The 121,474-nt window shown below is 38.6% G+C and overlaps 5 protein-coding genes across 9 annotated transcripts in view; 3 read left to right on the forward strand and 2 right to left on the reverse strand.

Moving 5' to 3' along the window:
* Positions 1-239: 239 nt before the first annotated feature.
* On the reverse strand, positions 240-10,597 carry tmem41b (transmembrane protein 41B). Of its 2 annotated transcripts, none has more exons than XM_081358780.1 (8): positions 10,534-10,597; positions 10,349-10,454; positions 8,110-8,227; positions 7,898-8,026; positions 5,080-5,173; positions 4,857-4,961; positions 4,634-4,772; positions 240-2,985 (listed from the first exon to the last, which is right to left on the reverse strand). In XM_081358780.1, the coding sequence occupies exons 2-8, from the start codon at positions 10,437-10,439 to the stop codon at positions 2,816-2,818; spliced, it is 846 nt and encodes a 281-aa protein (XP_081214906.1). In that variant the 5' UTR covers positions 10,440-10,454; positions 10,534-10,597; the 3' UTR covers positions 240-2,815. The 2 variants fall into 2 exon arrangements, with proteins under 2 accessions (XP_081214906.1, XP_081214907.1); XM_081358781.1 differs by having other exon boundaries at positions 10,553-10,583.
* A 10,116-nt stretch (positions 10,598-20,713) lies between these two features.
* On the forward strand, positions 20,714-47,530 carry ipo7 (importin 7). The gene is made up of 25 exons (XM_081358849.1): positions 20,714-20,968; positions 26,877-26,958; positions 30,068-30,221; positions 30,308-30,466; positions 31,410-31,566; positions 31,665-31,754; positions 35,130-35,224; positions 35,412-35,496; positions 35,585-35,719; positions 36,415-36,514; positions 36,622-36,698; positions 38,118-38,234; positions 39,081-39,170; positions 39,275-39,440; positions 39,535-39,695; positions 40,435-40,563; positions 41,877-41,943; positions 42,024-42,149; positions 42,331-42,428; positions 42,700-42,795; positions 44,187-44,407; positions 44,488-44,696; positions 45,747-45,953; positions 46,146-46,262; positions 46,477-47,530. The coding sequence occupies exons 1-25, from the start codon at positions 20,885-20,887 to the stop codon at positions 46,572-46,574; spliced, it is 3,120 nt and encodes a 1,039-aa protein (XP_081214975.1). The 5' UTR covers positions 20,714-20,884; the 3' UTR covers positions 46,575-47,530.
* Positions 47,531-48,844: 1,314 nt separating this feature from the next.
* On the reverse strand, positions 48,845-84,413 carry pkd1l2a (polycystic kidney disease 1 like 2a; the record flags this gene model as incomplete). Its single annotated transcript, XM_081358353.1, has 40 exons — positions 48,845-49,419; positions 49,500-49,631; positions 49,718-49,819; positions 50,625-50,835; positions 50,968-51,128; positions 51,215-51,342; positions 51,425-51,558; positions 51,761-52,091; positions 52,198-52,383; positions 52,454-52,594; positions 52,676-52,772; positions 52,941-53,395; positions 53,760-53,973; positions 54,066-54,310; positions 57,504-57,703; positions 57,828-57,974; positions 64,388-64,566; positions 64,653-64,754; positions 64,881-65,111; positions 65,405-65,595; positions 65,678-65,903; positions 65,992-66,123; positions 67,124-67,244; positions 67,354-67,478; positions 67,563-67,718; positions 67,809-67,946; positions 68,254-68,436; positions 70,466-70,611; positions 70,715-71,014; positions 72,076-72,211; positions 73,847-73,955; positions 74,818-74,945; positions 75,634-75,749; positions 76,183-76,590; positions 77,014-77,240; positions 79,121-79,268; positions 80,394-80,504; positions 81,561-81,752; positions 82,543-82,701; positions 84,095-84,413. 40 exons carry the CDS (start codon positions 84,411-84,413, stop codon positions 49,294-49,296), a joined length of 7,293 nt encoding a protein of 2,430 aa, XP_081214479.1. The 3' UTR covers positions 48,845-49,293.
* Positions 84,414-94,762: 10,349 nt separating this feature from the next.
* Positions 94,763-107,142, forward strand: bco1l (beta-carotene oxygenase 1, like). Of its 3 annotated transcripts, none has more exons than XM_081347607.1 (11): positions 94,763-94,887; positions 98,402-98,530; positions 98,697-98,826; positions 98,915-99,062; positions 99,170-99,314; positions 102,231-102,451; positions 102,585-102,851; positions 103,904-104,009; positions 104,102-104,196; positions 104,327-104,438; positions 106,306-107,142. In XM_081347607.1, exons 1-11 carry the CDS (start codon positions 94,794-94,796, stop codon positions 106,461-106,463), a joined length of 1,605 nt encoding a protein of 534 aa, XP_081203733.1. In that variant the 5' UTR covers positions 94,763-94,793; the 3' UTR covers positions 106,464-107,142. The 3 variants fall into 3 exon arrangements, with proteins under 3 accessions (XP_081203733.1, XP_081203734.1, XP_081203735.1); XM_081347609.1 differs by having other exon boundaries at positions 94,808-94,915; XM_081347608.1 differs by lacking the exon at positions 98,402-98,530 and having other exon boundaries at positions 94,805-94,887.
* Positions 107,143-113,737: 6,595 nt separating this feature from the next.
* The window catches only part of bco1 (beta-carotene oxygenase 1), a 13,011-nt gene continuing 5,274 nt past the window's right edge, over positions 113,738-121,474 (forward strand). Inside the window, exons 1-5 of one of the 2 annotated variants that reach the window (XM_081347645.1) lie at positions 113,738-114,097; positions 116,754-116,882; positions 117,033-117,162; positions 117,616-117,763; positions 119,115-119,256. In XM_081347645.1, the coding sequence (XP_081203771.1) occupies positions 114,034-114,097; positions 116,754-116,882; positions 117,033-117,162; positions 117,616-117,763; positions 119,115-119,256 (613 nt within the window). In that variant the 5' untranslated portion in view covers positions 113,738-114,033. Of the gene's footprint in view, positions 114,174-116,753; positions 116,883-117,032; positions 117,163-117,615; positions 117,764-119,114; positions 119,257-121,474 lie in introns of both variants that reach the window. The other variant, XM_081347646.1, reaches the window with a different exon arrangement.

Consider the following 121,474-nt stretch of genomic DNA (forward strand, 5'->3'; position numbering starts at 1 on the left):
TAGTTGCAGACCAACAACAAAAAATGTAAACCTCCAAGCGAACTGAAAGGAAAAAGCATTATCATCACAACTTAATAAATTAATGACATTTCTGATGTCCTGGCAGAAATGCTAATGTGTGACACTTTTATTATTTATTTATTACTTTTGTAAAACTAAAAAAAAAAAAAATAATAACTGCAGTTTCGGGGACACCAATTATTTGTTATAAAAACATATTGTACACATGAATGCCAAATAAATTGAAATGTGACTTTTAAGCCAGATTTATTCTGATTTTAACATTCATAACTTTACATTATAGAGCAGAAGTTAAACGGTCTGGGAGGTAGACAACCAAAACATTTCACAAAAGCATGTGTTTTGAGAGATAACTGATCAAATATTAGATATACTGTACAACAAAAATACAATAAATTGCTCAAAAAGTGCAGTCAGTAATTACATTTTAAGGGTGAGCCACTTTATAAAAACTTTTTTTTTTTTAAAGGTTGTATGTATGTAAATGTTTCAAACCAACTTTAATAATCATGTCAAACAGTAAATGGGTCTTTATTTAAAGATGGAGTTATAAAAATGAGTGCATACATATACACTGTGATTCAGTGAAAATGAAGAGGCAAATGTTACTAATTTATTTAATCATCATATAATAAATATATTAGAAGATGGTCAGACATGAAGAGATTTTAAAAATACAGGACACGACAGTACGTTTCTCATTCAATCTTGTGTAATACTGTAAATCAGTAACCTTAATTTATTGATAAAGACAATTCTGTAAAAATATGATAGAGAAGAAATCAGGATGAGAACAATTAAGGAAATTATAAATAGGTGAGAGAGGTTAATATCAACACACTAACCATCATAACAAATACAGTTTTGTGAGACTTAACCGCATAACTCACATTTGCTCTCAGTTTGATACGTTACATCAAGAGCTGCTGGCAACATTTAGAGGTGACACAAACTAAATGTGGATCAAAGCATGAGATAAATCAAATGAGGTAACAGGGAAATCATACCCGGTGTAAGACCGTCCCTCATCGCACCCTTCCACTTAAGAGAAATTTCAGTGCATTTATTCTCATCCCAACATAAAGTCAGTCAGGAAACTATAGTGTATTGAAGGTTTAACAATTTTCAGGTGTCCAGAATGTACAAACAGCATTGTATATTAGACAGACGCATGACATTTTCATAAGACTGATTTGTTTTACTGAAACGAAAGGCAACTTAAAACCCCACTGAGCTGCCTCGATTAAATAGACATATTCCATATCCAACAGACACGTATGTTTTTAAATGGTTTTAATAATCTTTTAAACCATTTTACAGTGGCTTGACTTGACTAGGTCCAGGATACCAACTGTAACAGTTACAAAGCGCCTACATTTCCAGGCTCAGAAAGTAATACTTCCCCTCAAACTAAAAACTACTTCTTTCCAACAAAGCTCAAAATCAATCATTTGGCATTTTGACCATTTCATCCGAATGTAAAGAGAGAGAAATTTGAGTTTGAAAAATTCTCAAAATGAGAATTCTCTCCTCGTGTCATCCCTGATGTACAGGACTTTCTTTCTTCAGATGAACACAAACATTTTTTTTTAGGAAAATAATCAATTTCTGTGAGTCCATGTAGTGCAAGTGAATGGGTGACGCTTGGTTGACGCAAAAAAACGCAATCCATACGACCCCAGAGGATGAATCAATGTCTTCTGAAGCGAAACGATGGGTGTGTGGAAGAAAAATACTAATATTTTTTAATCTACTGTCATTTGAGCGTTCAAGAGAGGGACGTTGTGACACTTGACGAAGTGAGACGAAGTGGTCGGAAGTGTCGCAGACCTGCCACTTCTTGTGCGAGCTTCACATCACACTTACGACTGTCGTTTCACTTCAGAAGACATTGTTTCACAATCAGATCGCGTGGATTACTGTCATGATCGCTGGGTGTAGTTAGCATTATATGGACTCCTAGACATGGATTATTTTCCTAAAAATCTTCGTTTGTGTTTGTCTAAATTAAAAAAACCATTGTGGATGGCATGAGGACATGAGAGAATGGATAAAGCATCCTTTTAATAGTTCAGTATGCGAGATATCAGGCTATTCGTTCCATTTCTTTTACTTCAAGTAACCTGTTATATTAAGGCAAAACCATCTAAATGCAATCTACAGTCTCGATCTGTAATACTAATGTGGCATCATCCATATTTATGAGTATTTTAGGTCTATAACAAGAGCTAAGCACTACCATCTACAGTCGGCAGCGGTTCACGGGACACTGTTAAGAGATCGGGTCCCGACTGCAGTCTAAGCTGGCGTAAGAAATAAAGATCAGAATTAGAAATAAAATCTGTAAACCCACAAAGCTCGCCCTTCGAAAAGTCTCTGAAGCATGTAATAACACACTTGAATATTAAATTAGCTGTAAGACCAAAAAAAAGGAGAAGTTGGCACTTTCCATTTTAGCTCAGCAACTTCAGAGGGAAGTCTCTTCCAGTGCATCACATATTATTCATTACCGTTTTGGAGGAAATATTGAGAAATTTTTTAATCCGCTGACTGAAGACATTGATGTGGGAAATATTGCTTAGCGCTCATGACGATAGATAATAAGTGATGATGGAATTTTTATCCAATGAAAGTCCTGTCCAAACAATGGAAGGCCGGTCCTGACAGCCACTGGCTGCCCGTCATATGGGGAAATGAGGGTTTGTCGTGCATGCATAAAGGATAGGAAGAAAGCAAGGAGACGTTTAGAGGACCAGTATCATTCCTGAGTTGAATCAAGCAGGGCTGGAGATCTCTACTCAAGCTTCTGCTGGAGTTTCTTCTGGAAGCAGACGGGCAGGATCGAGACGACAGCTAAAACCCCCAAGACGATGAGCGAGTTCCAGGACACGGCCTCGCCGGCTGTGGTCAGCTTGTACAGCGTCGTCCCTGCGTTTATCGCCACAAACGACGGAGGAGCCACTCCTGTAGATCAGACAACAGCTATCAGAGGATTCATTTGTCAACTGTGCAAAATGTCAGTTAACTCTCTGCTGACCTTCGGTTATTTATTTTAGACTGAATTTTTGTTTTACTTCACCGGAATGTTACGAAAATTTGTGACATTTGTGGCACTGGCTGTATTTTCATTTTTTACATAGTCACACTTGTGATGTTTGCATAGTATAAGCATAGTAAATGAATTGAAATATGAGTACAATCTAAAGTAGCCTTTAATAATGTCTATATATATATATATATATATATATATATATATATATATATATATATATCCAAATGCAAAACATAATAAAAGTAATTATATATATATATATATATATATATATATATATTTATGTATGTACATTGCTGACCAAAATTATTAGAACGGTGTATTAGAAAAAATGTTTATGTTTTAAAGTAAGTCTCTTCTGCTCACCAAGGCTTCATTTATTTGATCCAAAAGACAGCAAAAACAGTAATATTGTGAAATATTTTTACAATTTAAAATAACTGTTTTCTATTTGAATATATTTTCAAATTTTAATTTATTCCTGTGACCAAAGCTGAATTTTCAGCATCATTACTTCAGTCTGCAGTGTCACATGATGCTTCAGAAATCATTCTAATATAATCCTAATAAATTCAAAAGAACAGCATTTATCTGAAATGGAAAGCTTTTGCAACATAATAAATGTATATACTGTCACGAATGCATCCTTGCTGAATAAAATTATTCATTTCTTTAATTTCTTTCCAAATAAAAACACTCACTGACCCCAAACTTTTGAACGATAGTCATAATGTTACAATAGCTTTCTATTTCAGATAAATGCTGTTCTTTTAAACTTTTTATTAATCAAATAATCCTGAAAGAAATGTACACAACTGTTTTTAAAATTTATCATAATAATAAATGTTTCCTGAGCATCAAATCATCATATTAGAATAATTTCTGAAGGATCATGTGACACTGAAGACTGGAGTAATGATGTGTCTATATATATATATATATTAGGGCTGTCAAAAGATTAATCGAGATTAATCGCATCCAAAATAAAAGTTTGTGTTTAAATAATATATGTGTGTGTACTGTGTATAATTAAATTTGTATATATAAATACACACACATGCTTGTATATATTTAAGAAAAATGTGTAATTTATATATAAAAAAATTATATTTATATATAATATAAATTATATATAAATATATACAGTATATGTATGCAAATATGTCTTAAATATATACATGCATGTGTGTGTATTTATATATACAAAATAATTATACACAGTACACACACATATATTATGTAAACACAACTTTTATTTTGGATTTGATTAATCGCGATTAATCTTTTGACAGCCCTAATATATATATATATATATATATATATATATATATATATATATATATATATATATATTTCTATGCTCTTGACTTAAGAAAATAAACGGGGTCGATTTTGATTGTATGTTGACTGCGATTTTTGTGTCCAATAAAATTATCTTTAAAATGAGAAAATGGCATTTGACAAACTATTTCATGTGTCTTACATGCAGCAACACCACACAAACTTGTGTGACTGTGAATCGTTCCTTGTAAAAGTGATTTGTTCGAAGATTGATCTTACCGAGAAAGGTGCCCAGGAAGAAGACACCCAGAGGCACATTAATAACCGGTGAGGTGATGTTGATGAACCAGTTCGGAAGGAAAGGAGTTATTCTCAAAAAGATGATGTAATTGATGAGGTGTTCTCTATGCTTGTCCACCTGCGAAGACATTATACATCGGCTCAGCGTTACAGTCAGTCAATTTACATGCAAAACGAAAAGCTTATGATATGAAAATATCACCTGTTGTGACCATTTCTGAGCTCTCTCTGTGAGGTACTTGTAGACCATCGGCCTCCCGACTAAATAAGACAACATGTAGCAAAAAGACGCTCCCAGGCCTGAACACTGTAAAGCATAAAACACAACAGCATTTTTACATAACAAAGTCACCTTTCATACTAGAAGACAAAGTTTGGCAGACAGACCATTTAGAAAGGAATATGCATACAAACAAGGAACTTACCAGACAGACGAGGAAGAGAGCGAGTGGAAAAGGGTAGAGGTAACCAGATAGTATACTGAGGAATATGGAGCCTGGGATGGCAAACGTCTGAAGACTGAGAAAGGCTTAGTTAAGGCCTTAAATAAATACAGAGCCAAATCGTACATACTGAACTATCTAACAAACACGAATAACAAATACTCCAAGAGTTAACCTGTTAGAGAAGATGTGAGACTCATCCCTCGGTTCGCAAAAACAAACGAAATACGAGTGCAATAAAAAAACGAGTGCAAAAAAAAAACGAGTGCAATAATGCACTTAATTGAAGTGTAAAGACCGCTATATACTCGCGTAAAACTTATTTTGTTCTTCGCTTAGGGGGTAAAAGGAAGTTCGAAATAAGTGAGCAGCGGTTTAAGTAACTCACACACTGTGCGATGCTGGCCGTCTGAGACAAATTTAGCAGATCCTAAAAGATTCCTCTTATCCTAGGCTAACATCTGAAGTCTTTCATCGTTTGTTTGACATGTTCACCGACAACCGATTAAACTTCAAACGAAAAACTCTGACAAGTTTTCTTGCACGCGTCCGTTTTTAACGCGTCTTGACTGACGTCCAGTCTGACATTAATGACGACTGAGATCTTACAGTGTGACATGGCTTACAGCGAGGATCATGTTCGTACAGTCTAACAAGCAACAATCGCAAAGCAAAGGACTATTATAGATATGAGCTATTAAATATGTGTTGCGCGCTTTCCTCTCAATAACAAAATAAACACACGACTAAAATGACAGCGGTGAGAAAACAGCAGTTCAGAAAGCATCTGATATCGCGATGTGGATGTTTGCACCAGCTCTGCAATTCGACACTTCAGTCATGTCACGTTTATTTATAAAGCACTTTATACAATAGATTGCTTTAGCTTTACAGTATTAAAGTCCCCGTGAACCGGAAGTTGCAAACGACTTTTCTCCATTGTTATGACGTATTTCCCAGTGAAAAGGAATATTGAACAGAGGGCAGGGTTTTACTCTAGCGCTCCTCCTCTCCATCTCTGCTCATAGCAGACTAACGGTTTGAGGGGAGTGGTTAAGCGTTGCCCAAACCAATTCCTCAAACCTACGTCATCAGAGAAGGTCCTCCAATGCAGAGGGGAGGGGCATTTTCAGATTTTGATTAAAGATTACCATGGTAAAAAATTTTTTTTTTTTATATTTTCTTGCACGGATTAATTGTTCACCACAAGACTAGTAATATGCGCTAACAAAGTAAATAGGGTCAATTTTGATTTCATGGGGACTTTAAACATGAAAAACAGTGTCAGTGTCACTTTCGATTAGAATTACAACTTCAGTTTCTACTATAAAGCATCTCTCCGGTGTGGTTATTTTAATTATTTATATACTCACGGACGCCTGACCTCGACAGACTCAACAGAAGAAATGAACCGGAGAAGATTTCCATGTCAGAAGAAGGCGGAGCCTCAGAGCCACACCCACCTATGACGTAATCGCCATGAGCCAATAGTAGTTTGAAGGTGTTTACCAGCCAGAGCGAACTTTTCCAGAAAGGGTTAGGGTTTGCTTTGGCAAGCTGTTTTCAACAAACGATCTTCATTCTGGCCTGATTTTGTTTGAAATGATAGTTCACACCAGTTTGTTCTTCGATTTCACTTGAAGTTTATCGGGTGGCCTTAAAGAGTTAAAGGGTTGACTTGTGTACAGCCATTACCGGAAGCCAGTGATTATAGTTTATAAAGTTATAAATATGGATATTTTTTCTTACAAAAACCCATCGCTTCACTTCATAAGGCCTTTATTAACCTCCTGGAGCCGTATGGATCACTTTTATGATGGATGGATGCGCTTTTTTGGGCTTCAAAATCTGTGGTACCATTCACTCCCAATGCATTATTAAGCTTGGAAGAGCCAGGATATTTTTTTAATATGAATCCGACTGTGTTTGGCTGAAAGAAGAAGGTCATATACACCTAGGATGGCTTGAGGGCGAGTAAATAATGGGATCATTTTCATTTTTGGGTGAATTATTCCTTTAAGGGGAAAGACATTTTAGAAAGTTAAAAATGGGAATAATAATGCTACAAATGTCAACATTCGTAAACATCAACAGATAACATGAATTAACGATTAAAAATATTTCTAAACAATTGATTAATCTTAGTTAATATTAATTTCACATTTACTGATGCATTATTACTTTACTAATACATTATTAAAATTGTTAATGCACCAGAACTATTGTGAACTACCAACAAACATTATAAAGATTAATAAATATTGTTAACAATTTGGCTAACACTTTATTTTAGTGTCCATGTTACAAGTTACATGTAGTTACTATAGTAATAACTGTAAATTATGCATAATTACACGCAACTCACTCTAAAACAATCCTAACCCTACGGTAAGTACATGTTAATTAATATTACTCATTACTTAATTAATAACACTGTAACAAGGACACCTTAAAATAAAGTGCAACCCCAAATTGATTGCTCATTGTTAGTTAATGCATTAACTGATGTTAACTAATGGGACCTTATTGTGAGGTATTACCAAAAATGTGTTATTTGAAATGTCCTGTTAAAGGTTAGTCTACTATTCTAAGTTGTAATCACCATTCAGTCTAAATATTCAACAACAGAATATTCATACTGGTTCATTCGATTCATTTAAAGATCTGAACTAAATGAACAATTCATTCTCATAATGGACATCGCTAGGTGGCATTCTTCAGGGAAGTACCAAATTTCGGCTTGTTCTTTTGTCAATAATATCCCAAGAAAAATCAAGATCACTCATGGCACAAAGGATACAAGATATATGTAGCGAAGTATGCAACAAGCACTTGGGTGTAATATGTGTCCTTGTATTTAGACAGCACTGTGCCCAATGCCTTGGCATCATCCATGTCTTTAGGAATTTTGATTTTTCCTTTCTCGTCTCTGCAAGACATCAAGAAAAGCATCAAACCATAAAGCACCCGTTAAAAAACTCCATCCGAAGAGAAAAGTGCAGTCAGACTCACTCGCTCAGCTCTGGGAAGTTTCTGAACACGAGATACATGACACAAGCAGAACAGGCGAAGATGGAGACGAGGAGGAGGATTGACATGCGTGCGGAGGCTCCTCCGGGTGACTGGACTCCTTAGAGAATAATTCAAAACACAGCATGAATAACCTCTCAAATCATCTGTGCAATGTGTTGCATACATTTGCATCACTTGTTCACGATCCTCAGGGAGATTCAGGCCCGTGAGAGCGCTCCTATGCGGTGAGCTAGACTAGAGAACGCCAAAAATCGTGTATGATAATGTAACATCATCTTAAAGGTGCTCTAAGTCATGTCACGCGTTTTTTAGGCCAAAACATTTTTTGTCACATACCGCAAACATCTCCTCACTATCTGCTAGCTGCCTGTCCCCTGAACACACTGTAAAAAAACGCGGTCTCTGTAGACACCACAGGCTCCACAAACTGCAACAAAAACAAACTGAGCAACAAACAGAGCGACCCGCAGCACGAAACACAACAAACTGTTCCAGCCAATAACCGACAAGAATGATGTGATGTGGGGGGGTTCGGGGGTTAGTGCGCGGATGAGGAGGAGGGAGGGTCTAGCTAGCCTCCGATTTGTTTGACAATAATTCGAATGTCAACAAGAAGAAACGTCTCCCGGGATCGCTTAGACAACCTTTAAAGGAGCAGTGTGATTATTATCGACATTATTATAAACGACACAGGAGTTTTACAGGCTTAAGCCCCAAGTAATTGACATATATAATACATATAAAGCATAAATAAAATCAATTTAATATAAATTATTATCAGGCTGAAGATGTTTTTTTCACATATAAATATTGTGCTTTTTATTATTTTTTGTATGTTTTTTTTTTATAATAACCTGTTATTCTATCAAATCATAAATTCAGCATGTTTTATTTGTTGATATTTCTAATACTATTTAAAAGTACTATAAGATAGTCGGTTCACTCCAAGTTATTAAAAATCAGAAATGCTTGAAAGATACGATTCTCAGTTCAGTTAGAACAACTCAATTCATAAACGAAAATAATAATAATAATAATAATAATAATAATAATCACACACTGCACCTTTATTTCGCCTTGTGATATCACGGGTCACGAGTGATGTTCAAATGTATCAGCCAGTTTAATATATATTGTATCAATAACAAAATTAAAAGAAGTATCCTAGAATATACAAATATAGGTTTTGGTAACACTTTATTTTACAGTGTCCCTGTTACGTATGTTACATAGTAATAACAGTAAACTATGCATAATTACATGCAACTAACCCTCAACCAAACGCTAACCCAAACGCAAGCACATGTAGTTAATTAATATTATTCAGTACTTAAATATATAATTACACTGTAACAATGACACCTTAAAATAAAGTGTAACCTAGGATTTATTATCCAGTTAAACATGTTTTGGAAAGATTTAAGCTTAATATACCTGTGAATTTTGTGGACTGTTGAAATAAACTATTTTATCATGTATTTAGATCATTTTGGAAGGGAAATCTAATATTAACAGACAACTGGTGTGTATTTGATATGCTTTTTTATTTTCAGAATGGCATTTTGGAATGTAATAAATAATACATTATCCATTTATTCATTCCATTTGAATAATAAGAAGTGGCTTTTTGCAACAAAAAAAAGTGACTTTAAATTATACATAAACCTTTTGGAACAAACCACACACAAAAACGCGCTGACAAACAAGTAATGTTTTAAAAGCACTGAAATTGATGTAACTTTTTTTTCTAGTAGCTAATGTTGCACTTTGTAATAACTCTTGTTCTCGTGGCATTAAATAAAAACAGTTCAGTTTAGAGGATGACCTCTGACTAAAAGTATGAGTAATGCAAAGGCAAACACATCATCAGTGTATTACACAATACATTTGGTCAGAGTCACATTTATAGTCCATTTCAGATGAGAGTTTGCTGTAGATGGTCTTATTTCTTCCCTTGTAAGACACACTTTAAGAGAAGAAACAACACAAAATCGAATAATAACCTTCAAAATATTGATCCCTGATCTGAAGAGTTAGTTAATTTTATGTTAACGTTAGTCCTAGATATTCAAGTTCCAGCTGTCATGCCCTCTGGTCGTGTTCAACAGTTTCTCAATATAAATACACACATATATGAACTATTCCGACTCCGAATAATCGAGGGACATTTCCATAATAACTGTGTGAGATTGATATCAGGACATCCAGTGTGAATTACCTTTGGGAAGTGGTGTTTCGATGGAGGGCCTCGGTTCCTGCTCGACCAGAGGACTGCTCTCTGTCTCTCGGTTTGCTCTCTTCTTGGCCATGGCGATCTGTTTCAGCTAAAAGAAAATAACGAAGGCAGATCTCAGATATTAACTGAGATCATATGTCAATGTAAAAGCTGAAATCTCCTCCTACTTCTCAGGACACCGGTGACCTGTGACAGTTGTCTTCTTCCTCGGTGCTGTTCCGTTCAGATGTCAACGGCATTGTTAGGCCGCTACTGCCATCTAGTGTCAACACTCAACACAAGCCGCCTTGAAGTGACACGTAAATACCATGGTAAACAAATGGGCTGAATCCGAAAGCGCCCCCTATATATCCTCAAATAGGGCATTATTTGAGGGGACAGCCATTTGCAGTGGTATCCGAAACCGTAGTGGACACTTATTCAATCCCACATTGCACCGCATTAACGCTCGCTATTTTTCATTCACTCCTTCAAGTGAACAGTATTAGTGGACTAACGTAGGGGATAGTGAATGAGGTTTTAGTTGGCAATTTAGGATTCAGCCATGGATAACCTTTACAAAAAGGGTTACTGCGACAATATCATGGTACCTAAACATTAACAGTACCAGGGTGTTTTTCTTTTTGTTTTGTTTTTGTAAGTTGTGGTAATTCAGTATCTAAAGTAAAATATAGGCCTACAATAAAAAGCATCTCTATATTAAAGGCCTACTAGTACATGGTTGCAAATGTTAAAGCAAAATGTAAAATTGGAAGACACGATGTAGTATTTTAATGTTTATTTATAGTGACAATAATTAATTTCGTCCCTGTGGGGACAAAAAGTGGATTAACCGTGTAAAAGTAGGAACACAGAAATAAATAGGATTTTTGTTTACACTAGAAAGCGAAGAGCTGCTTGCATGCAAGAGCATGATTATAGTTAGGTTATTTAAGTTATCACTTCACTAAACAATGACGATAAATTACTAACCAACATAGGCTATATAGAAATCGCTTGTAACTTGGTTCAGCCAAAATTATTGGGGAGACACAAACTGTATTTATTAGAGGCCGATCTATACATAACAATATAATATTAGACTGGTTCTGGACTTGCTGGAGTATAATCAAGAAATAGTAGAGGATGATGGGGTTATTTTATTTTTGGATTTCTATAAAGCTTTTGATATGTTAGAACATTCTTTTATTTTAAAATGTTTTAAAATGTATGGGTTTGGTGAACATTTTTGTTATTTTTGTTGGTGAACATTTTTGTTATTCAGTTATTCTACACAAATACCAATAGCTCAGTTTCAGTTTCAACATCGAAAGATTAAATACTGTATGCTTGGACAGGAAATTGTGCTTATAGTCAATTGGCTGACGATACAACATTATTTTTAAAAGGTCTTGACCAGATTCGTATTTGTGATTCAGGTTTAAAGCTCTGGCAAATGTGAAATTATTACCATACATGAATGCCCTCGTAAAACGTCATATAATATTCTGATCAAGTCAAGTGTCATATATTTAGGCATACATATTTTTAAGGATGAGGTCATGATGGAAAAGCAAAATGTCTGGAAGAGAATGAATGCAAAGGTAGACTTGATGCATGGATGCAAAGGTATTTGTCTATTTTTGAGAAGAGCTAAAATGGAAAGTTGTTATAGGTGTGTCACTGTGACACCTGTCTTGGACTTTGTTTTGCCTTGTGTGTTTGTGCACCATGTGTTTTCTTTCAGTTTCAGCTGTTACCTGTCATCATCCTCATCATCACTCACCGTGTGCACCTGTTGTCACTCAATCTACTCATTTGTCTATGTCTATAGTCTCCCTAGTTTCAGTTTGTCCTTGTTGGTTCTACGTCTTTATTGCTTGCTATGTGTCTTGTTCATAAATAATAAATAGAGTTTAATCGTTATCCGTCTTCCTAAACGTGCTTTACACAGCCCAAGCGTGACAGAAGAACCGACCACACCCTAAGAGTTGATAGACTGACTAAATTAAGGAGAACATGGGCGTTCTCCGTACCCTGCTGAATCCTTCAGATCGGCTTGTAACCTGTTTCCAGGACGGCCAATGGATTGAGAAATATGTCGAGAGGTTCCTTGAAATTTCTCACCTCATGGACTGGGCAGATGACGTCCTAGAGATTGTATTCTGGTACAGACTGGACGATCATCTGCACCAGCCCAGCCAGAGACTGTTCACGTCATCCCTGCCGTGCCTGTGTCCTCAGACAAGATGGCCGACGGGACGAGACTCTGCTCTGGAAGATGCAGCACTGATCGTAGTGGCCACAGCTATTGTGTGTGTGAGGGGGCAGCACACACATCAGCTACAACCCGTGAGCCCTCGGCAAAGATGTCAGCCGCCTCAACGTCTGAGCTTTCGTCTCCGGCCAAGATGGCCGCCGCCATGCCTGAGTTGGTTCCTGAGCCTGAATTCCCACCCAACCACCCTCTCCCGCCCCCTCTCATCCAGCCGTCTTCCTCATCTCCTCTGCCTCCTGTCAGCTTCCAGTCCTCGGCACCATCGTGGACTGTGTATGCCTGGAATCCTACTCCAGCCACCGTGTCCAGGATTCTACATCGGCCCATCAATCCACTAGCTCACCCTTGGCTTCTACCTCCTTCTCCACCGTGGCCCATCAGTTCACCAGCTCCACCAGGCTCCCTCGTTCCCCTGGATCTGCCTTGGTTGCTCCTCCACCTTCCATCACCCCTGAACTCCACTCCTCTGGCTTCGCCTCGTCCCTTCGTTCCCCCAGTTCTATTGGACTCCTCACTCCCTTCTGCTCCTCCTTGGTCTTCAGTCCCTCTCTCCACCGCGCCCTTCTATACAGTCTGTCTACATCTCAGTCGCCCAAGTCAGCGGCTTCCCCGTGTCCCTCTGAACCCTCTGCTCTGCTCCAGCACTTCGCCCACTCCTGTTGCCAGCCCTCCGCCTCCTCCCAAACCCCCACCTTCATCTCTTTCGTTACTGTAACCCCGGTCTTGGACTTTGTTTTGTCTTCTGTGTTTGTGCACTGTGTTTTCTTGTTAATCAGTTTCACCTGTTACCTGTCATCACTCACCGTGTGCACTTGTTGTCACTTAATCTCCTCATTTGTCAGTGTATATAGCCTCCCTACACTGTAAAAACTAAAGGAGCCTCAAATATCCTGTCGGATACTCAAGGAACTTCAAAATGTAATTTTGGTGCCTCAAAGCTCTTTCTCCTATAGTAGGGTTACTGGAGGAGCATTGACAATCTTTGAGGTTCTTGCTGGAACTTATGGGATTCTTTAAGCACTTTGTATTTAGTTCAGAGGTTCTGGAGTCACCTTTTCATTACCATGAGACCTCGAAGTGCTTTGGGGGAAAATAGAGGAACTTAAATGCGATAGAACGGTTATTGGAAGATCTTTTAACATTTAAGTGGTTCCTGGAAGATCTCTTATGTTAAAACCAGCATCTGGAGGAACCCAATGGTTCAGTGAGGCCAGAATAAGATTATTATTATCCTATTATTATTATTATTATTATTATAGGCTATACTTAAGTTTGATTCAGTATACATACCCAGGTGAAAAGACGTAAGTTACTATTAAATGTATTAAAAATGTACTTGAGTGTGTTTTTAGTAGACCTACAATACAAATATACTTGAATGCATTTTTAATAGGCTACATTTAACAGCGGCGGCCTATAGGCCTACTTTATTAAATAATTTATACCTTAAACAACAACGCAAAATAATAATAATATGAAGAAGAAGAACCAGGAGGAAAGGGGTTTTATTCTGTTTTATTTTATTCGAAACTGCTGCTATTCCTCTGCTGTCATAGCTTCAGTGATCCTCGCGCTGCTTGCGCGCAACAATGCTCAGCTGATCGACGTCATCGGGTTTGAACTTTGAAAGTAGCCTAACGGCTCTCCTCATCAAAGCTTTCGCCGTTTATTCGGCTCTCCATTACAAGGTTTGTAAACTCGCCAAATATATATAAATACAGAGTATACTCACTATATATTTAAACACACATATATAAACTAAATTTATTATACATTACTACGTTTTTACAGTGTTTACCACTCGTTTATGGCACACTATCTGGTATGAAGGTTTTAGCCGCGATGTTAACTAACGTTACGCTGATCTAACGAACAAATGGAAATTATTGACTTATTGTCTTAGATTGATTTAGTCATTCAGTTCAACATATTCCTTACAACTGTGTCGTCAAATTGCTGATATAGCCTAACTAATTTAGCTGATGCTTGCTGTCGTCACTCGCGTTTGTTATGAATAACAAAAGCAGGTTAATATAGTTTGGTCTGTTTTTTTTTTTAGCCTTACTTTAACTTACTACATGTGCCCTCATTCTCTCAAATACCATTTTAAAGCCATTTATGGTCAATAAATATTTTGCTTTGTTCTTTTGTTTCCCCAGAACAAGAACAACCATTACATTTCTAAAATGATCTGAACATTTCAGTGGCAACATTGAATTACAGTAAGTTACCTGCACCACATGCAGTACATTATTACTACTGTATGAACTTTCTCTGTGTGAAATTGTATTGTTTGACTGTGTACTTGTGTTTTTTAATCAGTTTTTCTCTGAAAATCTTCCCTCATGCTCTCAAATCTCATTCATATACTCAGAAAAATAATATCACATGTTTGGTTAACAAATAATGCTATGCATTTTTTCTTATATCTTTATCATTTGCATTTGAATATAAGACATTTTAACTCTGAATTATAACTTCAAGTTTGTTCTTCAAAGAAAAAAACTATTATATGGCTCCAGAAGACTTACAACACAACCCTTAACACATGAGATGTGAACTCATTGATTATTTTTAGGATCTTTTCTGGGATATTTTTGGAGCTTAACCATTTTTACATAAATTGTTGCATTGAATTGAACTAGACAAGAGTACATAAGAATGGTTTCATGAATGATTTACACTATTTTCTGCTTGTGTTTTTCATGCAGTGTAAGCGATCGGTGACTGGGGTTGCATTATGCCTGAGATCTGCTTTTGGGTTCCACAGACAGAAAGTCAAACAGGTTTGTAACATTACAAGGTTTAGGAAATTATTTAAATTTCACAACTATCAGTTTAATAACCTTACTAACAGTACATTTTGTACTTTGCAGGGATCTCGGTAAGCTGAATACAAGTTTGATCTAGAATAAAAATCCTCCTGTAGACCTGAAAATCACTGAAGTGCCTGGACCATCCACCAGAAAAGAGGAAAAACACAAGGAAAACGATGCTGTACCTTTTCACTTTTCTAACTCTTTAAGTACCTCACACCAACTTGGTCCCATAGTGACATTTTTGACCACAAATGAAATTGCTGATCGTGTGGATTCATATTGAAATGACTGAATTCACCAGTGAACATTCACAGAACAACAGATAATTTTACTGCATCTTAATACTGTTTCCGGGTCGAAGCCTCTACTTCTACTTCCTCTATCTTGTTTCATGAGAATACTCAACAACCATTTACGAACTGTTGATTCAAGTCACACATTTAAGCTTTTTAAAAAGCCATAGTGTAAATTACAGTCTCCAGTCTCACGGCTTGCATGTCAACATTTTATGAATCAAAATAGCTGAATAACTAACCGTCTGAGATTTCGGTATAGAGATAAAGGTTAGGATCATAATTTTCAGGAATATTACAGCACAATGAGTGCATATTAGCACTGTTTGTTTGTTTGTTTTTGGCATCTGACAGAGCTTTTGGACTTGGAAACAGTGATGTCAGACTTACTATCGGCCTGAAACACAAATGTGTTAAAGTTAAGTGAAGATGGACATTTTTAATTAATCAAAATGTATTATTTTTATTTTGTGGAACATATGTGTTTCCATGCATTTTGTTGAGATGTCTTTTCTTGTTTATCTATTGTATGGTTGATTATTCATGTTGCTTATGTATTATATTTTTTGTATATTCATTGATATTAATTGTTAGCTTTTTTCCCCATGTGCATGGAGGTGTATGTATAAAAATGATTATCAAATATGCAATAAACAATTCTTATTTTGTATTTGGTTCAATTTGTTTATTATAATAGAAGTTAAAGGTAACCATAGTAACAACATGAAATTAAATATTAAAAAAAAAAAATTTGGTTCCTGGAGGCACCCAAAGTGGTTCCACACAGTGCCTAATATTAGAGTTCCTCAGGAAACCTGTGTGGTTCCTCAGAGAACCGGCCCTTTTTAAAGGGTGCCTAGAGGATCTACAGACGGTTCCGCCGGTGTGGCAAAGTGAAGAACCCCAAAAGGTTCCTCCAGGCACCTTTTATTTTTACAGTGTAGATTCAGTTCTTCCGTGTCGGTTCTACGTCTTTACTGCTTGCTATGTTTGGTACGTGTCTTGTTCATAAATAATGGTTTAATCCGTTATCCGTCTTCGTCTTCCTGAACGTGCCTCACACAGCCCAAGCGTGACAAGGTGTATCGATCCTGCATCTTGTCTCTCTATTTCTAATAGAGCTATTAAGACCAATAATCAAATTAGAATTTTTATATGAAGAAAATGGTGGTTTACAAGCCTTTAACTTTATTTGAGTAAATGAAGGTCAAATGGCCTACTTTTTTTTTTATAACAAGTGAAAATAGTTTCTATTTTGCATTCTCAGATATATTTAGAAAATTGGGTGGAATTGATTTCCTACTGAGATGTGATTTTACGGTTTCCAGACTGCCAATCAAATGATCTTCCTTTCACCAGCAGACTGTTATATTGGAAGCTATTATATAAGGATGCACCGATACCACTTTTTCCAGAACGATACCGATACTTTCATTTTTGGTACTTTCTGATACCGAGTATCGATACCTGTATTTTCACTGCATTTGTAATTTTTAAATGTATTGGGTAGAGAAACCAAAATAATATAAATCATATTAGTTGGCTTAATTTGTTCAGCAAATATATATTTCCCTCAGTTATTTTCATGCTTAATTAAGCCTGCTAAAATGCATTGTATGAGCTTCTGTACTTTCACTGTTCATTATATTGCTCATATTTAATCTTTCATTTAATAGCACAGTGCATAATTAGAGCTGCTTCCGCAGGGCTCAGTGCAGAGGATTGTGTAACCGGCATATGCTATGTGTGCCGTAGCTACTTCTTTTTTTGTGTGTATTAATCTGTATGTCAGGAATCTCAGGATACACGGTAATGGACCAGAACTCTAGGTTCGCAACAGAGGGCAAGAATGAGGTAAAGCACACTAACACAAAAACCAGACAGACCAGGAAAATTACTTTTACCCAGATGGTTTTCTTTTACTTTGCAGGAACATTTAAATGAATGTAAAAATGAAATGAAATGACAATAAACAATAAAATAAAAACCAATGAAATTGTCTCTCTCTTCCCCTTTAAGAAATGTAAGTTTTGAGTAGGCTTTGTATACTTGATCTATGTTATGATTCCGGTTTATTTTTGATGACTGCAAGTGACGTCACTTGCAGAGGAAGACTGACACGTTAACACGCAATATATGTGTTAACGCGTAATTGCATGTAAATGACGTGTTAAGACGTAATTACGCGTTTACGCATCAGTTTCACACATTTTGACCCTGGAGGCCTTCCATACTATCCCTTCAGACTCATCTCTCAGCCAGCTGCCCATAGAGATCAATTAAAGCTCGTTTTGAGAAAACAAATTGGGTTGTAGCTCGTTGTCAACTTTACTATGATTGGAAATAAGTGTCATTTGTGATTTAACAACGTTTAGCTCACGAGTTATTGATCCGGGAAGTTCGAATCTGTGAATATATTGCTCATGTACCTTACTGAACTCCTTGAGTTAAGCACTGAACGCATTTCTTTAAAGCTACACTGTGTCATTTTTTAAGTTGATTCTTAGCAAAAAAACACTTTGTTCTTTCAAAATTATATGTGTAATTACTTCCAGCAACTAATCAAGTATTCTCGTAAGCGTAGAATCTGCCATTCAGAATACATACTGTACAATCGAGTCACTCGAATGGCGGTAGCCATGTTGCGCCTCCATCTTGAAAATACATTAGCCAAAGAGGGACATACCTGGAAATTCAAGCTTCGCCTTTCGTGCTTTTACACTCAGTGGCACCGTGACGAATGCGAGGGGGAGATTACTCGCGACTGCCGGCAGATTTGAAAGCCGGCCACCGTAGGAGTTGAAACGCCCTCGGAATGGGAGGGGCTAGAAAGTAATATTCAGTTGGTAGTCATATACAATTTCACCGCTAGATGGGAGAAAATCTTACACAGTGTAGCTTTAAATTTGAGTCCAAGTTCAAACACCATGAACCGTTCCATTGTTAACGTACGGAGCTGTCTGAAACACTGCCAGCGGTTCGAGTTTGTCCGAGCTCACAAGAAGTTTCTTGGGGGAATGCAAAAGTTTTGCGAGAGAACGCAAAAGATTTTTAAATAATTTTTTCTACCATCCCAAATTTTTTCTACCACCATGTAACTTTAGAGGCTCTGTAAGCGCCCATCTTTACGAGTTTATTTTTTAGAAGACGACAGTAAATAGACATTGCCAAAAGAAAATGCCCCTACGAACCTGTTATCTGATTGGACAACACTTAACATTAAAGGGATAGTTCACCCAAAAATGAAAATTACCCCATTATTTACTTATCCTCAAGCCTTCCTAGGTGTATGACATTCTTCTTTCAGACGAATACAATACAAACTCTTTCAAGCTTTATAATGACAGTGAATGGCCGAAGAGGGAAGCTAGTTATTTTTTAGTCGATAAAGTTTTCAATATGGATATTTTTCTTCTTTCGCATCACTTCGCTTCAGAAGGTCTTTGTTAACCCCCAGAGCCGTGTGGATGCACTTTTATGGACTTTAAAACAGAAAATGCCATTATAAAGCCGGGAAGAGCCAGGACATTTTTTTATATATAACTCCGATTGTATTCGTCTGAAAGAATAATGTCATATACACCTAGAATGGCTTGAGGGTGAGCAAATCATGGGGTAATTTTCATTTTTGGGTGAACTTTAACCTTGCTTCTTGGCATGCTTGAATTTCTCTTTTCAAGTCCTGTTCCATCATAGCCACTAAATTCAAGTAAGGAGTTTGACTAGCAAACTATAATATTTTCATAGGTCGACCTGATATTTTTTGGGATCATTGTCTGGCTGACAGTCTTCTTCTGAATTGCCTGGTATATTTAATATTATTTATTTAATTCATGCTTCTTGCAGTGATAAAGCAGCAACATACAATCACACAGAAAAGTTGGTGAGTTGTGGATATCAATATAGTTATATATCATTATAGTTACGTTCAAAACTTTGGAATGATTACGATTTGTTTTATGTTTTTGAAAGAAGTATCGTATGCTTACCCATTTTAATAAAAAATACAGTAAAAACTGTTTTGAATACCTTCTCAAGTTTAATGTATTCCTGCGATCAAAGCTGAATTTTCAGCATCATTACTCCAGTCTTCAGTGTCACATGACCCTTCAGAAATCATAAGAATGTGCTGATTTGCAGCTCAAGAAACATTTATTATTATTACCAATGTTGAAAACTATTTTTACTTAGTATTTTTGTGGAAACTGTGATACTCTACCATTCAAAAGTTAAGAAATATTTAAAAAGAAATTAACACTTTTATTCAGAAAGGATGCACTAAAATTGAAAAGTGACAGTAAAGACATTTAACAATGTTGTATAAGGTTTCCACAAAAATATTAACCAGCGAACACTATTTTCAACATCCATAATAATAACAACAACCGTTATTAATACTTGAGCATCAATAATAATTGATCATGAGCAGTGAATCAGCATATCAGAATGATTTCTGGAGGATCATGTGACACTGAAGACTGGAGTAGACTAACTAATGATGACATTTTAACACTTTTGACCAAAGCTAATGTTACAGATGATGCCATATATGCCACCATGTTTTTGTTTTATTTCCCAGAACCTTACGAAAATTAACCATGGTTTTACTAAACAAACAACAACAAAACATGGTTATTGCAACACCTTTGCAACACTTACAATAGTTTAACCATGGTATTTGTAGTAAAACGGTGCTCATACAAATGCTAATCAACAAATCCGCCAAAAATACATGGTGTCTACACTTTTACTATAATAAAACCATGGTTAATTTTTGTAAGGGTTACTGTTATTGTAAGTTTTTAAAAAAGTACAAGACATTTCTTATACGGATAAGACGAAAACACAATGCATAACCGAAATGTTATTGTCTTCACGGTCACCATGGAAACATTTTGTTGTATTGTATTCAATAATCTGGAAGTCTTTTAAGTGAAAGGCAAACGACAAAAACTACAACTCCCTGCACGTCCTACTTGTAGAACGGAAATTCGCTGTGGAGAAATTGGCGCTGATCTATCCGGCCCATCTCGACTGCTCTTCCTTTCGCGCCGGTAGCAGAAGAATTGAGCGTCCATGTGCGCAGCGCCCGCCCGGGACTTCATAGATCACTGAGCCTTCCGAATCCGAGCCAGACCGACACCTTGTAATGGATCTCAACTCTTTGATCGAGGCCCTTCGGGGCACCATGGACGCAAATTTGCGTGAGGCCGCAGAGAGACAACTCAACGAGGTAAAGTGATCGAGTGATGATGATGATGGTGGTGCGCCTCGGGCCTTGCGCAGCAGGAATGCTGTAGCCGTTATTTAACTTGAACAAAATGTATTTTTTTAAACCAATTTAGTTGGCGTATAGCCCTTCAGTAATATGTAACATGAGTTTATAATATGTTAAAGGGTCGAAATCATATATTTTTAGCGTTCTGTATCACGCGCTAGCTGCTCGTGCCCGTGTACTACGTCACCGCGATAATGGCTCGCGGAAAAGTGATAGTGTTAAACAGACGATACGGCGCTTAAATGTAACGTGACTTTGAACAGTTGGTTGGAATTGATAAGGTTGTGTGCGTCTTTGTGTTTTGAGGTCATGTATTAAAGTGTGTGAGTATGTTGAGGCTGTTTATTTGGTGTGCGCGAATGTGCTAGCGCGTGAGATGCTAGGCGCTAGTCTCTCACGTGTCAACATGAGGCAGGAGGCTTGTTGTTATTTCGCGCTCTTCATAAAGCCCTTCACCAACTTAACTCTCACATTTTCCGTGGTCATATTTAAACTGACACGCGGACAGATTACGATGCTTTTTAATGTGTTAAATCGTTATTCTAGCACTGTTTGGGCCCTTTACTTTAGCAAACTGCGTCAGTATTTTAAAAGTACTGTGGTACCATGGTACAGTGATGTGTCAGATGCTGACATCATGATAATTAGATGAATATGCAACACTACAACAATGTCTCATTTGTTAACATGAGCAATATATTTCACACGGCTTTTATTGCTTTGTTAATGTTAGATAAAAATAGATCAGTAGTTAAAAAATACACTCGATCCTTCATGTTAGTTCACAGAGCATTTACTGTTGATTAGAACAATGTAGTAAAAGTTGAAAGTAGATTTAACTAAGAATAATGCATGTAGAAAGATTAATTATAAGTTCATGTTAACTAATCTAGTTAACTACTAATGCTAATGAATGAAACTATTGTAGAGTTACTGATTAGAAATACAGAATATGGATATACATGGTATTTACCATGGTACATATCCTTAAATCATAGCTTATTTTTAGGACAGTTATATTGACAATCATTATAGATGGTGTTGTCTGTTCTGGTTGCTTTTTTTAACATAGCCTATATGTAATTGTCACTTTAACTTATTATATTGTTGTTTACATGGCAATACCTTGGTTTGAGGGACATATCAATGGTAATACCATATGTTTTGTGCCATGGTACAACTAGTTTTCTTCATACATCATGGTAATGTCATGATATTGTCATATTTGTGTGACTCAAGCATAGTTTTACTTTCAATAACTAGTGTCGGTCTAATAGTATCAAAATATGTTGCTGGAGGCAATTGCCATGTACTATGAAGAAGATTTAAGTCTTGTCATGTGTTCTTGTTTAAAGTAATGTTTCTAATAACCGAGGTAGTGCTTTTGATTTCTGGCCTGTGTATTAGTTTGTCACCAGACATTTTTGGTAGATGTCTAGTCAGTTATAACAGATTTTTCACTTGCTTTGCTTCATATGTCAGGATCAAATAGCTATTAGGTGGTTAGTTAACTTTTATTGTGTGGTATCTAGGTGCTTGGGTTTGTTTAGTAGGACTGGGAGACCCGTGAGTCTCATTTAGCAGTAATCTCTGACTGTATACAGTAGTAGTTACTTGAGCAACACGAGTAAGACAATACCTGAGCGATCAGCCCATAGACCTGCCTGGAAGAGATTTTGAAGAAGTCTCAACCAGCTCAGGATGACTTAAAAGTATTTCAAATAGTACAGTATTAATATATATGAAAATCTAACTCTAATAATAATCCACTGCTAAAAATACCAAATTATTTTGAGTAGGCTTACGTACTGACCCTGAACCTACCCCTAAACCTTACCTTAAGGGGTCATGAACTGCATTTTGTAATGTTCTTGGCATGCACTACTGTTAGTAAGACTTTTACATCAAAAACTGTCATAATTTAGGAATAAAAGGCATTTTTCCTACCCTGATTTTAGCCTCTGATTTGAACGCGCTGTTTGAAGGGGTGTGTCTGCTTTGAGACTTCAGTGTAAACACCCACTGCTGTGATTGGCTATCTTTACGTATGAAATAGCGGAGTATTACATGTGGAACTCTCTCAAAAACTTTAAGCACATTTTTACTATTACAGAAGGGTTAACTTATCGTGAAAAGTGCTGATTATAGAATTACATTTTATCAAGGTTGCAGTGATCTCCTCACTCAGCTCGATTTCTGCTTTCATCATAACTAACAGTGCAACCACAATGTAAATAAAAGATTCGTTGATTATTACGAAAGTTATGGCGCAAGTTCAAAACTCAGTTACTGATAAACTCGAGCTGTTTGATTGACAGCTCCAGCGACTGACTGTAAAGGGAGCGTTCTTTGATCCCTTTCGTTATATAATTTTATCACTGTTTAAATAACAGAATATTTTGATCCTACTAAGAGAAACAATGTGAAGTTGACGCTTTAGTCACTGGTTTGATTTACTGACACATAGACAAAGAATATCTGACTGTATCTACATGAATCATTACATATCAGAAAACACTGATCACAGATCAGGCATTAGAATTAAGTCACTTGCATGTTGTGGCATTATTGTCGAGTCCGTATCGTAAAAGTCTGTTTGCAAAGCCTGCGCCGAAATTGCGACTGATTTACCAAAGAGTCCACAGTAAAATGTACCGCATACAAATAAATAATGCTCAACTGAGACGTTCACATTGTTGAAAATAACCACAGTCCTAGCATTAGGATCCTTTGGAAGTTAATGTTGTTTTTAGTCCATTGATCCTGTATTGCTCTTCTCATCATCTCACGAACACGCCAGTGGGCGGTGCCAAAGTTGCAATGATGAAGTAGGCGTTTATTTTTTTTCTGCAGAGGCTTTTGTTGCACTATTAGCTTATGTCGTAAATAGGCACGTTCCAGGATGAGTCGTTTTCTGGGCTTTGTTACAATAAAAGCTGTTTTTGGACTAACAAGGAAGTTTTCCGTTCTGAAACTCACAGGACATTCTTATAGTATGCTGACCTCTTATGTCAAAAGCTCAAGGAAAATTAGATTTCTCAGTTCGTGACCCCTGTAATTCATGTAGATACCTTATATTACCCAATATTGTAAGTACACACACTAAAATAAAGGTCAACCAATGTTTTTATCGAAGAACATGCAGTTATGGAATTCACAACAATTTTGTTTATTTTGGGTTACACTTTATTTTAAGGTGTCATTGTTAGTGTAATTATATATTTAAGTACTGAGTAATATTAAGCAACTACATGTACTTACTATAGGGTTAGATTAGGATTTAGTTGAGGGTTAATTTACTGTTATTACTATGGTAAGTACATGTAACACATGTAACAAGGACACTGTAAAAATAAGTGTTACTTTATTTTGTTTATACATTGTGTGTGTGATGAATTGATTTAGCCAGTCAGGCGTTTAGTTAGTTGGTTAGTTAGAAGTTACACTTTATTTTAAGGTGTCCTTGTTACAGTGTAGCCTAATTTTACATTTAAATTAGGGCTGCACAATATATCGAAATATCGCGATATGCACATCACAATGGCTTGCAATAACTGGGGTCATGAAGAAAAAACACTCGCTGCTCTTGGATGAATAATATGGAAGCTTGTTTCCGCCACAAAAAAAAAAAAAAGATAATTGCGACTTTTTATCTCACAATTGCGAGTTTACATCTCGCAATTCTGACTTTATTTCTCAGAATTGCGAGATATAAAGTCAGAATTGCGTGAAATAGTCGCAATTGCGTGTTTTAAAGTCAGAATTGCGAGATATAAAGTCAGAATTGCGTGCTATAAAGTCAGAATTCTGACTTTTTTTCTCGCAATTGCGACTTTATATCACGCAATTCTGACTTTATATCTCAGAATTCTGACTTTATATCATGCAATTGGGAGATATAAAGTCAGAATTGTGAGATATAAACTATTCTAAGGTAAAAAAAAAGTCCGTCTTTTTTCCCCCCTTAGAATTGGACTTTATATCTCACAATTCTGAGAAAAGATGTCAGAATTGTGAGATATAAACTCGCAATTATGTGTTATAAAGTCAGAATTGCGTGATATAAAGTCGCAATTGCGAGAAAAAAGTCAGAATTCTGAGAAATAAAGTCAGAATTGCGAGATGTAAACTCGCAATTGTGAGATAAAAAGTCGCAATTATCTTTTAAAATGTTTTATTCAGTGGCGGAAACAAGCTTCCATAGAATAACTTTTGTAGCTTTAATAAGAATCAGGATATATTTAATTCATACAGTGAAAACTAAGCCGTGTTTTTTTACATTTGATTATTCAGTTTGTGTTGTTAAATAAACCCTAATGTAGGATAACCTGAACCCCGTGGTTTACACTGATGTTAAAATAACACTTCTTATGCTACAGTAAAACTCTGAGAAGTTGTAGGGATGTTTTATTGTCTAAAAAAGATTGTGAAACACGCTTGTAGGTTATATAACTTGTAAATACATTTTAAATATAATTTAAGTTTATTTTACACACTTTAAACATCATCGTATCGAATATCTCATTATTTAATGAGTAATTGCATATCGCATTTTTCTTCAATATCGTGCAGCCTTACTTTAAATCATGAGAAATATTAATATCATGTACTTTCTATAGGGTTTGGATTTGGGTTACGCTTATTTTAAGGTGGCGTTATGCATAATTTACTGTCATGTAGTAACGTCACCTTAAAATAGTGTTACCATGACATAACGTGTAACAGGGACACTGTAAAATTAAGTTTTACCTTTTATTTAGTTAGTTTAGTTTTCTTCATCTGCATTTTTTTATTCTTTGTATGTTTTGTTTTTATTCAGCTATTATTGTCTACTTTGGCGTAACATCGCTTACCAGCCTCATTCCTTTTGGTCCTACAATACATTCTCAAAAGTCTTTCTAGATAACAAAACATTTTCCTTGGGCTTTTACATGAATTCTTTTGACAAAGTACATTTGATTACGGGAATAAAGGAATAGTTATCATGGTCGTTTGGGAATTATTGCGTATTAAGGATTGCTGCCTGCTGCGGTCTCCTGTGACAGTCGCTGTCTGAGCTGGCCCGGCTCCAGGCGGCCCATGTGGACGACAGGCTTGGATTCCTGTGCGCTGACGCTTTAGTGTTCGGGTGAGAACGCTGTCATGGCATTTCAGCCTGCATCCTTTTATTCTGAGCTTGTTACGATAGAATCACCCCAGGACACGTTAATCTCAGGACGCTGTGTTTTTGAAAGGAGGGAAAACTCTTTGAGATGACCATAAATGGTGGCGCTTCATAAATTGTAGTCAAGCTGGCTAGATGTCAGTGGTTCTCTCTCCACAGAAGTCTTAGCTGACTAGTGTGTTTTGTAGCTCTATGGTGTTCAGTGTGAGAGGCCAGAAGTGGATGTGGTGTTTGTTTGGAAATTAAGTTCTCTGAACTGCTGTTTCAGTTCATCAATGCAGCAATACAGGCCTGTGCAGTTATTATAAAGGTCTGATTCATGACGCAGCATAACTGCAACGTTGCGCGTTGGACCGATGGCATTTCTGTGGTGTGACCAAACCGCAGCTGTATTTGGAGAATAAAGAGATTTCGCACTTTCCATACTGAATATTTCCTTGAATAACAGCCATAAGTTAATAATAAAAGGGTCAGTTGGGAATTATCGTTAATTGTCATGCAATCTGAATCGCTTTTACACCTAAATGGTTATCATAAAATGACAAAAAGCAACACAAATTAAACTGAAACTGAAAATGAATAAAACCATAACGCGGATCTACACAGAACTGTAGCTTAAATCATCCAGATTCAGTCAGGTGTGTTATGGGAAGTGAAACTGTGCATTTATTACATGTTTGATTGTTTTCCTCTCCACAGGGCCACAGCCAGATGAACTTTGTGTCGACACTACTGCGGGTGACCATGTCGGACCAGTTGGATTTGCCTATAAGGCAAGCAGGTACGGTTACGACTCTCGTGACGTACATCCTCGACGCTAACCAGTGTTACTCCGAATGCTGCTGTCATGCTATTCTAGATGAGCTGCACACTCACACCTCCTCCTCCTCGCTGTCACTCCATGAGCGCCCCTGCTTCTGCTTTAGTATCAGATGTCATATGTTGACACAGAGCTGAGACATTCTGTCACTGTGTGTTTGAGTAACACCCGCACACACACACACACACACAGCCTGCATATGGTTTTCATCAAAGTCAGGGGGCATTTTTAATCTTAGAAATCCCTCTGTTGCTTCCTCTGTTGTAATAAACATTAAAAATAATTTTGTTACATTATCCTACTACTTTTCAGATGCTTTTGTGTGTGTGTGTATATATATATACACACACACACATATACACATATACACATATATATATATATATATATATATATATATATATATATATATATATATACATACATACATACATACATACATACATACATACATACACACATATATATATACATATATATATATATACATATATATATACATATATATACATACATATATATACATATACATATACATATATACATATACATATATATATATATATATATATATATATATATATATATATATATATATATATATATATATATATATATATACATACATACACTCACACTCATATATATATATATATATATATACATACACTCACACACATATATATATATATATACATACACTCACTCACACATACACACACACACACACACACACACACACACACACATATATATATATATATATATATATATATATATCTCACACATACATGCATATACACTATGTGGCTGTTGAATGCTTGATTCTGATTGGTTGACGAACGCTCTAAGGTATGCGATTATTGAAACGCATGGCTAAAGTAGTTCCAGGCAGGGCTTGACCGCATTAGTTTCATATCACCCCACAACGACACTGACCAAGCAAATATAGTACACAATAGGATAAAACCACAAATTATTTCCAAGTTTTTTGCCACAGTTACATTAGGCTTTTATTCAGGTTTTTTTTTAAAGCACGTCTCTTTCTCCCACTCAAACGCACACACGTACAGTACGGACACACACTCGCAGTGCTGCTCTGATTTTGTCAGTAAAATAGTTAAGCAACTTAAAAAGCTACATGGCGTTTCTCATTAGCTTGGTGTAGATAAACATAGTTTTGTTGGTGCTGGACTCTGACTGCATCAGAACTCGCGCTGAACAAAAACTCTGCAGTGTTAAGCATATTCTGACTAACTTAAACATACCTAACTAACTTAAAAATAAGTACCACCTGACACACTATTTGTCAGTTCAGTGATCACATGCCCAATTGCAGATCACAGCGTAGATTCGAGGCATGAGAAGAGTTGCTGATTCAGCAGCAGCGGGCAGGATTACTCTCTTCCGGCTTCATGAACCCGTCTGTTATCGCTCTGCTGTTTGATTGTCTCCGGTCTAACTCATCCTCACTGTCAGCTAATTCTGGTTACATATTCAGCACTCACGCTGGCATCTTTGTGTGCTTAAACCGTCCACGGACTGTATTGCACATATATGGTCTGGCTGGCCGTGAGTAGAGTTTTTTATTTTTTTTTTATACAACCAGAGGAGGTGGAGGCTGCTGATGCTGAAGAAAGGCCTCAATGAAAACCTTTTTATTTATTTTTTCAGTCTATTTTTTTTCCCCAAATTCTGTTTAAGAACATGAGCTGTGAAGCTGTGAATAGAATTAAAGCTGTTTCTGGCCAGGCCTCAAGTACACCTGCTGGGGTTTTTCAACAGATGCACAGCTGCACTGAGTTCCTGACATTGCTCAGGCTTTCTTGACATCAAGTGGGCATTCAAGCATGTTAACCTCAGCCTTTCTTTGTGTAAAACTGGGCTAGGCTTCAAGGCCAACAGGTTTTCAAATATGTTCAGAACGGCATGCTATCATGGCACTTATACTATATGTATTTTGCTGAAAGCATTAAGGTGTGAATCACATTTACTTTGTTCAGTGAATTTTCACGGGCGAAATCCAGTCATTTCAGTAGCAATCCACATGTTTGAGAGATTTTTGTGAGGGCAATGCATTTCCCCATTTTTTTGGGTTGTTAAAGCGAATTGCCACTGACCAACACAAAGAATTTGACAGCGACTTCTGTGTGAGTTGTGCTTCATACATTGGCAATATTTGGTGGGCAAAAAGGTCTATTGTCAATAAAGCAGCAGAGTTTCTCTAACATGATGTATTTTCCAAACAGAGCATAAGCGTTGGGACTGAAGTGGCCGCAGGAATTTACATTTGCCCCCCCCCCCCCTAAAAATTTAGGAACACATTAAAAAACTTTGCAAAGAAAATGGATTGAATAATGTCTTTTCCCTTGATTAAAAAGATACAAGGAGACATTTATAAGCTCATTTAAAATAAGGGAGATAAAATGTGCACTCTTAGGACCATCTACAACATATTACAACATAAACACTAAAAAGTAAACATTGTCATAATGCAACAGCAGATCATAAGCAATCGTGTGTGTGCAGTGTTCCCTGGTGGCGAACTGATCTACAGTGCTGCGCTTTGATTTGAATGTGCAAGCGCTCCTTTATTTAATAAAACCATAGCCTTTTGAAGTTTAATAGTCACCTTAGGCTGTATCGTGATTCAATCCCATATTTAAGACCTTTTAAAAGGATAATTAAGATATTTCTTTTTACACCATTTGATATTAAGACTTTAAGACAGTAAGGCTTGATTTCACAGACAGATCTTAGACTAAGCCAGGATTAGGGCTTTGTTCAATCAGGGCATTTAAAGTATATTTTATAAACTTGAGACAAAACAATGGCACCGACAAATTTTAAGATATGTCAGTGCAAGTTGCTTTCAGTTTAAACGGCTCAAACATGCATTTTAGTCTGGGACTAGCTTAAGCTTTGTCTGTGAGACCAGGGGTAAATTTTATAACTTGAGGACCTTTTTTTATTTGCACACAATCCTAAATGCATTTGACAAATGCGAGAAAAAAAAAAAAAAGTCTCAGATCTGGCCTTTCTGTCTCTGACCTCGTTCCTTGTCATTCAGGTGTGATCTACCTGAAGAACATGGTGACACAGTACTGGAGTGAAGGAGATAGTGCAAACACTGAAACGCCTACCAGTAACATCCCTGAAGAGGACAGGCAGTTCATTCGAGACAACATAGTGGAGGCCATCATCCAGTCCCCAGAGCGCATCAGGTAACACACAGCTACACGTACACGGGAGGGGGAGCGAGAGTCGGATCACTTTCTTTTCTAACCTTTTTTTTTTCTCACTTTCAAAGAGTGCAACTCACAACTTGCATTCACCACATGATCAAGCACGACTACCCCAGTAGATGGACGGCTATCGTGGATAAGATCGGCTTCTACCTGCAGTCTGACAACAGTGCATACTGGCTGGGCATCCTTCTGTGCCTCTACCAGCTGGTGAAGAATTACGAGTAAGCATAAACACGATATCTGAGAAACTGAAGGCACTGAATGTCTGATTTGATATTTCTTGTATGTGTTAGTGCATTCGGTTTCTGTTATATCTACATTGGTTGCTGTAGTCATCAACATGATGACTGTTCTACAAATCGGTACATTTAGCCCTCTTATGGCTCGCTGCATGACATCATTCAATGATCAACAAAATGCTGATGATTTATCAAAAGTGATGTCAAGTCTACAACACAAGAAAAGAGCATTTGCAATTTACAAATTATGAGATTGTCACATTGTGGTTTTCTGTTTTAACCAAAATATTGACACCTGAATAAGCTAATACTGCCAAAAAAAAAAAAATCTTCTAAATGGTTTTAGCCTAAACTGTTTTAACATTTTCCTGATAAAATAATTTAAGGCATTTACATGATACTTTACATACACTTTATTTTCTTCATTGTGCATGTAGCTAGTGCTGTCACAGTTATGAAATTTGGAAAAAAATAACTGTTCATGCGACATTGGTGATTTAATTGTTTTAGGGCTTTGCTGGACATTTGTGTGCTTTGTTCATTAGATAATTGTCACAAATAAGTGAATCCTTTGCAATGTACAATTAACACCTTTTTAAAAATTAATTTATTTTATTCTATAAATAACTGAAACTATCCCAACAAACATGTAGTTGTACTCATTTTTGTATTTAGTACTTATTGTAGCTGTAGTTAAATTGCATGACTGGATTTTTTTTTTAAGACAATATTCAGACAAACAAATCAGATTTCGAACCACATTTGATTTATTTGAGTGTGTGTATGTCTGTTTTTTTATTAGTTTAAACAACTAAACTATATTGGCTGGTATACCAAAAAAAATGGATTTGGGCAGTCAGTGTGAGCTAACGGCACTACCACCAGTTGTCCTGATGCAAGTCTGTATTTTTATTTTTTTTGTAAGGTATAAGAAGCCTGAGGAGCGCCAGCCGCTGGTCGCTGCCATGCAGATCTTCATGCCGATGCTGAAGGACCGGTTCATACAGTTGCTGCCGGACCCCTCCGGCGAGTCTGCGCTGGTTCAGAAGCAGATCTTTAAGATCCTTTATGCTCTCTTCCAGGTACTGCCATCATTTCTCTAATAAAGGAGATCACAGCTTATCCAGAATGAAGCTTTTTTTTGCTTGGGTCTCGCATTAATTGATTGGTGTTTTTACAGTACAACCTCCCTCTGGAGCTGATCAATCGCCAGATTCTGACTGAGTGGATGGAGATTCTGAAGACCGTCGTGGACAGAGATGTTCCTCCAGTAAGGATGTGCTTCATAATTTGTCATTTTTGCTAGTGCCGTAACGCAGTTTCGGTTTGTGTATATACACTCACCTAAAGGATTATTAGGAACACCTGTTCAATTTCTCATTAATGCAATTATCTAATCAACCAATCACATGGCAGTTGCTTCAATGCATTTAGGGGTGTGGTCCTGGTCAAGACAATCTCCTGAACTCCAAACTGAATGTCAGAATGGGAAAGAAAGGTGATTTAAGCAATTTTGAGCGTGGCATGGTTGTTGGTGCCAGACGGGCCGGTCTGAGTATTTCACAATCTGCTCAGTTACTGGTATTTTCACGCACAACCATTTCTAGGGTTTACAAAGAATGGTGTGAATAGGGAAAAACATCCAGTATGCGGCAGTCCTGTGGGCGAAAATGCCTTGTTGATGCTAGAGGTCAGAGGAGAATGGGCCGACTGAACTGATAGAGCTGATAGAAGAGCAACTTTAGAACAAATTAGGAAACTCCAAGGCACTCTCTTTAAGAAAAATTAAAAAGCCTTTGACTCCCTGACGAAGGCTTGTATGCCGAAACGCGTCCGAGTTTTTAAAGGTTTATGATGACCAAGCCATAATAAAGGCTTTTTAATTTTTCTTGAAGAGAGTGCCTTGGAGTTTCCTAATTTGTTCTATATTATTATGATTATCCCATCCAAAGAGCACCTCAAGCTAACATTTTGAGTCCTGGAAGCGCTCCTCTACAGACATTAGAAGAGCAACTTTGACTGAAATAACCACTCGTTACAACCGAGGTATGCAGCAAAGCATTTGTGAAGCCACAACACGCACAACCTTGAGGCGGATGGGCTACAACAGCAGAAGACCCCACTGGGTACCACTCATCTCCACTACAAATAGGAAAAAGAGGCTACAATTTGCACGAGCTCACCAAAATTGGACAGTTGAAGACTGGAAAAATGTTGCCTGGTCTGATGAGTCTCGATTTCTGTTGAGACATTCAGATGGTAGAGTCAGAATTTGGCGTAAACCGAATGAGAACATGGATCCATCATGCCTTGTTACTAGAGGTCGACCGATTCATCGGTTTTGCCGATTAATCGGCACCGATTGTTGATTGGTGGAACTATCGTTATCGGCAAAAATACATACCGATAGTTTTTCCTGGTTGCGTCCGTTGCTGGAGTGGCTGAGAAGCGCGCGCTGTCATTCATTACACAGTAAGAGAGAGCTGAGAAGGCTCTGCTGGCATCATGCAGTACAAGAGCGGCCTCTAGAGGTGTAATACAAACTATCACTGATGCCTGGTGTTGTTTATTTCGACACGTGCTGCTGCGTGCTGCACTGAGAGCACAAGCTGCGTGGAGAGCGCTCAGATGCGCGTTTAAACCACCGACAGCTAAAAGGTCTGTATACACAGTACATTTTGTCATATCATTATAAAGTGATTAATTTATTGACTAAATGCTGCATTAGTAGAGAAAGAACAGCACAACAGTATGTTCGTTTGCCTTCGAGGCTGAGAGGACGCTAACATTAGTAGTACCTCAAGCGGTTAAAACACTGACAAAAATAAACGTAAGTCCGACCCGAATGTTTAATGTCACAATTGTTACCATCTATTTGCTTTAGTTTATATCCAGCTGGTCACTTTTATGCATTAAATATGCAGAGAAGTTGCATATTTAAAGCTAGAGACGCAAGATAGCAAACTGATATGTTCATACAGCCAACAGAAACATATAAACAAATCAGAAAAGCATTAGATTTCGGTTATTTTTTCATCATCACTTTAATATGTATTTTTTTATTTTGATTAGATAATCATCAAGTGTTTATAAAATAGAAGCAAAAGTATGAGACTATACATGTAATATTTTTGTCATTTCAATTCTCTGGCGTTTTAGATATTTAAAGTTGGCCATCTTTAAGCATGACTGTTTGGGTTTAATATGAAATCATAACACTTACAATAAAATTACATATGTAACATTAACTAAGGTTAATAACTGCTGTATAAGGATTGTTCATTGTTTGTTTGTTAATTAAAATGTACTAATACATTTTTGAAATTAAGGTTTTTATTTGTTAACCATAGTTAGGCCTAATGCACTATCAAACTAACATGAATGATCAAGGTGCAATTTGTTTTTATCCAGTATCAATTTTAAAAACTATCGGTTGATTAATCGGTTATCGGCAAGTATGGCCCAACCTAGCTATCGTTATCGGTAAAATCCACTATCGGTCGACCTCTACTTGTTACCACTGTGCAGGCTGGTGGTGGTGGTGTAATGGTGTTGGGGATGTTTTCTTGGCACACTTTAGGCCCCTTAGTGCCAATTGGGCATCGTTTAAATGCCACGGCCTACCTGAGCATTGTTTCTGACCATGTCCATCCCTTTATGACCACCATGTACCCATCCTCTGATGGCTACTTCCAGCAGGATAATGCACCATGTCACAAAGCTCGAATCATTTCAAATTGGTTTCTTGAACATGACAATGAGTTCACTGTACTAAAATGGCCCCCACAGTCACCAGATCTCAACCCAATAGAGCATCTTTGGGATGTGGTGGAACGGGAGCTTCGTGCCCTGGATGTGCATCCCACAAATCTCCATCAACTGCAAGATGCTATCCTATCAATATGGGCCAACATTTCTAAAGAATGCTTTCAGCACCTTGTTGAATCAATGCCACGTAGAATTAAGGCAGTTCTGAAGGCGAAAGGGGGTCAAACACAGTATTAGTATGGTGTTCCTAATATTCCTTTAGGTGAGTGTATATGTGTGTGTGTAATGAATTGGAGTAGAAACGATTATTGTCATTAAAAAGTTTATATAAAAACTGCTTTATGTGCAGTTTATATAGAACACTGTTTTTGAGTGTTGATTATTAAATAAATTTGATTAGTTCACCTTAACATTCTGAAAGTGTCAGCCATTGGCTGTTAGTGGACGGTGTGCGTAGTGTCCGTCTACGTTTAGTGCCGTCTCCAGTCTGTGTCTTACAGGCTGTGGGACGGTTCTCACGCCACACTCACAGCCACAGAGCCACTGGAGATCATAGTACTGGCCCAGTGACGTCTAAATGACTCTACCACTGGCCAGCCTCCATATTCTCCTACAAAAGCCTATAAACTCTACCTAAAGATCTCAAATCGATGTTCTACACAATACTACAGTAGTCAACATTTGAAGTGGATCAAGAAAAGTTCATCAAAGTTGTCTTAAGACTAGAACGGGTATTGTTCAAAACTCATGTATAACTTTGATGAAAGGTTTTGATCCACTTCAAATGTTGACTATTCAATTTCACATACTTTTTAATAGTATGCAGAGTTCAGTTTTGATGCGTGATCTTCTAAAGCGCTTCTGTGTGGCTTCGCAGGAGACCCTTCAGGTGGATGAAGACGAGAGGCCCGAACAGCCCTGGTGGAAGTGCAAGAAGTGGGCGCTTCACATCCTCGCCCGGCTCTTCGAGAGGTACAGTAACGTAACATCACTTCCTCCCAAGAGCGCTACATATAAAGCTTTCGCAGATGACTCATGGTCCATTTGAATTTCAGCCCACGCTGAGCGGTTGGAAACACTCGATTAGTTATTTTCAGCGGAAGGTTTTGTGTGTTTGAAACCGTTACTGGATTTTCATGCATGTTTTTTTGCCCCAAAGGTATGGCAGCCCTGGCAACACAACCAAAGAGTACACAGAGTTTGCAGAGCTTTTCCTCAAGGGTTATGCCGTGGCTGCACAGCAGGTAAACAGGAGACCTCATTAGATCGCTCAATGCGTTGTTGACATGACGTGTGCTGATAACTGATGAACTTTGACTCTGTTTCTGATAGGTACTGTTGAAGGTGTTGTATCAGTATAAGGAAAAGCAATATGTGGCTCCTAGAGTTTTGCAGCAGACACTGAATTACATCAACCAGGGAATCGCACACGCCGTCACCTGGAAGAACCTAAAGCCGCACATTCAGGTTTGTACATGTGGTTGAGTGTTTGTTTGACTAAGGGTTTAAAAGTCTTATGCAATATTAGGCAAAATAGACCTAGGTTTGCACGATAATCGTTGTGAATATCAATATTTATATATTTTCTTAAATGTCCTAAAAGTTAATCGTTCACAATAAGATCAATAACATACATTTATGAATTAAATATGGCTAATTTACATTTCATGCTGACCAAAAAGCCAGTGTTGCCAAAGGAAGTGAAATGCAGTAAAAAATATAGTTTTAAAATGTTACGCTTTCTTTCTTTTTTTTCAATCAAAAATATTTGATTTCTTTTTGTAACTGAGCAATATAGCAATTCATTAACTGCCATGTTTAGCAAAGTTTTTAAGACATATGAAAGCAAAACACCACAGTGAACTTCTGAGGGATGAATCGGTATTTTGGATTGATTCATTGGAAAATTATTTGCAGAAATGATTGAGAGTGAGATTTCTCATAATTCTGTCACAAGTTAACTAGCCATATTAAAGATGCTAACTAAATCATTGTGACTTCATTATTTAATATCTCCTTTTTTACTGTTTTGCTAGTAATGAGCCATGAGTGACTGTGTTGCAGTGATTTTTACTGCAAGCATGTTCTTACCTAAAAACCTCATTAACCACTGCCTCATGTCGTACACCTTATCAAAGTTCTTGTTGTGTGTGTGGTTTCAGGGAATCATTCAGGATGTGGTGTTCCCCCTCATGTGTTACACAGACAGTGATGAAGAGCTCTGGCAGGAAGACCCGTACGAGTACATCCGCATGAAATTTGGTTAGAGCAACACCATATTTATCTGAACCACCAAAAGATTCTTGCACAGTAGAAAACCAAAACCAGATCGTTCTGCTCATGCTTTCTCTCTCTCTGCTTCCTCTTAGATGTCTTTGAAGACTTCATCTCCCCAACTACTGCAGCTCAGACGCTTCTCTTCACCGCTTGCAACAAAAGGAAGGAGGTGGGTGTTTGGAAGCGCCATCTGGCATGATGAGGCCGATGACGTGATTGTGTTTGGCTGAATTCTGTGTATATCTTACTGCCAACACTCATGTATCCAATCAGCGCCCTGCTGCTCCAACAGAACTTTAGATGCTTCTGACGCCGGGTGGAAAATCTCAAAGAGCTGTCTCTCTTATTCAAAGGAAGCGCTTTCCTTTCTTTGTAATGTGATTGTTTTAATACGGCTGCAATCAGCAAGGTTCAAGCTCAATCGTCTGTGGACGATAGTTATACAGTGGCTCTATTGACAGATTATTATAAATACTGTATTACAAGAGACAAAGAATATTGTCCCTTAATTGTCTCTAATTGGGCAGCAATACATCAGTCATGCCTGGCAACTTGACAAATGTTTTCAGTAAGATGGGCTTTTTTCAAAAATATTGTATTAGAATATTTGGGCTTAAATATTCAAGTATTAGTTTATTTAAATGATGTTTAACTAGAAAGATGTTTTTTATTCAAGTTTTTGTCACTATTTCTGAATAAGCTTACGATTAGGCAATATACACAAGCTTATGTTATATCTTAAGGTTTTCTTTTAGTTAAAAACATTAAACATTATGCAAACAAAAAAATATAAAAAACAAAAGCATTCAAGCTCAAGCAGCGCAAAGAGGAAAAAACGCTAATAAAGCAGCCTGCGCCAATTATCGTACATAACGTACATATACACTCATATATGGTTATTGTGTTTATGTTGTGTGCAAGCAGCCTAAAGGCCCGTTCACACCAAGCACGGTAACTATAAAGATAACGATAAAGATAACTATATATGCCTCCACACCAACGACCGATAACGGTCTTTTTATTCTAAGCACGCACGCGCCCGGATGATCCAGATCCATTTTAAATGCGCGAGACCTTTAAATTAGAATGGATTCTGATTGGCTGTCAGTGTTTTATCGTTCGACAGCTGGAAAAAAAAATCGTTCTGAAAGTGATCCCAACGATATCGTTCCTCATATCTTTATCGTTATAGTTGTGGTGTTTAACTCTGTTATTCTTTAATATGGAGAACGATTTTTAGAATTAGATCTTTATAGTTATCTTTATAGTTATCGTCCTTGGTGTGAACGGGCCTTAAGAGTTTGAGTTCAGCCTGTGTTCTGAAAGTGTCAGCCATTGGCTGTTAGTGGACGGTGTGCGTAGTGTCCGTCTACGTTTAGTGCCGTCTCCGGTCTGTGTCTTACAGGCTGTGGGACGGCTCTCACGCCACACTCACAGCCACAGAGCCACTGGAGATCATAGTACTGGCCCAGTGACGTCTAAACGACTCTACCACTGGCCAGCCTCCATATTCTCCTACAAAACCTACACATGACATGAATCGTGAAACGTTTTAAAAACATATGTTAACCTTCTCAATGTATAACAGGTGCTGCAGAAGTCCATGGGCTTCTGTTATCAGATCCTCACTGAACCCGCCTCTGACCCCAGGAAAAAAGACGGAGCTCTTCATATGATCGGCTCGCTGGCTGAGATTCTTCTCAAGGTGATTTTGCATTACAGTTCAGGGTGCAACGCTAAGGATTTTTTTATTATTATTCTCCTGGTTGGGCCAGTGGTTCAATTGTCATGCCCTGCCAACATTTTCTCTGGCCCCTCCCCCCAAAAATTCAATAGATTATTTTCATTATTTCTGACCTTGTATTCTAATAAGCTTTTGACGCAAACATTTTAGATACCAGTGAAATTTCTAAATTCTCGTTTCCAATTTCAAAACCACAGTAAAATATACAGGCCTAACTAATATGAAGTTCAAACAATATTAAAGAGGAGTGCACAGTCAGTTTTAAAAGAACAAACAAGTAGAATAGAACAAAGATACAGTGCTTTAATTTGTTCGTGTGGGTCTAACAGTTGTCAGGTGCAGTAACTGAATACTCAAATATACACTGGCCAACGCTGTATAGTCTTCACTGTATAAATTAAATATGGATTAATCTCTGTTAAAGCTACAAAAGTTATTCAGTTTAGAGCAGTGAGCGATTTTTCTGTCTTTTTGTTGTTTGATTAACATTGGCACAAACAGCAGCAGGTTTTTGCTGTCATTTTAAGGCCGAATGCACAGATCCAATATACTGTTACACGTTTTCTTTCTCAGCTGTTTACCTTCACACAAGACATAACCAACTGTGTTTATTAGGATACGTATGAGTATTTTGACACACAGATGCTAAAAATAACTCGATTTGTTGTTCGCGATGGTTAATAATCGCTTGAATGTTTTAAATTTGAAAGATTTAAAAACGCATGCAAATCCTTTTCAATCCAGCCTAGAATAACCAAGTCAGCTTCTTGGGTAGTTGTACTGATGATTTTTATTTTTTTCAATCAGAGGAAGATCTACAAAGACCAGATGGAGTTCATGTTGCAGAATCATGTCTTTCCTCTGTTCCGCAGTGAGCTGGGTTACATGAGAGCCAGGGTGAGAGATGTGCTCATTGCAGTCTTGCGCTATTAGAATTAATTCAATCTTGAGTGGTGCAAACTCTGTCGACTTGTCTTACTTCATGGTAATTCTGCCTCTAGGCCTGCTGGGTGCTTCATTACTTCTGCGAGGTCAAGTTCAAGAGTGACCAGAACTTGCAGACAGCCCTCGAGCTCACCCGCCTGTGTCTGATCAACGACAACGAGATGCCTGTGAAAGTGGAGGCGGCCATCGCCCTCCAGGTCCTCATCAGCAATCAGGAGAAAGGTGAAGATTTCACTCGCTTATCTCCTTTTTCTGTGTCCTCCCTCCATCTTGCATTTATTTGAGATGGCTTTAATTGTTTGTTTTTTCCCATCAGCCAAAGATTACATCACCCCGCACATTCGGCCCGTGATGCAGGCACTCCTCCAAATCGTGCGCGAGACCGAGAACGACGATCTTACCAACGTCATCCAGAAGATGATCTGCGAGTACAGTGAGGAGGTCACCCCGATCGCTGTAGAGATGACCCAGCATTTGGTAAGAACTGTTTTATGAGTCCATGCAAGTCTTACCTTTAGTTTTATCAAATTTAAGGCCATTAAAAGTCTTAAGTACAGGAGTCAACATTTGAAGTGGATCGAAAAAGTTAATCAAAGTTGTCCTAAGACGAGAATGGGTATTGTTCAAAATTCATGTATAACTTTGATGATCCCACAAATGTTGACTACTGTATATTAAATGGTATAAGAAAGTATTAGTTATAACTTCAAGAGGTATTAAATTTGAGGACTGAAAATCAGGAATTGTGTTATGGCTTAATGTGGTTATTAAATTTCAAAAGGTGATTTGTTTAATGAAACATGAACGCTGCATGTTTGAAAGTAAAAACACATTGCTGTTGCGCGTTCTACATGCTCGTGTTATATGAATGTATATCTGAAGGAAACTGACTGTCTTGGATCTCCATATAATGGCTAATAAAGTAGTTTTTAATTGCAGCGCTGCTTTGTTTAACTGATATAAACTGATATATTTCTGCTGTTCCATAAGCGTCATCTACTGTCAGACTGAATTTGCATTTTTATTATCTGGCGTTTTTGTTTAGACCAATGTGGAGATAAACCCATATTTTTACACTGCTTGCACAGTGTTGTAAATGTTAACCGGTGGATCGATAAGCTAATGTGTATAAAAACATATACATGTACATACACACTCAAACAATTTGCGAAAATCTTCTCGGAGTAAACATTTGTGCTTGATTCCTCTCTCTCAGGCCATGACCTTTAACCAAGTGATTCAGACGGGGCCTGATGAGGAAGGAGGTGATGATAAAGCAGTGACCGCCATGGGCATCCTCAACACCATTGACACACTGCTGAGTGTAGTGGAGGACCATAAAGAGGTGAGAAAATAGAAACATGGGCGGCAGAAGTTCCTCCCGTCTCTCTGGCCTGTAGAATTATTTCTAGCCGCCCACAAACTCCAAGGCAGAACTGTCTTTAAATAGCCTTGAGGAAATGTATCTGCATTTTATATTTATATAGCAAATGCTTTCACTGTGTACAATTTCATGCTAATCCCTTTAATATGAATATGAACTTGAACTGAATGCATGTTTAAAAATGTATGAATGTCATTTATTTATGGGAGATGAACCATGTGGAAATTAGGGAGAGATGGCACAATTACACTTCCTTGTACAGCTTTAGATCTACAGTACTGTTGAGAATCTGTGTTTTACTAGTACGTTATATTTTAAATGCTTTTTTTAAAAGTATTTAAACATTTTCACGTTAATTTGGAGATTGAGTGTGAAAATATAAGACATATCTCCAAATTCTTGAGGAAATATTTGTTTATAAATATTAATGGTTGGTGTGATTAGTCGTGAATTAAAGTAATCTGTGTGGATTAAATTTGTAATCGTTCAACTTCAAAGTTGCTTAAATATTAAGGTGGATCATGACTTCTGTCTGACATATGGTTTTATTAAACCATTTCTACAGGTATTTACAGGTATGTTGAGTCTTTCCCCGCCAGCGTTTTTTTTTTAATGTTGCCAGTCACCGCCAGCCTTTTTGAGCATTTTCACAATTTCATGGCCTCCAGAATAAGATGAACATGCAATGTCAAAAGTACAGAGCCTCTGCTTTAAGAAAAAAAACTAAAAAAAAAACTGTGAAAACACAGATATTCCATCAATGGCGGGGAAAGGGTTAATATGCCATTGTGCTACGATTTTTTTTTTTGACTGGACACTTGATGCACGCACTATTTAATTATTACTAGGGCTGTCAAACGATTAATCGCAATTAATCGCATCCAAAATAAAAGTTTGTTTTTACATAATGTGTGTGTGTGTGTGTGTACGGTGTATAATTATTTTCTATATATAAATACACACACATGCATGTATATATTTAAGAAATATTTGCATGTATATACCGTGTATATATATTTATATTATATATAATTTATATTATATATAAATATTTTATATATAAATAACACATGTTCTTAAATGTATATATGCATGTGTGTATTTATATATAGAAAATAATTGTACTCCGTACACAGACATAAATTATGTAAACACAAACTTTTATTTTGGATGCGATTAATCGCGATTAATCGTTTGACAGCCCTAATTATTACACAAATATCTGAGCAGAGACGCCACTGTTTGTTAACACACTGCTGATTGGCTGATTTCAGATTACCCAGCAGTTAGAGGGCATCTGTCTGCAGGTGATCGGCACAGTCCTGCAGCAGCACGTCCTGGGTGAGTTTCACACACTAGTGGGAAAGCCTGTTTTGCGTGCCTTTGGTTGTGTGTTGATTGTTTCTGGTTAATGTTCCCAGAGTTCTACGAGGAGATCCTGTCCCTGGCCCACAGCCTGACGTGTCAGCAGGTTTCTCCTCAGATGTGGCAGCTCCTCCCTCTGGTCTATGAGGTCTTCCAACAAGACGGATTTGACTATTTCACAGGTAATCTAGCGTTTACTTTGCATGTTCACTCGATGAACTTCCTCCTTAAACTGTAAACAGAACGTCAGGGAGATTACACAGATTTCTGTTGGTTGAGAAATGTGTGACGATTGTTTAATACTTTAACTCATAGATATTGAAAATTCAAGGGAAATGCTTCATGTACCTTTTTTTGTTTCAGATATGATGCCACTTCTCCATAACTACATCACAGTTGACACAGACACGCTCCTGTCTGACACCAAATACCTTGAAGTAATCTACAGTATGTGCAAAAAGGTACAGCAGTCCCTCTACTTTAGTACAAACCAAAACTAAAGTCAGTTGCAAATTTGTTTTAACACAGTATGTGCAAATAAAGCACTGATCAATATAAGGTAACTATACCGAACATGGATTAGGGTTAGCATCAGGGTGTTAGCATTATAGGAAGAACATGCATGTAAAGCAGGACTAAAATAAAGTGCAACTGAAAAGTCCTTGATTTTAAGAAAGTGCGTCAGATTGACTTTGTTTTAATTAAACTGTGTGTGTGTGCGTGCCCAATAAGATTTTGTCTGGAGACCCAGGGGAGGACCCAGAATGCCATGCGGCCAAGCTCTTGGAGGTCATCATTCTACAGTGCAAAGGTCGTGGTATTGACCAGGTGTGTTTCTTGATCTTTATGTCCACCTTAGATTTGTCTTTCTAGCAATGATGAATGAAAACCAGTGATGCAGAGAATCTTTTTTTTTTTTTTGCTAAAATTGCTAACAAACTTAGTTCCAACTTAGTAATTGCTTCCAACAATAAGTGATTATAAATAATACTAATTATAATACAAATAAAATCTATGTAACATTGTCACTGAACTGTTACCCATTTCTTATGCTCTTAATTTTATAAGAAAAATATATTGACCATGATGCCTACTGTATCATATTTGATATGCAAATTTCTAAGGCCTTCTAAATGATCAACATGATCAGTTTTGCTGGCAAACCGGTTGCACACAATCTACCGCATGCTTTGTCGTCTGATTGATAGTTTGTACTTTTAGCAAGTAAAATGCATTTTAGTTTCATTGTTAAAACATGGTTTGTGTCTTTTTGTGAAACCATTACTGATTTTTATACAGTGAATATAAGAATAATTTATATTTGAGTACTATTTCAAAATGTCCACTTACTAGACTAAAGCAACTAGCTTATCCATAACAACATTTTTTTTTTTTAAATCTAATGTGAGTCAAAAATTATCCATCATGCTTTTGATGAGAGTTGATTTGTTCATTTCTCAATTATCATTGAATTGCGTTGCATTGTTTTAAAACTACAAAGCTTGATCATAAAACGAAGTGCTTAAATATCTTACGAAGTCATTATTGGGAGATATAGATAGTGACAACTGATATTTATATGCATTTTTATGTACGAATCTGCTATACTGTTGTATAAAATGTATAAATCTTACAAGCGATCAGAATTTCATCTTACTTTTTGGCCATGTAAATATCTGCAATTCCATCGCATTGCATATATCTACTCCGTTTGGACCTCAAGTCTCCTACAGGTGAAACTCGAAAAATTAGAATATAGTGCAAAAGTTAATTTATTTCAGTAATTCAACTTAAAAGATGAAACTAATATATTTATATAGACTCATTACATATAAAGTGAGATATTTCAAGCCTTTATTTTTTACAATTGATTATTATGGTTTACAGCCAATTTGGGGTTTTCATAAACTGTAAGCCATAATCATCAAAATTATAACAAAGGCTTGAAATATCTCACTTTGCATGAAATGAGTCTATATAATATATTAGTTTCACCTTTTAAGTTGAATTACTGAAACAAACTTTTGCACAATATTCTAATTTTTTGAGTTTCCCCTGTATATCTTACTACTTGAGCATAAAGGCCTGATGTATCAAACACTTTTTAAATATTTTGTTTAAACTTTCAACTGTTCCGTTTCAAAAGATTAGATTTTTCTGACCTTTGATTCGTATGTCAGGCTTTCCAGAGTTAATGAGCTCGGTGTCCATTCCTGCAGGTGGTCCCTTTGTTTGTAACGACCGCTTTGGAGCGTCTGACACGTGAAGTGAAGACCAGTGAGTTGAGGACCATGTGTCTGCAGGTGGCCATCGCTGCGCTCTATTACAGTCCGTCTCTTCTCCTCAACACACTGGAGAACCTGCGCTTCCCCAACAACACCGAGCCCATCACCAACCACTTCATCTCCCAGTGGCTCAAAGACATCGACTGCTTCCTCGGGTACGCGCTTCATACCATCACATCAACCGTGACAAGCGTTTCTCAGGGCTAGAGTAACATGCCATCGCTGTTGTTTGCAGGCTCCACGATCGGAAGATGTGTGTGTTAGGACTGTGCGCGCTCATGGATCTGGACCAGAGGCCACAGGCTGTTAACCAGGTCGCAGGTCAGCTCCTTCCCGCAGCCATCCTCCTGTTTAACGGCTTGAAGAGGGCCTACGCCTGCAGGGCCGAGCACGAAAATGACGAGGACGACGATGAAGAGGGCGGAGAGGAGGAAGATGAGACTGGTAAATGAGCTTTTGCCAAGGCTTCTAAAAGTTCTAAAAGTTTTACGTATTAGTTGCAATAAAATGTAGTTATACATTAGTCTGGCTAACGTCAGACGAAGTCGGAAACACGTGTTAATTTTCTCGTATTTGAGGCGTGGTTTACGAATGCCCAGATAAGAGCCGTTTATTGGGCGCTATGAATGTCTATCAAATGCGCCTGTATGTAGCTCATAGCCAATCGCTTCAATTATACCAGATGACATATGTAGAGTGACAGAAATTCGACGAGGAAAAAGACGATGGGTCAAAGATTTATTTGTACACCATGGCGTTTAGCGAATATTACCGTTTGTGCAAGATAAACATGAGGGTAGAAGGTAACGTCGAGTCTGATGCCATGTTGGATCCATAGATATAAACAAACTGCTTCAGTGTCGTCATCGTCTTGCTGCTCCCTCCCCGTTCTGTGATTGGTTCCCTTTTTCAGGGGAAAATTTGGTCCATGGTGTCCAGACTGCCTAGCAGCGTGAATAAAATCGAAAAAATAACTTTAGACTTTAGTTGTATTTGACATTCAGCATTCAGTGCAATTTGATTCAATGTTGATTCAGTTCAATAACAGTGTTTGTTGCAAAATTTGTAAGTTATTAAACCATTTTGATTCAGCTGTAAAGTAGCTCTACAAAGACAAGTGTCATTATTCAGCTAAAGTCAGTTCGTTTTGTTCTTATCTGATAGTGTCAGTGCAGTCAAATCAGTAATATTTCTGAATAATAATTGTCTATAAAGTTTAAGTATTCATATAATATGCTACATTGTCACATGACCTCATAATAAATATTTATTTATATATTTTTTAAATCCAATTTGGAGTAAAATGTCATAATTGATAATTGTTGGCTGTCCGATCAAATGAGTCAAGCTTCTATTACATCCAGATAGTTTGTCACACTGGAAATGGAATATCAAGTTGAGAAAATTTCCCTCTTTTATTTATTTTTTTCTCTCAATGTAATGAACTCTAATGTATTGTTGTTCTGACATGTGACTCGTTGTGTACTTGTGCAGCGGAGTTGGGCAGTGATGAAGATGACATAGATGAAGAAGGACAGGAATACCTTGAAATGCTAGCTAAACAAGCAGGAGAGGACGGTGACGATGAAGACTGGGAGGAAGACGACGCAGAGGAGACCGCTCTTGAAGGTTACACGACCTCGGTGGATGATGAAGACAACCTTGTCGATGAATACCAGATCTTCAAAGCCATAATACAGAGTACGAGTTTCACTTGTAGTGTGTATGAACAAACTACAGTAGTCGGCATTTGAAGTGGATCAAAACCTTTCATCAAAGTTGTACATGAGTTTTGAACAAACCCTGTTCTTGTCTTTTTTTTTTTTTTATCCACTTAAAAAGTTGGCTTCTGTACTTTTAAAGAGCGTTTACTCAGACTGCTCTCTCCCTCAGATGTCCAGGGCCGTGACCCCGCATGGTACCAGGCGCTCACACAGTGTCTCGATGAGGAACAGAGAAAACATCTTCAGGATATTGCAACACTTGCAGATCAGCGGCGAGCAGCACATGGTGAGGCAAAAAGCTGTTTTGAGTAATGGATTGCGCAGCAGTTTTTGTTCCCCTATTGACATAACCAAATAACCAAAAACACCAAATTTACATTTTAGCTGTTTTCTGCCAAATATTGGACCCAAAACATGTTTGAAAAGCTCAAGTATACTGCCAAAATGTTACCCATTTGCTCAGCTCGCTGATTTCCCTCCTGTTTTGCTTTTGTTTCTAGAATCAAAGATGATCGAGAAGCACGGAGGATACAAGTTCACAGTTCCTGTGGTGCCATCCAATTTCAACTTTGGTGGCAGCGCCCCTGGGATGAATTGAGTCCTCTCTTTCCCCTTCCCCTTTCTAACTGTGACTGAATGTAGTGAAATGAAAACACTTGTGTTGCTCCCTGAAGTAGTGGTTCCAGAACTGGTTCTTCTTCTCTCACTCTTCAATCTGACTATCAAATTTAAACAGCACCAGAAGATGTGGGAAAGCAACCAAATGCAGCCAATGCCCGGGAAAACAAACCAAGAACTTGAACGCTAAGCAAGTGGGGGGGAAAATAAAGCTCTGAACAATGTTGTCTTATGGAATCCAAAAATTAGGAGAGATCCCATAACGGCAGCTCCCACACACACATACTACGGGGGGCTAAAGAATTGAAATTGAGGCGTAACGTCAAATTCATTGTCACTGTACGGGCCAAAGGGCCTTTTCAAGATTATACCTCTGGCAGTTAGTGTGTCAAAGTTTTCTTCATCAAAAAACAAAACAAAAAAAAATCTCATATTGTACATAACTAGCCAAGGCACTTGATTTTTAAGTTGCCTGGTCAAACAACCAGAGGCATTTGTAAGGTGTCAATGTGTATTCAAATGTAGCATATTGGATACTTGTCATAGCACTATGTGATGCCTGATCTCTGTAAATTAATGACTAGCACTTTCATATTGTTCAGGTCTCTTAGCCTTCTGTATCAGACTGCAAATTTTTTAACTCAGTTGAAAACTATTTAAGAATTGGAACATTGTTACCTGGACGGTGACTTCTCCTACAATGGTTGGTGTTCAGAGGGCTTCAATAATAGTGTGTGGCAATCATTTGCTGCTTGTAATGATGTTTTAGGCTCCAAACAGAAAATGCACTTGGTGTTCTGGATAATGATATTGTTACAAGCACTGTCATTTAAGTAATTGGAGCATGAATTGAGGAGGTCTCAAGCATTTGGTTGATGTATGGATGAACCATCAAGTATACACAACATTAAAAAAAAAAAGCTTTAAATTTGAGAATCGGTTCGTTTCTCCAGTAATTTCTTGTTGGTTGTTTCTCTTCACTTCCAGGGTGATTGGCTGACTAGTAATTCTGTAGTCTTGCAATATTATTGGGTCTCATCTGGGTAAAAACTGAAGCAAGTAGAGACTATATCTGTGTGCCATGCACAATGTGAGGTTGAGTACACAAGTTTTTTGTTTGTTTTTCTCCGTAATGCAATAAAGTCCACAAGTCCCTAAAGCATGGTCTTGGTAATACCACCAAGAGATCCTAATAAAAAACAATTTCAGGTTGTTTGACTTTGTCACAATCTGAGCCAACGGTTTTCAAACTTACTGGACATTATGACCTGATTGGGGATTCCCAGATGAGCAAAATGTGCAGTTTTGGGGAGGCTTTATGAACAGTTTGAAACTCCAGATCTGAGCAAACTTTGGAAAATTTTCTCATAAAGCAATATTGTGTGTGTATATATTATATATTCCACATATAAAATGTAAAATCACAGCTCTATACATAAAGTTGGACTGATATATGTATAGTATACAGATATATTTGACATGAGTAAAAAAATAAATAATCACCGCCCGTTGAACAAAACTTCACATGAAAGTGGATCTCTAGGATCAGGAATGAAGATCCCTGCATTTCACTAAAATTGTTTTGGTTATTCAAAAAGCTTTGATAACTTTTCATAAGTGAAGTGCAGACTGTCCATCAGTCCACTGGTGGCTTTCTTGTATTTGTTAATGTTATGACATCAAAGGCCATCTGTTTCCTCTTAATTCTCTATAACGTGTCTGTGTTGGTCAGTTCTCTAATGAAACGCTGAAATAAGATTGTGTAATTTGAATTTAACATGGTATACCGCAAAACTAATCTAGGAAAGTGATTCTGCTTGACTGGAAATTGAAACCATGTACACTGAATAAAGGGTCTGGGGAGTTTTTTTTAAAGACAGACCTCAAAATTGCCACCAGTAATGCCTGTCCAATAAGAATGCCAAATTTCACAACCGTTTTGCATATTGTTCTAGAGGCTGACATAGACTCCTCAACACACATTACAGACACTGATAGTTGCAAAAACTTTGTTGCCAATGAAACCAATTGGGAAAAAAGTCTCTAAACTTGATGAATTATTTGTATGACTGACTGATTTAGGTCTTTTTGCTATGTCTGGAACATTCTAGACATTTATAATGGCTGGGCACCCAAAGGCCTCTTTGTTCCTTCTTTTTCATGGTTATGCGGATGAGCTTACTGTCCTGTTCAAGTCATTTGAAGTTGACGCCTGAAAAACAGTCACAGGGCAGTTTTTTTTATAGAAGTCATTGAGGTCATTGACTGAGTCAATTTGTATTGATTGACTTGCTGCATTAAAAAAAGAGACTTAAATGCATGGCAGAAACATTGGTGGTGTATATGAGTCAGATCCCTTCGTGTTTCAATACTTGTATGCAATGTGTTAGTTTAAACAGCTTTCACAATTTCCCAGATGGTCACTTTACGGCACGTTTTGTTCTAGAATTATGCCACAGAAAAGAAAAAAGGGCAAAAATGACCAGACAGAGTTCCATATTTCATGCTTAATATTTGTAATAATAGCATTGACAAACGTCCCAACCGACCTAATAGAAACAATCTGCAAGATAAATGGAATAAGCTTTTTAAGATTATAGTAATGTACAAGAACAATTACTAAGTTTCCAAAGACCAAGAGGCATTTTACAATAAAGCTTGGATTGACTATCACATGGTTATAAAGATAAGCGTCATTTCTACGATGTGACTGAAGCTGTAGTCTTTGAAGCGTCTGCATCGATATGCTTTTTCTTGCACTTGATGCCAAGGAGACTGCAGATCTTCATCAGCATCAGATCTACGATCTCCTCTTCTTCAGAGGGCTGAGGGAAAAGAGATGACCGTTCAATTAACTGATTTAGAAAGGTGACAGCACTGGATTAATTGATTATGAGAGATTTACTGTGGGATGAAGTTGCTCTTCGTTGAAAGCCACCAATATCGCGGATATGAAGAGGTTGAGCACTACGAACGTCATAAAGATAATACAGGATCCGATGAGGAAAGCACCCAGAACTGGATTGTAATCCAAAACCTGTTGGTAGAAGGAAATGATACAATGAACAATAGAAGTTCTTAACCAGACTGGCAGAGTAATTCAGTATAGGCCAGTATATTTACCTCATCATAGTTAAAGATACCTAGTTGTAGGCAAATAATGGTCTGTGCAGCCTCAAGCAGAGTTCTGTACGAGTAGAGCCTCCAACCGTACATTAAATTGCACTAATGGGATACAAAATTTAAACATTTTGGACAAACGTAAATGGGCAGTCAATATGTACATCGCCAGACTAATGCATGTAAATGTTCTTGTGCATACTCAAAATTAGCATCAAATGGCATTGGTTCTTATGTCTCGCCATCAGAATAAATGTGCGTAATATACAAATGGGAGCTATGGTGTAATGCAAATAACTTGCATTTCAGTTTGTACCTCACGCTGCTATCGTATGACTTAAGAAGACTTGTAATATAGTGCATAAGTAGTGTGAACTGCTACTTTGTACTTTCAGGAGCTTGTAGGCCAGTGGAGCCAAACTCAGATCCAGGAGGATCCCAGTCCTGCAGAGTTTAGCTTCAACCCTAATTAGACACACCTGATCCAGCTAATCATGTTCTTCCGGATTACTTGGAAATTACAGGTAGGTATGAATGCTCGTTTCCGCCACAGGATAAAACATTTTAAAAGATAATTGCGACTTTTTAACTCACAATTGCGATCTTTTCTCAGAAGTGCGAGTGATAAAGTCCAATTCTAAGGAAAAAAGACCGACTTTTTTCCTCAGAATTGCGAGTTTATATCCCACAATTCTGACTTTATGAATCGCAATTGCGACTTTATACCACGCAATTGTGAGAGAAAATTGTGACCTTTTTACTTATAGTGGAAACAAGCTTCCGTAGGTAGGTGTGTTGTAGCAGGGTTGGGACTAAACTCTGGAGAATTGTGGCCCTCCGAGAGCTGCCTCTGTTGTTGCCCCTAAACGTTGTCTAGATTCCACAAATTGTGTGGGAATATGATACTCACAGCAATGGAATAGGCCAAAAACATGATGGTCATGACCACGATGAAGCCTGAGATATCTGTCCATGCTCGCTGCAGTGTAGAGGTGATCATGTGTAGCTTGGGGTTGAGTCTCAGCAGATGCCACAGCTTGATGGTGGCCAGCAGAACTAAGAAGGCTATTAGATACCCCAGTACAGCATCTGCCGTGGCAGTCTCATAAAAACTGACAAACCTGTTAGAGAACCAGTCGTATAAATTGCGAAGAATTTTGAAGTATCAAGTCTATTTTGTGCAGTATGTAGAAGTCTAGCATTCCATTCCGAACACAGTCATTGATCTGAAAGGGTTTAAGACTTTCACTCACATGTCTTTGTTATTTTGGTAGTAGTCAATGTCCCGGTTACCCAGTATTGTCCTCTTGACAAACACAGATAATGCGCTCCAACTTAGAATAATGATGACCAATTCCAAAAGATTCCACTTGCTTCTGAAATATGCCCATTTCTGCTGCTTCATTAGTTTGCCCTGTTAAAATCCAGAAGATATTGTGCATTATAACTTCACTGATGCAAATACACCATCTTATGTTAGTGTTCCATGGGAGAGCTGACCTGCACAAACATGTAGTAGAGAATGAAGAGGAAATAGATGGCCTCTGATGCCATAACAAATACATGAAAGCCACCAGTGGACTGATAAAGATGGACAGTCTGCACCTCACTGCGATATTGAAATGCACCTGCAAAAACAATAAAATGACTGTGAGTCCAGACTTTGAGAACATGAGAATCTTATGAGGATTTCAACAGGAGATGCCTTACCTACTCCTGTGGTCTCAAATATGAGAGTCACAATGCAGAAGAGGTTCACATTTGCATTATAAACTGTGAACTCCGCAAAGACAGCCCGTGTATACACGTCCAGCCAGACGTCGTCAAGAAGATACTTTAGAAGTCTGTAGGATGGGAAAGGAAAGATCACTTGGTCTAGCTTCTACTTGAAACCACAGTAGTCAACATTTGAAATGGATCAAAACCTTTCATCAAAGTTATACATGGATTACAACGATACCCATTCTTGTCTTAGGACAACTTTGATGGACTTTTTTGATCCACTTCAAATGTTACTACTGTACTACTTGTTACACATTATGCTACCTGCTAGCATTCTTTTTATCCGGGCCTAGGTCCACCACAAATCCTCCACCTCTGTAAAGCGCCAATCCACCCCAAATAGAGTTTGCCCGGAGTTTGGCCTGAGTTTGGTAGTGCCACGGTGTGGGTACAGTCTGATAGCCATTCACATTTTTAGTCTGGTTCCACCCTGGACCATAAGAGCTCATGTCCTCCGCTTCCCAGGAGTATGGGGCATGGCAATCAGGAATAGCGAACTGCATGGTCTTGGCAACTTCACAAGAGTCTTTTTTCACCCTAACCTGACGGAGTCGAGCGTTGCCAACAAGTTTTGAGTTTCCATCGGTTATGAAGCCTGAAAAGGTAACATACAACAAAGAACATTTAGGTCTAGAGGTAAAATAAACAAGCAGTTTTTAACCTTGATCAAGTATGTAGAGAATACATATTGAAGGAAATACCTGGATATTCCCCAAACAGATTACCGAGCAAGGAGGATTTTGCCCAGTTGAATATATCTTTATGGTTCATACTCTCTGAAATGCCACTTCTGAAGCTCTGCCGGATGTGCTGAGTGAGGTAGTACGCATTTGGATCTCGCTGAGCATATGCGACCAAGAGAAGCATCCACAGGAATCCCACATAAACTGCAATGTAAAAGGCTGTCAAACAAGCTGATCTGTTCAATTAATTAAAGAGTAATTGTGTCCTTCTTACTGAGAATCTCCCGGATGAGTGCGAAAACTTTCTGCTCCTTGATCATGTTGTTTTTCATCCTTTCGATGTCGGTGGGAGGAGGAGGCTGATAGAAACTACATGTGCTGTCTCTCCTGGCAATTCTGACTGCATCAGGATCATCTGTGGACAGATGTTTTATCTGAAGATTTGCCACACTAATAATGTGATTACCAAAGAGGATACTGTAAATGCACTCGTTACCGGTGTTGGGTAGAGTCCCGTCAATCGTGACATCTCCATACTCTTCTTGATCAACAGTTTTGAGTACCAAAGCAAAAAAGACTGCAAAGCCCAGTACCTAAAGAAACCAATACAAGATCAACAAGTCTCTGTAGCAACAAAACAACTAACGGACAATCGTGTAACCACAAGCTTTACAGGAATTGGTAATGTACAATACAGATAATGTACAATCTTAAAATTTAAAAAAGGTCTCATAAAATGTATTTTTTATTCCATCTCTTACTTTTACAGGTTGAGTGATGAAGAGGCTTTCAAAGAACGACACCACCATTGAGATGAGCCAGCTAATGGAGCGATCCTTGCCATAGTTCAAGCCATACATCATAGTGAAGTATGCTGAAACACCACTGGTGGCTATAACAAGAAACCAACCAATGAACACAAACCACCAGGGCAAGCCTTTCTGACAACACTTTTTGCTGTTTCCACTGCTGCCCTCTGTTGGGCTGGAGCTACGAGTATGCAGATCACTGGCAGAACAGGAGGAGACATGAGGTTCAAGTTGGTTCTTCATGCCTTGGACCTGCAATACAGCCCGTTTGTAGCCATCTGGCTTAGAGAAGGATGAAGGCCCCAGCAGTCTCAGCTCTTTCTCCACATTTTGGAGTTGTTTGTAGAGATACTGGCTGTAGATGCTGTATTTTTCATTTCGCTCTGAGCTCTCACAAATACTGCTCTCTGCAAGAGGAACAAAAAATATTGTTTCACATATAATAATGTATGTTTGTATGCTGAGCTCCATTCAAAGTTGGAGGTGGGAATACTCAAATAGGAGTGTGAATGGAGGTGGGAATACTCCACTTCCAATCTCAAAGCATTCCAGTCATACTGCATTCCAGACAACTAGGAACTTGGAATACTAAAGAATATTGCTTTAGTTGTCAAATGACACTCACCAAAGTTAGGGTTGCTCTATCCAACCCAACTTTACAAATGCCAGTGGTTTTCTAACTAAAGTTCAAGTTTTAATTGACATTCAAGTTCATGTTTCACATTGTCTGGAGCTAAGACATATTATACAGGCTGCTATGGGTGGACTCACCTTTCAGATTTATACACCCTAGGGAAGCCACAAGAGTTTGCTCCTTTTTAGAAGAGTCAGTGTAAAACTCATTTCCAACTTGATTGTGTTGGCAAATGATCTCTTCAACCAATGACAGCAGATTATTAATATCTGTTTTGGTGGAGTCCAGTTCTATCCTGGGAACAGGTATTCTCATGACCTTATAGAGTGACTGTGCTATTCGTTTGATGTCCTGAAAAAGAAAATATTAAAAAGTCATAAAACCGCAATCATTATGAGTGAGAGATGGACCTATGCAGGATCAAATTCTTGAGTAGGACTTGCCTTTATCACAGTGTCGGGTGTGATATCCTTATGATTATAGTGTGAAGGCGGATTTGGAGACACACGTCCAGTTTTGGCTTGCTTTGTGGGATCTGTCTTTGACTGCTGCTTTGAAGACGATTCAGACTTTTGCTCTCTTGGACGAGCATTTCTGAAGATGCTCACAATAAGGAGATTGATAGGAAACATGATAATGGAACTTTGGATGCCAATCATGACCTGTTGCCAGGTGAACTCAATCTTACCTGTAACCCATGCAAGGACAGAAATCTCATTATTATAAATGTAATTATGTTCTGAGTCAAGCAAAGACTTTAAATTATGTCTGTAAGTGCTGTTACCAGAATGAGGGAAGTGATGGCAATCCTAAAGGATATTGTGCTCTCAAGTAACTTGCTGCAGATCCCTTTACTACACTACACTAAATCAAGGTCTAAGTGGGGCTCAATTCCATGTGGAAATCGGCAACGCTTTTTGCTTAGATGAGTATTAATAAGATTCTCTGTGATAGAACCCTCAAATCTAAAGATCCTAAGGGGTTATTTCGAGACACCGAGCATCCAAAACCAGGGACCCCATTACGGAGCCGCTGACTTAATAAGGTCTAAGCAAGTAAGTGTGCAGCAGGCATGGTCTCACTGAAACCCTCATGGCATTGACATAACCGCCAAGTACCCTCTCTCTACAGGAATCTAGAATGAAAATAGAGATATCAGGGGCCGGTTGCACCAGCTTTGCACAAGTTACAACTTAGCCTAGTTTTGACGTAATTGAGCACTAAGTTATAACTTACGCACAACTAAATATTTTTGCGTTGAACCAGTAAACTTAGTTGAAGCATAACTCTACATATAAACTAAATATTTATGGAAACCTCTGATCAGGAGTAATGGTTGGAATAAAATAGCAGACTGACTGAACTGCATCAATGAGCTCTTGTTTTACCTGACAGACTTTAATTCTTTAGACATACAGTATATGATAATGCTGACATGTACACTTGCTTACATTTTAATAGACAGAACATTATGTGATGAGATTACCATGTTAACGGCTCTTCAACACAGCACGCCGCTGTGTGCGCATCACTCCGTGTTGTGCGTGTCATATAAAATCAGTCATAATCAATAAATGTCATTTGTTTTTGTTTTTTTGTAACCCTAACCCCACCCTATCCTAACCCTTTGTTTGCCATATGTATATATACCCTGCGTTCTCCCTAAGCGTTTGTATTTGGTTTTGGTTGTGGTATTCTTTGTACTTCTCCAAGTTAATCATTAAATATTGTTCCAATGTATTCTTCTTTATCGTGCGTTCTCTTCATCACACCAGACCGTAACAGTATCGTATTTAATGGAAACTTTTTAACATTTGTTACGTGAGGTAAAAGTAGTTAGAATGAAGGATAAAATGAAATTCCCCGCATTTCAACAGAACTTCTGCTCACGTATTTGAAGGCGGCTATTGGAATATTGGTAAACATCATAATAATACGACTATGCATTTCTTTATGGAGAGCTTACGACTAGCTATGTTCTGCCTTAAGAACACATGGTGCAAACGAATAAAGTACAAAGTTAGTTACAAACTAGCTAGTAGTTACTAAGCCTCTAGTGTGGACTTTACATTCCAATTTAAGAAAGAACTTACGAACGGCTGGTGCAACCCTTCCCAGGACTTTAGACCCTTATGTACAAAGGCCCTCTTGCTTTCTACAGGACCTCTTGTGTTTTTTTATCATAGTAATCGATCCCTGCCATTGTGTCCTTCAAAGACTTTACCTGCCCTCACCTTTAACTTATTTTCCAGGGGTGCGTTTCCAGAAATCGTTGTTAGCCTAAGCCAACTGTGGTCGCAAGTTTAATTGAATTGTGTTGGTAACAATGGAAATTGTGATCATAGTTGGCTTTGGGAAACGCACCCCAGATCAGCACAGACGGAGAGAAGAGAGTCTTGCATAAATCACTAGACAAAACCCACATGTGAGAGCTAAGCAACAAAAATGTTGAACATTTGTCAGTTTTGTTTTAAACTTTGTGTTACTAACAGTTCAGCTAGGGGGTGCAATGTGATTAACTATTGGCATAAAAAAGAGTTGTAAGGCACATGTAATTGCATAATTGTTTCATAAATGTGACACTTTATGCCCTTAGTGCACAAGGGTGACTTCAGCAAGCCTTGCTGGAGTACAACATCCCATAGTCAAATGCAGTACGTAGTGTACGGACTGAATAATGAGCTGTGTCCCAATTTAGAGGCTGCATCATTCTAAGGCCAAATGCAAAAGCGGCGCAACGAAGGATGTCCAGTTTTAAAGGCTCCTTCAAATGCGGCCTTTTCCCAGGTCACAAAGCCTATACCCCAAGTCTATATCCCAAAAGTGCATTCTCCTGAGTTTGTCCATGGATATATGATTAAATACAGTTTATTTCTCTGAATCTCCTGTGTTATGTGCTTCATTGCAGCCTTAAAGTGACAGTTAGTTAGTCTAGTTGCTGCTGATTTGTGTTAATGGTTCAAGCAGAATCGGAATTGCTAAAATTCAAACGATACCCAACCCTAATAACAACTCGATTTTTTGAGAGAAAATAGCAGGTTACACTTTTAAATGTAAGAGTTAGATTTCAAGTTACTCTATCTAACGATACAAATGTAAAAAAAAAAAAAAAAAAAAAAAAACATTAAAGTGGTTCCAATGTTGACATATCTTACTAAGATTGACAGGTTGACAGAACTTTTCTTTTTCCGACAGTTGAATATAAATTTCAGAATAGTTCAGAACAAACAGACTGCCACTTGTCAACAGCAGCTGTCTCAGGCGACAAGAGCAATCCTCCGTAAGCTAGACAGTCCCATTTAACAAAGCTCGGTTCAACTTTCGCAGACTTTGAAGGCGTGGCCCTTGAAATCAAGTCAAGTCAAGTCAAGTCATCTTCATTTATATAGCGCTTTTAACAATGTAGATTGTTTCAAAGCAGCTTTACAGAGAGAGATAAACGTATTATTTATGGTAACAGAGATTGATTTGGCTTTATAGCGGTTCTTTAATAAAGTTATTTTCCAGCTAAGGTTAGTTATGATTGATTCGCTTCCGTCGCAACAATCATTTGTTATTAAATTAGGGGCCGCTAAGACGACACAATTCTCTCTACACAGACTTTAAACGCGAACCTGTGAGAAACGCTGATGGCGTTCACATGCGCATTAAGAATTGGTTCTATAGTTATGTGCGTTTGAATATATGTACGCAGGTTTGTAATTCCCTACAAACCAAGCCTAAACAAAGTACTGGTGTTTCCTTATAATATAAATCCACACCCTTCGAAGGATGCAGCCTCTGTATTGGGACACAGCTATGGATGAACATGTTCTCCTTTGCTGATAAGAGCTTTCTAGTTGAAGTAAGACATTGTTAGATTAATGTTTTATTGGCCATACCTAGGTCCATGGTCTGCTCTGAGGGGTCTGACGGGATACCCCAGAACATGATACTGGTCAACATGGTGCAGAGCAGCAGCGAACAACAGCAGGAGACACGCTGTACCCGTGTGAAATTACTACTTGGGGGACAACTGATTACAGAGAACCAGATGTGACCATCACGGAAATCTTTTGCAGTCTTCATGAAGAACAAATTACTGTAACAGTTGAAGACAATAAATTAAACATTAATGAGAAAATACCAAAAAAATTGTACCACATTTTGTGAAAATTATAATTAGTTCTTGTCCCAAACGTTTTTGTCATCTCACAGCTACATACCTAAACCTTTTTAAGTCCATTTCTGTTGCAACTGGAAATACTTTATCTAGTGTGCATTCTCCCAAGTCAATGGCCAACCACGAGCTGCACAGGAAGTGCCACTTCTGCCCAGTTTTCAGGTCCTGTACCATTACTTTGTTAACATACCTGTAACAATTACAAAGAGTCATATACAGGAAAGTACTGAAATTACATAGACGAAAACGTACTCGGTTACTAACGTAACCTCGGTTCTCTCTAGAAGAGGGAACGAGTACTGCGTTTTATCAAAACGCTACGGGAAAAGTCTCTTTTCACGAAACACTGAAGCAAAAAATTATCCTTTAATTTTCATATATGTAAAACGCGTTGCGGCAGCAGCAGACAGCTATGGCGAGACGGCTTGCTCGCTCATTGGCTGCTCTGCGGCAACTGCTTAAGCCTATCGAGCGAGGCCTGGGATGACATCAGGCCAATGAGGGCGCTTCGCGCCCTCCTCGCCACTTCCCGCCGAAACGGGCGTGGCTTACCTCTATAAAAGGAGCTCGAGAAGGCTGACTCACTTGATTTTGATCGCCGAAGCGAACCAGAGTGAACCGTACGCACGGCAGAGAACGCAGTACTCGTTCCCTCTTCTAGAGAGAACCGAGGTTACGTTAGTAACCGAGTACGTTCTCTTACGAGAGTCCTCTCGTACTGCGTTTTATCAAAACGCTACGGGAACCCCTTGCAAAACGCCGTGCGTGCTGGGATAAAAACACTGATCACCGGAAGCTTTTTCAGGCATACAGTGCATAATCACCAGATTGACTCACACAGAGTCAGGGAATAAGGGTGAGAGCCTTAATTCCCTAAATTTTAGCGTCGTAGAAAAAACATGTCCACAGACGCAAATATAATCATCACATAGACAGGGTAGGGAACCTGAACTAATGTGGAAATGTGGGTCTTACACAGTTCTGCCCAAGATAGTCGGTAGCGCATAGCGCATGAGTTTCAGCGGTCTGATTAGACGGCTGAACAGATTACACCGACAAAAGCTTAGCCTGCAAGGCGGGAACCTCTAGGTTATAAAACCTGATAAATGTAGACGGCGAGGCCCAACCTGCCGCCGTACATATATCCTGTAGGGAAATCCCGCTGGACCAAGCCCACGAAGAAGCAACGCTTCTCGTAGAGTGCGCTCTGACTCCCAAAGGGCATGGAATGCCCTTGGCAGTATAAGCCAGCGCTATGGCGTCAACTATCCATCTGGATAGACTTTGTTTCGAAACAGCCATTCCTTTGGAACGTCCGCTGAACGAGACAAAGAGCTGCTCTGTCTGTCTGAAGACAGCAGAGCGGGACATATAAGCTCTTAAAGCCCTAACAGGGCAAAGAAAACTCGAATCCCCTTCCTCACTCGATGCCGGCAGGGCAGCCAGGGATATAACCTGAGCCCGAAAAGGCGTGTTGAGGGATTTCGGCACATAGCCATGCTTAGGTTTGAGTATGACTTTAGAGTCATTAGGACCAAACTCCAAGCACGCCGGGCTCACAGAGAGCGCGTGCAGGTCGCCTATGCGCTTCACTGAAGCGAGAGCCATCAAAAACACTGTTTTGAAAGACAAATGTTTGAGGCTAATAGACTGGATAGGCTCGAAAGGGGCACCTTCCATGGCCGCTAGGACCGTAGAAAGGTCCCACAAAGGAACTGAAGGAGGTCTGGGCGGATTCAGTCTCCTAGCTCCCCTGAGGAAGCGGATGACTAAATCATTCCTTCCCAGCGACTGACCCAGCGTTGAACCAAAGAACGCTGAAATAGCCGCCACATACACTTTAAGCGTGGAAGGGGATCTGCCCTTATCCAACAGCTCTTGTAGGAAGGAGAGAACCTCCGTTACCTCACATTCGAGGGGTGAAATGCTCCGAGCTGCACACCAGCCGGAGAAAACCGACCACTTCGAAGCATAAAGCCGCCGTGTCGACGGTGCTCTAGCCTGAGTGATGGTATTCACGACTCCCTCTGTGAGACCAACGGGTATCCGTTGAGCACCCACACGTGAAGGGACCACAGTTCCGGGTGTGGGTGCCAAATCGAGCCCCCGGCCTGCGAGAGGAGATCTCTCCTCAACGGCAGCGGCCATGGAGCGATATCTGCCAACTGCATCAGAACTGGGAACCATGTCTGGTTCTCCCAGAACGGAGCTACAAGCAGGACTGGGCATTTCGTTTCCCTGGCCCGTTCCAGCACCTGTGGCAGGAGGGAGACGGGGGGAAAAGCGTATAACGGGCAGCGCGGCCACTTCCGGGACAGCGCGCTGTCGGTCTTTGAAAAGAACGCGGGGCAGTGCGCGTTTTCGCGGGACGCGAAAAGGTCCACCTCCGCTCTGCCGAATCTCTCCCACAACAGCCGGACTGTTTGTGGGTGTAGAGACCATTCGCCCGGGGGAACATTGTTCCTGGACAGTCTGTCTGGGCCCACATTCTGAAGCCCAGGTACATGCACTGCTCTCAGCGAGCGTAAGTTGTGCTGAGCCCATAGCAGGAGGCGTTTCGCCAGCCTGTACAGGGATATGGATTTCAGACCGCCCTGGCGATTTATGTAGGACACCACAGCCATGTTGTCCGAACGGACTATGACGTGTTCGTCCTTGATGCGGGGACAAAAACGCGTCATCGCGTTGTGCACTGCCAGCATTTCTAGGCAGTTTATGTGTAGGAGCTTTTCTCGTTCCGACCACAGGCCGAAGAACGGTCTGCCCTCGAGCAGAGCTCCCCATCCCGAGGTGGATGCGTCTGTCGACACCATCCTCACTCTCGAGGAAGTCCCCAGGCTTACACCTGATTGGTACCAGTCGTCCGCCGTCCAAGGCGCCAGGGCTGAAACACAGCTCTGATCGACCTTGAGGCGTAATCGACCGGTCGCCCACGCTCTGCGCGGTACCCGCGTTTTCAACCAGAACTGCAGCGGGCGCATGCGGAGCAAGCCCAGCCGGAGAACTGACGATGCTGAAGCCATGAGACCCAGCATCTTTTGAAACTTCCTGAGCGGGGTGACAGCGCCGCGGCGGAAAGACCTCGCCGCGCGCTGAATGATCAACACGCGCTGTGGTGACAGCCGCGCTGTCATAGACTGTGAGTCCAGAACGACGCCCAGAAACAAAATCGTTTGACTGGGGTTCAATGAACTCTTTGTCCAGTTGACTGTGATACCAAGATTCTCGAGGTGATCGAGTAAAATGGTTCTGTGCTCCACGAGCTCTGATCGTGATTGAGCTAGGATCAACCAGTCGTCCAAATAGTTCAGCACTCGCATGCCTCTGAGTCTGAGAGGAGCGAGCGCTGCGTCCATGCATTTCGTAAATGTACGGGTTGCTAGGGACAAGCTGAATGGCAGGACTGTATACTGGTATGTCTGACCCTCGAAGGCGAATCTCAAGTATCGCCTGTGGTGTGACGCTATTTGTATTTGAAAATACGCGTCCTTCAGATCTATTGACATGAACCAGTCTTCTCGGCGAACATGCGCGAGAATTTTGCTGGTTGTGAGCATTTTGAAACTGCGTTTCACCAATACTCTGTTCAACCGTCTTAGATCCAGTATGGGTCTGATACCGCCGTCCTTTTTGGGGACTAGAAAGTATCTGCTGTATAGCCCCCCTTCGCTTAGAGCTGGGGGAACGCGCTCTATCGCCCCTTTGCTTATCAGTTTTGATATTTCGGCTCGAAGTAGGTGAGCTACTTCCAACGAGACCGTAGTTTCGACGCGCGCTATGAAGCGGGGAGGGCGTCGACAAAACTGTAGCGAGAAGCCTCTCTTTATAATGCCTAGCACCCAGTCCGAAACCCCTGGGAGCGCTGCCCATGCTTCTGCATGGCTGGCTAGGGGCTGGATACGGAGCGCACTCTGATCGCCGTGCGACAGAGGTGCTTCGGGGGATACAAACATAGGCGTTATGCCTGTGGCATTTGAGGCGGGGCGCGCGCTTAATACAGCGGGCGAGACGCTCGTCCTCGACCTTACTACAGTGCTTAGCTGAGTGAGGGAGGACTGAGAAAGTCTCATAGGACCCATGTGAGCGAGTAGATGTGGCACATTTACTGCTTTGGGCGCGGCGTCTGCCTGAGCAGAGCGCGCGCTCACAGTTCTCGTTTTTACAGAGAGCCTGTGATGTGTTAGACATAGTGTTCGTGGGCACTGGGAAGTGGGCACTCTCACTATGCTGGAAGCGCAACCGACCTGAGTCGATTTTATGTGCGCGGGCCCTACGTGTAGGGCTGTGCTTATGTGTAGTGATGGGCACTGAGGAGTGGGCATCGAGACTACATTTATAGCACCATCGGCCGTGGCCGGGACACCAGAAAATACACTCTTTTCGAGATTTATCTGGGTAGCCGTGAGAACGGCTTCTGTGTGCAGGCAAGCGGGCGGCAGTGCAGGCTTGCTCTCTGCAGAAAACACTGGAACAGTCGCAAACCTTGGGACTGAAACAGCGGGGCGCTTGGGTGGGAGGCCGGCCACAACGGGACTCACACACCTGCGCTTTCCCAGGCTTGCTAGGACTTCTTCGGCACTTCCGGTTTTACCACAACCCTCGATCGCGGCCCGCGCGACGAGGGGCGCCGGGCGCTGGACCGAGAGCGGGGCCTCGAGCTGCGCTGTTGTGGCTGCTGCGAAGAGGCGGCCGAAGGCGGGGGCTGAGGCTGAGAGCTCCGCGGGGTCCGTTTGTCACGAACCGCTGCAGAACCGGAGCGCTTCGGCAGGAAGTGCTTGAAGGCTTGAGACGCTTTCTGGGCCTCGGTAAATCTCTCCACGAACTCGGAGAGAGAAGAACCAAAAAGGCCGGTGGAAGACAGCGGGGCATCGAGAAACGCAGTGCGCTCGGAATCGGCCATCTCCGTGAGCGTCAGCCATAAGTGCCTCTCAGCGACAGTGGCGGAAGCCATACACCGTCCCATGGCTTGTGCGGCGGCTTTAGTAGCTCGGAGCGTGAGATCTGAAGCGCTCCTCAAATCCGCGATGCAGATAGCGTCAGGTCCCATCTCGTCCAGCTTACGGAGGAGATCACCCTGGTAAATCTGCAGCGTAGCCATGGTGTGTAGCGATGACGCGGCCTGCCCAGCGGCGGAGAAGATTCGCGCGAGCAGCGTCGACGTCATGCGGCAGGCTCTGGAAGGCAACACCGGTTTAGTCCGCCGTCCAGCAGAGGGCGGGCAAAGGTGGGTCGCTATCGCCTGTTCCACCGGCGGAAGAGAGAGGTAGCCTCGGTCACTGGCATTATCCAGAGAGGAAAATGCGGGTGACACAGATGAGCGCGTCCGCGCAGAGTAGGGCGCGTTCCAAGCCTTCGCAACTTCTTCGTGTAACTCAGGAAGAAAAGGAGCGGGCTTAGATTCCGGGGAAGTGCGCTCACCAGGGAGGAAACTACCATCCAGCCGGGTTCGAGAGGGGGGCTCCGGTGCAGACCACTCGAGGCCGAGGCTCGCCGCGGCCAGTGCGAGTACCCGCATGAGCTCCGTCTCAATGTTGGCTCTCGTTGAGGGCTTGCGGGCAGGAGGCGCGAGATTCTCAAAGCTCGCCCAATCCTCGCTGCCTGAAGCTAGCAGAGAGCAGGAATCCTTCTCCCCCGACGCGGCCTCTGAACCGACTTCCTCTGATGAAGCGGCGGCAGACTGCGGGCGCTGAGCATCAGGAAGTGATTCGAGAGAGGCCGGTGAAGCTGGCGGGCGAACCGGCGAGCTTGGTCGAGCTGGAGCGGGTTCCGGGACCCGCTGCGAGCGGCGCTTCTTACGGCGCGGCATCGCGGCGGTGAATGCAGGCTTGGAAAAGGATGCCAGGCGAGTCCTCAGAGTCACCATCGGCAAAAGCTCGCAGTGAGGGCATCCGCCGTCAGCGAGCGCGAGCGCTGCATGGTCCTCACCCAGGCAGGAAACACAGATGACGTGCTTGTCTCCCTCGGTGAGTGGGGCTCGGCACGAGCCGCAGGAAGGCATCTTGAAAAAGACGCAGCTCTTTTAGGGGTGAGTGTTGCGAAGAACACACACACACACACACACACAGAAAAGCAATAGTATGAAAAGGATATAGGCGTCGGAAAGCGCAGCAGGTACGGCTGTAGAAGGCGGCGTTGGCCAGCAGCTTCGAGGGCTCGTCCCGCTGATGTGCTTGCTTCAACGACGCTGCTTCCGTGATCCAGCGATGCGTGCGCTTCGCTGAAGAGATTAAAATCAAGTGAGTCAGCCTTCTCGAGCTCCTTTTATAGAGGTAAGCCACGCCCGTTTCGGCGGGAAGTGGCAAGGAGGGCGCGAAGCGCCCTCATTGGCCTGATGTCATCCCAGGCCTCGCTCGATAGGCTTAAGCAGTTGCCGCAGAGCAGCCAATGAGCGAGCAAGCCGTCTCGCCATAGCTGTCTGCTGCTGCCGCAACGCGTTTTACATATATGAAAATTAAAGGATAATTTTTTGCTTCAGTGTTTCGTGAAAAGAGACTTTTCCCGTAGCGTTTTGATAAAACGCAGTACGAGAGGACTCTCGTAAGAGAACAACATGCCTCCCAGGAAATCACAAGTACTGTGTGACACATTTCCCATTATCTTTACCAAGAAGGATGCTGTCCTGAGTTGTCATGCCAGAGCCTGATACTTTGTAGCTCTCCCAGTGAGTATGGGCTGGTCAACAAGAATATGTCCAGTCCTCCCCTTTCAAACACTGGCTTTTCAGGGTCAGTCAAATGATGAGGTTCACTCTCTCCCTCTGTGCCTTGTAGAGTCACTGTCACCTGGAACAATGTTATGTTGTGTTCATTTTGAACGACACAAAAGTGTCCATGAAAAAATGCTGCAACAAAATATGGTCGACACTAACCTGAGAAGAGGTGGAGGCCCCACGACGATGTCCTGTGTTGATACTCAACAAGTAACGATATTCAGCTAAGGGATCATTGTCCTCAAGTACTGTGACCTTCACCTTTAAATTGGCAGATTAACATTAAAGTTAAACAAAGAAGTTTTTCTTATTAATGGTATTTTTTCTTTCAAAATATGGAATTATCTATACGTATCTCAAATTGGATCTTTAAGAAAACCAGCAAACCTTGACTGCATCCTGAATGTCCTTTCTTCGTGCCCACATCACAACCACCAGGTAAGCCAGGATAATGGCACCTACAAAACACACCACCACCGGGTTGTTGACGAAGGTGCCAAAGAGTTCAGCAGTGCGGGACACATCAACCACGTTGGGCATTACGAAGAAAGAGCTTCCAAAAAAGGTCAAATGAGTACATAGGCATTGAGTAACCAACCTTGTAGTACGAGGGCCAACCTGAAAAAAAAAAAAAGTAAGGCTCTAACCATGAGGTCCTAAATTACATGCTTATTCAGTTTAAAGGGGTGTTCACACCAAGAGTGATTGCACCGACATACCAACTGGAAGTCACTTATTTTCAATGAATGTTGGCAATTTGCGATATCAGTGATTGTTGGCAATGCAATGTGGGCACTGACTCAACAAAATAGAAAGACTTTATGAGATGATAAGTGACACCTCAAAACCAACAGTATAGCCATTTGGTGACGCCCAGCGATAAAATCAAAAGACATTTTTGTTCAGCTTACCCTACAGCCATCACCACTCCAATTGGCCTTCATCTCATCCCAATACAAACAGTGAGCAGCAATGGTTGTGATGAAAACTGAGGCATTTGTCGAATTCACCCCTGCACCAACAACAGGCCTCACCAGAAGATAGTAAACGCCTACTTCCACTGTCATCTCCATAGGGTTAAGCACCCATGTGTACCTCTCCTCTGCACCAAAAAAAACAGAATAATTATCTTTTGCAAATATTATTTCATAAATTCTGTTGAATTGTTTATATTTGTTAATAACCTTCAGAGTTGCCCCCTTGAGGCAGTTGGATCCGGGCCTCATAATTTGTGTCATTAGGATAGTCCTGAAAACCCAGGAGCAACTGCAGAGGGATCTCCTCTGAGGGGTCTAACTTGAAAACCAGAAATATATTGGGTGCAGTCACATTAATGACCACAGTGCTGAAGTTTCCTAGTTCCAGAAGAGTTTGGTTAACCTCTGCCATATCCGTCCTTGGTAGGAGAATCTAGAAAATGAAAAAGATAGATAAGGTATGGATGTTTTATATTTACAGTAGCCAAGCTTTTGGACACTTGCTGACAATCTTCTTTTACCTCAATCTCCTCAGTGAGATTTGCCACTGTAATCACAGAGCCATTCGTTTTGGTAAGAGAAAGAGACCCCACTGATCCACTGATACGGTCACCCTCACACCATGAGAATGGATTTATTCCAAAACTTGTCATCTGTAAATAGGTTCAAGAATAAATTAACATTACAGAAATCTAATCTTTGAATCTTACCTCTTAGGGACATTCAAGGTTGCCTGTAGAGGAAAGGTGTCCAAAGCACATCAACTAGTCACGGGGTACCTCAAGGGCCAGTGCTTGGACCTGTACTCTTCTCCATATACACTACATTACTGGGAACTTTTGTACAGGCACATGGTTTTTCCTACCACTGTTATGCACACAACTCTACTTTTTATTACAACCAGATATTCCCATCTCCAACTCAACCTATCGAAGAGGTTGCTTGTCTTTCCGGTCACTCCAACAGTTCAACAATAATTTCAACCAGATCTGCCAGAAACCTTTGGGTAATCTTTCATAACCAATTGACATTCAAAAAACTCTTTGCAAAGACAGCACGGTAACATTAGGAACATCAGTCCCTTCCTAACTGAGCATGCAGCACAACTCTTCATCCAGGCCCTTGTAACTTCTAGACTAGACTATTATAATGCTCTTCTGGCAGGATGTCTAACATGTATAATCAAACCTCTAAAAATACTACAGAACTTTAATGAGCCCAAAACAGCCCACATTACACCTCTCTTAATCTCTCTTCACTGGCTACTGGTTCAAGACATTGATGCCTGCATACAGAACAATCATGGGCTAGGCATCCTCTTTACCTCTACTCTCTCTTACAAATGTACATCCCCTCCAGAAGCCTGAGGTAGGTGATTGAGTGCACCTCGTGGTGCCATCACAGAAAAGCACAAAATCACTTTCCCAAACATTCACGTTCCCAATTCATTACTAGTGGAATGATATTCACAACCCTACACGGCCATCCAAATTCCAAACAGCTAAAAAACAAAAACAAATATTTTCATTGAGCACTGAACCGTGTCCTGCTTATGTTGACTCTTTTGTTATTGCCTCCTTAGGATGAATCACATTTGTATAATCGCACTCTGTATAAAAGCATCTGCAAAATGAAAAAAATCACACAACTCACCCGTACATCTACTGGTTCATCTGCAGACAAAACATCAGAGCCCAGAGATGGGAGCATAAAACTGGCAGAGCTGTTCTTCTGAATGTTAAAGGACTGTTTCTGAAGACAATCTGGTGATAATCTGAAAGATCACAGCAGAATGATTTGTCTTATGGCTTATGCTGCAATGTGAAGACCCCATAAAATTAACATTTGTGCTTTTGTATGATTAATTTGCATTATTCTCTTACCTGTTGACATATAAACCAAAAACTGAAGTGCTCAGTATGGTGGGCGGCTGGTTAACCTTTTTCCCAGCCAACAAGGCACTCTGAACATTGCCCACAGTGTTTAGTAAATGACTGGAGATCTCACTCTTTAGCAGAGGGGAATGAAAACAGTGTCAAGAATGGTGGTTTTAAATCAGCACGTGAAGCAGGGCTCGGGTGTTGTGAAGTACCTGTTCAGAAGTATTGGAGGAAGCTTTGAGGATGTTACTAACAGCGCCAATTATTGGTGTGGATGCTTGCAGTATATGTTCAGAGGACCCCACACCAGAAAGCGTCAAAGAGACCAGGGCCTTACTGAGGTTCGTCAGCAGAGAACTTGCCTGTAACTGTAGCCAGTACGGATGAGTTAGGAAAGAGGTGTATTACTACTAAGGTATTACTACCATCTAAATTTCATCCCGACTGTTTCAAAGTACCTGCGCAGTGCCTGTCAGCTCATGGCCTTGTGTGGTAAGGCCTGCAACCACATTAGCACTCATCTGCACCTCTGCTGGATTATTTGGGGAGATGGAGCTTGTGGCAACACTCAAACTCAGCAACATCTCTTGTCTCAGCTTTAGTCAGAAGAGACATACCGTATTTGGTTATTCAGAATTACAACATAATCAATTCAATTCACATTTATTTGTATAGCACTTTTCACAATACACATCGTTTCAAAGCAGCTTTACAGAAAATGCATGAGTCCACATTACATTTTAGAGTAACTGTTATCAGAGGTAAATGTCTAAGTTATGTATTTCAGAAATGTACATATACAAAATCACAGCTAAAAATGTAATAATTAAAGGCAGAGGGGTAAAATAAACACTGGGAATATAAAAACAATGTGCCTGAATGTGCACATTCCCTATAGACTACCTCTTTTTTTAGACTGTCATGCTGTTCGTCAAGTGATGCATCATTCAGTCTGTCGGACACAGACTGGAACATCTGAGCCAGCGCTGGCCCAGTGAGTCGACCTTGTTGCTGCAGCTGAGACACCTGATTGGAAACCAATGCCTGAAGATCCCCAACTGTGTGCTTAGTACTGGTGTCCTTTACCTGGAATATCATGCACAACAATTTCATTTCCAAAATTCTGTCATTATGTCTGTCTTGGCTGTCTTCTTCTTTTTGTATGTCACTCTTTTCCTTTTATCTGTCTGACTAATTCTCACGTAATGGTCACATGGTTCCCATAACCTAGTACTGACATTTGATTAACACGATAAATCATTATATAGGCTTTATCCATTGATAGATTACACTCTGTTTAATTGTCACGGTATGTGGCTGATATGAACATGATGAAGGAATAAACTAAATACTCTTTAATTGTAACTTCCAACACAAGAAACAGGAGAATAACATGGAGAAATACAACCTCGAAACATAAACAAGACAGGAGAAGGGACAGACTGAAACTGAGAGCTTAAAGGGATAGTTCACTTTGAAATTAAATTTTGGTATGTTTTAGCTTACCTCAAGGGCATCCAAGATGTAGGTGTCTTTTTTTCCGCAGTAGTTTTAATTTTGATATTTTTAGGTCAAACCGTTCTTGTCTGTCAGTCATATCATGCAGGTCTATGGTCACTGTCTCAAAGAGCATGCACAAAGTCCAAATTAAAACAATTCCCCATCGTCCAAATTAAACAATTCCCCATTGTAAGTACACATTGATGGCCTAAGACACGAAACGAGCGGTTTGTGTGAGAAAACGAACAGTATTTATATCGTTTTTAGCTCTTATACACAGCCACGTCCAAGTGATCTGAGGGCGCATGCATCCGCGCGAATACTGATCGTTTTCTAACACAAACTGCTTGTTTCGTGTCTTAGGCCATCAATGTGTACTTACGATGGGGAATTGTTTACTTTGGACGATGGGGAATTGTTTTAATTTGGACTCTGTGCATGCTCTTTGAGACAGTGACCATAGACCTGCATTATACGACTGACAGACAAGAACGGTTTGACCTAAAAATATCAAAATTGAAACTACTGCGGAAAAAAAGACACCTACATCTTGGATGCCCTTGAGGTAAGCTAAAACATACCAAAATTTAATTTGAAAGTGAACTATCCCTTTAAATACATAAGGCAAACAAAGGAGTTAAGGATCTAATTAATAAGGGACAGGTGAATGAGATGAACCAATGAGACAAACGGGAAAACTGGGTCGAAGGAAATTAGCAACTGAACACAATGAAAACTAAGACAAGACATTAATATGTAATGTGATGGGGACGAGACCGCCTATGCCGAGTCCGAGTCAAGACCGAGTCTTTGAAGAGTCGAGTCCGAGTCAAGACCGAGTCCGTTGGTTTTCAAATTCAGTCGAGTCCGAGACCGGACTCGAGTACTACATCACTATGTAATGCAAAATAAATTATAAACATACATTTTTATTTGTTGCAAATTTGCATGTTCCCATTCATCACTATTACATATTAATAAAAAAAAAAGAATTTGGTTAAAAAACAAGAATTGGTTGACCTAAATATTGCATTTATTGAATTTATTGGTTTACAATGTCATCATTTACTTTCTATATAGTTTTTTATGATCAATGATTATTGTTCATTACTAATTTTCTTTTCTTGAGACAAAATAGGCCAAGGCATATACTAAATGTACAAAACATGGTTTGAAAGGGAAATCAGTGAGTTTTTCATTTGTAATGTTTGATTTATTACAAGGCAAAACTGAATAACCTAGCTACTAGAATTTTCTCAGATATATAATCATATTATCAAGCATAAGTATATAGATTCAAATCTTACTGTGTGTGACAGGGCTATATTAGGGTCAAGATTAGTAATGATAAAAAACTAAAACAAGCCATACATTTAGGATTGGTCATTGTTCCCTCACTGTGTAGTTGTTAAAGATATGGTATTTTAGGCCTGAAGTGGAAAAATATAATTTCTTGAAATTTGGCAGTGATTTATTACATGTTTTGAGGGACTACTGGCAGAGTTATATGAGAATAAGCCATCTGGTTAATTAATTTAGCTGAACTGTAAGTGTTTTTTTTTCTGTTACTTTCTTTTCAAAAGATGCTCATAAACAAATAAGCTCATCTACAAACCCAAGTGGTTACAGCAGTGTCAGCAGTAACACCCGCTGCGTTCCTAACAGTGATGTCCACTTCCAGACTGTAGTTGTTATGTACATTCCCTAGAGGGAGGTAAAGCGACTCCACGGTGGGCTCGGCGCCACAGTAAAAATAATGACCTGCAAAATAGGTCAAAGTACTAGGAGTTAACTTCTATATGCATAGGCCGATTTTACTTTTATCAGGAAGAACAACATTTTGAATAAAAATCACATTTCTCACCACCGGCAGTTTTGAAGCAGAACACACAGGGCCTGGCTTTGCAGAAAGATGGATCCACAGAGCAGCTGATCTTAAAGGGAGAGAGCACATCACCCACGAGAGGGCTAATGATGCAGGAGGGAGGACGCAAGACGACGGGGGGCGTTACAGGCTTGAGGGGTTCGTCGGTAGCATGAGAAGATTGAGACTCTGTAGTCGGCAAAGGCGGAATGACTTCTGATGAGGAATCAGGATCAGTATCGGATGCACCATCAATGGGAACAGTGTATCTAGCAGATCCAGATAAGCCGCCTTTGATAGCTAAGAGAAAACACAGATTTGGGATTAATCAAGTGGGGTCTCAAATTAATATTAGTCACATAAAGTTAAACTTTATTTGGCAACACTTTATTTTACAGTGCCCTTGTCACAAATATTACATGTAGGCTACTTACTTACAGTAAATTATACATAATTACATGCAATGAACACTAAATCAAACCCTAACCCTATAGTAAGTACATGTAGTTAATTAATATTACTCAGTACTTAAATGTATAATTACACTGTAACAAGGACACCTTAAAATACAGTGTAACCAAATATTAATATTAGTCATACAAATAATTTGGAGTTAAACTTTATTTTAAGGTGTCATTGTTACAGTGTAATTACAAAAATAAGTACTGAGTAGTTTTAATTAACAGAGGTAACACTTTATTTTACAGTATGTGCATTTGCATTAGAGTTTTCTTACCAAAGAAAGTACTGGTAATATAAGGTAACTACATAGGTTAAGGTTGAGTTTAGGGGGTAGGTTCAGGGTTAGTGCCTAGTTATTACCCAGTTATTGCAATTACTACAATACGTACATAATATGCACATGGGGAACAGGACTGTAAAATAAAGTGCTACCGTTTTTAATATATTTACATGATGTAACGTATTACGAGGACGCTGTAAAATAAAGTGTAACCTAATTTGGTGGTCCCAAAAATCCACAGTTAAAAGTGTGAATGTCACTGCATTAGATAATAATGTCAAACCAACTGGCATTTATATATATATATTTAAAGATAGCACAAAAAAAAAAGAAAAAAAAGAAAAAAGTTTCAAATGGTAAAATTACTCTTTCTGGTTCATAGTTACTGTGATTAAGTAGAACTGTGTGAACTTGAGGAGAATTGACTTTATACATCCACTAACATCACTATAACAGCATTTATGTAGAAGTGACCAAAAATGGCATGTGCAGCTGCTGCTAGTTTTGAATATGTAATTATCTGTGCATTGCAATTCATATTTGTTTAAGTGTGATTTCAGTCATTTTGGGTCCACTCCTCAGAAGAATGGGAACAATTTACAAGTAAAGCGACTCTTACCATAAACCACCACTGTGATATCCCGCTTTGCACTTTTAAGTACATCACTCTCGATGGTATACGAGCTGCTGCTGCCCTCTGCCTGCTTTATCAATGGCTTTTTCACTGACTCTGAGTAACAGTGGCTTTGCAAAAGCTGTAAGAAAGTCATTTGTATTTTAATACACCATCCAAGCACATTGTGTCATGCTTAAAAAGACTGATGTAGGTCACTTGTAAAAAAGAAGTGAGATTAATTGTACTGATACTTCAAATTTTACAATTAGACATTTAAAAAAATATGCATGCAGATATTATTAATGGTAGCCTATATTTTAATTATAATATCAATTAAATAAAAGGCCATTTAAATAGAGTATGCTTTCATGACTATGTTTCTTAACACTTAAGTGCAATTTGTAATAATGCCATATTGAAAGTTTGACAGTTTTATAGTTTTACTTTAAATTACATTTTATTTATTTATTTTTTTAATCTTTTGTCATGCTTTAGTGAAGTGTTTAGTGTTGGCTAACATGCTAAAGTACATGTTAAATAATTTTAACTGTAGTGTGTTAATTGATATTACATTTAAAGTTAATATATTTATTTTAAATGCAACTTTATCATTACAAATATGTAAGAACAAATACATTTAAAAACAAGTTTAAATAGAAACAACATTATAAAATCTTGTCAGTGCGTTCGGCAGTACACTTTCATCATATTTCAACGAAATATAGAAGTAATTAAGAAATGACATATAAAGATGTACTTAAGTTAGTTGAAAAAGCACTCTAAAGTTCAGTTAACTGCATTTGTTATACATTTAAAATATAATAAATTTTTTAATAAATATGAATTAACATGCAATTCAAGGAACACTCCACTGTTTTTTGAAATAGGGCTTATTCACCTTCTTTCCTACATTTAGATAGGTGGGCAAATGCATTTTTGTCTCAGTGCATGCATTGTTTTAGTTTGACAGGGTCGGCGCTAGCTTAGCTTAGCATAATGAATGGAATCCTTTGTTGCCCGCTAGCATGTCCTGAGTGAAAGTGATATAAAAAAAAAAAACACCTAATTACTTCTTGTGGCCTGCGTATTCACAACGAGTACAAATAGCGTTGCAGATTAACACTAGGCGATTTCCTATGCAGATATTGACTTGGGACTATATTAGGGGGAAGCACAGGCGAAGGACTGCTACTTGGGTGTGATATCTCTGCGCCCAAGTAGCAGTGCTTCGCCTGTGCTTCCCCCTAATATAGTCCCAAGTCAATATCTGCATAGGAAATCGCCTAGTGTTAATCTGCATCGCTATTTGTACTTGTTGTGAATACGCAGGCCACAAGAAGTAATTAGGTTTTTTTTTTTTCATCACTTTTACTCAGGACATGCTAGCTGGCAACAAAGGATTCCATTCATTATGCTAAGCTAAGCTAGCGCCGACCCTGTCAAACTAAAACAATGCATGCACTGAGACAAAAATGCATTTGCCCACCTATCTAAATGTAGAAAAGAAGGTGAATAAGCCCTATTTCAAAAAACGGTGGAGTGTTCCTTTAAGTGTCTGTTAAACCCTACATTCAGTTCACACTTAAGTATGTTCTTTTCAAAGTATATTATTTTCGTAATAAGCACTTATTTTAAAAGCATGCTAAAGTATATTTCATTTTCAGAAGGGATTGCATGCAAAACTGGATTGATTTTCATAAAGCACACTGAAAGATCACTCTAAAGCTACAGGTTTAATGACTGTCATGTCATAACACAAAATAAAAACACTTACATTAAATCTCTTAGACTTCTCGAAGTACCAAACTATTTTCTCACATCCTTCACACTGCACCTGTAGCTTCACACTGTCGGCAACGTTCACTGGAGCGCAGTTGGAACAGCTAAAGAGACAGGACATAAAGTATAGACCGGTTTCAAAGTAGCACAAATGACAACAAATACATTTTGATCGTATTAATCCAATTGGTTACATTCTTCTTACGTAAGAGTGAGCTTCATATTTTCATTTGGAATCACAGTGATGCATCTGGTTCCAGTTTGCCTGTGACCATGTGACGTGGTAAGTACAGTATACTCTGAGAAACTGTATACTGGTGGAAGACAAGTTTCGGATATCTCATAATCTCTAGTTCTCACTTCAGCCGGACAGGGGCAAGTGCCACCTACAGTACAAAGAAAAGGGGAAAAAAGCGTGAACGTGATTTCACCAAGTCCAACATGCTCTTTGTTGATCCTGGAACATCATTCCAATCAACCAATCAGATTTGAGGGACAAGTTCACGGTTTATGTCAAGTTTAGGCTTAATATCAGGGTTATGTGCTTCTACATCAGTGTTATTCACCATCATTTCCCTCTGATTTTAGGGATAACTTGTTTATGGTCAGTTTAATGTTGTTCCAGGTCAGGATCAATAAAACACGTTGATCCAGGAACATGTTGCACTGCAAAATTACGGTGACCACCCCGATAATATCGGTTGTCCTAACAACAGACGTGACAAAAAGCATCTTTCTCCACTGATGGCTATTCAAAAGCATTCATGTATTCAGACTAAACTGATTGCAAGCAACAAGTATTGCTAGTATTTCACAATAATATAGTCAATGTTTCATCATTGGCCAGTTTCTTTAGAAATTGTTAAACTGTCCAAGTAACTGCTATTGAGATTTCTTCAGTTATTATAGACATCCCTGGATCAAAACACAATATTTGTGATTGAGTTATAGTGGTACTTACTGCACGTCCAGAGAGCGCTGTCATCTTTAAGTTTATCAACAGATAGCTTGACGCTGGTAGTGCCGATGACTGGGATCTCTGGATCTACAGTGATATGCAGATTATCTCTGGGAATTCTCACATGCTCACCGATCTGTTGAAATTATAGAAGTGTAATGGATGTGCTGCCTTTTTAACAGGAATGTTCTGGGTTCAGTAAAAGTATTGACAACATATATGGCATCCAGGAAATTATTTGAATACTATCAGTTTGTAAAAAGCAACAAAAATGGGTAAAAAAATTAGTTTAGGGTCCAATTCTCACTATTAACTAGTTGCTAATTAGCATGCATATTACAAGGATATTGGCTGTTTATTAGTACTTATAAAGCACATATTAATGCCTTATTCTGCATGACCTTATTCTGCATCCCTAATCCTAAACTTAACAACTACCTTACTAACTATTAATAAGCCGTAATTACGAGTTTATTGAGGCAAAAGTCGTAGTTAATAGTGAGAATTGGACACTGAACTAAAATGTGACACAACAATGTATGTACAATAATGCATTAACAGTGGAACTCTAAGGTGCAAGTCGTTGCACTGGAATAATGCTAAATTACACATTATTTCAAAATACAGCCAAATGATATAACCAAAATAGACTTGCATGCATTTTCTATACATTACATTATTGTAAACACGATTTGTTTTTACAAACTAATGATGTTGAAATGATCTTTTGTGGTAATCAACAACATCTCACATAGAGCTCTTGAATTTGAGCTTAAGTATTGAATGCGAGTATGTATTTATGTGTTTGATTCTGGATCACATACTGTGTCTCCATCCTGTTGATTCACTGTTTCGTTGTGACAATAAACTGTTGTGTTTCCACCGTCCGTTTCCATGCTTGAGAAGGAATTCTCTGCTCGGACCACAACATTAAATGTGCCTAAATGATAGGATAGAGAAACAATTAGACTGAAGAACATGCAAATTACACACGACTACATGACCAAAAGCGTTAGGATATATATTTTTATAATAATATATTTTTAAATGTACAGTATGTCCAAATTCTTTTTCATATTTTCAGTGGCGCGAAGACCTGGAGGGCAACTTAGCTTAATGTGTCACATTCATATTTTGTGCACTGCTTATGTGTCTTCAATAAGATACTGAATTTGGTCTTTTAATAACAATGTCTTAGTACATTAACACAAACCTGGAAAAAAGCAACGTATGGGTTACCAGAGGAAAGCATTGTTTTGCCCTTCAGGTGGGCTTTTCTATAAGGTTGTGACGTCACATGAAAACTATAAATGTTTTGAAATGAAACATCCACTTTTGGCCATGCAAAGTTCATGTCAATCAAATGGAAGCACCTTGTATTGTGTTTGAGACATGGAAAAGCTGTGGACCTCCATGCAGCATCTCATGCATCTCAGAGAAGGTGTGATTGGCTCCAGACAGCATGAAATGCAGTTGCACCGGAGCCCCCCGAGCCAGAGTCACGTTGACCTGAAGGACACGCACCGGACACTGCTTGTGCTCGAGCTCCACGTCTGCTATGAGGCCTTCCACCGGCTCCAGCAAGCACAGATCCAGGACGGTGGAGACATCTTTCGGCGTCACCCCGTTGACAGCCACAATAGTAAGCTGATGGCAACCTGGCCCGAGCTTCTGCTGTACCTCTGGAGATACAGGGATGTCATGGGGAATGATCCCTCTGATAGCAGATGTGGAGACCAGCTCTGTATCTCCATGCTGAATTTTGTAGGTTATATTTGTTCCTAATGGAGGTAAACATTAATTTAGATGTTGTCTGTTTTTAACACTTATATAATGTCCTTTGAATCACTATACGTGTTTTTGTCATCTGGTAGGTGAAAATGAATGTAAGTAAATGGATAATAAGACTTAAAAATATTGCAACAATTGCAAGAAATACTGTAAGTATAACTTTTTATAAAGTCAGAAATGCAAGATATTAACGTAAAAAAATTAAGTCAGAATTGCGAGATTTAAACTTACAAAAATAAAGTCAGAATTGTGAGATTTAAGCTTGCAACTGTAAAAAAAAAAAGTCAGAAATGTGAAATAAAAAGTTGCAATTAACTTTTTATTTTATTTTTATGCCATGGTGGAAAGAAGCTTCCATAAAATTGTATTCCCTTTCATCAGAAAATAATTAAATAATAACATTTACTTTTTACCTGCGTCTAACTCCACTTGGATTTTCAGAGGGTTATTATAAAGTGCTTTGCAGTTGGTATAGTCTGTGGATTGATTCATGCTGTGACACTTTATAGTCCCAAACTCCCCAAGTGGTTCCTGGATAGTGATGATTTTGTGGGCTGTCACATGCCATTCACTGGTGCTGCACTCCACTCCGACAGTGAATACTCCAGCGCGACTGTACTTATGGACCACATTCTCCATCCTAAAGAGTTCTCACAGTCAAGCATTAGTCAGTCAAAGTTCCCTTGTGATAAAGAAGTGTGCTTAATTGTATTAAGTAAACCATGAAGGCATATTTTAAACGTGAAAGTATGTAACACACTTAAGTACACTTTTATTTTTTATTATATAATTCTCATTATATTTGAATAATCTTTTGTCATGCTTTGGTGAAGTACTTATATCATCATTACAAATGTTTAATTACAAATACATGACATGCATGTTTCAACAGAAATATCATTAAAAGTCTAATTTAGTTTACCATAAATGCTTTTTAGTAATACTCTATAACCATATTCTGAAGACAATAGATATAATTATAAAATTATATATAAAGATGTCCTACATAAGTGGGTCCAAAAAGCATTCTTACACTTAAAAATAAAGGTTCTTTATCCGCATTGATGGTTCCATGAAGAATCTTTTACATCCATGGAATCTTTCAATTCCACAAAAGGATTGTTTAGATTATTAAAACGTTCTTCACAATAAGAAAATGGTTCTATTAAGAACTTTTCACTGAAAGATTCTTAGACAAAAACGGTTATTTTATTTTATGTTTGGAATTGCTGCCAAAACACCATTTTGGAACCTTTATTTTTGACAGAGTAAGTCTAACTAATTGCATAATTTCAACTATAATACATTTTCATTTCATTCAGTCCTGTACATTCTTTTAAAATATACAGGTGCTGGTCATATACTTAGAATATCATCAAAAAGTTTATTTATTTCAGTTATTACATTCAAAAAGTGAAACTTGTACATTGTATAGACTCATTACATGCAAAGTGAGATATCTCAAGCCTTTATTTGTTATAATTTTGATGATTATGGCTTACAGCTTGTGAAAACCACAAAATCAAAATCTCAGAAAATTAGAATATTACATGAAATCACACAGTAATTACACATTGAACCAGGTTTTGATTCTTTTGGCAGTGTGGGCAGGTGCAAATCCTGCTGGAAAATGAAGTCAGCATCTCCATAAAGCTTGTCTGCTGAAGGAAGCATGAAGTGCTCTGGAAATGTCCTGGTAGACGGCTGCGTTGAGTGGACAGCACAGTGGACCAACACCAGCCGATGACATGGCTCCCCAAACCAACACAGACTGTGGAAACTTCACACTGGACTTCCAGCATCTTGGATTGTGTGCCTCTCCATTCTTCCTCCAGACTCTGGGACCTTGGTTTCCAAATGAGATGCAAAATTTGCTCTCATCAGAAAAGAGGACTTTGGTCCACTGTGCTTTATTAAATCCAGAGTCAACGCAGCCGTCTACCAGGACATTTCCAGAGCACTTCATGCTTCCTTCATTTTCCAGCAGGATTGGCACCTGCCCTCACTGCCAAAAGAACCTAAACCTGGTTCAATGACCATGGTATCACTGTGTAATTACTGTGTGATTTCATGTAATATTCACATTTTCTGAGATTTTGATTTTGTGGTTTTCACAAGCTGTACGCCATAATCATCAAAATTGTAACAAATAAAGGCTTGAGATATCTCACTTTGCATGTAATGAGTCTATATAATATACAAGTTTCACTTTTTTAATGGAATTACTGAAATAAATCAACTTTTTGATGATATTCTAATTATATGACCAGCACCTGTATATTTCTGTAATAAGTAATCTTTTTAAAAGTATGCTAAATGTATTTCTTTTTCACAAGGGTTAACATATATATATATATATATATATATATATATATATATATATATATATATATATATATATATATATATATATATATATATATATATATATATATATATATATATATATATAATGAAATGCTATTTTAATAACTCAGTGCTATTATGTTTCATCATGACATGCAGAAGGGCAACACTCACTCCTCTGGACTGTAATTATCAATGATGTGTCCATCTCCAGCACTCAAAGTGCACGTGAGGTTGCCTTGAAATGGATGCAGCAACCACTTCACTGTGATGGTAATGTTGTCAAAGACAGCGGCCAGTTTGCTCATCAGCAGATGTAGAGCTGATAACAAGAAGCACAATGTCTTAATATCATCCCAAAGTCTAGATGTCAATATTGTTCAAATTTGGGAATAAAAAACAAATCATAAAAATATTCAAGATTAGAGTAGAATGTAAGACATTTTTCAATGGGGAATTATTTAAACATGGTCAACTTTTGATTCGGTAAAGTCTCAGGACAGGTTTTTGTCTTAAAGGTTCAGCACACTATGTAACTCTAACTGCATGCATTTTGTGGAAGAACATTGTTTTGGTTGTGCTTCGGCTCTGTGTGACTGTGCGGATGAATATGACCGTTCGTTCTTAATAGATAATGCTTTGCATTGAGCTCTGTCTGAGAGCTACATATGGACATCTATCTGTTCAATAAAATACCTTACTAACCTGTCGAGTGTAAAAACACCATCATCTCCATGTCGCTTTTACAACATTTCAAATCTCTCAGTTCTCGACATCCCCGAAAAGCCAAGCATGTTGATTCTTGTTTTATTACGAGCTCTGTCGCGTTCTCTTTTCTCTCCTCTGTTCGCCGTTTGTTTAAAACGGATGATTTCCCGGAGGTTGGAGATTTAGCGGCTCCATGTCAACATTTCTCAACAACTAACCTACGCCACTTCCACACCAGACACACGTCAAAGTGTCAACTTTTCTCAATTTACGGATATGACAAGACACGAGTGACGTATGTCCGCAATTTCCCATGAAAACTATCCGGACTGGTCTAAGATATAAACACTTATAATAGGCTCACCGTAGTGAATCAGGGAAAGACAAAAACATGTTTTGGAAGAAGGATTGATGATGAATTGACTTAAATGCAGTTAATTTTGAACCAAAAAAATGTACATAGTGTACCTTTAAGTACTGCTTGTGTAACTGAAATGTTCTTTCGACCGACATGTCTAAATAAATGGAGGATTGTGCAACAGATAAGATGACAGAATCCATGCAAACAGTCACGTATCGGGGTAATAAACAAAGTGTCTAAAGGCCACAGTGAGTATTAGATATGCACCATATTATCAACATCAGATATGATGCTTTTTATGTAAGGAAACTGTAACACTGAGATTTCATTTGACACACTTGACGATATACAGCATTTGTAGGACAAAAGAGTTCTGACCATCTTTGCAATGGTATTCCACTGATAAGTAGCTTCCCAGCGCAGGGCACGGCTCTCCAAAAGATGATACATCGGCAGCAGCCTGACACACCTGCAGCCCGTGGCAGTGCTCTTCACAGAAAACAAGAAACAGAACAGTTTACAGTCAGTGTGCAAATAATCGCGAACATTAATCACTACATGCTGCTGAATACACAATTGTACACACTCAAATAAACCATTGTGTGAATACCTCTGTAAATATTGAATCCGTGCGCACAGTTGGGCATAATTTCCTTTTTAAAGCTAAGAAGCATGTAATCTGATAGTTGTCGAGTGCTTTTGTAAATGATAAAGAAGCTTTTTGCGCTTTATTGCCCTTCATGGTTTCAGTCACAAAAAAGAACGCTTTGCAAAGTCCATATGTTCCCCACTAATAATAAACTGTATAGGTTAGGGAGTGGTTGCATGAAACACTTTGCAAATTGCAAATATGTAATAAATCTTAAGTTACAAAGCCTGAAATCATAAAATGTACTTTATTGTTTATGGCACTTTCCATTAATACAGTAAGGTAAAAAAAAAATGTTAGCAAGATATTTTTAACACATTGCTATTGATTGTAAACCTTGGGAGGTCAACAATTTCCAACTTTTTATATGGCGCTTGGAATTTTCACAAACATGTTGCCAAATTTTGGGTAGCACTTTATTTTACAGTCCTGTTCCCCATGTACATACTATGTACTCATTATAGTAATTGCAATAACTGGGTTATAACTAGGTACTAACCCTGAATTACCCCTAAACCTCACCTTAACCCATGTAGTAGCCTTATATTACCAGTACTTTCTTAGGTAAGTACACTTTAAGTACACGCCATGTACTGCAAAATATAGTGGGATGTGTAAATACAGTTTAAAACTCTGATATGAGTGTTTTTTAGGAATAAACAGTAAATAAACATACAACTCAAAAAGACCAAACTTAATAAATTCATTGAGATCAATGGATATGTGAAGGGATAACAGTTAACAGATAACACATGTAAGTGTGTAGTTTGGGTAACAGAGTTGAATGGTTGATCTTAATGGATGCAGTAAGGAACCGTTTGAATTCATGGGACACCTAAGTGTAACCTGTTCATGGAAAGTGTCGTATAATAGTGAGAGAGTTGCAGTGGATGTACCTGAGACTGTATCTACTATATCGATCCAGCTGCACTCGTCCTGCTGTGGAGGAGCGTGTGAGGGAGCGTGGCTGGACCTGCAGTAATGCACCGTCTTCCTGCCGTAGAAGCTGTCATCAATCTCTATCACTTGACCAGAGCCACACTGAAGCGTAGCGTTGTGGTCCGCGCAGGCTAAAGAGCGCCCAGACTCTAAAAAAACATTGATTGATTTCTAACTCACGCTCAAAACAAATCAAAAAGGAAAGTTAAGGAGGAAAATATTTGGTTACACTATATTTTGATGGTCCACTTTAGACATTTTACTAGGTATAAGTAGCTTTGCAACTACATGTCAGTTACATTTAGTCATTTAGCAGATGCTTTTGTCCAAAGCGACCTACAATTTAGGACTAAATTAAGCGAGTCACCGTGAAGAGGCAAAAACAACGCAAGAAGAGCTCAAAATACCAAGTTCAGGCATTGCTCAGAGTAGGATAAGCCCAATAAGGGAGGATTAAAGGAAAAAGAAAGATTTTTTTTTTTTTTTAGGTTAAGTGCTCACGGAAGAGATGAGTTTTCAGTTGTCGTTTGAATGTTGAATGAGGGTGGGGAGATCCTTCCACCAGCATGGAACTGTGAATGAGAATGTTCTGGAAAGTGATTTTGTGGTTCTCTGTGATGGAAACACGAGCCGTCGCTCGTTGACCGATCGTAGGCGTAGATAACTCTCATTAGAGTATAAGTAGGCTGTAATAAACTGTTAGGTAAGGGCTTCGGGTTAGTATAATAAGTTGACATGTAGTTGCAAAGTTACTTGTAGTCAGTAGCATGTCTGTTGGGGAGCATCAAAATAAAGAGTTAGCAGATATTAAGCAGACAGTCTACTGATGCTCTAATGAGAGTTAGCTGACATGTAGTTGCAAAGTTACTAGAGTGTCTAAAGTGGACAATCAAAATAAAGTGAAAATACCAAATATTTTCAAATAAAAAAGACACCAACCAAACTCGCAGATGAAGTAGAGCTCCTGGCTGCAGTTACTGGTGGCCTCCCACTGAAATCCAGAATTTCTTCTGATGGAGCCACAGGATGCGTTCGGCGACGGATCCCGGAGCCAGTTGGAATAACTAACATCCGAGCCATCCAACCAGGACAAGGGACCTGAGAACAAAAAGTAACAAAATAAAACAACAACAAAGAGTTACGCCCTACATCTATCCCTCACAGCCTTGCTTTCATCCACGTTAAATTCAATATGGTGTCTAACATGACTAAGGTTTCAAATTCAAAGACTTCACACAAACCGTATTATTGCTAAAGACCAATAACTGATTTAGTGTCAGAAATCAGATAAGGTGATCCAAATTTGTTTTGAGCAAGTCTGTGTTAAGGATGTGTTAATTTACGATAAAAAAATTTGATAGCAAAATGATAGCAACCCTGTTAATACAAATATGTATCCTTTTTGCCGAAAAACAAATACCGACCCTATCTAACCAGGTGCTGGATATAAACAGCGCAACAAAAAACTGTACTCCCTTTTCCTTCATGCCTACAATAGCCATCCATAGAAACGGAGACAGATCTAGCACAAAAGGGGACATGGCAATAAAAAATGTGTCTTTGTAGAGCCAGAGATTGGTGTCAAGCCACAGACCCATTAACAACCTTCTGCTGTGTAGAGATAACCCGAGTCAGCTGGCAGTAATGCTGGAGATGTTACAGTGTGGGTGCATGATTGAAAAATAGTTTATCTGTATGTGAAATGCAGCTGACAACAGAGATAAGACATTTTAACAGTCCGTGTCTTGTTGGCTTATTCAAAGCATCACTGACAAGTATGGTCCAAATCTATCTATCTATCTATCTATCTATCTATCTATCTATCTATCTATCTATCTATCTATCTATCTATCTATCTATCTATCTATCTATCTATCTATCTATCTATCTATATATATGCCAAATATTTTAGTAATCATCAATTAGGTATCAAAATCAATGAATTAAGTATCATATGAAAGCTTGAACACTCAAAATTAGTCCTGTGAAAAACATTTTTAAAATTGGACATTGAATTACCATAAGTGTACTTCAGTTCAAACCCTTTAAGCGGGCTCACTTTGGGTAATATGAACTTCAAATTTGGAAAACAACTTGGTTAGACATATGGCTTTGATTTTCTAGCAATTTTAGAGTCCAAATTTATTTGTAAAATATGTATTTTGTATAAAATTGTAATGTTTAGTTCAATACATTTGCTTTACAGTAAATATAAACTTCTATAAGTTTTATACACATTCATTTTGTGAAGCATCTTTCACTTCTGCAATAAAGAAGTCTTCTTTTTAAAGAGACCAACCTTAGGTCTGTATTCGAAAGCATTCATGAATTACAACCATTTAAATTCACATATATGCTTAAAAAGGGGGTAACAGTTAAAAAATGAAGGTGCCTTAATATATCGCCTCAAGAGCCTAGATATATTTTCAAAGCTTTTATAAAAGACAACATATGTCTTGAGAAGCATAGCAAGGAAACTTTCGAAATATACCTTCAGTGGCAGCAGAGTCCAGAGTGAGGTTGGTGGAAGCTGGTGCGAGTCCGATCCACCAGTCCTGCTCCGCCTGCAGGTGTTTTTGGAGGAACTGTTGGGTTTCATCAATCTGGATGAAGGCCAGGTGCCCACCGCCCCGCTCACACCAAGCCTGAGCGCTGAGGAAACTGCGCTGGAGAGCCACAAACTCATAGCAGGAGCTCTCAAAGGCCTGCTGGTGCTCTGGACAGGAGATAACCTCCTCATCGTCACTCCAGATCGAGATGACATGAAAACTCACTATTAGAAACAGAGTGTAGAGAGTGTGATTGTCCATCTTCATCCTTCACCCTGTACATGAACAGAAGCGGCCTGATCCCGGTGTATTTAAAGGACACTGACGTCCGCCCCCAAAATGAGAGTCTGATGCTACCAATAGACTTGGACCAATAGACAATGGTTTGACTGCTAGATGGCTGGCCTTTGTGATGTGCTCTTAGATGCATTAACACAAAGCATCTGCAATGTGCCCCACAGGCCCCTGTGTAAATAACACTACAGAACCATTGATGTCTACATCCACAGCCTGGGCAGAAAGAGATAAGACAAGTGTTGAATCCAAAAACAAAGCTGGCATCTGATGACCAATTACAAAAATCTTTAATACAGTTTAAATCTAAATCGCCTTGTTGTTTCTACTGTCCATTCCATAAAAATCCAACAGTAAATACAATTAATTACATTTTTTTGAGGAAAATATGAGAGAAAAGCATATTTCTATGTTGCATACAGTTAAAAGGGTTACTATATATTCTGGTTACTATAGATGGTTCAGGTCCATCCTTCAGTGTATTAGATATTTCCAGCTGTTTTATTGTCCACCAGGCAAAAACAATAAAAGTCTGACCACTTAGAAAAACAACAGAAGTAGGCTAAATGATAAAATACTAATTTTGAAAACTAATTAAAAAATGTAAATGTTTATCCACAAAATAATTACCTTGTAAAAAATGGCGATTAAACAGATTTACAGCACAAACAATACACAATTTGTAACATAAAAATTAATGTTAGTTGACTTTATAAAATTATAAGCTTCACATTTCTACTTTTCAATTATCCAATAATTATCGTAGGTGCTTCACTGTTCTATCTTAAAGACAGGTAAAAAAAAAAACATGTTTGTGCCAATCAACATTTATACCAAAAATAGGAATAAATACTTTGTTCTCCATTCAGTATGCTCTTAATGTTAAGTATGCTCATGACATTCAGTGTGCGTCTGATGTACAGTATGCTCCTGACATTCAGTGTGCGTCTGATGTTCATATGCTCCTGACATTCAGTGTGCGTCTGATGTTCAGTATGCTTCAGTATGCACCTGATGTTAAGTATGCTCCTGACATTCAGTGTGCGTCTGATGTTCAGTATGCTCCTGACGTTCAGTACGCTCCTGATGTTCAGTATGCTCCTGACGTTCAGTATGCTTCTGATGTACGGTATGTTCCTGATGTTCAGTATGCTCCTGATGTTCAGTATGCTTCAGTATGCTTCTGATGTTCAGTACGCACCTGATGTTCAGTATGCACCTGATGTTCATTATGCTCCTGATGTTCAGTATGCTCCTGATGTTCAGTATGCTCCTGATGTTCAGTATGCTCCTTCAGTATGCTCTTGACATTCAGTATGCTCCTGACATTCAGTATGCTTCTGATATACAGTATGTAGTGTTCCTGATGTTCAGTATGCTCCTGATGTTCAGTATGCTCCTGATGTTCAGTATGCTCCTGATGTTCAGTATGCTTCTGATGTTCGGTATGCTCCTGATGTTCAGTATGCTCCTTCAGTATGCTCTTGCCATTCAGTATGCTCCTGACATTCAGTATGCTTCTGATATACAGTATGTAGTGTTCCTGATGTTCAGTATGCTCCTGATGTTCAGTATGCTCCTGACGTTCAGTATGCTCCTGACGTTCAGTACACTCCTGACGTTCAGTATGCTTCTGATGTACAGTATGCTCCTGATGTTCAGTGTGCGTCTGATGTTCAGTATGCTCCTGACGTTCAGTATGCTTCAGTATACTCCTGATGTTCAGAATGTTTCTGATGTACAGTATGTTCCTGACATTTAGTATGCTCCTGACGTTCAGTAAACTTCAGTATGGTCCTGATGTTCAGTATGCTTCTAATGTTCAGCATGCTCCTGACGTTCAGTATGCTTCTGATGTTCAGTATGCTCCTGACGTTCAGTATGCTTCTGATGTTCAGTATGCACCTGATGTTCATTATGCACCTGATGTTAAGTATGCTCCTGACATTCAGTGTGCGTCTGATGTTCAGTATGCTCCTGACGTTCAGTATGCTCCTGACGTTCAGTACGCTCCTGATGTTCAGTATGCTCCTGACGTTCATTATGCTTCTGATGTACAGTATGTTCCTGATGTTCAGTATGCTCCTGATGTTCAGTATGCCTCAGTATGCTCCTGATGTTCAGTGTGCTTCTGATGTTCCGTATGCTCCTGACATTCAGTATGCTCCTGACGTTCAGTACGCTCCTGACGTTCAGTATGCTTCTGATGTACAGTATGCTCCTGATGTTCAGTGTGCGTCTGATGTTCAGTATGCTCCTGACGTTCAGTATGCTCCTGACGTTCAGTATGCTCCTGATGTTCAGTATGCTTCAGTATACTGCTGATGTTCAGAATGTTTCTGATTTACAGTATGTTCCTGACATTTAGTATGCTCCTGACGTTCAGTAAACTTCAGTATGGTCCTGATGTTCAGTATGCTCCTGATGTTCAGTATGTTCCTGACGTTCCGTATGCTTCTGATGTACAGTATGCTCCTGATGTTCAGTGTGCGTCTGATGTTCAGTATGCTCCTGACGTTCAGTATGCTTCAGTATACTCCTGATGTTCAGAATGTTTCTGATGTACAGTATGTTCCTGACATTTAGTATGCTCCTGATGTTCAGTAAACTTCAGTATGGTCCTGATGTTCAGTATGCTTCTGATGTTCAGTATGCTCCTGACGTTCAGTATGCTTCTGATGTTCAGTATGCTCCTGACGTTCAGTATGCTTCTGATGTTCAGTACGCACCTGATGTTCAGTATGCACCTGATGTTCATTATGCTCCTGATGTTCAGTATGCTCCTGATGTTCAGTACGCTCCTGATGTTCAGTATGCTCCTGACGTTCAGTATGCTTCTGATATACAGTATGTAGTGTTCCTGATGTTCAGTATGCTCCTGATGTTCATTATGCTCCTGACGTTCAGTATGCTCCTGACGTTCAGTATGCTCCTGACGTTCAGTACACTCCTGACGTTCAGTATGCTCCTGATGTTCAGTATGTTCCTGACGTTCAGTATGCTTCAGTATACTCCTGATGTTCATTATGCTCCTGACATTCAGTATGCTCCTGACATTCAGTATGCTTCTGATATACAGTATGTAGTGTTCCTGATGTTCAGTATGCTCCTGATGTTCAGTATGCTCCTGATGTTCATTATGCTCCTGATGTTCAGTATGCTCCCGACATTCAGTATGCTCCTGACGTTCAGTATGCTCCTGACGTTCAGTATGCTCCTGACGTTCAGTATGCTCCTGACGTTCAGTACACTCCTGACGTTCAGTATGCTCCTGATGTTCAGTATGTTCCTGACGTTCAATATGCTTCTGATGTACAGTATGCTCGTGATGTTCAGTGTGCGTCTGATGTTCAGTATGCTCCTGACGGTCAATATGCTTCAGTATACTCCTGATGTTCAGAATGTTTCTGATGTACAGTATGTTCCTGACATTTAGTATGCTCCTGACGTTCAGTAAACTTCAGTATGCTCCTGACGTTCAGTATGCTCCTGACGTTCAGTACACTCCTGACGTTCAGTATGCTCCTGATGTTCAGTATGTTCCTGACGTTCAGTATGCTTCTGATGTACAGTATGCTCCTGATGTTCAGTGTGCGTCTGATGTTCAGTATGCTCCTGACGTTCAGTATGCTTCAGTATACTCCTGATGTTCAGAATGTTTCTGATGTACAGTATGTTCCTGACATTTAGTATGCTCCTGATGTTCAGTAAACTTCAGTATGGTCCTGATGTTCAGTATGCTTCTAATGTTCAGCATGCTCCTGACGTTCAGTATGCTTCTGATGTTCAGTACGCACCTGATTTTCAGTATGCACCTGATGTTCATTATGCTCCTGATGTTCAGTATGCTCCTGATGTTCAGTATGCTCCTTCAGTATGGTCTTGACATTCAGTATGCTCCTGACACTCAGTATGCTTCTGATGTTCATTATGCTCCTGATGTTCAGTATGCTCCTGACTTTCAGTATGCTCCTGACGTTCAGTATGCTCCTGACGTTCAGTATGCTCCTGACGTTCAGTACACTCCTGACGTTCAGTATGCTCCTGATGTTCAGTATGTTCCTGACGTTCAATATGCTTCTGATGTACAGTATGCTCGTGATGTTCAGTGTGCGTCTGATGTTCAGTATGCTCCTGACGTTCAATATGCTTCAGTATACTCCTGATGTTCAGAATGTTTCTGATGTACAGTATGTTCCTGACATTTAGTATGCTCCTGACGTTCAGTAAACTTCAGTATGCTCCTGACGTTCAGTATGCTCCTGACGTTCAGTACACTCCTGACGTTCAGTATGCTCCTGATGTTCAGTATGTTCCTGACGTTCAGTATGCTTCTGATGTACAGTATGCTCCTGATGTTCAGTGTGCGTCTGATGTTCAGTATGCTCCTGACGTTCAGTATGCTTCAGTATACTCCTGATGTTCAGAATGTTTCTGATGTACAGTATGTTCCTGACATTTAGTATGCTCCTGATGTTCAGTAAACTTCAGTATGGTCCTGATGTTCAGTATGCTTCTAATGTTTAGCATGCTCCTGACGTTCAGTAAACTTCAGTATGGTCCTGATGTTCAGTATGCTTCTAATGTTCAGCATGCTCCTGACGTTCAGTATGCTTCTGATGTTCAGTACGCACCTGATTTTCAGTATGCACCTGATATTCATTATGCTCCTGATGTTCAGTATGCTCCTGATGTTCAGTATGCTCCTGATGTTCAGTATGCTCCTTCAGTATGGTCTTGACATTCAGTATGCTCCTGACATTCAGTATGCTTCTGATATACAGTATGTTTTGTTTCTGATGTTCAGTATGCTCCTGATGTTCAGTATGTTCCTTCAGTATGCTCTTGACATTCAGTATGCTTCTGATATACAGTATGTAGTGTACCTGATGTTCAGTATGCACCTGATGTTCAGTATGCTCCTGATGTTCAGTATGCTCCTGATGTTCAGTATGCTCCTTATGTTCAGTATGCACCTGATGTTCAGTATGCTTCTGACGTTCAGTATGCTTCATCATGCTCCTTATGTTCAGTATGCACCTGATGTTCAGTATGCTCCTGATATTCAGTATGCTTCATCATGCACCTTATGTCCAGTATGCACCTGATGTTCAGTATGCACCTGATGTACAGTATGCACCTGATGTTTAGTATGCTCCTGATGTTCAGCATGCTTCATCATGCACCTGATGTCCAGTATGCACCTGATGTACAGTATGCTTCTGATGTTCAGTATGAACCTTATGTTCAGTATGCACCTGATGTTCAGTATGCTCCTGACGTTCAGTATGCTTCATCATGCACCTGATATTCAGTATGCTCCTGATGTCCAAATATGCTTCATCATGCTTCTGATGTTCAGTATGCTCCTGATGTTCAATATATGCACCTGATGTTCAGTATGCTCCTGATGTTCAGTATGCTCCTGATGTTCATTATGCTCCTGATATTCAGTATGCTCCTTATGTTCAGTATGCACCTGATGTTCAGTATGCTTCTGACGTTCAGTATGCTTCATCATGCTCCTTATGTTCAGTATGCACCTGATGTTGAGTATGCACCTGATGTACAGTATGCACCTGATGTTCAGTATGCTCCTGATGTTCAGTATGCTTCTGATGTTCAGTATGCTTCATCATGCACCTGATGTTCAGTATGCACCTGATGTTCAGTATGAACCTGATGTCCAGTATGCACCTGATGTACAGTATGCTTCTGATGTTCAGTAAGCACCTTATGTTCAGTATGCTTCATCATGCACCTGATGTTCAGTATGCTCCTGATGTCCAAATATGCTTCATCATGCTTCTGATGTTCAGTATGCTCCTGATGTTCAGTATGCACCTGATGTTCAGTATGCTCCTGATGTTCAGTATGCTCCTGATGTTCATTATGCTCCTGATGTACAGTATGCACCTGATGTTCAGTACGCACCTGATGTTCAGTATGCTCCTGATGTTCAGTATGCTCCTGATGTTCAGTATGCTTCTGATGTTCAGTATGCTCCTGATGTTCAGTATGCTTCTGATATTCGGTATGCTCTTGACGTTCAAAGATTCCCACTGCATCCGAAATCGAATACTTCCCTGCAATATGAGAAAAACAGTAGGCCAACAGAATGTCCAAATACATGGTTTTCAATATAACATACTTTTTTAACAGTCACAAAGTAAATTCCAATTCAAATGTAGTACCTACTCAGCATACGATTTCAGACACATGCTGAGTCCCAATTCGCATACTATCCGTCCTAAATAGTATGCGAAACTAGAATTAGTACGTCCCAAATCGTAGCATGTTGAAATGAGTATTCCAAAGATACCCGGATGGTCTACTATTTCCGGTTAGAATTCGAAGTGCAGATCAATCATAGACAGTAAAAGAAATGGACACAGCGACCCCATTGGAACTCAATTGAGACAAGTGAAGCCCATTTTTAGCGATTTCTTAGCACTTCCTTTCCTGACGCGCAGACTCAAACCGAGCAAAGCGTTACACGGACCACGTGAGCAACCCGTCTGTCTTCTAGTAGCTGTGCCAAGAGAAATCTGAATCATTCCCTTCCGAATCTTGCAGAGACGGAGAGTGTGAGTAGGAATTGTCCATGAGCATGGAACAGGATCAACTTTTGCTTATTCTGATTAATTATATTGTCATTTTGCCTCTACGTCCCCCCGATTGCCAGCGAGCTTCTCCTCCTGTCCATACGGTAATCTCTCTAATGTGCGACAAAGAGTCGCTTGGTTATGACGCAATCGTTAGCCTACTTTTACAAAAACTGCTTCTACGGGGCCATAACATAAGCTACAAGGTAATGGAGCATTTTATACATTGTCGTGTTTCTTTAGAAATAAATAATGGACAAATGGAGTCTTCAAACGCCTCAGATGTAAAGTTATTCGCTGTCAAAGTGACGCCAAAATGAATGGAAGTCAATGGGATTGCTAACGCAAGTGAAGTTCCGCTCAAGATGGCGGCACCCGGCCGACTTCAACTTCCGGTCGACTTCCTTCCCGCTTGAGATCAATGCACACTCTAACGGCTAATATTGCCCACAACCCATTGCGTGCGGGAGGGAGGAGCTTTGCGGTGATGGTGGTGATGTAAACCTGGCAGTCGGATGCAGCAACGGAGATGCGCCCTCAGTTTTTAAGTGTAAGAATTAAAATGTTTAACCCTAATTAAAGTTGTATTTTATTGTCTCGTAATATTAATGGGTTTATGTTGTGCCAAAAAAGTACCGTGTTTATCTTGTAGGGTCCGATGAAGATACAGAGCGCCTCATTGCAGGCTACAAAACAATAAATAAAAAGGCTCTAGTAAGTTACAGTGTCATGCAAGTGTCTTTTTTTATGTATTTATTTTGATGTTTCTGTCTGACTTATTTGTAGTAATACTGTGGCTGTACATATGTTAACTTTATCAGTCCAACCAAAGAAACATGGTTACTACACTTTTACTATAGTAAAAGCATGGTTCATTTTCATCGGAGTATTTTTAAGTATTATACATAAGTATAAGATTAAGTATAAAATACGTTAAACAATAGTTACACTATAAACTTTAAATATTTTAACTCAGAAAATATGTAGCGCTAACTTTCGTTACACACATTTGCACATGAACGTCAGAACCAGCCGCCTCACAAACGACCTGCGTTTGGTTGATCTACTACGACGCCCTGCTTCACTCCTCAATTTGGTAAACACATTGTAAATGTATTGTGGAAAAAAAGATGGGAATAGTAAATAAAAATATATTGGATATATAAGAATGAATTAAAATGTTAAATGTTTTGTTAACAGTCGCGGTGTGCGTCTAGGCAACCACGTTCAAGTTCACGTTGCATGATGTCATCGAAGTATGTCCCAGAACGTGCATACTTTTTTGCTACACACTCAAAAGTATGTACTTTTTCATCACAAAAAAGTACATACTTTTAGGTCGTAGTATAAGTAGGCGAATTGGGACTCAGCCACACTCTCTCTAAACTCTTCCTTTTCGCAAGCCTACTCTGCTCTGATTGGTCAGCAACAGAGCATGTGAGCGGAGTGGAGCGGGAGCGAGAGCGGGCGGATCTTGGACATAGCGCAGAGACGTTTTTAAAAGGACGAAGCGTCGCCTTATTATTTCCCGCTCCAATTTCGCTCAGCTCACACCACGAGTCTGAAGCATGCTCAGTCAAACCTAAACCAGGATCCATCTATCTTGCACAGTCATCAACAGTAGACTATTTTCAGTCAAAACTCGGCTCAATAATGGAGCTCAAAAAGTAGGCTACTTCAAAAAGGAAAATGAGAAGTCATACAGGTCAGGTGTACTATTAATATAACTAACTAACAATGATAATGTGGTACAAGAAAACGAATGTGGAGACATCGTTTCAGTCAGCAAAGAATCATTTTGGAATCTCAAAAGACATATCTCTCGAAAACATGAACGTGAGCTACGCGAACACGCTGGGAAGAAAACAAAAGGTTAGCAAATTGAATACGGTAACTTGTAAATTAAATATAGCGTAATATTCAAACAAATTCGTTTTTTTTTTCATTCAAGTAGACCTAATGGTTCGTTTTATTTAGCCGAATTTGTGTCGTCCGTAATCATATTTATATTATTAGGCCCATTTATTCGTTTAATTTTACAGCAGTTTGTGTGTAGCCCATGGAAGCCAATTTAAATTTTAATCGTGCGCGTTGCGCAAAAGTTCACTTATCAAAATTCTGGCCTTATAGTTAATTTACTTTTAAAAAATGTATGTATATTCTTGCTAATGTAATTTTTATTTACATTATTTGGCCCATTTATTTGTTTAATTTTACAGGACTTTTTGTGTAGACTATATTCCTTCTTACATAGGCCTGTAATTTGAAATAAAACATTTCTATTTTAAAAAATGTTGTTGTTACTCATTAGTTCTTTAGGAGGTAAGGCGGTCTAAGCTAAAAGTGATATACATGTAGATTTTTTTCCTTTTTTGGAGCGAGCGGGGGGGGGGGGCGATTTCGTTGAGCGCTGAGTGATAATGAGCGGAGCGGCCTGAAGTAGCTTTGAGCTGGGGAGCGGAGGGGTGAACAGTTCGTGAGCGATGAGCGGAGATTCTCACCACTCCACTCCGCTCACATGCTCTGGTCAGCAAGGCCCAGTCTGTTGTGATTGGTCTATTGCTTACAGCATGTGTCGAAAATGAACCGCCAATCACCATATCTGAATTTCAGCTCCAGAGGCTTCCTCAGCGTTGGTTATTTCGTATCAATTCCAGCGTTCATCCTTGTGAAGTGCATGCAGAGTGAATTTGCAGCGCTGAAAAAAACAGCATCTTCTCGACATGTCAACAACACAAACCAAGGCACAACTACAGTGTTTGAGGACAGGTCGAATTAGACGTTGTTCACATGCAGCCAATGAAGAACATAGGCTTGCATTATGTAAATGTGTTACATTGTTACACAGATACGTCATAAGAAGTGAGACTGTAATTGCTGTCAACTCATTTCGGCAGTTCAGAATCGATTCTTTCTTTTAGGTGAAAATTACTTTATTTTATCGTGCAACTTTGATCTTTAATACTTTGCAGACCTTTTAGATTTACAAACAACTAGCTATATTACACACTGCACGAAAGTTTATATATTTGAAAAAGCATAATAGGGGCACTTTAATATCTCATGCAATTAAAAAATTATAACCAACAACTGACAATCAACAAATGGCAAATAAAATTCCCGGCACACGACTAAACCCTTATCAAAACCGTTTTTCTTTTAGACTGAGGTAAAAGTGCATTGACATTTGCGTAGGCTACTGGCAAGCTGTGTTTATTTGTTTATCATGCAGGTACATTGATAAAACAATTTACCTTCATTCATTTTCCATGGTGTTTATGCTTTACTATTTGTGCTATACAGGCATCAGCCATCTGTATAAGTGCTACACATTGAATTCTTCCTAAATAGGCTACTTTTGAATTAATCTGTTTATTGTCAGATCTGTGAATGTATACGTTAGCTTTATGATTAAATATATGAAACGAAAACAGACAAACTTGTTACATTAGTGAGTTATGTCAACTGTGTTCAATGTAATTGGTTAAATCTGTAGCTTACAGTAACACGAATATGGATTAATCTTAAGCATATAAAAGCAGTGGGATAAGGCTCCACTAAGACCATGAAATGTTCTGGAGAGTACAAACTTCGGTGAACTTGTCCTCATTTGCACTGCCTTGTTTCCTAAGAGGAACTCTGCAGCTGTTACATAATGATTCAGAAACGCAACTATGGTGACGGAGTGTATGTGTGAGATACCGTACTAACGTGTGTGTTATCAGCCTGTAGCAGCACATTTATGTCATTGAGCACTCAGCTTCTGCTCAGCATGTTGTCTTTTTTTTGGAGAAACGGAGTGGAGACACCGGAACCGCTTAAAGCAGACGTGTCAGGTAAAGTTTCTGCAGTGGACATTTTCATGTAAGGAACACTGTTGTGACGAGCTATTTCCTCAAGGCCAGATGTTAAAGGAATAGTTCACTTTAAAATGAAAATTCTGTCATCATTTACTCACCCTCAAGTTGTTTCAAACCTGTGTGAATTTCTCTCTTCTGCTAAACACAAAGGAATATACATGGGTTTCTTGTATACAAACAATACCGGATGCGCACGCATCCAGGAGGCAAAAAACCGCTATCTGTTATGCCGAGTTCTGTAAAAGAACATTGTAATTAACGTAGATGTCGCATTGTTTGTAATTTCTTGTTGACTCAATAATAAATTGCAATTTCAGAGTTGGATCTGTTTGTTTGTGTTTCATATTAATATAACATTATGTAAAACGTCCAACTGTTGACGAATCAAAATCCGGACATACTGTGATGCATGTATGAATTATCATGTTAGACTAAGTTAGTAATGTAATAGCCAATGTTAGCAGTGCAGCATCTATAGAGCCTGAATTTGCTTTTATATAAGTTAAAGGGTTAGTTCACCCAAAAATGAAAATTCTGTCAGTAATTACTCACCCTCATGTTGTTCCAACCATGTAAGTCTTTCGTTCATCTTCGGAACACAAATTAAGATATTTTTGATGAAATCTGACAGAATTCTGACTCTTCCATAGGCTTCCAGTGTGACCGAAACTCACCGACCCAGAATAGTTATTAAAAACATCGTTAAAATAGTCCAAGTGACTCCAGTGGCTCAATCTTAAGTATATCAAGCGACGAGAATACTTTTTGTGCGCAAAAACAAACAAAAATACCGACTTTATTCCACTAATCAATTCCTTCTCTCTGGGCCTCGTAGTGTTTTTGCGCTGCGCGTCTGTGTTGCACGTCATCACGCATCACACACATGACCTGCTTCGGCCAATTGTGAGCCTACGTGGTGACGTGCAACACAGACGCGCTACGCAAAAACACTACGAGGCCCAGAGAGAAGGAATTGAATAGTGGAATAAAGTCGGTATTTTTGTTTGTTTTTGCGCACAAAAAGTATTCTCGTCGCTTGATATACTTAAGATTGAGCCACTGGAGTCACTTGGACTATTTTAACGATGTTTTTAATAACTTTTCTGGGTCGGTGAGTTTCGGTCACACTGGAAGCCTATGGAAGAGTCAGAATTCTGTCAGATTTCATCAAAAATATCTTAATTTGTGTTCCGAAGATGAACGAAAGACTTACATGGTTGGAACAACATGAGGGTGAGTAATTACTGACAGAATTTTAATTTTTGGGTGAACTAACCCTTTAACCTTGTTTATGTTACTTCACGACCTGAAACATTTCATGACTGCACACATATAACGTTACTTTACTGTAAATCAAAGATTTTACGTTGGATTATGTGGGAAGCCTTAGTACCTCCGACCGTGGCAATTATATTAAAAAACTTACTCGTCTCAGCAATGGTGAGATCTTGCCGGATCCCTACGCAATACATGACGATCTTTGGATTGTGGATGACAAGAAGTGGCCAGCAATTGTATGGTCTGATATATATAATTATCTTATTCAGACGCCAAGTGTGTATACAAGAGAAATGATTAGAGCGTACAAATCCCTTGATGCATACAACTAAGTTACGTGCTATGTGGTCATGTGCAGCTCGTCAAATTATGAATAGAAAGAATATATACAACTTCCTCCTTCTGTCCCACTCTTCCATTTGCCTAGATTTGGAATTACTTGCAACATGTATAATTTAAATGAGCAGATAAAACACAACAGATAGGCCTGCACGTAAATAAATTACGCAACAACTCCTTGGCATTTTGACTTAGCGACAACACCACCATGCTACTAGCCTAAACCCTTTACTCCAGTAAGAAGACCGCGGGTCTTTTTGCCTCCTGGATGCGTGCGCAAGCAGTGATGACGTCGCCGAGAAATCCATGTATATTGCGGTGTTGAACCGGCCCATTGACTTCCATAGTAGGAAAAGAAAATACCGTGGAAGTCAATGGGGTTGTTTGCTTACCAACATTCTTCAAAATACTTCTTTTGTGTTCAGCAGAAGAAAGAAATTCACACAGGTTTGAAACAACTTGAGGATGAGTAATTGAAGTGAACTAATCCTTTAGCAGCAAGAGCAATGGAAAACTGCGTTTTTTTTAAATGCACATTTGTGAAAGAACTTTTACATTGGTTTGTCTACGGAACAAGGAATGCGACCATTTGTAGCTTACTATCGATGCGTCCGAGTCGTTCTGGGCTGGACCTTTTCGATGAATCGTTTGAACCAGTTCACAAAACCCTTTCACACAGTTTTTAAATAGCCTACATGTATAGATATGGGGAATATTTGCATCTTATTTAAACGTGCAAAAGCTTTTATTTGAACGATTTAAAGTCCCCATGAAATAAAAATGAAATGTTTTTTTGGGCTTTTAGTATTCACTATGTTAGCCTTACTGTTATATAACCCACTGTGCTCCAAAACATTGACAAAATGCGCATTTAGAATATATAAGCATTCAAAGCTTACAGTATCTCACTTATGCAAATATGGATCAACGATTTTGAGGTAACACTTTATTTTGATGGTCCTTTTTGAACATTCTACTAACTAACCAACCAACTACATGTCAACTAACTGTCATAACAGTATTAGTAGACTGTCTGTTTAATATCTGCTAACTCTTTATTGTGATGCTCCTCCAGCAGACATTCTACTGACTATAAGTAACTTTGCAACTACATGTCAACTTATTCTAACCCTAACCCTACCAGTGTATTTATACTCTACTTACACTCTAATGAGAGATAGTAGACATGTAGGTGCAACCTTACTTATAGTCAACAGAATGTGTAAAAGGGACCATCAAAATAAAGTGAAACTGATTTTGATGACATCAAGCTGCATTTTTAGCTTCTCATCTGATTTTCTGTCCAATCAAATGCTCTCTAGAATCTAATAGCTGTTCGATATGTCCCGCCCTGTCTTCCTGTTTCAGTGGAAATATCAACATGATGCTGCTCGTTTCAAGGCATTTCAGTGAGCCATTAAATCTTAGACTTTCTGTTGAAGCCATTGCTACACGTTTTTTAAAATGTAAAAAATAATTAATAATAATTAAAATAAAATAAATAAAAATTAAATAAAACTTTTAAAATTGCAATTCACTACCTATGATCCTGCAGAAAAATATCCACCAACCATAGGGTGCAACAGTCCGGTTCCAAAAGTAAATATGAAAATCCCATTAAATTTTGAGATACTAGTCCCAAAATTATTGCCAGCACATTGAGACTCACCATAATCAGCATGCCAAATTTCACAAGTTGGACATACAACCATATTACTTTGGACTATTAGTTAATCATCAACCCAAATATTGTAATTTTGCACCTTTTTACTCCCTGAATTGACATACTTCTCATAGATTTGTTGAAAGCCACATTACAATAGAACCTCAATGGCCTGTTCAGTTCACACACTGAATTGTCTGCTTTATTTAGGCTCCATCCCACCATGGCTTCAGGGGACACTTTTGCGCAATGGTCCTGGTCTGTTCTCAGTTGGTAACACTTCATACAAGCACTGGTTTGATGGAATGGCACTCATTCACAGTTTCACCTTTAAAGATGGTACGTCGGGTGCATGGGCAAGAACCTTTTAAATGACATTTATGGAAAGTACTACAATGAACATTGTTGCAAAAATCTGCAAGGTGCATGTGTTATTTTACTATATCTAGGAAAGTGTTAACAGAGTGCTGGATGAGCCATAAACAGTTAAATTGTCATTTTCCAGGGGATGTGTTTTACAGGAGTAAATTCTTGAAGAGTGAAACATTCAAAAAGAACATTGCTGCCAATAGGATCGTTGTGTCTGAATTCGGGACCATGGTGTACCCAGATCCCTGCAAGAATATATTCTCCAAGTAAAAAGATCATTCTTTCTGGACTTTTTCAATTTTGTATTAAATCCAATCAAAATGACCTGGATAATTGCTTCGTGTTGCTTTGTAGAGCCTTCAGTTACCTGGTGAACGCCATTCCGGATTTCACAGATAATAATCTCATCAACATCATAAGATATGGTGAAGATTATTACGCATCATCAGAAGTGAACTACATAAACAAAATTGACCCACTGACACTCGACACATTAGGAAGAGTGAGTCCAAATGTATTCATTATTTCAATTGTGTGTTCTAGCAACTGCATCCCAAGATATTTTTTTTCAATTTGCTGCTGATAAATCGTCCTTTATTATCTTTTCAGACGAACTACAGAAACCATATCGCCCTCAACTTGGCAACCGCACACCCTCACTATGATGAAGGGAACACGTACAACATGGGCACTGCCATTATGAACTTTGGCAGACCTAAATATGTTATTTTCAAGGTGCCCGCCAATGCCTCAGGTAACCAGAGAAATAGCATTAGACCATGTTAATCTCGTAAGACACATTCACACCAAGAACGATAACTATAAAGACAACTATCACAATAACTATATTAGTGTAACGGTCACCAGCTGGAGTGCCCTTGAGAGCCACCAGAGGGCACTCCACACCAGACTATTGTCACTCTTACAAACTACATTTCCCAGAACTCACTGCCCAGACTCAATCACTTATTGCATTCACCTGTGTCTCATTACCTTGTTAGTTTCAGCCTATTTATTCCATGGTCACTCATTCACTCACTGCGAAGTTTTGTTTGTGTCACACTGCATTTCTGAGCATTCTCCCTGGTTTCATGTCTCTTGGATTTCTTGGGGCACTGGTTCAGAATGAATTAATTTGTCTGCTATTTCTTTGCACAGTAGCTAGGTGTCACTATTGAGCTATGCTGAATGAAGCTTCGAGTAATGAACCTTTGGCTGAAGCAATGGGCTGCAAGGTCTCAGTGGTTCAGGAAGCCTCATTTTGCCATCACTAACGAAGGTTAAGATCCAAATGCAGCTTTATTTAAGGCATAATCCAAAGAACAGGCAATAGGTCAAACACAGGCAGGCCGAGAGACATGAAAAACCGAGAGACATGAAACCAGGGAGAATGCTCAGAAATGCAGTGTGACAAAAACAAAACGTTGCAATGAGTGAACATGGAATAAATAGGCTGAAACTAACAAGGTAATGAGACACAGGTGAATGCAATCAGTGATGATGAGTCCGGGCAGTGAGTTCTGGGAAATGTAGTTTGTGAGAGTGACAATAGTCTGGTGTGGAGTGCCCTCTGGTGGCTCTCAAGGGCACTCCAGCTGGTGACCGTTACAATTAGCGTCCCCACCGACGCTCAACATTGTTTCGTTTATTCTAACGAAATTATTCTAAAGTTTATTTGTTTGTTCTGCAGTTTTGTCGTCTGCTGCTTTAAATGCTCGAGCTCTTCAAAACAGGGTGGATTCTGATTGGCTGTAAATCATTCATCAGCTGGAAAAAATCTATCTGAAAGTAATTCCAATGATATTGTTTATCTGTGCTGTTATCGTTATAATTGTGGTGTGGACTGCTATTCTTTTACATTTAGAAAATTTTTTAAAACTATATCGGTAACATTATAGTTATCATCCTTGGTGTGGACGGGTCTTTAAACTTGTTTTGAACCCTTTGATGGGACTAAACATTTAGGTTTGGAATTTTTGAAATGGTACCAAACTTAGTGACTTTTGTCATATTTGCTATATGAACACACACAAAATTGTAGACATGATTAGAAAAGACTAAATGGTCATAAAATTTTTCAACTGGCAAAAAATATGAAACAGTTTCTTTATGCAAAGTATTTTTGGGTTTGTAGATTCAGTTCATAAATAAAAAGAGGAATCAGCACACCAAACAAACTCAAAGTTCAAGGTCCATTGAAAAAGTGCTGAAGATAGTCCAAGATGGACTGAAACGTTTGCTCTTTGTTTTCTTTTTCTTTTTTTGTGCACAGTCACATATTTGTTGTCGCTTTATATGAGAATCTTCAGAACAATATTTTTCAGTGGACCTTGAACTTTGAGTTTGTTTGGTGTGCGGATTCTTCTTTTTGTTTTTTATAAAAAAATAGTCACACTTGTGATCGTCATGGTCAAAAATGACCAGCATAGGAAATGCAAAAAATACACTTCAAATTTTTGGGGTACAACATACAAATCAGCCACGATAAAGCAGTCTTCGATAATCTCTAAATATATATCCAAATGCATAACCTAATAAAAGTAATTATGTCTGATTATACTCTTATAAGCAACAAGTGAATTCACAGCCTTGTATATTGTGTATATATTTATATATATGTCACAATATGTGGCTGTCGTAATGAGCGCACGACAAATGGAGCACAAACAAGTACTCTTTAATCCAGATACCACTAGAAGAATGCAGGAGAACAGAATAACTCAACCACATGAAACGCGAAGGATACAGGACAATGGACTGAGGAAACTCAGGGCTTAAATACATATAGAGTAATCAACGGAAAACAGAACAGATGTGTGGAACTAATTAACAACCAAGGAAACTAACTAAGCAACACAGGAAAACTCCGGTAGATGGGAACAGGGAAAACAGAACCTGTATTAGGCTAATTGAAAATAATATGAAATAGTTTTTTTAATATGTGACCCTGGACCACAAAACCAGTCACATGGGTACATTTTTTGAAATTGAGATTTATACATCAATGTAAAAATGAATAAATAAGTTTCCGCTGATGTATGGTTTGTTATGATAGGACAATATTTGGCCGAGATACGACTATTTGAATATCTGGAATCTGAGGGTGCAAAAAAATCTAAACATTGAGAAAATCGCCTTTAAAGTTGTCCATTTTATGTTCGCGATTGTGCTGCATTCACTCACAAAAATAAATGTTTTATATATTTACGGTAGGAAATTTACAAAATATATTCATGGAACATGATCTTTACTTAATATCCTAATGATTTATGGCATAAAAGAAAAATCAATAATTTTGACCCATATAATGTATTGTTGGCTATTGCCACAAATATACCCGTGCGACTTCTGACTGGTTTTGTGATCCAGGGTCACATATTTGTATTATTCTATATATATATATATATATAAAAAAAAAAACATTTAGAGGTAATTATTGTCTAGTACCATGAAATCCACACAAAATACCAAATATTAAAGACTAATTATTATAGAAACAAAATGAAGTACATTCATTTAATTAACACAAACAAACAAAATATTTTACGCTTAATATCTTCAGTCTGTTTCAACAGCCAAAAATCACAAGTGTGACCCCTAAAAGCGAAGAATACTATAGATGGGCCATATTTCAGAAAGAACTACACAATGTATGTAATTCTTATTGCAGATAAAGGGAAGGATAAGCCAGCCCTCAGGAAGGTGGAACAAATTTGCTCCATTCCTTTCCGCTCCTCGTTGTACCCAAGTTACTTCCACAGCTTTGGCATGACGGAGAACTACATTATCTTTGTGGAGCAGGCCTTCAAGCTGGATATCCTCAAACTGGCCACAGCTTACTTCAGAGATGTCAACTGGGGCAGTTGCCTGAAATTCGACAAGGATGACATTGTGAGCAAAACTTCTGTTTTTTTTTTTGTTTAAAATAGTAAAAATCGTCTAAAATAGTACTTTATCCATTCTTTAAATGCTTCAGTAACTGTCCAAAATAATATAACAACTGTTGGTTTTGATCACCACATAGACACTGATCCATCTGATCAATAGGAAGACTGGGAAAACTGTGAGCACAAAGTACCACGCAGACCCATTTGTGGTCTTCCATCACATCAATGCTTATGAGGAAGATGGCCATGTCGTCTTTGACTTGATTACATACCAGGACAGCAATCTGTACAATATGTTCTATCTACACAACATGAAGCAAGATGTTGCAGAGTTTATAGAGACCAACAAGGACTTCTCTCGACCAACATGCCAGCGGTTTGTCCTTCCTCTCAACATAGACAAGGTAATATACAGTAAAAAGGATTGAATTGCATAAGGCATCATTCCTTAGTCTTTATGGACGAGTTGGAGCAAGAAAACTCTTCCACATTTTTCTGTATATAATTATGAATTTTATCAAATGGAATCCAACTAAATTATGACCAAATTTCGGATTCCATATGCACTTAGACTTAGAAGTCCCTTTAAGGCAAGCCATTTCACTCGGCGGCCATCTTTGAAATAACACTCGGGCAGCTATTTCAGTCATGCCAGTACAGCTCCTATCTGTTTGAATGGGGAAACATCAAATTCTCCAAAGCTGTTCACCAAGATTACGATTTAATTTCATGTTTGAAATCACCAATGAAATCTGACGACAACTGTCTCATAAATTTTGTTTCTAAATGCTCGAATCATTATGAAAAACTGACCAGCCACTGCGCATGTGCTGTCATAAGCGCTCGTCTCAGAACACTGATTGTTTTTAAAGGCATACTATGCAGTTTCCGTTTTTGTCAAACAGCGACTCTAGGGGTACTTGTATTTAACGTTACTGTCGTAAATACCACTCGCGCAGAGCCGTCTCTGCACTCATGGCCTGATCCCCTCCCCGCTTTCTTCGTTTTCTTCGTCGACTCTGCCATGATTCACGTCTGAAATGCGTGCTAGTGTCTTCCACAGAGGCTGCTTCATATGTTGTTGATGTATGTGACGTGGTGGCGTAAAGCAAGTCGTGATTGTCACGAGATTTGGCGGGGTTTTGCAGGTTTGCCAGCGCCTGCTTTGCTATCGGGATGATTAGCCCTACAACGAGTTCGTTTACCATGGAAATGACTTCAAAGCTGTTATATTAAGGTACAAATCTTGCATAGTGTGCCTTTAAATCAGCCAGCAGCTGCAGTGACGTGATGACTCTTTTATTTAGAAGACGACAGACGGCACTTATTCGGCCATTTTGCGCGTTGCACTTTCTCCCATTCATAGTGATATGAGTGCACCGTCTTTGCATACCTAAAGTCTTTGATTTGATGAGATTTGTCTTAATACAATAAACCTTTTTTCTTATTATATCAGGAAACTCCACCGGGCACCAACCTGGTCGTGCTGCCGGACACAACAGCCAAAGCAGTGCTGCAGGAGGACGGCTCACTCTACTGCACCCCTGACACTATTTTTGAGGGTGATTACTAAATTTAGAACTTGATCTTGATGACTTGATGACTTGTTTTTTCTCTCATGTTGACTTACTGTGTGTTGCTTGTATGATCACAGGTCTAGAATTACCAGGTATCAACTACAAATTCAACAGTAAGAAGTACAGATACTTCTATGGCACCAGGGTGGATTGGTCACCCTATCCAAGCAAGGTATATATTTCTAGCATTCTGGACATTTGCATTTACTTGAACCTTGTTTAGCCAGTTGAGCTTTAAGACCACATTAACATTTTCTGCAAAAAAATGCAATGATTTATCAATAGTTTCTCCTGTTGCATAGATCGCAAAAGTGGACATAGTTACCAGGACACATAAAGTGTGGACAGAGGAGGAATGTTACCCATCTGAGCCAGTGTTTGTGGCATCTCCGGATGCTGTTGAAGAAGATGATGGTGAGTATTTAATGGAAATATTGGACATTTTTGCAAAATATGAAGAATGTTTCTGCGTAATGCAGGCTGAAAGAATAAAAAAAAATTGAAAACAGTTAACTAGTTCAGTCATGAAACTCTAGATGGCTCGAATCCTTCACATGCAATCTGCTAGCAATCACATCATTAGCACATGGCAAAAGCTGATTCTGCAGCCAATTATATTTCTTGCTCAACAACTAGGGTAGTTCCTCTAAAACCCTCCTCCTTCCCCAGCTCCACCTGCCTAGATCTACTACGGGATTTATGTATGACTATTCATGCAGCAGCAGCATAACTTATGCGTACAGCAGTGTGTCTGTGTATCTATTAGCAGTAGCAAGTCCATTCTTGCTCTGAATCAGCAGCAGTGTAGCAGAATAAGTCCACCAAGACCAAATACATTACCATGCTTGAAAGTATTCAGAGCGTTGTCATGACTGAACTCTATTTAATCAATTGCAAGTTGATTCTTCTTTGTTAAAATTGTGGGGCACATGAAGATGAGTGTCACGAACTGCTCCGAGACTTGAGTTGAAGATCCAAATGCAGCTTTATTGGGACAATCCAGAATTGTAATCCACATAACAGGCATAAGGGCAAAATGATAAAGCAAACAATCCAAACTTATGATAGAGTCCAAAAACACAGGCAAACAATGATATCCAGGACAATGAGAGAAGAACAAGAACACGGGAAAGGAAAGGAAAGGAAAGGAAAGGAAAGGAAAGGAAAGGAAAGGAAAGGAAAGGAAAGGAAAGGAAAGGAAAGGAAAGGAAAGGAAAGGAAAGGAAAGGAAAGGAAAGGAAAGGAAAGGAAGGAGGCTCCCAGAATAGCAGTGTTACACAAAACAAGACTATGCGAAGTGAGATTGAAAACACAGGACTTAAAGGAGAACTCCGGTCAATTTTAACATTTTTTTGTACATTTGGAGTGCTGTCAATACAGAGAACAACGACAAAAATCGGTGTTGCCTACACCGTGTTATTCTATTTTTAAAATTTGCACCCTGTTGACTTCAATGGGGCAAGTACTAAACCTGCTTTTAGCCTCTTAACATCCTTGATGTGTCATTACAAGTGCACAGAAAATGTGAGTGATTCCTTCAGAGTGAACATGAGTGAATCTGGCTGCAGTAGATGTGAAAGATATTAATAAAAATGTTGTTATTTAAGCCAGCGCAAATACCTGTGTTTACATCCTGTTTTCGGTTGAAGTCCAAAGTAGTCGATTGCCGAGTTCACGCGCGTGATCATAGGTAACTAAACCTATGCGTGTGAACTCGGCAATCGACTACTTTGGACTTCAACCGAAAAACAGGATGTAAACACAGGTATGTGCAGTCAGATTCACTCGTGTTCACTCTGAAGGAATCACTCACATTTTCTGTGCACTTGTAATGACACATCAAGGATGTTAAGAGGCTAAAAGCAGGTTTAGTACTTGCCCCATTGAAGTCAACAGGGTGCAAATTTTAAAAATAGAATAACTCGGTGTAGGCAACACCGTTGTTTGTCGTTGTTCTCTGTATTGACAGCACTCCAAATGTACAAAAAAATGAGCTCAATGTTAAAATTGACCGGAGTTCTCCTTTAAATAGGCAGATTTTAACAAGGGTAATCACACTCGGACACTAGGAAATGAGGTCCACAATGGGAAGGCCCAGGAGTCGGGAGGAGTGCCCTCTGGTGGAGATTAAGGGCACTCCAGCTGACGGATGTCAATGGGCTTCCAAATTGGTCAGTTATGAGGTTCCATGATGATTAGGCGACTCTCACTATAGCAGAAAGATTTTGTAATTATGCTGTCTTGACAAAACATTCAGTAAGTGATTTTTCCTAATTTTCAGGTATTATCCTGTCTTCTGTGGTTTCGTTCAATCCCCAAAAGCCACCTTTCCTAGTGGTCCTGGACGCTAAGTCCTTTGAAGAGATCGCTCGCGCAACCATTGATGCTACTATTCATATGGACCTGCATGGGCTTTTCATCCATGAGAAGGGTACCTAAAATGGACATCAAAATGATGCACCAACCCATTGTGCAGGGTTTAAAGAACAATTCTTATTTGTTTATATTTGTAAATTTATATATACGAAATATAAGAAGAGAAACAAGATCTAAAAAGAGAAATGATTATATTTTTTTTTTTTCATTATTGTAAATTGTATTATATTTTTACAGACATTCTGTAAAACAGGCTATTGTTACATTGTAACATGATTATATAAAATTATCTCTCCTTAATTGTTTGTGACAATTGAGTGGATTTTAAATTGTAAATCCTGTAATTTATTATTCCTAATCTAGCCCTTTAATAAACCTGGCCACAAATGTATTGTTACAGCGGCGCTAATATGTTTATCATTTGTAAGCCGCTTTGGATAAAAGCATCGGCTAAATGAATGATCATTTTTATAGACATTCTGTCTATAAAACAGGCTATGCAATTTAAGATTATCTGTTCATTGAGTTTAAAGCTGTAAAACATTATTTTACTGTAATTATTTGTATTGTGGTGCCATTAAAAATGTTTTGACATCTTATCCAGAGAATAAAGAGCAGTCAATTACTTCTGATGCTGATTATGCAATGACTTTGGACTAATATTGAGAGTAAAGTTCAGAAAGAGCAATGTACAGTTTGGATAACTATGAATAAATTTGTTTTATTTTTAATCACAAATCTGATAGGACTCAGCCAATGGCGTGTTTCAATCTCATACTTGTGGGTTTAATTGCCAGGGCGTCACTATGTGGTGCCTAATGTTTCTTCAAGTCTCCCTACATGCAGGATATTCCTTGAATGTGAGGCTATAGGATTTTTTTCATGCTTAGTATAATGATTGGGTAAAAGTATAAGCACATCTATCCTCAGCAAGATCTGAGTCATTATTCATATCACAAGTTATTCATGTCACCAAATTTTAACAGGCCTACTTTAAGGTTGTGCAAGTACTTAGGTTTATTAGTTTGTCAGTTGAAACATTAACATACGGTGTGAGATCTTGTCATATAAATAAATGGATAATTTTATAGGTATTACAAAAGATGAGGTCATAGAGTACATATTCTGTTCCAGTTTTCTTGAAAGCACTATCTTATCTTTTAACAAGATGTTTCCTAAGACTACAATTATGATAAAGTAAGGCAGTAAATATTTTACTTTTGCTCATAACAAAAGAGCATTTCATAACATTTGTTTTTTACCACAATTACTAATTCATAAACACAGTCCTCAATCAGATTGCATGGAAGGATGTTTTTTATAACAAATCATTGTTCAAAACTTTGAACAAGTTTTTAGTTCTACAACAGTTTTGCTAATGTTTCCTTTAAGTTATGAAAAAAGTAATTTTTTTGTTTGTTCTCTGAATGTTTAAACATCCAGTTTTTACATGTTTTAAATAAGGGTTTTCTTGGCTTTGCGAACGTTAAGGAAACATTTCATTTGATAATTTTTTTAACATTATGGGAATTTTACTTTTAAATGTTCTCAGAATGTTCTGAAACAAATTTAGAAAATGTTAAACGAATGTCCAAAAATTTGCTGCCTTAAGTGTTTAAGTACAATCGACATGGATGTTTAAGTCATATCGACTTAAATTACATTAAACTGACTTAAAAAAATTGTTGAATCTTGTAAAAAAAAGAAAGAATTTTGATCAGTTAAAACGATGTAAAAACATGTTGTCATAACTTATTGATTATATATATTTATTTACATTGAATGTTTCAGGAAAAAATACTCCATGATCAATGTATAAATACTACTATTGTTATTATAAGACCATAACTTTGAATGGACATTCAATTAATGTTACTTAATAACTTTGAGAGAACCTTGTCAGAAGGTTAGCCAAAGTTAAGAGAACATTCACTGTTAGCTGGGAAGTTCCTTCTGAAATGTTGTTCCCATTCCAGTAATGAAACAAAGGGAGCTTACAGAGAAATGAGCAGCATCATTGCATGCATTCTATGAAATTATTTTTGAGACAGCAAACTCTGTTGAAGCTTAAAGGTTAGTGTAGTGGCTCTTATGCGGTGCAGATTGATTCAGATTCTTCCTTCTTCTCCGTCTGCATGTGGCCACGGCTCTTGAAAAGGCCAATTTTTATGATCTTTCAGTGCAGTGATCATGTGGCCTTATTTCACTATCTGTATTATCATGGTGGTTATCAGTAAATTTTGGTCAAGGTCAAGAAGGCGGCCGGTATTAACATATCAGTGAATGATATACTGTATGGCTATGTGAATTGTACAATTGCAACAAAATACCATTCTGTAATGTTGTGAAAAGCGTTTTATATGAGCAGGAAACAATTTTTTTTATATAATAAAACCATTTTTAAAATATCCATTTTATGGATAGCAAGCGTAGCGTTTGTTCTTAGTCATGCTTGCAATGGCTGACTCTTCCTGATCCATGTCTACCTTTAGGAAATTGCCTATTTCCCTATATAATGTCTATTCAGTATTATCAGCAGTATTATTTATAGCGTTGCGCAGGAGCTAATTTCCCTCCGCCATCCCCAGCTCCTTCTTGTCAGGACTTGGCCTTCTCATTTTCCTCTTCAAATCAGATTGTCATTTATCTTGATTTATGTTGTTATGTTAAGAACCCTAAAGGCCCCGATATCCTCACGGCGAAGTTCTTTTTCATTCTTCGCTTAGAGGTAAAACGAATTTCGAATACGTGAGCAGCGATGTACGGTTATCGAACATCTGACGCCGCCCACACTGCTGAGAGCGACGGTTAGAAGAATATGTAAATATGTGCTGCACGCTTTCCTCAATAACAAAATAAACACGTAACAAAATTGAAAAAACAGTGAGCATTTTTTTAAATAAAGCATAAGAAAAGCATCTGATCATAGTAACGTGAATCTGTTTATTTGCACAAGCTCTGCAATTCGGTGCTCTAGTAAAGTTATGTCACGTTTCTTTATATAGCTTTTTACATAATAGATTGCATAAAATCAAGCAGCTTTGCCGTATTAAACAGTGTCAGTGTCTCGTTTTATCAGAAGTACAACTTGATTTTCTACTATCAAGCAGCTCATCCACCTCCAGTGTGTTCATGTTTTCACTCGCGAATGTCTGACCTCGACCGACTGAACAGGAGAAATGAAGCGGAAAAGATTTCCACGTGGAAGAGGGCGGAGCCTCAGCACACCTACCTATTGCGTAATCGCCACGGACCAATGGTAGTACAAAGAGTTTAGCCGTAGCAAACTTTTCCGGAAAGTTCGCTTTGGCAAACTGTTTCGAACTTCCAAAAATGACTCCAAACAAAGTTTGTTTTGGCCTGATTTTGTTCGAAATGACGTCACATCAGTTCGTTCTCTGATTTCGCTTGAAGTATGTTGAAGTAATGCTCTTTAGCCGCACATACATTGCAAGGCAAAATTATTTGTAGCACCCTTTAATAAGCACTTGCTCTTTGTGATTAGAGTTTCAATATGTGATCATCAGACCTCAATGAATGAATGATTAAATGAATGAATGAACATTTAGTTCAGTCATGAAACTTTAGAGGGTGCAGTCTGATTGGTCCTTTACATTCAATCTGCAAGCAATCACATGATTACCGCATGGCACAAGCTGATTGGCCCTTTTGCTGCAGCCAATTAGATTTCTTGCTCAGTGTTTGCTGTAGGGCAGTCAGATGTATGCTATCAGAGATCCTCTGAAATCCTCCACCTCCCCCAGCTCCACCTGCCTCCACCTTTTTTTTTAATCCAAAGAAATAAATGTGGAAATTGAGATTTGTTTCCCTCATGCTAGACACATTGCTGACCTCATGACTATCATTTGTGATGCATTACTGGCCATACTGTTTTTACCAAACATTTTTTTAGATAGTTGATAGTGGATTGACACAGGATGGGTGGTCTAGAATTATGTACTTCACATGTTTCCAGTTGCCATGTTAAATGCATAATGCCCCATGTGTTCATAAAAGACTATCAATGCATTGCCAAGTGCATATATAGGCTCCAAATATGTTATCATAATAATGAATGCTACATTAAACTGAAATGTATGTTTACTGTATGTTGTGCTGGCAGTTACAGACACCTAAAGTACCAGCATAAATGAATTTCTCCCATATTGTGACGTCAATGGAAGCTTGTTTCCACCACGGAATAAAAAATTAAAAGGTGACTTTTTGTCTCACAATTCGGACTTATTTTCTCAGAGTTGCGAGTTCATATCTCACAACTTTGAGAAAAGAGTCAGAATTGCGAGATATATATGGCTGCATCCGAAAACGTAGGTTTATATCTCGCAATTGTAAACTCGAAATTGTGAGGGAAAAATTCTGAATTGTAAGATAAAAAGTTGCAATTGCCCTTTAATTTGGTTTTATTCCGTGGCAGAAACAAGCTTCCATATACTGTACATTGTGCAGTCAGTGATGCAGTGACTTCTCGAACAAGAAAAAACGTAGGGCAGGGCTTGATTTTGTCCATAGGGAATTGATTGGATGGTTGTGGTTTTCTATTGGTCAATCCCATGTGAGTGACAGGTTGCCCCGCCCTTATGCCTATAAACACATCACCAGAGAAAAGATTTCGCTACAAGTGAGATGGGAAGTTATTTTGATTCAAGATTATGAGGAAGGCTACATGAAAATAATAATAATAATAATAATTATAATAAATTCTGCAATATTCTATTAAAAACTAGGAAATGTCCATTTTGATTTCATGGTGACTTTAAAAGTCGATGTTTTTAGTAATATGTTAAAGAAATATGTTATTCACCGCAATTATTTTTTTTCAGCAGCAAAAATATCTGATTATAGGATGTTACTGAGATCAATCAGTATAATAAAGCACTGTAGGCCTAAGTCAAATGATCTATCTATGCATTCCCTGAGGCAACCCACTTCATATGACTCAATATGACTGGATTCTTTTGTCTTCATCACCCTGTTAATAAAAATGCTTCGATAACAGGACAATGGCCCTCATTTATCAATCTTGCGTAGAAACGGGCGTATATATTGGCGTAAGATTATGCTTACACTCTTCTCATCGCCTGATTTATGAAGCTGTGCGTACCTTTGAAATTCTGGTGTACGCAATACCTTTCCTTGATAAATGCCGCGGCTGAAATCGATCGTCATTAGACTAACACGCCCCTATATATTCAAGTCTCCGCTTCCCCCACGCCCTCATTTTACGCCATGGACACACGGAAGACGGCAAAGAAGAGAAACTTCTTTGAGAAAGAGAAAGCGAAACCAGGGAAGTGGAAAGAAACAAAATTGATTTCTAGATTTTTATTATTAATGACGCTTATTGTTATTTAGAGGAACAATGTCGTTATTATTATTATTATTTGTATTATTATTATTATTTAAAATAAGAAGAATGCCATTTTTTTTATTTTGTCAGTCTGAATTATTTTTTTGGTCATTGAAAGCCTTTCATTACGAAACCCAGTCCGTGCACACCTGCCGGGCCTAACCCTGGCCTGGCCTAACCATCGTTTCAAAGAATAGTACAACGGCGAGCGCGTCGAGTATAAACGCCTCGTCCGTTTGGGGAGGTGCGCGCGCAGTCTGCGGAGACTCGCGCTGCGGAGCCAGGCGAAAGTATAAACAAGGCTTGAAACGTCAGGTAAAGCGCACAGGCTCGCAACTTAAGGAATACATATGCCTACAAATCAAATGCTTTGGTAAAATCACACAAATTAAACATTGAAGTCCATGTTGCACAAAAATAAACACTGAAGTTTATAATTCTATGTTGTTGTTTTTTTACAGTGGGTCATAATATATCATATCTTTTAGTTTGTCAGTGCGTTTTGCGGTGTTAGGAATTGTTTTTCTGCGCATTCCCGCACTCAAAACGTGCGTACACCACCTCCTGAGCTGGCGTAGGATTTGAGCGTGCCGTACGCCAACGTCCATATTGATAAATCTCAAAGTCACCGTGGTTTTGGGTGTACGCCAGGTGTACGCTGGAAATTTGGTGTACGCACTTTTGATAAATGAGGGCCAATACACGCACAAAAAGAACTACAAAAAATGATATAGCCTGACTGACCTTACTTTTTCATATTTAACTCAGTCATCTTTTTTATTGCAATTAAATGAACAAGACAATCCAAAAATATCACAATATCCCCTTTTATTTTGCTTTCTTCCATTAACAGTTCTGCAGTTCTCATGCTTTCCTAGGTCAGATTGACCTGCTTATCTGTGATCTCTGTAATTGGATAAATACAATGTGTAGCCTACTACTTGTTTACATTTTAAGAACAATCCCGAAGCCACGGCAGTAGCCTAATGTATGGGCATAGACATGGAAGACGACACACAGCATTATGGAAGCTTGTTTCCGCCACAAAAAAAAAAAAAAGATAATTGCGACTTTTTATCTCACAATTGCGAGTTTACATCTCGCAATTCTGACTTTATTTCTCAGAATTGCGAGATATAAAGTCAGAATTGCGTGTTTTAAAGTCGCAATTGCGTGTTATAAAGTCAGAATTCTGAGATATAAAGTCAGAATTCTGAGATATAAAGTCAGAATTGCGTGTTATAAAGTCAGAATTCTGACTTTTTTTCTCGCAATTGCGACTTTATATCACGCAATTCTGACTTTATATCTCAGCATTCTGACTTTATATCTCAGAATTCTGACTTTATATCACGCAATTGGGAGATATAAAGTCAGAATTGCATGATATAAAGTCGCAATTGCGTGTTATAAAGTCAGAATTCTGAGATATAAAGTCAGAATTGCGTGTTATAAAGTCAGAATTCTGACTTTTTTTCTCGCAATTGCGACTTTATATCACGCAATTCTGACTTTATATCTCAGAATTCTGACTTTATATCTCAGAATTCTGATATCACGCAATTGGGAGATATAAAGTCAGAATTGCATGATATAAAGTCGCAATTGCGTGTTATAAAGTCAGAATTGTGAGATATAAACTATTCTGAGGTAAAAAAAAAAAAAGTCCGTCTTTTTTCCCCCTTAGAATTGGACTTTATATCTCACAATTCTGAGAAAAGATGTCAGAATTGCGAGATATAAACTCGCAATTATGTGTTTTTATCACTAATTATATCACGCAATTCTGACTTTATATCTCAGAATTCTGACTTTATTTCACGCAATTCTGACTTTATATCTCGCAATTCTGAGAAATAAAGTCAGAATTGCGAGATGTAAACTAGAAATTGTGAGATAAAAAGTCGCAATTATCTTTTATTTTTTTTATTTTGTGGCGGAAACAAGCTTCCATACAGCATAGACAGTCAGACATGGACATAAACAGTGAACAGACACATAGACATGGAAGACGACACATAGCATAGACAGACAGCATGTCGACATAATTTCGGCACAAATGGAACCCCATATAATTTCGGCACAAATGGAACCCCATACTATGGAGGAGATAAGAATAAGAGAAGTTTGCACATTGTAAACATGAGTGTTTAAGTCCTGTAACGAGAGGCGGAGCTTTCATCTTCCTGAAGCTTTATAGAGAGTTTGTGTTCGAAAACTGAATGCCACTCTTCTAGGGAGAAACTTTAGACAACGCTGGGGAAAATGCAGTACGATTATGGTAAAAACAAGGAAGAGCATCCGGAGCCCATCAAAACTGAAGTAAAAGGTAGGTGGAGGGAAAGTCGGCGCTAAATGTCACGCGCCTGTAGTGAATCGCTGCCGTTTGTTTACTGATAAACCAAGTAAGTAAGTAGGCTAGCCTACTAAAAAACTTATGCGCGAAACGCCAAACATTGATGCATTTTGACTGTAGAGTTTTGCAGGCCTATTTTTCATGAGGCAGCACGTCTGAGGTAAAGCTCTGTGATATTGTAAACATTAGGCTGCACCTTTCACGATAGGCTACGTGCTTTTTCTTATATTTATATCTCTGTCCATATATAATGTCAACTACTGAACGAGAAATTAACAGAACGGATCCAAATGCACAATTTTGTATGTTATATTTTAGAGCCAGTTAAATTATTTTGCTACAAAATGCCTTGCAATATCTAGGCTACTTCGTGTCGTAAATTAAATTGATAACTTTTGTTAACGTTCTTTGTAACAAATGTATTTGTAACTTGTAACTTGGTATACCAAGTTTTTAAAGGAACTGTTACACCTCCAGTGTTGTTTTTGTTAAAATTCACTGCATATTAAACAATTTGGTCATTTAAATTATAGCATCACAGGTTTTCTCATGGTTTTTCCAGTAAACAGAATTACACAGTCTCTTGATTTTGTGTGAACAAAATTCAAATCTACAAAAAATTCTAAAGTCATTTTAATATACAATGTATATATATATTTTTTCATTATAACAGCCTTACCATCTGGCCTAGACTTGCCCAGTGTGTTGTTTTACATGCAATAATTATGTGACTGGCTCCAGATCAAAACAGAAAATAAGAATTTCAATCTATTATTCCATGTACCTTCATTGGATTTCTTCCCATGTATTTTCTAGGTTTTGTACATTGTTGTGAAAGTTTGAAAAAAATGCTTGATTTTAATGTTTGGTGTTTTCAAGGTTTGTCCATTTTGACTACTTTTGAATATTGAACATCTTCCTTGAAAATGCTTGAATTTTTTTTTATTAGAACGTCCAGTAAGTTTATTTTTTTTTAAAGTAACGTTTATTAAAGATCGAGTCGTGGATCGTGACTCTCATTGTGTTGAGTCAGTGCAAGCACAAGCAAAAGTACATGTGAATGATCAGCTCTCCTCAACCACCTTTAAAGCAACCTTTATTTATTAACCTGAAATGATTATATATAAACACAAGCGTGTGGAATATTATTTCTGAGGCAATGCGTTTTTAGGTATCAAGTGCTGGACATGGCGTCATCTTCCATAATAACTCATTTACTTAGGACAAATATTTGCATTGTGAAATAGGTTGCTGTACGTTAAAATCCACACTAGAACATACATCATTGTACTGTCTTGTCATTCACATGGTGACCAAATCACCTAAGGCATTCACTTTCTTTCATATCTTCATTCACTTCATATATTTGTATTTAATTACTTTACCAGCCAAAAGATTAAAATAGTAGCGCTAAGATTTCTTATACTATAATGAACAAATACAGTTCATTATAGTGTAAGATAGAGCTGCATGATTCTTAATGAAGTAAGAATCAAATTTTGTTTTGTTTTAAAATGGAATATTCTCCCAATATTCTTCTGAATAGACAACTAAACAAAATAAAATGTCGTTTACTAAAGGTTCTGGCAAAATGTTAATTGCTGTAGTCAATTTAAAATAATAATAATAATTTAAGTTAATAATAAAAAAAAAACAGTTTGAATGAATGATTCAATGGCTCAATCACAAAGACTTCATTACAAACTGAACAGAAATACAAACAAACTGCAAACTGACTATACGTAAAATAATGCAAACACACTTTATGGATTTAATCTCACGTTTCTTTTTAATTTTATTGCTAAAATTGGAGTGTTGTTTTTCTTGAATTCGTTATTTTTGAGCGTAATTTCTTGAGACTTAGAGACTTATTTCTGTCTACTGACTGTCACAAACCATCTCTCTCTATTTTTTAGAAAAGCAATGAGAGCAATGCAATAGTGGATTTTTTATTTTTTTTTGCTGGAGCAAATTTTTTATTTGCTATGGTCTATCATGCATATAAAAGTTTACTGTGCTGTTTTTGCATGTAATATACATCTGATTATTCATTGAACTTTTATTTTGTCATGACTGGATTGTTTATTTGATGATTGAATGAGCTCTTAAACAGTCCAGATTTTGCAATTATGAATATGGATTTTTTATTATTGTAAAACACCAGCTGCACTGATTAAAAGTGCTAGAAAAGTGCTTGAATTCCACTCCTAAAAATCTTTATGAATATTTCCACTTGGATTTATTTTTTATTCATTTAGCAGATGCTTTTATTCACTTAAAAATTAGGGAGAAATAGAATCAATTTATCATAAAGAGACAGACAATTTTAGTATAATCATAATACTGAATTAATTTCAGCAGTAAACCAGAATGGTGCACAACTTAAGCAGAAGTGTACATTACAGAAAAGGCCAGAAAACAGAGAAAATATGAATTAGTTTTAGGTGCATTAAGGAGTGTCTATTTATGGTTCTGGTTAAGCTAAGTGCTTGTGGAGGACGTCTTTAGCAATTTTCTCTTTCTGAATGGTTCTATGAGCTTAATGGCAGATGGTTTGGACAGAGAAGTGGATCTAATCAGCGAATTAGACCGAACTGCTCCACTTAAACATGTTTCATCATCTCTGCAGGCTTGGTTCCTGAATGGCTGCAGGGCACGCTTATACGAAATGGACCCGGCCTTTTCTCAGTGGGAGAGACCTCATACAACCATTGGTTTGATGGAATGGCACTTTTGCACAATTTCACAATTAATAAAGGTATTTACTTTATTGCTTATAGTTAAAGCCTAAGATATGATATCAACATTTGATCTGAAAACAGGATGCACAGGTGGTCTTTTTTAATCAGTTCTTGGTTCACAGCCTTCTGTTTGAGTCTGAGTTTATTATTTATTGATTAATTTTCAGGAGAGGTAACATACAGGAGCAAATATCTTCAAGGTGACACCTACAAATCCAACATGCAGGCCAACAGAATAGTGGTGTCAGAGATGGGGACCATGGCGTACCCAGACCCATGCAAAAATATATTCTCCAAGTAAGTAACATTACTGCAAATGATTCAGAAAGAATCATGTATTTATAAAAACTTGATTCTTCAATGGAAAGTGCATTAAACCTAAATGTAAAGAAATCTTTTCTCAATTGTTGTGTTGTGTGATGTTTTAGCTTTAATTTAATTATAGGGAGGAATACTACTATATCTCAAATTTAGATTTGAAAGATTCTTGCATTTAAATTTGACCATTTGACCCTTACCAATGAATTTTAGGCATTTTTATGGATCACACTCAAATTAGCCAATGTGACTGAGAATTGAAAATCTTATAAAACCTATAACACAATCAGCTAAAATTCAACTAGTGACTATAAGAATAGTTCGATTTTAATGTTCTTATCACCTAAAACTGTTCATCAGATGTTAAATAATATTATATAATAATATAATGTATAAGCAACTGAACTAATTGTTCTTTTAAACTCTTTTCAGAGTGATCACCTTCCTCAGCCACACCATCCCGGACTTCACTGACAACTGTGCCAATAACATAATCAAATATGGACATGACTACCATGCTACATCTGAAACCAATTATATTCGTAAAATTGACCCCATCACTTTAGAGACTCAAGAAAAGGTAAAAATACTGCTTGTAAATATATCTAGTTTAGTCTTGAAACTTGGCACAGGCTGATCACACTACAGTACATCACACAAGCTGATTGGCCTCTGCTGAATCTGCAGCCAATGAGATTTCTTGCTCAGCATTTAAAGTGAAACTCCAGCTTTTAATGTTGTTTATATGTCTATGTGGTGTTTTTAATATGTTTTAAGACAAACCATGGGCAAATTCATAAGTCAACACCATTGCTGAGTATTTTCTCTTTAAAATTACATTGTATACAGAATCGACTATACTGAATGAGGCAAGGGTGTAGAGTTAAATTCAAGCTATTTTAAGGCATGAATATTTTTTTTTTCAAGGAAAAAACTTTTAAATATGTAATTTCAGTGATCAAAGATGAGTTTTAAGTGATAAAAATATTAACTACAGGGGGACTTTAAATAGTCTGGTTCAGTGTTTGCTGTATGGAAGTCAGAGCTCCTCTGAAACCCTCCACCTCCCCCAGCTCCACCTGCCTAGATCCGCTATAGGGTTTATGTATGTCAAGTCAAGTCATCTTCATTTATATAGCGCTTTTAACAATGTAGATTGTTTCAAAGCAGCTTTACAGAGATAAACGTATAATTTAAGGTAACAGCGTTTGTTTTGTCTTTATAGCGGTTCTTTAATAAAGTTATTTTCCAGCTAAAGTTAGTTTTGATTGATTCACTTCCGTCGCAACGGTCATTTGTTGTTAAATTTGGGGCCGCTAAGATGACACCATTCTCTCTACACAGACTTTAAACGTGAACCTGTGAGAAACGCTGATGGCGTTCACATGCGCATTAAGATTTGGTTCTATAGTTTTGTGCGTTTGAATATATGTACGCAGGTTTGGAATTCCCTACAAACCAAGCCTAAACAAAGTACTGGCGTTTCCTTATAATTTTTGATACAGAATTTTATTTTATTTTGTCACTTCGGGGTAGGTACGTGAAACGAATTTTCCCGACAACGCTTTACCTGTAGAGTGGTAAAGGGATCCTCCATAGGGAGAGACTAGTTGGCACTTCAGCACTGCATTGTCATCGGGTCCAGGCGAAGGTCCTTCGTCAGATCTGGATACGGCCTGTATATCTATTCATGGAGCAGCAGCATATCTTAAATGCTCACAGCAGTGTGTCTGTGTATCTATTGGCAGTAGCAAGTCCATTCTTGCTCTGTAGCAGCAGAAGCGAAGCAGATCTAGTTCTTCAAGACCAAATACATTAACAGCGTCATTTATATGCTAAACCTATTCTAAGAGTTGTCATGATTGCAGTGTTGTTCTTCATTTCTGTTTACATGTTCTCAGAGAATATTATTGTTGCTTTATCCCCTCTAGGTGGACTACCTGAAACACCTTCCTGTCAATATTGTGGCATCACACACGCATTATGATAAAGAGGGAAATAGCTACAGTATGGGAACATGCATTGCAGAGAAGGGCAAAACCAAATACACTTTGTTCAAGGTTGCAGGAGGAAGTAAGTATGCTGCCATTATTTCACGGTGCACATTACTATTACTCATCTTAGGGGTTTGTTCCAATCCATAAGCCCAAGTATTAAACTTAACTTAGCCTCTGTTTCATAGAGAGGCAAGAATCGCTTGCATGTAAAAATGGTTGTTTTTGCAATAGCGTTTAATGCTACTAGTGGCTGCTACATGACATGCCTCATCTTTAAGCATTACAGTGATGGGAGCTTTCAAAACACTGCTTTGAACCAGTAGTACAGAGTGTGTATTGAACTGCCAAAGTCACATGATTTCAGTAAACGATGCATGGCTTTGTCATAAATGTGTCAATTTAAATGGTTTGCCACTAGGGGTGATTACCCCGTGTCTTTGTTTTTTACCTGATCTTGGGTAGTGTAGATCTTTTTTAATATTACATTTGTAGAATAATAAAAGGTAGTAGTATATTGTCTCTTATTGATCTGATTCGATAAGCCCTCCATAAAGATTAAGGGGGTAATCTTTTAGAAAAAACTGAAGCTTCCCCGGGGGCCGAATAACTTTATATCTGAGGCGTTTAAAGACTCCGTTTGTCCATTATTTATTTCTAAAGAAACACGAAAATGTAGAAAAGGCTCCATTACCTTGTATCTTACGTTATGGCCCTGTAGAAACAGTTTTTGTAAAATTAGGCTGACGATTGCGTCATAACCACGCGACTCTCTGTCGCACAGTAGAGAGATTACCGTATGGACAGGAGGAGAAGCTCGCGGGCAATCGGGGGGACGATGAGGCAAAATGACAAAATAATTAATCAGAATACTTAGCAAAAGTTGCTCCGGCTCCTAGCTCATGGACACCTCCTCCTCACACTCTCCGTCTCTGCAAGTTTCGGAAGGGAGTGATTCAGATTTATCTTGGCACAGCTACTAGAAGACAGACGGGTTGCTCATGTCACATCTGCGTCGTCAAGCTCAGTTTGAGTCTGCGCAGTACGCTCAGCCATCAGGAAGTGAGTGCTTCTAATTGACTTCACTTTTCTCCGTTGAATCCAATGGGGTCGCTGTGTCCATTTATTTTACTGTCTATGATAAAGACCGACTAAATCAATTAATTTTTGGTTCTTCACTTAGGGGTAAAAAGAAGTTTGAAATACCTTTTTAGCGGTTTGCTGTTAGCGAACATCATGACGCCACTCACACTTCTGCGAGCGACGTTTACATGAATATGTAAATACGTGCTGCGCGCTTCTCTCTCAATAACAAAATAAACACAACAAAAATGACAGCGGTGAGAAAACAGCAGTTAAGAAAGCATCGGATCTTAGCGATGTGCATGTGTTTGTTCGTGTTTTTATTTGTGTCTGACCTCGATGAAATGAACCAGAGAAGATTTCCACGTCAGAGAAGGCGGATCCTCAGAGCCACACCCACCTATTACATAATCACCACGGACCAACGGTAGTTCGAAGATGTTTACCAGCCGGAGCAAACTTTTCCAGAAAGTTTGCCTGAAACAAACTCCAAATGAATTTTGAATGAAATTCACATCGCACCTGTTTGCTGTTAGATTTTGCTTGAAGTATTTCAGGGCCTTAAAACGCTCAAAAGAAGCCATACAAATTAAAATAAGAACACATACAGACACTTCATACATGGTATTAGATGATTTGTAGATTAAAAAATACATTGCGGAGCAGAGAGGACACTGACAACGCGCTGACAGACAGGACAGACCAGGTTACGTTTGATCTGAAACAAAGTCTCATCTTTCAAATTTGGTCATTTTTCTTAAAGAAATTGAAACAATAAATACCGTTTTGTCTTTTTAATGTGTCTGACAGATCGCTCAGTTAAAGCCGCTCGTGAACCGATCATCTCTTCCTTCTAGTTAATTTATAGCATCAAATAAACATGAATGAACATCAGAAGGAGTGTTGTTTTAACCGTGGAAAGACGTCAGTACACCGTTTTTCAAGTTCAAATCCTCCAACGTTAATCTACTAACTCTCCTCACTGCTTTGTCAGACATAAATGGCATTCGACGGATGACGGATTATGATTGGTCAGATCGCCTGTCAATCAAACTCCCTGCAATGGGTCAATTGGTTTGTAAAAGGTGTCTGACATGTTTTTAAGTGTTTTTTGTTGCTTTTACGTTTTGACCAGCATGTGTTGCCAGTGTGTGGTGTTTCGAGCACTTCAAAAACTTTGAACAAACCGAATCAATTGCTTCGCAAAAAAGCTC

Source organism: Scardinius erythrophthalmus (assembly GCF_964197995.2).
Source record: "Scardinius erythrophthalmus genome assembly, chromosome: 2".
NCBI lineage: Eukaryota > Metazoa > Chordata > Actinopteri > Cypriniformes > Leuciscidae > Scardinius > Scardinius erythrophthalmus.

What these genes read in the sequence shown, in the direction of transcription:
- tmem41b (XM_081358780.1), bottom strand. Translation starts at nt 10,439, where the DNA reads ATGGCCAAGAAGAGAGCAAACCGAGAGACAGAGAGCAGTCCTCTGGTC. An exon ending in TACTTCGCTACATATATCTT is followed by an intron (nt 5,174 to 7,897) that starts GTATCCTTTGTG and finishes AGCCTTTCTCAG; the next exon opens with TCTTCAGACGTTTGCCATCC. An exon ending in CTCAGAAATGGTCACAACAG is followed by an intron (nt 4,773 to 4,856) that starts GTGATATTTTCA and finishes ATGTCTTCGCAG; the next exon opens with GTGGACAAGCATAGAGAACA.
- ipo7 (XM_081358849.1), top strand. Translation starts at nt 20,885, where the DNA reads ATGGATCTCAACTCTTTGATCGAGGCCCTTCGGGGCACCATGGACGCA. An exon ending in CTTGCAACAAAAGGAAGGAG is followed by an intron (nt 36,699 to 38,117) that starts GTGGGTGTTTGG and finishes AATGTATAACAG; the next exon opens with GTGCTGCAGAAGTCCATGGG. An exon ending in CATCAGCAATCAGGAGAAAG is followed by an intron (nt 39,441 to 39,534) that starts GTGAAGATTTCA and finishes TTTTCCCATCAG; the next exon opens with CCAAAGATTACATCACCCCG.
- bco1l (XM_081347607.1), top strand. Translation starts at nt 94,794, where the DNA reads ATGTCATTGAGCACTCAGCTTCTGCTCAGCATGTTGTCTTTTTTTTGG. An exon ending in AATTCGACAAGGATGACATT is followed by an intron (nt 102,452 to 102,584) that starts GTGAGCAAAACT and finishes ATCACCACATAG; the next exon opens with ACACTGATCCATCTGATCAA. An exon ending in GGTCACCCTATCCAAGCAAG is followed by an intron (nt 104,197 to 104,326) that starts GTATATATTTCT and finishes CCTGTTGCATAG; the next exon opens with ATCGCAAAAGTGGACATAGT.